A 144,179-nucleotide genomic window follows, 5' to 3' on the forward strand; every position below is an offset into this window, starting at 1 on the left:
CGATTATTTTTCATATGGTTAAAAAATTTATTAGGAGTTTATAACAAAAACTTGGAAACCACAAAATTTCAGTATAAAATGTTAAGCACTTTCTATTTCAACCATACTTTTCCTGAATTGGCAGCACCAAATTGGTCTCTACGTCCTTTTTTTTTCTCCCATTAGAAATGCAGCCCTCCAAGAATGGAACTATTTTTAGATATTATGCTTAATCCAGTTTGGAAGCTTGGTCCCTTTCCTGGTATAAATACGGCAGAGCTAAGGAGGAGTCCACATTGACTCTTGCTCTTTTCATATAAACAAAACACATCTTGCTGGAGATGTTTCAGACACAATCTGCAAGCTGTATTGTTAAGACAGGTGACATGCACCTGTAAAATTTAGTGGAGTTCAGAGGTTTCAGGCTGTTGTTTTACAACAGTTTTAATCTATCCAAACTGGTAGGGAATGAGTCTTGATCTCTCTGGCCTCTCTGACAGAGTGTGTGTGCAGTTCTTATATGAGCTGCTTTTTACATTAAACTGACAGAAAGTTATTCACTCTCTTGGATTTGGCTGGACTTCTGCTGTTTTAAGGAACTGAAGCAGCAACACTTGGGGTATCAAACACAGTCAAGGGAGAGGTGTGTGGGGAAAAATGATGTTATCATTCCAATGCCAGGTGCACGTGCACAGATTTAGGCTTAATCCATAATAGAACCATAGCCACAGTAAAGTTCAATCCAAGCTGCCTTCCCTATTTCATGTTTCAGTAGGTCACAGAAATTTGGCTCATTTATGTAGTTTTTTTCTGCTAATGATGAAAATGTGTGGTTTCTAACTCTATGGCTTCAATAGTCATCTTTTAAATAATGGGAGTTTTGTGAACCTGGAACATGCAGTGTGCACAGACCCTCATGAGATAAAAAGGAAACACTTGCACGAGTGCAGGTGAGGTGGGTGTACAACTGAATATTCTGTGTGGAAAAAATGATACTTTGCCCTCCTGTTTGGGCTCACAGCAATGGAGGTCTTCTGTACCTCAGGCAGTAGAAATTAAAAGGCTGTATAAAACAGCTGAAGGGACCAAGGTTTAGTCCCAGCTCCTTCTATATGTGCTGCTCATAACAGCTCTCCGTGTGTGCTGTATATCTGTTCATATTGACCCAGAAATGACATCTGGATCGTTCCCTGTGTATTAGAAAGAAACCGTCTAGTACTCGTCATCATCTTCCACGTCTTCTCCTGCTGTTGCAGCTTCCAGTGCAGCCAGAGCTGCTGCAACTTCTGCATCTTCCTCCTCGATTTCTCCATTGACATCTTTATGGTTGGTGTGTGTGGATGCCTGTGTGACAGCCACTGCAGTGATACCAGCAGTAAGGCTCTCACTCAAACTTGCAGAGCCAGTTTTAAAAGGTTCAATACTGCTCTCTTTCACAGGCCAAGGTGGGATTACACGAAGGTCCTGGTCCTGTATTGCTGAAGCACCAGTGTTTTTGTCTGAATGTGTGCAGTTGACTGAAAAGCTGTCCTTTTCAAGATAGTTCCCAGTTTGATTGCCATTTTGGGGGTAATCAATATCTGGCAGTCTTATGGTATTGTTTTCTCTTTCCAGTATTGAGTTTCCTTTGAGAAAGATGCTGTCTCCTGCAGACTGGGAGTCTGGAATACTGTGAGGCACATTGCTGGCTGCCTTACTCTGACTGCCTGTCTCTAGGTCAAGCTCTTGTCCAGACCTGTTTGATTTGGTGTAAAAGTCTCTGTTGCTGGCTGGAGAAGCCTTTGACTGGCTGGAGGTTCCCTTTTCACTGGTTCCTTTCACTGGGCTGGTGTTGGGGTTGGGTATGGAGTGCTGAGCACAGGAGTTGCCACCGTTGACTGCAACATCAAGCTTTGCAGCACACTTCACAAGGCCATCCTCTTGAGAATCATTGCCTCTGTGATTCCAAAGAGTTTCTGTTGTACTGTTGACTGGATTTTTATTTTCTGTTTTGTTTACCTCATCCTTCTGCAGTTCATTTTTGGGTTCTTCATTTTCACTGTTCTCTTTGAATTTGGATTTATTGCTGCCTTGTTCATTGTGTTTATAGCTGTTTACTTCATGAGTGCATCCAGATGATTGTACTTCTTCTGGATCAAAGATGTAGCTGGAGTAAGAAAAATTTGTAAAGGAAATGTTACTTTGATGTTCAATATAATTAGTAAAAAAAGATTAAGCTTCCTTTTTAAACTGAAGATCTTGAGAAAGGAGTTTACCTTGGGTCCTGAGAATGAGTTAAACCAAATGGAAATGCTGAATATGCTGTTGGCTGCTGTCTCCTGGGACTGATCATAACTGACCCCTGTACTGAGATTCACCAGGAGCATAAGGAGGATGTTGGAGAACTGTGTGCTAGTCATTGCTTGTTTCTAGCTTTATTTTTAAATTTTCTCTGGGGAGCTGATTAGCCAATGAGTAGTAATGAAATGGATTGTTAATTAATATGTCCTCATATAGATGCTAAAATAGGTTCCATTTTTTCCTGGTGTTCTTCTTTCAAGTCTTTTGTCCTCCCCCCGCCCTGCCCCCTCCCCCAAAGAACAATTTTCTTCCTCTTGCTCTATAATTTCCTTTACTTACCTCTCCCAGGGCCTCTCTCTTTTCTTTATCTTTCTTTTTTCACTCATAGTTGTATTTTCTCCCCAGTTCTTTGCCTGTTCTACAGAAGTGGCCAAGGGGAAGTAGTAACCCTCAAGTGGAGCTGAAATGTGGTCTTTATACAACTAGCTATTCCTCCTCTCTAGGGAGAGTTTTGATATGGGAATTCTTCCCCCAGCAAGCTACATTTAACAGCTATGATGGAAGCAAGGAACTGTTGTTCATTTTCATTGCTTGGGAGAGAGGAGGATCTGACATAATGTGTGCTCCTTGTTCCTCATGAATTAAGGAAAGCCCATGCTACCTAAATTAGAAAAAAACTTTACTGAAGAAGAGTTTTCAACGCAACACAATTCCTTTTGTGGGATAGGAATTATAGAAGCAGACCCTAATTACAGTAAATTAAAAGGACTTTCATAGGAAATCTCTATGCCTATACCTGAAGATGCTGTAAGCGTTGAGAAAACTCTAAACTTTTACAGTGGCTAATTAAAACAACAGGTGTGGGGGAGCAAAGACACATGGTTTAATGCTTTTATTCAGTCTAAGCAACTCTTGTTCTATTGTACCTTTGTATAATTTTGCAGCACCTGCACCCCATCTGGATTTTTCTTAATCTGAAAAGAGAGAAAGGGAGGGCAAGGGAGAGACAGAGTGAGTGAAGCATTATGAAATTAAAATATAAGCAATTGCATTGAAAATGATGCACGTGTTTAGAAGGGTTTGTTAGCTAAAAACAAAGATGTCTGCACAGGAATGGATGGAGTACTGTTCAAGGTCTTTGTAGGTTGTTGTTGTGCATTGGCAATGGTCTTTAATTGGGGAAAAATCTGGGGAAGAATTTAACAATTCTTAGTGATGTTCTCTCAGAATAGTTTCCTAAGCAATTTTATGACTGGGAGAATTGTAAGTCAGTGTATTGGGTGTGGGTTGTTGCTTTGTTGTTTGGTTGGGCTTTTTTTTTGCATTTTTTTTCCACTTGACACCTGTTGGTAAAGTTCTCTACCATGAATTTGCCCAGCTGTTTTTTGAAACAGTAAACTGCTAGCATCTACCACATCTTTTACTTAGAACTTTCACAGACCAGCTTTCCCATTGTGAGGAATCACCTGCTTTTGTTTGACTTGGACCTGTTTTTTACTAGTAGTAGTTGGTGCCTCGTAGTTCTTGTATTAGAAGTAGTGACTATCATGTCCAATTGTCACCATAGGAGAGGTCCTGTACTGTCCCCTCAGTGCTCATGTATTTAAATATTACTCATACTGACATTGTTTTGAGCATATGAACTGTCCTTGTGCTGTCCTCTGAGTCTTTTTGCATTTTAGCATCCTATTAAAATTAAGTGTGGGAACTACAAATGCAGAGTTCTCAAGGTGTTTGAAACCTGAAAGAAGCAGATTTATTTTTTCCTAATATCTTCTTGTTTCCATTCACTTGACCTTGTGACATCCACTGAGCACTGAGGTGACATTTTAGTGAGGCATAGATGAATTCCTGGAATGGGCATTTTGTTATAAGCAGTATGTTGCACCTCCATTTTACTACAGTAAAATTCCAGAGTTTTCCTAGAATTGGAGTCTCTCTGTGTTTTGCTACACCACTGCATGACCCAGTGAGATGCTAAGAACTATCTATTATATGGTTCTTATGCCAGAGCCTTCTATTATGAGAAGAAATGGTTTGTTAATTTGGACCCTTGAGAACATTCCTGTTCTGAACCTAAACTGAAGTCCCAGATCTGAAGATCCAAAACCCCTAAAATGCCCAATATTCTTTATGGGTGGTGGCTATCTTGTTTCAAGTTAATAAGTCAGGGCAGATTGTTTAACATGTTTTGTCCGTTGTTATTCAGGCTCTTCTTTTTCTCTTGAGATACTCTACAAACTCACATAGTTTTGCCAATGCCTAAGGACAGTGGCTCACCTCCCATAAAACAGAAATTGATGAAGCAAGGTCAGGGTATTTTCTGGAGTAATTTATTTACAAAACATCCAAGGAAAGTAGTATTGATTTATTCTTCTCAGGCATGGTTTGAACTGCACACCAGCAATTATGCTAGTAGAAATGTAAATCAAAACAGTTCCCCTCTAAAATCTGAGTACTTCTGGTGTTAGCGCTGAACTAAATACCTGATGTCAGAGTCTCATTCTTGGAGCCTCTAGCAGCCTACAAGTCATTCAGCAGCTGGTTTTATCCCAGGGTATAGCTGCTCATACCTATGCTTTTTGTCTTTGTGTACATGAACTGTTCTGAAGCAGAAATTTCTATCAGGAGTAACCACCTTGATGTAGCTGAGTGCTTGTTGGAATGGCTTTTAAGCCAGCTGCTTCTCTCCCTGGATTACAGACTCCCTACCACACCTCTGCAGACCGTGTACTGTGTATTCTCACCCCACATACCTCAGCAACATCACAGCAGGAATTCTGATTCAGGGTTTTTCATCTGAAGAGGATTGCCCTCTGAAATGCCCACACAGCCCTTGGCTTGGCTTTAAAGTTTATAGGTTTGGTGAACCCAGTTCTGAATTGTATGTAGACCGGCTCCAACAACAGATGTTGCTTCTAGCCCAGAGTGGGCACTTCAAGTCAGGGTGCTTCTGCTTAGAGTTTTATCTGACAGATTTCCTAGTCAGGGATTTTATTTACAAATTTTGTGATTTTTTTTTTTTTTAAAGCAAAAATTATTGCTTATAGGTTTTAAGCATTGGGAAGTTGTAAATGCTGGCCTTTATTCTGTTGTAAAGACATTTGTGCCTGTCATGGAAGGCAATTATAAATTGAAATTGCTCTTGTAGTTTTCACAGAAAGCAGTTTCCTGGTTTTTGGTGTGTGTTTGTTTTGTTTTGTTTTTTAAATTACAGCTGCTGTTGGAATTATCTCTGCAGCTACTGCATTATGCTTTTCCACTGATTAGTTACAACTGGATCTGTCCTGTGGCATGAATAAACTATTACATATGGAAAACAGTGTACATTGTATTATCTTATGAATTATTTCACATCCCTGAAATAGGAATATAGTTTTACAATGTCACTGTCTGAACGCTGGCTTTTTTTTCCCCCTTGCCCTTTCCTTCCATTAATCTTTCAAGTCAAGCATCATTCTGGGAACAAATTGCTTTTATAGCATGAAAAATCATGCTTTAATCCTACTTATCTTGTTTTAGATACCGAGCTCTAAAGGCTTGTGTACTGTGTGATGTTCATAGTTCTGTTAATGGATAAATAATATCAATAAGCTGCTGTCTGGAGCAGTTTGAGTCAGGCAAGTTCTGCAGGCTTGTAACAAAAGAGGGTTAGAAACTTCAACAATGGATGATGTTAACTGATGGACGTTAACCGATACTGAATTTAGAAACATGGCATCCTTATTAAATGTTTGTCCTGTCAGATATGCCTTGCTGCTAAATTGATGAGATAATTTCAGAAAAACATGACATGATGTGGAATGCTGTCTTGTAGAACACTTTAGGGGCTATTTTTCCCCTGGAAAAATGCTGCCTGTCTAAAGTGGCAGTAAAATCCTTGGCTTTAACATTCAGATTCTCAGAATTGAGATCAAACTGGCATTAATCCTAGATATTATTATTCTTTCTTGACCATGAAATTTCTGAAGGCCTGTAAATGTCTGTCACTAGTAATTATGCAGTTACTTAATCCTGAACACTAATAGATCACCTGGCATTAAAGCTCTGCAAAAATGTTCAGTAGAGATTTTTTAGAAGTTTTTTAGATGTGGACTGGACCACTTGGAGCTTTTGCAGGCATAAGACGGAGCTGTTGAGGTAAAATGAATGAAGGAGGCCTAGAATTAATTTTTTTTACTGTCCCAAATTTTGAACTTGAATTTTTCAGCTTTTAGTAGCTGCTGAATCTCCTGAAGTATGTCTCTGTGGATGAGCTTGTACCAGGTTCTACGAAATAATCAGATTCTTGCAGTGTGACAGTGTAGAATAGCCTTGTGGTTTGCATATTAAGTATCAGTGCTTGTTTCATTTAAAGTGATGTTTCTTTTCTTCAGTGAAAGAGATGGAAGAGGCCCAGCTTTGGATGTTTACCCCAGCTGACCTTTAGCTGACCGTGTCAGAAGATAGTCTAGATATAATGTGCTTGCAATGTATTAAAGAAGTGTTCACGGGAGACAAGGACGACCTATTATGAAAGACTGACTTTCTTCCTTTAAAGAAATATGATACAGAAGAGCAACTTCTTAAAAAAAAGTTGGAAAAAATTAGAACAATGGAAGGAGGTAGTAATTAGTCTTAGTTTGAAGAGAGCAGGACACAATTCCCATCAGTAAAACAAATGCTGAAAAGGGGAAGGTCGTTGAAAACATTTATGGTGGTGCCGGCTAAGAGAATGAGGTGGGACTTCTTTTTCTTTCAAGTGTGAGATCTTGGTGAAGATAACAAGAATAATGTCTGACTCCAAACCCACAGCCTTGTGTTTCAAGTCACAGTGTGCTTTAAGAGAAGTCTGCTTTTCTTTATCAGATTTGAGAAACACAAGGTATCTGACTCTAAATTAGGTAATAACATATTGTTATGAGTAAATAAAAGGAAAACAAGAGATAATGTCATGAAAAAGAAAGAAGAAATATTTTTGAGTCATAAAAATGGCTTGGCACCTTTTTCAATATTTTTTTGAAGTTTACATAGAAACAGAAAAAGGTCAGTCTTACTTTTGCTCATGGTGTATCTTTTATTCTGTCTTGATTTTTATTTTTAAATTCCTTTTAGACACCTCCAGGAGCAGAGGCAGAAAGATGAGGGAGACAATATTAAAATAGCTTCTCTAGTAGATCTCAACAGATAAACTCTGATTTTGGATCATTATTTTTAATCCAGTCTCCTTTTTTGTTTGTTTGCTTTAGCTTGTTTGGAGTTTTCATCCCACAGACCCTGATGCTTCTGTTGTTTGGCTTTTTACTCTCCTCCATCCTTTCCCACATTAGATTACCTTAGCAAGTAAGGAGATTTTTCCTGCATGGGTATTATCTGGGCTGAGCCTGAATGATGTATCTCCCAGGGGCCTGAGGCACCTCCTTCTGATGACTTTTTCTAGTAGAGGCATCTTTCAGACTTGATCCTGCCAGTGTCTTCCCCATCAGTTTGCTGTGTTTTCTCTCCTCAGTAAAACCTGAGGATACTGCCCTGAGGTACCAGTCTCTGTCATGGTGAACTTGATCCTTGTTCATCAAAATCAAGTCTGTCTGCCTCACTAGTAATGCAAACACAATTGACTTGGTTAGTATTTCTTTGCTAACATAGATGCTAAATTCTAACCAGCTAGGAGACATATGCACAGAAGCAAGTATGGGAAGAGAAAGTGTTTGCATGGAAATGTGTGCAGAGGAAATATAGAGAATGTGGGGTGGGAATAACCTTAGAGAGCTCTAGGAGTTGACAAGCTTCTCCTAACAGGAGGTGCAGTTGCCTTTTGTGCTAAGTAGGCATTCACACCTCTCAGAAGATTTCAGAGGCTGTTCTCAGCATGTGCTAGGTCTGACAAAGGCTCAGAGGTGCCTAGGCTGGAGGAAGGAAGCGCAATGTCCATGCTCATTGCAGGGCAGGTGGATGAGATGACCTTTAAACTCCCTTTGAACACAATCCATTCTGTGTGTCTCTGTGTTACTGAGGCGTGGAGGCAGAGGAATAATTGATCTGGATGACAGATAGTACAAAAGAGGCCCAGAAAAACTGTAGGAGGAGTGGTAGAGTTGAGAGGAACTATATTTAGAAATTTAGTAAACATACAGTAGAAAAAAATACCAGCTCATGCTAGAGGGGGGGAGAGAATAACAGGAAAAAACATGTAAAGGAAAAAAAGATGAGGAACATAACTTAGCCACACACTAATCACTACTATTAGTTGAATATAATCTGTAAGAACTGTCTTACTTAAAATACAGAGAACCCTCCAAAGCCTGTGGGCTTTTTCCTGACGTGTTTTGAGACCAGAGGGCCTCGGAACAGGTGCAGGCTTGGGGAGTAGGAGAACCCAAACCATCCTGGGCCCAGAATTATCAGAACAACCTGATCTACTTGAAGATGTCCCTGCTCATCGCAGAGGGAATGGGCTAGGTGACCTCTTCCAGCCCAAACTGTTCTATTATTATACCATGGTCTGTGGAGAGCACAGTCTGTGCTCAAATCTTCACTGAGACCAATACTTAGAGCTGGATCAAAATCTAATTTCATTTTTCTGGACTGAATCTTAATCTGGAAATTTATTTTAGATGTACTTCAGGGAATAACTCAATTGACATATATAATTTAAAATAAATGAACTAAACTGAGAACTGTAATATGGTCCCTTATAGGAAGCAGATCCCACCTCATGGGCTATTTTAGTCTGTCTGTTTTTTGCTAGCTGAACTGACTTCGGTGTTTTTGTTCATGCTTTCTTAAAATGCAGCACTGAGGTGTTGTTCCTGTGCTTCAGCCATCTTGCAGTCCAGCCCTAGTGAGACACCTGGCTGTGCCATCCTGCTGACAGAGTATGACCTGTGGATTGACTTTGAGTCCCCCTGCAGTCCTTCCTATCTGTGCTGCTCTGCAAGAAAAGAAAAATGTGCAGGTGCTTTTTCTGCTGCAGCTTGCTCTCCTCTTTTGAAAGAGGCAGGCTCTATATTTGGGAATAAGGAGTGTCAGTGTCTGAGAGAAAGAGCCTTATGCTATCCAGCCAGTACAAGGTGATTGCCAAGGTTATTGCTGATTGTCCTATTTTTCTTTATTTTACAGAGCTGAGGAGCTGCACAGGTCTGTCAGCCACTTTTATCCTCCACTGAGAATATTATTTGCCTACTGGACAGCTTGCATGTATTTCTAGTGCAGCTAACAGTGAGGGAAGGAGAACCTGACACATCAAGACTCCTCAAAAACTTGTATGAAACTTCTTGAGCCACAGCCTAACTTCAGTGGTGACTTATGGCTGTCAGTTTTGGATGTTTGGCTCCCACTGCCACCCTCTGCTTGTTCCTTTTCAAACTGAACCCCCTGTTTATTACAGATAAATATGATTATTGCTTGAATACAAATAATCCATACACTGTCATCAGTTGTTAAGACTGATAATGTATTTTCAAAGGTGATTTTTTCTCTTTCTCCCTGGCCAGGCTGAATTAAGCCCATGGATTGTACATTGTACAAGGTGGCCTGATATTTTGCATTTTCATGAATAAAGTGTCAAACTTCTGGGTGATATTACACACAGATGCTGTGTACAGACAATGGCTTTTTATTTCAGTGAGGGAAGAATTTGATTTGTTCTGTGTGCTATTCAAGACACGAAAGCTGGTGTTGCTTTTGTGTGTGGGATTTAGTGATATAAGTTAGGCTTCATAGTAAAGCCATGAAACTGATTTAGACTTGTAGTTTTCAAGGAAGAAAAGTGGCTTTAATCAGTCCGGTTATCAAAATCTAGAGGGTCTCATTGATCAGAAGCATGTGTTTCTTGTTATCTGGAAAATTAAAGAAGTCTCACAGTTACAGCCTCATAAATTTGGATGCTTTGTATTTTGACGTAGTTTTTTCATTACTGAGGAAGTAGGTCTGATATCACAAAAGGGTTTTGCTTCATCAAGGTGATGCACAGCAGAATAACTGAATCCTTAAATGATAAAGGTATGTGAGCAGTCGTAGCAAGGGGCAAAGCAAACTAAGTGACACTTCAGCAGAATTGTTTCTAATTAGCAGAATCCCACACTTTTCAGGAGATTAAAAAGAAAGTGATTTAAAGGTTCAGAGGGTTGGAGAACCTCTCCTCTGAAGACACGCTACAAAAGCTGGAGTTGTTCAGCCTGGAAAAGAAAGGGCTCTGTGGAGACCTTGTTGTGGCCTTCCAGTACTTAAAGGGGGCTTATAAAAATGAAGGAGAGCAACTTTTTATACAGGTAGATAGTGATGGGACAGGACAGAATGGTTTTACACTGAAAAAGGAGAAATGAGATGTTGGGAAGAAGTTCTTTACCCAGAGAGTAGTGAGGCACTGGAAAGGTTGCCTAGAGAAGCTGTGGATGCCCCATTTCCCCAAGTGTTCAGGCTGGATGGAGTCCTGAGCAACCTGGTCTAGTGGGTGGTATCCCTGCCCATGGCAGGGGGATTGGAACTACGTCGTCCTTAAAGTCCCTTCCAAACCAAGCCTGTTATGATTCTATCAATATCAAATACTCAAATAACAAACACTGTACTTGCCAGATGAACCATCCATATGGCATAGCTAATCACCTAAGTATGGCCTACTCACCAAATAACCAGTATTCTGTCATGATTTTAACCTTTATTTGTGTTATCTGAAAAGGTATACATATATTAAGTGTTTATCCAGGAAATTTGCAATAGTAACAGTTAAAAAAATGCAATTCCAAAAATATGCAGTTCCAGGATCACAACAGTAGCAGTCAACTCTAACTGCCATGTACATGAAATAGTACTATAATAGAATAAATTGTGTATTATATCTTTGGATTGTTCATAATGCCATCCAAGCTAGAGTACAGTCTCCTAGCTGAGAGGTGTGTCTACTGTGCAGGGGTCAGTCATGCCCCCAAATTGTGGGTGCATGCTGTGACATTTCTCAGCACATCCTGCCAGCGTGATGTCTGGCTGCAATCTGATGGGAAGCTACTTTGGCAGTCAGGATGGACAGAGTAGTGGAAATATCTGGCTACATTTGTTTTCTCAAAATGCAGAGAAAGGTCAGATTTAGTCTGCTCTGCTTATAATAGAAAAATACATGCTAATTATCTTACATATGTGTAGCTGTACTGCCACGAAGCTATACCAGCATAGTTGGCAATGGCAGTACCTGCTAATTGTTATGTGCCTGTGTGAATACTTCAGCCGGAATGGGGAGTACCTGGATTGAGGCAAATGCAGCATTAGAAACTGCTCCACTTCTTTACAGCTGCTCTCTTCCCATACCTCCAGGCATCTAGCTGACAGGTTTTCTGCTCCCACATTGCCCCTTCACGTTCTTGCTTTTCCATGCAGCTGTTTTGCATCAAACTAAGAGGCAGCAGTGGGCAGGTCTCAAGGCAGGGAAGTTTGGGTGTTACCAGTACTGCTTGAGCACACCTGCACTTGTTTGCATGTGTGTTTGCTGAAGGGGAACGCAAGGAAAGGCAGATGCTATCAGTTTTACAAAAGGTGTTCTATGTCGATTTGTAACTGTTGGTCATTGTGTAAGCTGATAATAATATGCATAGCTATGTTAAATCCTGCTCGGCTCCTCCTCAAAATGTCCTTCTTTTCAAACCAGTAAGGTCAGCCAGATCTTCCACTTCCTCCTGGTGGCTTCCTGACTGTATTAGTCAGCATGAAGTGCCATGTTTTATTCTCATAGTAGATTCTTATTTCTACCTTGACAGTTTTGGGGTTTGTGTTGTTGTTGTTGGTTTTGTTCTGTTTTTAGTTAGTTAGTTTTTCCTTTGTTTTGTTTTGTTTTTAAGCAGACATTCTTGTACTATTTAATTCACTGGCTACTATCTTTGGTAGCTGTCAACTATTTTATAAACACTTGAGGGAGTAAGGCCAGCTCACATGGAAGATGGACCTTTTTGTGAGGTGTTATTGCTGTAGCAGAGTGTCCTAGAGGATACAAGGGCTACAATTTGGAGATGATCTGAACATATATTTTTTTTCCTGTTATGCTCTTTGCAATTGATTTAAAATATTTATAAGATGCTTAAGAGGAAATACATTCTCTCTGACTAGTTCGTCATCATTCACCGCACTAGGTCACGGAACATTTCCCTACCCCCAGTATTTACCATACAAAATGATTGTTTTATTTTTAAGGAGTAAAAGGAAGAGTGGGGAAAAGGGTACAACTCTCACAATCATTAGCCAGTTTGCATAAAGGAAAACCAAATATAGCTGGTTGCATAAACCCATTCATTTCCTCTTCAGCTAAGCTTGTTTTCTACATTTGGTTTTTCCAAACTTACGCAGTCTAGTGTTTAAATTACTGAAGTTTATGTTTCCTGTATTTTAAAATTATCAGTCCCATAAAGTATAATAGCTTGTTTAATAGTGGGGCCTAAAACCCTGAGTCCTGTTTAGTCCCATATTGTATAGAGGCAAACATAGAAATGTGCTCCTTCCCAAGGGATTCATGGTCTAAATGTGTGACAAGGCAAAAATGGGAAGCAGATGGTCATGTAAATGTGAGAAAAGCAATCAGCAGAGGAGCTATATTTGAGTCAGTAATTGTGTTAGGCTAGGCCTGAGTGGGGATCTGTGTTTGGCAACACAAGTAGAGCCTCAAATTAGTTATAGCCAATTTTTATGTAACAGAAGGACTGTGTCTGAAATGTCATTTTTCTTGAGAGGCTAAAGTCTCTCTATGTGATTCTGTAAAACTGTGCACTTCCAAGGATGGGTTCTGGGCTCCAGCCCTTCACCTGAAAATCCTTGGTTGTATCCAATGTCTTTTTAAAACATTTAACATAAAAACAACTCTAGAATTGGATCTTGAGATGGTGCTGCCGTGGGTCTACAATTCACAAAGTTCCCTTGCTTATACTTTCCTTTTCTCCCAATGGCAGGCTTGAGCAGCCTGCTTGAGAGCATGCCATCAAGGACATGATTTTGATAGCGTGAATGTGTCTTAGACACTGAGGGTCAAACTGAGCTGGGGATCTTAATTCGAAAAACTGAAAATGTCAGACAGTGAGCATGAAAGCTACAGCATTACTGCTGTAGGATTTAGTCTGTGAGAAAAAATTGACAAGTCAGAATGCTTCCTAAGTATATTCTGAGGCCATTTGTTCTGTTCAGCCTGGAGGAGGCTGAGGGGAGACTTAACTGCAGTCTACAACTTCCTTGTGAGGGAAAGAAGAGGAGCAGACACTGATCTTTCCTCTGTGGTGACCAGTGACAGGACCCAAGGGAATGGTCTGGAGTTGTTTCAGGGGAGGTTTAGGTTGGATATTAGGGCAAGGTTCTTTACCCAGAGAGTGTTTGGGCCCTGGAACGGGCGCCCTGGGGAAGAGGTCACAACACCGAGTGTTCAAGAAGCATTTGGACAATGCTCTTGGGCACACGGTGTGACTCCTGGGGATGGTGCAGGGCCAGGAGTTGGCCTCGATGATCCTTGTGGAGCCCTTCCTACTCAGCTTATTCCATGATTCTGTGGTTGTGCCATGTACATTGCCAGACAGTGCCACTCACTAGCAGCATGCTGTACACTCTGAAATCAAGCTCTTTTTTGGCCCATCTGCTGGAAGCTGTTGCCTGTGAGTTCTGTGCAAAAATAATTTATTGGCCTTCTGCAGAAATTTGGGGCCAAAGATAACAGAACCTTTAAATTACGCTGTTGAAAGACTTTGAATCTTTAGGTGACGTTGGTGAACAGAGTAAGATGGAAAAGGAGAGAGAGGTGGAGATCTCATATGTTTTAGATACTGTGAAATTCTTGTAAGTTAAAATATGAAAATAAAACTTAGGAAATCAGCAATGAAGTCTAAGCAATAATCCTGTCATTCTATTTTATCGAAAACTCTTGGTTGCACATCAGTTCTATGGAAAGGCTCAGTGCTTCTTTGATTGTTTGTTTTTTCCCTGTTGAGTCTCAGGAAGAAGGTATGAAGAGATACTTCTGGAGTTTAGCAGGCCTTTATCCTTTAAGTATGCCATACATTTTTACTTCAGGGAGCAATATTCTGAAAATAGACTTGGATGTCCATGGAGATTGCTTCAAATACAGGATTGGAGTGTTGTGTGTATATGTGTTTGGGCAGGATTTAGGCCAGGCAGGATATGTGATCTCAGCTCTGGTATTCAGCTGTAGCTTAGTGTGCCCATCTTGTCCTGAATACTTCAGATGCTTCTGATTTGCTTATATCATATGAAATATTGCTAGGGGCAGGTATTGTGGTGGTATTGTTTTTGTGCTCAGAACATCAGCCTCTCTTAAAACCAAGAAAATTGGATAAAGCCATAAGCAGTTAGAATGAGTCAATGATTCTCTTTTGTAAAAACAAAAGTAAAAAAACCCTAACCCAGCAAAAACTACACCCTTGCTCCCATAAAAAAGAAACCAGCACCAAAAAACCACCAAGCAAAACAGAATCCCTCCCAAAATTCAACACATTGACCAAGTAGATTTCTTAACATAATCAGGAAGTTGTGCTTTTGTGTTTGACCATTTAATAGCACAACCTGCAGCTTTTTATAGGGAAAGTGTTAGATGTCAGTGTGCTCTCCCTCTCAATCCAAGTGAATAATCCTTATGTTTTCCAAGTAGTTCTCTTTTCCCAAATCCCCCTCTTTCCTCTGCTTGCCTTCCATTCTTCTTGTTCTTTCCATACCATTTGCCTGCATTTTCACATTTTCTCTTGCTATTTTTCACCTGTGTTAACTGTCTTAGATTGATTCAATATTTTATTCCTGTATTTCTTCTGTACAGTGTCTTTTTCTAAACTTCAGAGAGGAAATTGGCAAGCATTTATTTCCCACATCAGGAAACTTACAGGTTGGAAAGAAATATAGTTCTGTTCTGTCACTAATGCTTGTAGTAGTGTAGTGTTGTCATTAGAAAGTACGTGGAGTATCGTAGGGAGAGATGGTTTATGTTGTGGAATGCTGAAGTTACAATAGTGAATGGCCAGTAATTTTTAAACCTACACAAGGAGAAAAAAAAAATAATCCTACCTTTCCAATTGTACTCCATCGACTGCTTGAAAGATTTGTTTTAAATGTCTTGGTCCTGCAAGAGTAAAACACTTTGCAAGTGGTTTCTTCACGTGCACACATAAGTAAGAAGGTACCTCTGAGGCATTAACTGTCTACTGCAAACAATGTGGAAATAGAACAACCTCCTCTTGGTACCATTGTGAATTTTAAATTTAGACAGTGATCAAATAAATCACTTGGGTAGTATGCTCATCCCCTTGAGCTGAACTGGAATGCTAACCTGCTTAAAGTGAGCATAAGCTTTGCTACAGTGGATTAGGACTCATGTGAAGTGTTTAAACAACAACAGTAAAATTAGAAAACTTTCAAATATGCAGTATTATGGGACATTCTTTCCTGTGTGTTTTATGTTTTCTTTTTCTTTCTGGGAGCCAGGATATTTACAGTATCCATTAAAATATGTGTGCTTGTCAGAATTTCACCCAAACTTTGAAACTTAAGAAATGCCTCTGGCATTGCAATAATATTCTAGATATTGGTAAAACTGTTGTTCTTTCAGACGTGCTCCAGCTAAATAGAAAGCTCAACAATGTGTTTTGTATTAAGAATTTCTAAAGAGATAAATAAATTAATGGGATAATTGTAGAATTAGAGTATAACAATACTGCAATGCAGATGCTTTTCCTCCTTTAAAAATACAAATATTTTCAGTATTTCTTGGAGTGAGAGAAATGTGAGCTCATGAGGATTTGTGCCTGCATGCAAGCCTATAATTACCATGAATCACCAAGTTGAGTTCATTTCTGTGAAATGGGCAATGTATTTTGCTGTGGGTTTTAGAAATAGGGCCATGTGCTTTCTTTGATTCTCACCATCTCTCTGTGTGAGTGATAACTTGAAAAATCTCAGTGTAGCTTATATTACAAACAACAAATCCACACAGAGTTATGCTTGCACCATTCTTGAAACCTGCAAGGTTTTTCTTGTAAGAGAGTGAAGTTTTTGTTGTCCTTGAGATCCCTTTCAGCAGAACACTCCTAGGATCTAAGCCAGGGCAGTTCATTCCTGAATTCAGCACCCATAGGCAATGGGGCTGGGGAGGGAAAGTACAAGGCAACAAGGACAGTACAAGGAACATACTCATTGCTGCTGCTGCTGCTCTTTTTGCTATACTGTCCTTGTATACATATTCTTTGCAGTTATAGTTTTCATAATTTATGGGTAAGCTCTGACAAGTTTTTATAAAATGTCACTATCTAGCTTCAGGTTTGGAAGTACCCCTGGCTGTATATGTAGTTTCATGGTTGCTGTTTGCCTACAAATTCAAGAGGACAACATTGCATAGTGTCTGACCCATGGGTGACATTTAGAAGACTTTCTATTAAAAGCCTGAAATATGATTGAAACCTAAATGCAAATTTGAGTGGCCTGGGTATCTGATGTGACTCGTTGCTAAGGAGAACCTGGGATTCATTCCGCCTCGGTTCACGCGTTGCTCTGTGCCCTTAGAGCAAGTCACTTAAGCTGTCCTGTATGTCACCATTTCATATCCTTCTCAGAGCTTATGTTTGTGCTGCACTCTGAAGATTTATAGCCCTATTCAATCTTACTATACTGTTGCAAAGGGTTGAATCTTTCTGTGCATCTGTTAAAGGTGTGATCAGTACTTTATGTGAAGTGAATAATAAAGCTTATGAAGAATGAGTCATGGTGTGTTCCTGTTTTTACGCAACCTTTTACTGCGGTCATTTTATGTTCTTTTTGCATTCTATTTTTAAATATAGGTATCATTATTAGTTAATTAGTTACAAGAGTCCTCCTTTTAATTTTTGTTCAGATCTCTAACAATCTTACTTGCAGCATAATTCTGTCTTGATGTCCTTATTTGTTTTGTGTAAGCCATGGCCTAAACATTTATGCATACAGTGAAAATAAATGAAAAATAAAATCCATGGTCCAGTTATGAAAGGATGGAGGTAGCTTGTTCAACTAAACTTTCAAGTGCATTCTTAACTGCTGTAAATTCCTTTTGTCTGTTTAACAAATTCTGAAGTAGTAGGTTAGCCATAGGGGTTTCCTTTAATTTATTATTGGGTTTTGTTTGTTTATTTTGAATCCTCTAGGAAATTCCTATAATTCTGTAGAAATGTGAAATGAAAATGCCAAAAAAGGAGAACTGCTGGGAGTCACAGCTGCTGGTAAGTTGTCAGCACACGCCTTATATCATGTCCAATGATAACTGGTTTGATTGTCAGCTTCTTTCTGATGTGTGTACAACTGGCTTTTTACCCAAAAGTAGACAAAACGTTCTATATTTGTCCTTAAACTTGAGTTTGAAGTATCTTTTTTTTCATTGCATTTGGACATTTTTCCTTTTCTGCTTGCTGGTGATAGTTTGGAGCATTGCTGTTAGCCCTATAAATTGCATTCAGACATCTTAATTAAGTATTCTTTTTACCATCATCTTTGCTTAGCAACATCCTTTCTGAGATATTCTGGGAAACTTAATACTTGTCTGGTGTGTAAAACAGTGTTCTTAAATCAAGGTATGTTGCCATATCCTGCTTGCTTCTTGCTTATGTTGTTTAATAGTTTTTATATTACTCTCTTTGAGCCAGAAGCACGAAACCTTACACACCTAGTCACTCCAGCTTATTGCACAACACAATCACCCCGAGACTCAGCCTTTGGAATATGGCTTACCATGCTGGTGTAGATTGTTAAAGTGAAGAGTGTCTACATGGTTGTCATGGATCCAAGCAGCAAGTAGCTTTCACATTCCAAAATAACCTGGAATTTAAACAAAATCTTTAGGTTCTCAGAAGCTCATATTAGCATTTTCCACTTCATTCAGTTGCTGAAAACATGCTATCTCAAAGTCATAAGACCAAAATGAAAATGAAATTATCTAAACCTGCTTTGACATAGACCATAGGTATGCTTCAGATCCTGGGTGTGTTTCGTGCTGAACAAAATGAACCTTTTTGACACAGTTATTTGAGCACCTTCTTTTGCTGCTCTTGAATCTCTTTCTAGGCTTTTGGTTTTAAAAGTTGTGTTTGTCCTCCACTGGAAAGGTGCATGGGATGCTGCATTCTCTGAGCAGGCTGGACAGTTGTCACTGTGATCCACCTGTGGTTGTGCTCCATTAGGAGCTCCCCCCGTGAAGCTTTCAAGCACCACACACAGCCTCTCTTTACACAGTGAGTGAAGTCAATGAGCAATTTTCTTAAGAAAAGTTTCCCTCACCCTAAGGATCAAAGAGAACTAATGTAGTTTATCAAACAACACAGGGCTTAACTCTTTCTTTCTGGAAATCATAACTTGGCCTTCCAAGCTGAGCTGAAGATCACCTGGTTGTAGACACTAGGCGTTTTCCTTTGTTAATAAAAAGTGTTAGAATTCCATGCTATCCCCTAGAGTTTCACCAAATGCTTAGCTATCAATAGTGATTTTAATTGCCCATTTAATTCTAATGTCCTGAGGTTTGCATTTCCTTCATAGTTTCCTCCCCTTCTCTAACAACCTTGTGCTTTTTGTACCATTCAAATATTTTCTCTGCTGCAAAGTCTGTTGTTCAATAACTTTTTTGGGAGTTCTTTTTGATAAGTTCAATTCTTCATTGCAATTTAATTTTCAGTGGAACAAACTGCTGATTTCCATGCATTCTTTGTGATTGTGCCCATGTGTTTACACATGGATTGTTTACATATGGTTGTATTAAGGTTCTCTCACTGCATTTTGATGGTAAAACTCTAATTAACCTTGCTAGGAGTGGATTCAAAGCCTTTAAGATTCTGTTCTAAGTTTAGGAAAAGGAGCAGTTTTGTGAAATCCAAGCCGAATTTGAAAATCCTGAATTGTTTCTATGAATGCTTGGAGTGAAGAAATAATCTTCTGACTGTCAAACTGCACACTTCTCTCTTAGACTCTGTAGGGATGAGAAGAAGGAAATACAGGTAACTGTAGTTGTCTTGGGTCTTGGTTCACTGAAGGAATTGAGGAAGAGAAGGGAATAGACAGTTTTCTTTACAAAAAGTACATATGAATTATAAACATGTTGAGATTATTTATTCTGTTAAACTTTCTTGAATTTAATTTTTTAAATATATCAGTATGTCAGCTCTTGAATTCTGTCATCACATTGCTCCTTGTAAATATCAAACTTGTCACCAACAACATGAAGAATGTGAGCAGGTAAGATGCTATGCACCAGTTAGCATTTAATGAACACTGTTTAACAATCTGAAATCTGACAGATCTCCTTGCGTCGTGAAGCACCTCATCAGTAACTCAAAAGGCACAGGTTGTTTCCTGATTGGCAAAAAGAGCTGACAAAAGGAAAGATCTTGATTCACAACTGAAAATAGGCTATTTGAAAGAGCTCTGTGGTCTTGCCAGTTGTACAAGAGTTTTCTGGAGAATTACTCTCTCTCTATTAGCTAAGGCACCGTGGGATGGTGCTGTCTGCTGATTCTGTAACCCAGTATCATGTGCCCATTCATGCCTAGGTAGAGGTTCTTAGTCACAGTCAGCTGTTAGTGAGGCCCCTTGGGTCACTGGCAGAAAGAGTTTTACGTTCTGTTTGCTCCACCACTTTTATAGACCATGCTGGATACTTTTTATTTCTTCCTGGTAACTAGTGATCGTGAGCTGCTTTAGATGGCAGTATCCTTGTTCCTGGCAGGCTTTCTGCTGTCTGGCCATGAATCACAACAAAATAAATTTGCCTTATGTTTTACAAAGTGTTGTACAGAATCATAAAATAATTGATTGAAAGACAGATCCAGAGTTCTGGCCCAGCCCTTCACTCTGTCAATATAGGTCAATATACGTCTACAGCATGATATGAAACATACAACACCCAAGTTTAGCTCATTAATGCACAGGAAGCTTTGATCTTTTTGGCCATGTCTGCAGAAGCAGCATATGGCTCTGCTGGGCAGGTAATGCAATATAATCTGTCTATGTTTATATAGTTCTTTATTAGCAAAAATCTCGCAGGAGCTGAGGGTGAAAGTTCAATACCCAAAATTTTCCACTTCTGTAACAATTTCCTGTTCCTATCTTGCATGTTAAATGTCTTCTGATTGCTTACCTCCAGCTTTCAGCCCCAAATGCTAGCAATCTGCCTCCTGTTTAAGGAACCTAGAAGAAGAAATAAACACACTGGTGTATTGCTGTATATATTTATATTTGCATATATCATTATGTGCAATATAGAGACATTGATATTCCCTCTAGAAGGGAGAGTTTGTGGCAATTTCCCTGGGTCTGTTATTAGAGAAAATTTTTTGTTTTGTTTTGTAGATTACACTGTTCTACAAGTGCCACTTTCTCATTTTAGAGATTTTGTTGATAGGACAAATTAATTACTGGATAAGAAATGTTTTTTGTGATTGGCATCTCTTACAGCTTTGTTGCCTGGGCAGGCACAGGGCTGTTGAGGTACACAATTTCAGTAGACACTATTCAGCCAGCACTGAGAAACCATGACAGACAGTTCTTTGCGTGAAACTGGCATTTTTCTTTCTTTGCAGAAACTGAGGATGTGCAGCCTTTTGAATGCTTAGAATCTGAGAAATCAACCTTTCCAGATGCTTCAAAATTAATTAATGAGAGGGAGTGAGCAAAACCAGTTCCTGCAGCTGTCAGTGCCCATAAATCATCTCTGTTTTTACTTTTGAAGCAGGACAAGAGCATGAATTTAATTAATGGGTTTCACTTGCTCTGGAAACACACAGTAGAGAAATCACCCTACCCACACCTTTCACAGATGCTGTAAACATACAAATGTTATTGTGTATTTACTCCTGAATGATTTCCAGCGTCATTGTGCTAGATACAGTTGAATGCCTCAGGCAGGTGGCAAAGCAATGACTGCAACAAATCCTTGTTCTTTGGACACCCGGATGAGAGCAGCAGCAGGTTAGCTCCTGTTTTCTTGGTTCCAGCCGACTTCTGCTCAACAAAGGTACTGACTGCTGCAGAAAACTCCAGGAGAAAACAGAAAGAGGGAATTTGTCTGTTTTCCATGATTGGGAATTCAATTATAATGTGAAAAAAGTACCAAGTAGATTTATTCTGCCACCCTGGTTAAAAAAAAAAAAAAAAAAAAAAAAGGAAAAATCTCGAAAATCTCTTTCTTTAAAAAACTGTCTTTGCAATGGATCACCAGGAATGTCTCTGCATTGTTTGCTTTTTATTGTATTTTTAGTTCTACCTTATTCTGTGTCAAAGAGACTCAGAAACTCTGAGGCTGGATCAGACTCTAGTTCAGTGCTGTAGTCAGCACCAGGTACCTCACCAGGTACCTCAGAAGGAATTGTGCAAACACCCCTGGTATTATGGGGAGCTGGAATTACATAACATTTACATCACATCAATCTTGGTTTTAAGTCTCATGTGTCTGAAGACTTACATTGTCCTAGAACATTTAACTTGTTAAAAGTTAAACTTGATTTTGTCATGTTCACTGTTGTGGTGCTGGACAGTGTTTAGGTTTTTTCTATGGAAACTCATTATGTACTCTTTCCTTTCCTATTTATAGATATATTTATAGATGGCAATTGCCCAGACTTGTTATGCTGGAGGAGGAATTTTCTTTGCTCCTGGGCTAGTGCCCTTTTTGACCTGGATGGATGTTCCCCCTTATTTATGTTGTTATGTAACATAATGGTGACACTTCCCCTTTAGTCTGCAAAGTGCAGGATTTCATTGTTTACATATCTAGAGGACCTGAAAAATGTGTACTAAGAAATGTCTTTTTTTTTTTTAAATAACAGGGAGTTATTCAGAACATTATTTGAGCTCCTCTATATGGATGGGATTTTTGGTTATTGTGGATGTCTGAGATGTGTTGATAATCTCCAAGTAAGTTGGAAAATAATGGTTCTTTATTCAAACACTGAAAAATAAGATTGAAAATACTGAAAAAAAGGTTGCATGTTGCTTTATATGCCCTATGACCCATGTAGCCTACAAGTGAGAAAGCATTCTGAAAACTATAGGTGCAGAATGGCATTCACCCTCCTATGATTGCTGGAACCATGTGATGTTGTACTAAAAGTGTCAATTCTTGCTATTTTATTGTTTTTATTGTTGTTTAGAGAGTCTACTAGGAAAGGACATATCTGGGGCCTCCAAAATTCATAACAACATTGCCAGACCTGTGGTGAATGCATTTATGAATATTTACCTGGAAGTTAAGATTTGGAGTAAGTGTTAGGAGTGCAAGACACAAGATACTGAACATTTTAATCTGGCAAAATCCTCAAATCTCTCTTCCTTTCCCTATAATGCTCTTATCCTGACATGGTCCATGATCCTTGGTTTTTAAAAATTCATGCCAAAAATATCCAAGACAAATTTAAATTCAAAAATGCTTCTCCTTTTCTACATTCAAATATTGAAACACACCTATAGCTGCACTGGCTTGACACTGACACCAGTAATTCCAGGAAATATTCACAAAGAATGCCAGGCACTGAGCGACTAGTCTTTGTGTTTATTATAAAAGAACATTTTTTCATCTAACCATAGAATAAATATTTTACCTTTCTCTTCTATGTATAACATGGTCAGTTGAAGACTTTGATATTTTTTGAAGTTATTACTACAGCTATATCTTAACAGCATTTTATAGCATAAAAAGAATTCATCATTCTGATTTCATCAAACAGAACTTTGTGTAAAGGCCGTTTTGCATACCCTGAGGTCTTATGTAGGGGTGATTGGAAAAGTAAATCATCATCCCATCTGCATTACTGGATAAGGCTGTTTTCAGTATAGGGAATATCTATTATATGCATATATAGGGAATATGCATTTCTTCTACTCCTTTTTACCTAGGTTTGCCACATGTATTAATATGAACTGTAATTTACTGCTCTTTAGCCATCATTGCTGTGTGTTCTACTGTGTCTTCTCCATGGCAGTGGGCCTTCCTTCAAGGGGAAGAAACTTTTTTGGTCCTTAAACTTGGTGAAGTTGTACTGTGAATCACTTGTACTTGAGTGTTAACTTGGCTCTGTATTGTTTTATTACCTGATTGCTGAAGCTTCTGACAAATTAAAGGCAAGGCCATATCCACAATTATAACCTGAGTTTAGCTCTTCACAGAATCATGGAATATTCTGAGTTGAAAGGGATCACAAGGTTCATTGAGTCCAACTTGAAGTGAATGGCCCGTAGAGGGATTGCACCCAGAGCCCTGGCAGTATTAGCACCATGCTCCATCCAGCTGAGCCAATCTCACCTGTGTCTACATCTGCCAGGAGCTTTGTGGGGATGCCCTGGGGGAAAGGCTTCTTTTCAGCCTTTGTGCTGTAGGGGAAACCACTAAGGACCAGTGCCTGTAGTGCTGTGGTGTCACCAAGGTGTAAGAGATGACCTAGAGCTAGGCAGAGCCAAGGGTGTGTTGTAAGCCTGACCTCACGCTTCCCTGATGCTCTGCTCCCTGCAGGCCCTCTCTGTAGATCTGCTGTGAACCTTCTCTTTGCTTGCCCTTACTGAGGAGCTTCTGTTGTCTGTGTTCTTACAACAAATCATGTGTTTACTGGTGGATGGGAAGGGGAGATGTATGTGCTGTAGATGCCTCTTTCCTCTGCCTTTTTCATTAAAACTGTCTGATGTGGCACACACTACCTGATGCAAATATATCCCTATGACATATTAAAGCTAGTCTTGCCAGATTTTATCTGGGTTGCAGGTATCTTGCTTAGAGCCTGTTTATGTAAATAGGAACACCCAGGCATGTCCCCATCTCTGACTGTTTGCAGGCAGTAGTGACAAAGCAAAGTCTAATTTAGCTACAAAAATTAGTAAGGTTTCTGAAGAGTGTAATTCACTGTCATAAGCACTTTTGTTGGCAAAGAGCCATGGGGAGCCACCTGTGGAAATAGGGTCTCCCTCGTGGTTTTGAGGATGCGGAAAAGGATGACATTAAATCATGGGCTATAATTCAGAGAGTGAGAAATTTGCAGACTGATTCTCTAAGTAGGAAAATCCCCTGAGAAAACACATTATGCCTATAATTCTGTCAGTCAGAAGATTAGAGTCAGTCAAAAACTAACTTACACAAATGGTTTAATAGTAAAGATTGTGCTAATAGAGGTAAGAAATTTAGATGAAGTCTTTTGCTTAAGGGGATGAAAATTGGGTGACTTTGAAAAATGGCAGAATATGTAGTAGAAAAGTGTTCTGAGCTATAATTAGTTGAACATGATATTTCTGTTGCAACATTAGGAATAGTCATAATTACTTAAATTTGTGGTTGAAAGAATCCCAGTGTGCTTAGCATTTGGTTATATATTTGGATAACATATGTAGCCTTTAGGGCTCAGATTTCAGAGTGGGACTTGTTCATTATAATTTGTAATTGTGTGAGTGTTATACTGACACAATTAAAGAATGAGCCAATGTGAAACAGAGGTGCTTCAGATGACATTTTGAATCGTTAGTGCTAGGAAACACAGACTTGGGAAAAGGTTCTCCTCATCATTGCTGTTATATGCATATATATATATATATGTACACACATACATATATATATATATATATAATCCTACCCCCTGTAGTTAGAGTGTGGAAAGTCCTGCACTACCAAATTTAGTTTTTAATAATGGACATTCCTCTAGAAAGGTAAATGAACTGAAGTGGCTGTTGCTTCTTCCTCCTGCTTTTGGGAGAGTGCATCCTCCTTTTGTGTATGAGTTTTTCTTGAGAGGGTGGAACCACGTCTTGTCTTGCTTCAGAATTATGATACTGATACTGTTCCACTGATGAAGAGTGGAACAAATGGATGGGCCTTTATTCTATAGCTGACATACATTTAAGTAGCTCATCTTACATCAGTAATTTGTGTAATCACCCTTGCTAAAAATGACACATATATTTGGTTTACTATTTGTTACGAAATACTTGCACCCACAGTGTGAACACTCCTGTCACATCTGTGGGGTGGGGTTTGCAGTACAGGGGAGTTGGGCTGCCAGCTTTCTGGTGTCTGCCTCAGAGCAGCAGGAGCACCTGGTCCTGGAGAGCCGGGACTGGAGCAGGTGTCAGTGAGGTGAAGTGTTAACACGAGGCTACTCAGTGCTTACTGCCTTTCCTGCAGCTCCCCAGCTCGTGTGTGGGAGGTGTAAATCTGTTCCCAAACGCCAGAAAACCCCATTGCCAAAGCAGGCAATAGCTTTACCCTTTTCTCCTTCTGCTTTCTGTGTGTGCCGAGACCAGACTGTGGTGGGGCACCTCCTCTGGGTGAGAAACAGCAGTTTTTTGTTAAAATTGAATGTTCACATAAGGGCCTAAAAGGCACATAAAATCCTGCTGAAGCTAGATTCTCCTCATCCATTTGAAATTTCTAACTTTAATGTTGGCATTATTTTCAGCCTCCAGACAAATTAAAGCTCAGGAGGGGGCATCAGCCGTGAGTCCTCTAAGCAAAGCAGGAGTAGCAAAGATGAAGATTTTGAAAGTCGTTTCAGTGAAGCAGGCAGTAATGAAGAAGATTTTCAAAATGAAAACGGTTCCCTAATGTGGTTTCTAATGCCTTTTCAAACTAGGTAGCAAAGGTGTTTTTCAGATAAGCTACTGCAATTCAATTAGATTGACCTAATTTCTATTTCTTCTCTTTCTGCTACAGATTTCCACACTGATACAATTTAATTTTCTTAAAATCATGTTATGGCTTGGAAGGGATTTGGGTACAGCACTGTTAATTGACAGAGTTTAAATACAGGAAATGTTCCCTAAAGCTTGCCTACTCTGTATGCTCATTTAAGCTAAAAAAACTTAAAAAGGACTTTTTTGATTTGGGGAGATGAAAGTTTTTAGAAGGAAAGTAAGCATTATTGCAGTCCAGGGCAAATATAGTTTTTAAATTAGGAGTAGAGATTATAGGCCCACTCTTCTGTATTTATATCATTCTCTTTGTGCTGACTGCTCACAGTGATACATGAAGTGGCACAAACTCTTACTGAACACCTATAAACTCAGTCGTGTGCATCACATCCCACAGTTAGCAGAATTGGTTATGCATTTAAAGCAGCTTTATCTAGAAATAGAAATCCTTACTGGGCTTTCTTCAGCTACTGTCTTCTTTCTTTAACCTAATTAAATGCTGATTTAAAATGCATTGATGACATCAACATTTGAATAAGATTATGGTGTGATGGTTCTAGGTTCCAAGCCTTCGAAATAAATAAAAGTTGTTTTCAAAGCATGAAATTACTTTTTCTTGTAACCCATTCCTTAAATTAAAATCACTAATCCTGTGAGACTGACAATCCAAGCAACTGTTTAAGCCTGAAGCCTAATTTAGCCATAGAAATGGCGCTGCTGTGAAGCAAAAATAAACTAATAAGTAATCCAGATTTAAATCAGCACATCATTCATTTATACAGAATTGCTTCAGTTTAACTATGCCAGTGCAACCCCACCCTTTTTTTTAGAATTGTGAGCAGTACACATTGGTCTTTCCACACGGCGCTTTGGCAATGGTTTTGCAGCTGAAGCAGTGCTACTGTGGCATTTAATGCAGGCTGGGTTGTCACATTTCCAGTGGCAGGAGACCCCTGCCGTGTGCTGCTGTGAGTCTGCCTTGCTTGGCAGGGGTTGGTATGTACTTGCAATATGCATATGCAGGACTGAAACCAAAGGGATAGTCCTAAATGGTAAGAGACCTCCTCTCTGCTTGCAGTCTTTGTTCACTTCATATGTAAAGAAGATCTGAAATTCAGGTATTTATTTCTCTGTTGTAGTTTTAAGTACTAACTGGTGTGATTTGTATGCAGTCCAGGGATTTTAAGCAGACAACACAATGAAAAGTTGTTATTATTACTCAATATTTCTTTTGATTTTAAATTCAAAAATGTAAAATTTTGATTTTTTTCAAGATGTATCACATCTTGAATGAGCTTTACAGAAATTTTGAAGTTGCTGAGGATAGATAAGTCTAGCGAAGACTTCCTTTTCCTGCAATGCAGTCACAGGCGACTGATACCAGTCCTTCAGTCATGTGATTGCACTCTGTCAATGGATGTTTCCTCAGCTTTGACAAAACCTATTTTTTAATGTTAAAATCAGTTAAAATCCTGGAGCTCAATTATGCATTCCAAAGCAAATACTGATGCAGTGCATGTCTTTTACAAATCACATTTAACTGAGGGCCTAAGTGATTTATGGGAACTAAGAATAAAGAATACCTCCAGTAAGAACTTTTTTTCCTCTCAGCTGTTTAAACTTTTTCTCAGGTTCTACTGACAGGGATGCTTGTGTGGACCAGGGGCTGGAGATTGTAGGGGTCTGTGCTGTCCCTTGCAGCATTCTAAGTCTTTTCTTGTGGTGATTCACTGTATACACTTCCCAGATTTTGACATCTAGAGGCATTCCTATTTATTATACGTAGATTTTTTTCAAATGGCATGTGTTAATAGGGATGAGTAGGGAAAGGTAAGTCTGATTTACAGAAGCCACAAAGACATAGTTTTGTTCTGGTTGAGAAAATGTAATTTTCTTGTGGTTTGTTTTTAAAATTCCTTGTGAAAATACTATTTTCCCTTTATAGCATGATCCTTGTGATGGTCTTTACCTATTTGAGAGAGCCTTGAGGTTCTTGGGCCCCTGGAAAAAACATCAGAGCTTAGTTTTTTTGCTCCTTCCCAGTCTGATATCCAAAGAACTGGGCTGCTGTCCCAGTTTGGATCACAGTGTTGGGAAGATGAGATGGTGAAGAGACAGGAAAATGGTTGAGTTACTAATGGAGTCCCAGGGAGCTGCTAGATTCTATCAAATCCTGCCTTGTTCATGTCAAAAAGACATCAGAATTCATTTCAGCTAGGATGGATAGACAAATCTGCATAAAAATATAGTTCAGTGCTCTCCTAACCCTTCTGCTATCCGATCAAGTTTCGGTCTACACATCTCATTGTCATGAGGTGAGGAAGGGGTCTGAAGGAGTAAGATATTTTTGTCCTTTACAGGAAAGAAGGCCTTTTCACACAGTGCTATCTGGCATATTACCTCCTGAAATCCTTTCATTGTATCCAGCTGTATGTTTTTATTTTCTCTGTAGCAAAATGTTCTTGCAAAAGTGACTTATGAGTGACTTGCTGTGAATTTTCCTGTCACAATTAAATTTCTGTGATGCTGAACTGCTGCTAAGAGTTGGCCGTCTTCTCACCTATTCCTTGTGCTGTATGTATTCAACAGGAAAAAGTGAATTTGAAGCTTCACAATTAACAAAAGTGCTGAAATCAACAGCAGTCTGCTGTGGCTAGAGTTTAAACCGAGTTCATAAGGTGAGAGCCTGTGGTCAGAGGCCTTGGCACCTGCAGAAGCCACTGCATTGCCCCGAGACAGCTGGAGCTGAGGGTGTCCCTAAGGTGACCCCTGGCCCTGGGTGCAGCACAGCAGTGGCAACAGGGAGGAGTGGTTTTCCCCAGAGGTGAGGCAGAGAGACAGCTCTCTGCTGATTTCCTCCTTTCTTCCTGTAACAAGGGTTGTGTTTGGTAGTCAGTTCCTTATTCAGGTGGTGTTTAACAGCCAAGAACCAACATGGGAATTTGCAAAACAAGCCTGTGGCTTTATCTGCAATACCTCTACTTGTGACATAGTGTTAAAACACTAGCACTGCTAAAGTCTGAATTGGGACAAGAAAGAGAAACCCCTTCAATATTGTTACCTTTAGAAAGGAACACTCTGCATGTGATGCTGTGCAAAAGGAACACAGCTTGACTAGTTCAAGCTATATTGAAAGATCTGTTGTTTGTTTTTTTGTTCTTTTTTTTTCATTTATTACCTTTTCAGATAGTAGAAAGTTTTTCAAATGTGAAAGAAGTGTGGAAGCTTGAGAAATGATGATTCCATAGACAAAGCCTAAGAAGAAGGAAAACAGGTGGCAAACATTAATATGAGGGCAATTAACAGTGTTTTTCGGTGGAGCAATGACTGGGGAGGACAGCTTTGTGATTAACAGGCCTGACTAACTCCCAGCAGTCTGGTAGTGCTTCCTGCTGGCACTGCCTGCCTGTGCTCTCTGTTGTTCCAGATGTGGATGCACTGCAGGAGGGGTCCATGGGACACAGCTCTGGTCCAGCTCCAGCTGCAGTCAAGTGCCATTCCCTGGCAGAACAATTCACAATTCCCTGCCTGGCTCTATGGGATATTAGGTTTTTAATGCATGAGACAATGCCTAGCAAAATCTGTTTAGTTGTGTTAAGTCCTGTTACTGGGCTTGACAGCAGCATGCTACTGGTAGATCCCTCCTGTCTGAGCAAGGCAACTTGACAGCTGCATTATTCAAAGCAACCTAAAGCTCACAAACCTGGTGTTTCCTTGACTTTGGAGAGTCCCTGCTGCTCTGGGTGAACTCTGAGCCATCTCATGCCCAGTGCAGACACTGGAACCCACTGATGCCAAAGCCACATGAGGCAGTGGTCACCACAGGTTGTGCAATACTCTCCTGATGACACCCGTCATATGGGATTTCAGGTATCTGCAATTATGTGCCTTCCAAACCCAAAGGGATTAAAACCCAGAGCATTTCTTTCTCAGGGATAATGTATTCTTTAACAATAAGAAAGATGTGATTGGGTTGTGCCTCCTTATTCTCCCTAAAGTAAGGAAAGTTGGATCCAGTCTGGAACAGTCTGGTAATCTATAAATTAAATATGGTTTAAATATGGTGTGTGTTATTAGATGTGTCTGGGACAGCCAAAGCAGTGGGGTCTTTATCCCTTGTGGTGCTTGTAGATGCTGCTGTAACACAAACAAGGAAATGCTGCAAACCCCTGATGGCAGCTCAGAGACAAGACACCTGGAGCCTCCTTGCTTGGGGAAACTCTGCAGGAAGGGAGGGGACAAAACCCCGAAATATAGTGGGAGCTGGGTAATTGTACAATTTGTAATTGTGAGTAACAAACACCTCGGAGTCTTGCACCTCGGATGCTTCAACAGGCCATTCATGGAAAGCTCTGTGGTAATCCATTGCTGTCTTGCTTCCTTAAGGAAACCTTCAGGCCTCCTGGAAAGCAAAGGAAGGGCCTGGAAAAAGCAAGGTAGAGCTCAGGCTCTGTTTCAGGCAAGCCTTTCTTACGAGGTCTTTCAAAAAGATTTATTGGCATGAAGGCTAAATCATATTTGTGTTGTGTTTTGCTGGACTAAAAATACATTGTTTCTCAGTGGGAGAAAAGTGAATTGGCTCAGTGAGGAGAAGATTTTCTCAAATCAGGCATTTCTAGCCTTTGTTTTCCACATAGGTGTGTTATTTTTCCCTTGGGAAGAAAGTATCAAAAGATCTCTCTGTGTGGGAAGGTGGCATAGGAGGAGAGTGAAGCTAGTTCTGCAAACATGCATATTTCAAATACCACCCTAGAGAGAGGCTGCAGATTTTTGGAGACTGGGCTCCATGTGGTAGGTGGGAGGGGGTTTCTGTGCTATTGATTAATTTCAAATTGTGTGGGATTTTCCTGGCATAAATGCATAGGGTCTTTGCCAATTTAAACTTAATTTTCCTTCTGTCAAAGGAGCCTCAAAAGCTGTGTGAAGAGGATGTTTTGGGGATGAAGGACTCCACTATCTGCAGGCCTTGATGGAATTAACCTTTCCATTTTTTTCTGGGAGAAGGAGCATGACTTTTCCTGGGCAGTAGTGTATTTACTCATGTAGTTTCTTTTGCAAGAAACTTTCTTTTCCAGAGCCTTACTCAGGGAACTCTGTATGAAGCACAGAAGGGTTTTTATTTAATGTATCTTTGAATATTATGCTCCTTACTGGGAATGCCATGGAGATGAGGAAAACCAAAACAACCTGAATAAAGAATACATCCTGCAGGGTAGCAGTAGACCCGTACAGGTTGGGAAACAGAAGGTCAAATCTAGAAAACAGGAGGCTCCTAAGTGACTGAGTCCTTAGGTTAGAGAGTTTGCAGTGCCAGTCTCTAGGTAAGCTGTTCAACCAAGTTAGCACTGCACTCCACAGTGAGGTCTGTGGACAGAGCAATATTGCAGGCTGCAGGAATGTGAGATAAACTAGAACTGTACAGGCCAGAAAAAAGTCTGTTGTACTGAACAAAGAAATCTCAGTCTGTGATTAACTTCATTTCATGTCAAGAGCAGAACGTACAAATCCAGGCTCTTTCATGGCATGCTACTGAATGATACAAGCCCTGCAGCACAGAGCATACCACTGCTGGATCATTTGTCCTAAATGCACTTTAGAGAAATTCAGTCAGGTTAAGTTTATGCTAACAAATACTCATTTAATGCAGCTGTTACAGCAGTGCAAAGCACAGGCTGGCAATAAGCCATGCTCCTGGGGCTCATCTCAAGTACTGGCCTTGTAAAACATTTCTTTTTGCACATTTCTCTTTTTTACATCAAGCTAGAATGATATAGAGAATGGAAAAGAATTTCAGAAAATAAGAAGAATCAGTGGTTTAAAGACATCATAATTGTTCGACAGAGGCAATTTTAACATATGTGGCAGCTTAACAGGCTAAAGAATCAACAGATTTGGGGGGAAATATGAACATTTAACCTCTTGGAGTGCAAACAGAACCCACAGGGAAATGAGACAATGTTGGTTTCTCTATTTTAAAGAAAATTTATAGTGGAACAGAGGAAAAAAATTGCATTTTCTGTGGCTGTAAGAGTTCAAGTTATAACAGTATTTTTCAACTGGAATGGAAACAGAAGGAAAAGGTACTGAAACTTGTTTATAAATAGCTTGAGTTTGCAGAGTTACACCCTTGGTTTGTCACTGCTAGCCCAAAGTGAGTCCTACACAAAGGAATAGGTATGACCCAGAAAGCACATGTTATAAATTCATTGTTCAAACCTGTATTTTCCTGGCAAGACTGAAACAGAAGATGATGAATTAACAGCTTGGCCACCTGCCCAAATTTATAGCTCCTAGCAGGTCTGAGAATCAGACAGCTATGCACAGGGCACGATGTGTGGGCTAAGGCATATACAGGATAATGGATTTTGAGAAGTGAAAGTAAAACCTGGAGAACAATGTACTTGGTACAGAAGAGTCAGGTTTGAAAGAAAAAATTGATTTTGCTCATTTTAAAAAACAAACCTCACTGAGTTGTCCTGTTTGGAAAGAGTGATAAAAATAATTTGATCACTTTCTTCATTATTCCTTATTCTTGTTGCTTTTTAATTGCATCACAACATGAGATCTAGATAAGTAATATGGCTTGCATTATGACACCTGGAGAAGATGCTTTCCTCATCAGAAGAATTTTACATGTTGTGGGAGCAAATTTAGTTTATTCTGTGAGCAAAATAATATTGTTAATTATGATAGGTATTGGTGATCCAGAGTTCACATAAATGCCTGGCATGTTAGGGGCAGCAATTGTTTGTGATCAGGTGTTTCAGTGAATGGTGAGGCTGGGGTGTGCCTGGCTTGGGCAGTTATTTCTGAGACAATCTTGCAGCCTGTAATCTAGAACTGCTTAGACCTAGACACCTGTGGGGATTTCTGTGAAGAATCAAGTATGTGCACTAAAATTAGGAATCCTTCTAAAACAGTATAAGCTATGTAATTCAGCTTCCTTATCAGATTTTATCTGTGTCTTCTTTCAGATCAGACAGCCTGAAAGCTGTCTTCTGCATTTATTTTTCTTTCCCCTTTTCTTTTGGGGGGGTAGGGGTGGGTGATGGTGGTGGAGTAGGGTGTGTCTTTTCCCCCAGATTCACTGCTCAAGATGCTTCTCCTACACAAAGCTGCTTTTACATAACAGGTGTGGTGAAAATACCAGGATGCTTTTTTTTAACCTCGTTGTTCCTGAAGATTTGACATCAAGATTGGTCAGCAGAGAGTAGAAAAGCATAGTTAAAGAAGGCTGTGAAAATGGATAACAAACCTTTAAAACAGAAAAATACTCAAAACAATTATAAGTCACACTCAAGATTTTTCAAGCAATGACTCTGATACAATACTTTTAAAAAGGCCCTTTTATGACTTTCTTACATGAATTCTTTTTGATTCAATGGGCTTTTCTTTGCTTTTAAATACATCACTTAGATTAAAGTGTAAAGCATAGACTTAATTTAATCTAGAGCTCTTTAGAGTGCAGGTGAACTTTTCCATTTCGTTATTTTAAACCAATTTCCTTCACAGACATTGAGTGATTATGGGTGGCTAAGGGAATGATTGCACACAACAATTTCTTGAACAAGAGCAAAGAGCTCTTACGTTATAATTACAGTAACTATTTCTCAGAACAAGGCAGATCCAAAGTATTGACCACTGCATCAAAAAGGTCCAAATGTTGCTCAAATGTGATAATAGTGAGATAGCAGGGAAATACAGCTGCATTTCTGTAGTATTATTGAATTGCTGATCTTGATTGCATTTGCAATCTTTTTTAGTCTCTCAGGAAAACAATACTTGAGAACTATAGGAAAGGATTCATTGTCTTAAAAGGCTTAGTTTGTCTGGTATCAAGATAGCTTAGTAATTTTTTTTTCCCTTTAATCCTGTGCAAAAGAATGGACTATATTCACCAAAATTATCAATGAAGATTGCACCATCAGGTGTGATATGCTGGAGTATGTTTTGCCTGTGGTGTTGTTCATGATGCTGTATGGTAACACCAGGCTGACATTTCCAGTAGAACTCCTTTCTCCAGGGACTATAAATGAAATGTCTCAGGTCACACTGTCATAAAGCAAATATCTGCTGCTTGTGTTGAAACTTTATTTATTGGTCAGTCTGACATATTGCCCTGTGACAAGAAAGTCACTGGGTTTGATTTCTAAAGAGTGTTAGTCTCTAGAGGCAGATTTGGCTCTCAGGACATTTGGGAGACTTGGGTTCAAGTTCTGCCTCCTACCCAGAGATGGGGGCTGATTTACCTCCTTGCTTCTCAAACCTGGCTTTCCCCCATATGGAAAATCTGGGACAAATAGTTTCACTCTCCAGGAGGAAAGTCCAGCCACACTGATTTCTGTGGTGCCACTGTAAAGCTTTATTGTGGAAGGATGGCAGGGAAATGAAAGAAAGCTGAGGCTGTAGTTTGATGGATACCGGGTGCTGGTAATTGGCTGTGAAAACAGCAAGCTGACTTTTCCCTGCTTCCTCTAGCTTTTTGCCCTTGGCTTTCCACTGTTTTCTTAAACTGTCTTTGAGGTTTTTTATGATCTGAACCCTAGCAAATCCCTATGTTTTTACTCTATATAAACAAAAAGTGAATGGACATGTTGTATAGAAGGTAATTAATGGGATAATTACACTGAGCATTAGTTTTTAAAGTATATTGGTAAATACAAACTAGCCTTTTAGTAATCTGTGTTCATTCATCCAAAGCAATGGAAAACACTCCTAAGTGATTTTAATTTAAAAAGAGATGTTAAAAGACAAAAATTGGACCTGGTATATGGTGGTAGCTTCTCGGGCCCCTGGCAGTCTTCCATTCAGGGCTGATGGCTGTAGTTTTTCTTTCATTTACATTGAAAATGAAATCTTAGGGTATTTTTGGTGTTTATATCTTTATCTACATTTGCCACTGAAATGGTGCCTGGCAGCTGAATCTGTATTATCTTTTCTGTGCAGACATTGCTTATTCACTACTAATGTTCAGTGGAGACATGCACGTACTCTGACAACAAAATTCAGAGCTGATACCAAGCCATGCAACATCTGCTAAATTCACATGGGGAAAGGGAATACAAAAACAAATACACAAAGGGCACAGCTACTGAGATGGTAAATATTGTTTTTTCCATGCCACACCCAAACCAGAAATAGAGACAGAGGAGGCCTTAACAAAGCTTGATTCAGGTTCCTGACAGCTGACACCAACTGCTTGTTTTCCACTGAGCTATAGGTGAACGAGACTGCCAACTTCAAAAGCATGAATTAGCCTGAGACTTAGGCCTCTTTTACTATGAGTCGATCAGAAGTAGCTGAGAAGAATAGCTCCATGGAAATGTGTAGTGTTAAAGTCATGTTAGTGCAATTGCTATCAAGCTTGCTTGCCATAAGAGAGGAAGAGCGGATAACATTTTTTTGGAGGTAATAAACTGTCTGTACTGTAATGGGAAAGTGTGGATTCATTAGCTGGGCAAGTGGAGCCTGGATTGGCTGCCGGCTGCAGTGCCAGGACTGGGAGCTGCCCCTGCACAGTGGGCCTGGGTCCTGGTGGGGGGATTTCTGCACCAACTCGGCTGTGGGAAGGAGCACAGAGCCCAGAATGGAGAGGAGGAGATTGCTGGGTGGCTGTGCCAGGGAATAAGTGGTGCTTCTGCATCCCAAGCTGTTGCACAAAGCTCAGGTGCTTAATAAGGTAGATAAAACTGGGCACTCCCAAATCTACTGCTGATAAAACAGGGTTGCAAAGTAGCTGTGGGTTGAAGGGGGATGTGAGTGTAAGACATAGAGTCCAGTCTACACATACAGCCATTGCAAAAAATCCCGTGGGGAGGGTAGGTAGTCAGGGGAGGAGCAGATCTGCAGGCTGGTGGGCTCTCAGGGCTGTGGACATGTTGGCTCCACATGGCTCATGTTGGTCACTCCCTGCCTCTCCTGCCTGAAGGCTGCTGTCAGATGCTCTGCATCAGAGTGTATCATAAGAGCACAGCAATGCTAACCTGCCTGGAAAAGGGCCTTAACATCCAGCACCTGCTCTGAGCACAGCAGATTGGGCAGATGTGAAATAATATGTTTTGTTATGGTCTGGAGAGCTTCTGTCCAGCACAGGCAAACCTGTGCTGATGCCAGGCTGTTTCTGCTGGCAGCACTGTGCTGGGTAGCACTGGCCCCATTTGCATTGGGTTATTTCTTTTCTCCTGTCCTCTGTTGGCAGCGTGAGGATTTGATACTGTTCCTACTGGAACCAGTGAGAAGAGTTGCCAGGGTGGACTTCATACTGAAAGGGTTTTTAGTCACTGGGTGTGTGTTATTCTTGATATGGAGTACTCTTTTGCTTGTTATTCAGCTCCTTCAAAAGCAGATTGCCTGCAACAGCAAGGCATTGGACCTTGTTTACACAAATTCATACAAATAACTGCTCTTTAATGAAAAAACATAACTATATTAAAAAGCTAGAAGGGATGCAAAGTTGAGGCACATCAAGCTGGTAAGAGTAAGCCCCAAGGAGAAGGCTTACTCTTCCTTGCTATCCTAAATGGAAAAGTCACTTGTGTGAATTAATAATAGAATGTTCAACCAGAAATGTTTTTCTAACAAGAAAGCATCTGTGCCTTTGCAGCAAACATCTGTGATAAAAGTAAAAAAAAAAAAAAGGGAGTTAAATAAACTTGTATAAAAATGGCAGACAGGAAAAAAAAGTCACACAGAAAAAAACCAAAAAACAACTTGGGCCTTTTTCCCCCCTGCCTCCTGCTGTAAGTGATTAAATGTTTGGTCTCCACACAATGTATTCAGTTCTTAATAAAATTTTAAAGTTCCTCCATATGTCTAAGTGAAAGTGACCCAGAAGAGAACTTACAGAAAAATTGCTGCCTTCTTTTTTTCCCCTTTCCAGCAATCCCTTTTGACCTTTCTACGGTAACTCAATTATTTTGTCCATTTTGATATCAAACTTTCATTAAGTAAAATTACAATGCCTGTTGTACCTGTTCTCCTTAGCAATACATCCTGCTTGCCAGCCCTGTTCTGTAGGTCAGCAAAAATCAACAATTTTCATGCATCATTGCTTGGACATGAAGTTTTGACATCATGCTGGATTTGGACTCCAGCACGATCAGGTGCTAAATGAGGTGCTCCTGGTTAAGGAGCAGTGGGGTTGGCCACCTGCTCTGGTTAGCTATGCCCTCCCCACCATCACTGTTGTGTGGAAGGCACGGGCATACTCTGCTGACAGGTGATCATGTATAATCCTCAGAAAGGCAGGGTCTGAAGAAAAAATTTTAAGTTCCAAACAAATATTTATTGCCTGAATACATTTCATCACATTTCAGTGGGTTGAGTGTTTCCCCTCCCCTGTCCTTTGTGAAGCACTATCAGTGAAAGATGTAGACAATGTTGAGACCGTGTTTAACTGGATACAGTGCAAACACAGCAAAAGACCATCCCTTCCTGAAAGATGTGAAGAAAGGCTTTCCTAAGCTTTCATTCAGTAAAGTCTGAGAGCAAATACTTCCAGCAAGTTTGTTTCCTTGAGGTCAGGTACAAACAACAGTGTGGTTAGAGAAGGGCCTCAGCACTCACAAGTGTTTGCCTTGCACAGTCAACCACTTTTAAGCAGGCTTTCCAAGGAAGGAAGTCACGATTCCCTTCCCTTGAAGATTTGCCCTATCTTGCCACCTACCTAGAGCTGTGCAAAAAATCATCGGGTTGATTTTCAGAACTAGCCTTAAATGTGGTACAAGTTCCCTGAGATCTGCAAACTGGAAGATCTGGATTGCTTTTTGATCAATGCTTGTCTCAGCTTTGGCGTAGAGAGAAAACTATTCTAAACTTCTGTCAGTGTTTGGATTTTTGTATTTGCTTGGCTTTCTCCAAAATTCTGGGGGAAAATTCTCCCTTAGGTTTCTAATTGTCTCATTTTCAGAGAGAAGAACCTCTCTCTTCTTTTGTTTATGAGCAGGAAGTATTTGATTTGTGTGTCTTCCTTGTGAAACAACACTACATTTGGATCTATATTGATGTGCCAAAGCAAGAAAATAGGTTAGTTTGTTTCATCATTAAAGAATAAAGGGTAATAATTAGAGCAGTACAAATTTCCGCACTAAGAGTAAAATTGTGAAAAAGTATCCGAACTACTGGAGTGATTGTATTCTTTTCTTTAGGAAAGGAGTTAAGGAAGGCTCTCTCTCATTCAATTGCCACTATGTCTTTTCAGTCACAGAGTAACTTCAGTGTGTATTTTACCTTCAACCCTACAAAGACACTTTGTGTAATTAGTGTTCAACAAATGTAACTACTGAGCTACTAAGCTGGTTTACCATGACACATGCAACTTGCACAAACATTACTTGGAAGAGACTGGCCATGGCAGGCTGCTTTTCATGTTTTGGGTGCAATGCCTTCTCAGTGAAAGCCTGTGGTTGCCTGTTTATTTGGGGGTTGTGGTGTTCCTCTCCTGAGATATAGTAGCTCAGCAAATAAGCCCCTTATCTACAACAGTTTCTAAATAATATAGGCTTGTAAATAATAATAGTTTGTAAAAATAGTTTTGTAAATAATATAGGCTCAGAAGCCAGTTACAGTAAGCTCAGAGCAGTACTTTTAAAGTGTAGTGGTTTATTGCTGCACTCCCATCGGCACAGTTGGGAGCTACTCTGTCAGGACTTGGTACAAAGAGTTTGATAAAGAGACACTCACGGCTCAGGCTGATCTAGACTGTGCTTACATCTTAGCCCTCCTCAAAACGAGACCTACTATTTTTCAAGATGGGCACCCTGAAAGTGAATGACAGTGTTTTGAAGTGCCACTGGTAAACTTGTTTGGACTCAAATTTATTTTAAATACTGGTAAAGACAACTCCCTTTCTTTTCCCAAAGAAAGTTGAGAGCTTATCTGAAGAAAGTTGCTTCAGGTATTATTGTTCTCTACTTCTTTTAATATCTTCTAGGATTATGTAGAAACAAGAAAAAGAGATGTGTTTTATAGAAATTATAGAATGTGGAAAAATTACATTACTGGCAATCGACACCCAACCTCTGTAGGAGGAAAACAATAAACAACACTTGCTGCTTTTAAGCAGTGGGAATCCTCAGGATGTGGCAATCCTATGATGCACTAGAGATCTTTAGTAAGTTTGGATTGTGTAACCATCTAGAATGCAGTCTTTAAATTCCTATAGAGGTATTAAAAACTGAGTAATTAGAACACTGTCTGAAAACAATTACAGTTTACCAAAAATTGTCATAAGAAAAAGATCTTTGTGATAAAAATGTTAATGCTGTAGCCTGGAAAACTCCTTCACTGCAAGTAAACAAATTAACTCATGCAATATTGCCAGTAATTGTCAGTGAAACTTTATCGTGCCATGTGAAAACTGATTTGATTTAATACAATTTAACTTCTTAATTTAAAATAAACTGGTTTTAACTGACTTTCCTCTTACTCTGTATTTTGCTGTTTTATTCTCCTTTTATGGAACACTGTAGTACTCCCCATCTTTCATTTGCTTTTGTAAGCTTTTATTTTTAAATGTACCAAATTCTAGGAGAGGAATTTAGAAATAATGTAAGTTCATTGAGGAAGTCAAATCCATTAAAATATAGTAGGATTGGTGTGAGTGAAACAATGTGCAATTCATTATATAAGGAAGTTAGAAGAGTTCTAAATAATTTCATTTCAGACATCAAAGACATATTAACTCCTCCTTTACCCCACATACTCCAACTCCACCATTTCAATAACTAAGAGATCTCTAAAAACATTGCTTTTTAAATAGGTTTGGCTTAAAAATTGTTTTCTTTGGATTTTCACTGAGCCAACTCTATTTCTGAGTGTAAAAACAATCCTGACTCTACAACAGGTGGAACAAGTGAGATCAGATATTTTCAGTATAATGTTCTTAGTCTGTTTAGAAAGGCAGAAAACAGAATACAAAATATGCCCTGTAAACTGTTTCTCTAGAAAGCACAATATTAAAAGTTTAAAAGAACTTTTCCTACCTGTAGCTTTTGTGTGGATCAGGAAGTGTAGCTTTTCCTGATTACAATCTTCCATGGCTTAGCTTGGCTTCTGCATTTGAATGTTAAATATGTAAGAATGCCTTGTTTAGCTTGGGAGTTTGCATGACCTCTTAATGAGACTCTGTAGTTAGTGTCATTGGGTATTAAGGCATCATGTGACTGTAGATGAAAATAAAATCCTTTAAAGTTTGCATTTAATACTTCCTAGAATCTGTAACCCTTTACCTGCAAGCTGGATAAAAACCTGATAGAACTCACCGTTTTCTGGCCAGGGTTAAAAGAAGGAGAAGCGGAAGAACACGTGCCACGTAATTCCTTTCCTCCGGGACAGTCACAACGACCACAACAAAGCCAGAGCCTGTCAGTGTATTCACGCTGCCATTTGCGTATTCTTTAAATTAAATCTCCCTGTATCACAAACAGTGCTGGAGGGATTTGGCAGAAAGTTCCTCTGTTGCATGTTGCCTGGCAATGACATTTATTCCCCACTGTTTCGCGTGATTCTCTAAAGAGAAAATCAGCTCTGAGGTGTATTTGCAGGCATCGTGTCACATTTACCTTTGAAAGGTGCCGAATTTCCTGGAGTCATTTGGATTTGAGTGTGGTGTTTCCAGAACTGATAAGAAAGATGTTCCGTTGCCACAACCAGCTGAGAGAGTTTTCCCTGTACAAGGCAAGCACCTGGGTCATGCGTGATCTTTACCATATGTCGATGTACCTGGAAACTGTAAAACAACCTCCTGGAAAGAACTGGCACTAAGACTGGCTGTGTCCGCAGCAGGGGGGGGGGGGGGGGGGGGGAATGTTTGCACTGGGGTGATTTGGAGTATGCAAAGGCAAAGCAGGGCTAACAAAGCCTTCTCGATAAGGCTAAATCCCTTAGGGTGTGGTTGGTGGTTTTATTTTATTTATTTCTTTATTTTTATTTTTTGTGGTGTTAAGCCTCATGGAAGCACTTAAATGAAGTTAGGCTGCTGTATCAAGTAGGCGTGCTGTTCTCACTGAATAACGCCGCATTTACAGTTGCCTCCCTGCCTTGCAGGGATTGCATCTTCGCTTTCCCTGTGGAAGGAGGGTGCTGGATTAAGATCACCAAGGGCTTGGTTTGCCCTGGTATCCTCTGCAGTGAGCTGAAGCCGAGGCTGTCAAACCCCTGTCAGCAGCGGGCTGGGGCAGGCCGGGCCCGGCCCGGAGCAGGGACTCGCATGCACCACCCGGCCCCAGCCTGGCGCTGCGGGAGCCTGCGGGAGCCTGCAGGAGCCAGCACACATAGGGGCCGAAACGGCATGTGCCAGCAAAGAAATCAATAAAAGCTGCTTTGGATATTCTTATTTTAAGCAGACAAGTAAGTCATAAAGTCATAAAGAATTGCCAGGCTAACATATCCACAGGTTGTGAGGGCAGGTGATGGAGGCGGGAGGTGCAGGGTGCAGGGCTTCCCCTTCAGCGCGGATCCGCAGCTGCGAGCAGCCCTGTGCTCGGACAGGCCTTATGGTCCTGCCCAGCCGGGGGTCACCCCATGGCTGGGCAAAATACCCAGCTCTGTGGTATTTTTCCTGTGGTATTTTACCATTGTTCTTGTGGCTGCTGGGCTAATGAGGTGGGCTAACAGGCCGAGAAACGTCCAGTAGAAAAGCTGTGTTTTAAGCCAGGAGGCCACTCAAAGCAAACACTGCGAGGCTGCGTTCCCCCTTCTCCTGATGCTTGGCATCCTTTTCAGACCCCTTCCATGGCTACTGTATTTTTTGTTCCACAGACTGTTCATTCTTGAGATTTCTCGAACCAGCACGCGGTATTCCTGTCGTACTAGAGCAGTTCTGGCCCAGCCCCTGCAAAACCAACCGTGCTGTACTTCTGAAACTATCGTTTTCTGTGAGTATGTGCGAACTGCTGGCGTCTTTTTGGGTCGATTGCCTGACAGGTTTTCACAGACGTGTCCTGCAGGAAATGATCACTTGTCTCACCAATCCATAGTGCTTGTTCAATAAGACGGGTGTAACACTTTTTCAAAGGAAAAGTAGTTGAGACATTCAGCCTTCAGAAATCCTCTTTTCCCTCTAATCTCATTCTTGTACCTTAGTTCACTGTTTTGGCTGTGGTTTTGTGGAGAAAGAATGCTCCTGCTGAGATAGAAGGCTGCCTCGAAAAATTGCAGCCTAAAAGGCTAACTTTATGACTTTATACGCTATTGTCAGTGTGATATTACAGTGGGGAGTGCTGGGCAATTGACTAGCAAGCAATGGGATAATGTAGACAAATGGCAGCAAACTATCCAGCTGCTTTGGGGATGTTCTGTTTTCATCTGTGCTACAGCATGTCTGGATTTTCGCTTCAAGTCCCACCTTGCAATTCTGTGTATTTCACTTTAAATTTGCTAACTAGATCTATTTTAGTCTGGAAGCTTTCTCACATGCACTGAAATGCATGTGTAATCAGGGATGTAGTAGGAGAGCAGGCAGATGATTTTATTTATACAGTACTATGTGGTGAAAGCTCTGACAGTGGGAACATGTGAACATGCCTTAAATCCATTTTTGTATATTCCCTGCTGAGGCTGGAGAGGAGCCCAGTGAGCTATCACCAAAAGAGCAGGTGCTGCACATGGAGAGTGTACCATGGCTGGGAACACGTCGGGGCTTTGCTGAGTCGGGGTGGGAGCTTCACCCACCCCGGCAAGCAGGGGCAGCATAGGTCTGGGATGACAGGACAGCAGAGGCAGGGAGAGGAGCTCGGTAGGGACAGGTGTTAACTTTCCCCAGTCACTTGGGGAAATGTGTGATTTTAAGAGCATGTTATACTGGACTGGAAACATTCCCTCAGCTCTTCTGCTTATTGGCCTCTGTTTTCAAGTGAATTGAGCACTGTATAACTTGTCCTTGATAGTGAAAGACCCTTTTTCACAGAAGGGTGATGGTTCAAACTGCTCCTGCTGGAGAAACACATGATGAAAGGCCTCATCCTGCCTTGGGAAGGATTGTGATGACTATTCTTGCAGCCTTTGACCTTCCTGTTGAAACTGAGAATTGAGATTTTGAATTGGACCCACACTGAGAGCAGCAGTTAATGCCATAAAAGTCAGGAGACTACCTCAAAAATGCAAGGAATGGTGTTCTGTAACCAGACTGGAAAGGTAAACCACAGGCAAAAATGTAGCTCACTGGTCTCCCTGCAGCCATATGGTGATCTAGGAAGAGTAATGTCCATAACAGGTTACAAGAACCTGAATTAGGTTATATCTGTAGCATAAATACTTTATAATGATTATTAGTAACAAACCCTTGTTAATGAAACCTATCCAGAGGCCCTAATCCACACTTAGATGACTACATGATCAATTTTATGATAATATTAAAAAAATGCAGTGATTATATTAAAAATATGATTATATTAAAAAAATAGAATAAAAATAGATTTCAGAAGCCTGTCCTTTTGCAGTCTTAATATTTATACTAAATGAGGTATTTTTAAATCTTTAATCAACAAAATGAAACAATGCAGATTGTTGTTAACAGCTTTATGGAAGTGCCCCAGAGGACCCATTTTATAACATATTATACAGACACATTAATAATTTTTGACAAAGAGCAAACTCTCAGGGTTTTAAACTGAAACAGTCCCCTCAGCATACAAACACCATTTCAGCAATCAGTATTTGCTTTAAATTCTCATTACAAAATGGCCAATACTTTTGTTTCTGCAGGTAAAGGGCTTGAGTGTGCATCATGGAAAAATCAGGGCTGGGGAGCCACTGAAACCTGAATGCCTTCTGAATGCAACCTTTTCCAGGCTACATGTTAAACCACATTTTGATGTTATCTGATAATAATGTGAAACAAAGTCGAATGGCCACCGGCTGTTTGAAATGAAGTCACGGGCCATGCATTCCCCAGCTGTGGTGCAAAGGAAATGACTGATAAAAATATTTTTTCTAGCTGACCTCTGGCTTACCTTTGTCTGCCTAAGAATTTCCGGCTAATTCCCTGTTAAAACTTTCTTGCAGCTACAGCCTATTCCTAGAATCTTCTGTGTCAGAAAATACAGACTCCACCTGAGCTTGTTTATAGATGCACTTTATCTAAAAGATAAATGAAAGCTTTGTTCTAGAGATGCAAACAGTGCTTCTTAACAAAAAGTAAATTATACTATTCACTGTTCTGTGATTACATTATATTCCATTACTACCCCAAATCAGCCACTCTCCTGGCAGACAGAGGATTTTACCCTTCCAAGATAATGAAAGAACTAACTTTCCAGTCTTACACAGGTTATGGACAGGGAGTTCAGGGTCAAAATGCACAAGTCTTGCACCATGTTTGAAAGAAGGTGGAAGTTGCCTACCTTTGGGACAGGATCCTGGGAACTGTGGTGCCTCTTCCCATTGCTTCACAGGTCTGAATTGGAGTGGGGTTTCAGGTCCCTTTTCTTGTGCTTTATACTGGGTTGGTCACAAAAGCCTTCATGTCTGTTGATTTGCATACTGTCAGTATGCAATCTAGTCATAAACATCATCTAAGAAGGGTGGGTTTTTTTTGGCAAATCTTATTGTATTTTGAATGCTTGATTTAGTTAGCTGCAATGGGAGAAATTGGAATACTGGAATTTTTCCTTATCAGTAGTGTCCTTAAAAATTATTTATGTACAGACCAAAGAAAGCTGCAAAGGCCACATGTCCCTCTGCCAGAGTGGAATTTCCATGAAATTAAGGGGCACACACAAGTTTGCTTCCACAGTTTATTAGTACAAACAATGCATACACAAGACTGTATATTTGTTTGAAGACTGCAATAGATTTCTAATTTAACAACTCTGTAACAAAATTTAACTAAATTTGACATTTATGAAAATATAAATCTCTGATTGGGTAGGTTCTCCCAACAATACAAAGTTTACATAAAAACATTCAATATGATCTATTAGTTGCAAACCAGTTAGGAAAAATCATTCAAGTCACTTAATATACTATATTGGCTTGTACATTGAACATTCACACACTACATTAAGTTCTAACTTAGCATTCATTTCTTGGAAATTTGTGATATGGAATTCTGATTTAAAAAATAAGATTATTCTGTTTAAATAATTTGAAAATATTTCCATGGTGTGTCATCTTTAAGATATGTAAGTAGGGGAAATTTTTCTTATACTTTCAGATGTTGTCCAGTATATTTTTTTTACTTAGGAAAATGTAGGGTTTTTTTTTTTTTTACAGCATTTGTCATTATTTCACAATTTCTGCCTTGAAACTGGTAAAACTGTACAAAAGGCTCAGAACAGTTTCTGAAGCAGAAAGTGAAGGCTGTATGCATGTGAAAGTAAGAAAAACCCATTACAAACTGGACTAAGAAGGAACCTGTTGACAGCCTTTACATTTAGTGGAATATTTCAGCAGGTACACAAACAGTCTCAGTGTTTGGTCATTTGATCTGTATTTATCATGGGAAAGAAGAGAAACAATACTAAGGCAAATGTTATAAGAACTAATACATGGCATGTCTGAAAACTACCAGGATTACTTTGGAGACATAGGAGATACTTCAGACTTTCTTACAACAAAATGGACAGCAACCTTTTAACATAAAGAAATTAATGTCTTTAAGTGTTCAGCAGTAACACCCTTCTCTTTGAAAAATTTTCATTACGACCTGTACTAATACACACTATGAAGACGAAACATTTCCCTAAACCAAAAATTAAAACCCCAATCCATATACTTCCTTTAGAACTTAGGACTCTTATAATTTTTATCACAATACAGAAACCTGAAATCCCTGCATGCAATTTAAACAAAAAAGCTTTCATTCTGTTCATTGAGGTGAACAAATACTTGTTGCCTCACATGCTGACATGTTAGCAACTGACTGGCACCTACTCCTTTCAGCCCAAAGATTAAACCCAATTAAAAAGAAAAATAAAAGTAGGTATTTTTAAAATGATGATGGAATGTATCAAGTGTTCCAGGTTGGCAGGTGACATCTTGTCATTGCACCATCAAGCAGAAAAGCACATTTTTGCAAGTGGGTATAAAGTTGACTGTTAGCTATAGAGCCATCTAGGTGACTTGGAATATAAAATAGTGGTCTGACTTCTCACCAGTCACTTAGAGCTTTAGCTCTATTTAAAACAGTCTGTCAACCACAGATATTATCACCTAACTTCTAACTTATGTAATAGCATAACAATTTTGACAGTATTGCTAGAAATTTTTAATCAAGGCCCTGGTGAAATTGTGGACTAAACCTTGTATTCCGAAATTAAAAAAAAAAAAACAACCCTGCAGCCCATTTGCTTTATGTTTGCTTTTATGTTTACAGAAATGTAAGACAGGAAAAAACAGCTGGTCTGCCCTCTGCTGTTTCTATCTGTCTTCCAAGAAACGCACTGATTTTTACATGAATTCAGAAGACATACCTAAGCAAGTGTACTACTCAGACAGGCTCACCCAGATGGTTACTCAGTTGTCAGATGCAAAACTGTGTCTGCAATCTATGGCTGAGCACACTTTCTCATAGCAGTAGCTGTGTCTTTTGGTTGGTGTTGCTTCACTCACCTCAGCTTCTGTAACTGTAATGGGGCTATCCCTTGCAAATACTTCTGTTGATTCCCTCCAAATGCAGTCTGCAGTCACTTTGAAACTATAATTGTGACACTTTGGCCTAATCACTTGTGTTGCGTTGTTGAAAATCTGACGGCTGTTTGAAGTAGCAATTTTGATTTTCAGTGCAGCATCAACTCGATCCACTACAGTGTAAGTACCTATACTTCCATCATCAAATCCAATAATAATGTTTAAATGTCTCTGTGAGAGTGCAAGAAAAGTGGGAGTTTTATAAAGAGAACAGGCACCGATGTTTTTGCCATCTGCTAGCCTCATTACAATTAAACTAGAGACTGCACCATTGTCATCATCTTCTTCCCCACGACAACAAATGTACACCAGGTAGCGGCCATCGCGAGACAGCCTCTGCCGCCAGATGACACCTGGAGCGTGAACCACGCGAAGTTTTCCGCTGTGTAGATCAAGCACATTGATGTTCTCATCACCACGGGTTATAATTCCTAGCTTCCCATTTGGAGATATTTCAAAGTCTTCCAATTTTTTTAAGAAATTGGTAGGCAATTGTACACGTCTGCAGATGACTTCCTCTGTTAGGCTCCAGATGTTCACACTTTCAGTAGACGTTATAAATACTATAATATCTGGGCAGTCTGGTATCAACTTAATGTCCACAATGCTTGCACCATCATCACAGCAAAACTTCTTTGTTATACTGCCTGTCCAGAGACTCACTGCCAAAACTTTGTTCTTTGCCATTCCAACTACAAATGTATTTGCAGTTGTTATAAACGCATTCTGTAAGGCAACTAAAATATTGCAAACCCTATGTCCTGTAGCCAGTCGCCAAACTCTGGATGCATTTTGCTCACAGAGAGAGACTACAAACTGGTCATTATGAGTAATCATTAGCTCTGAGATTTTTTGTCCATTAATGCGAAAGATATTTTCACCGCTAACCGTGTGCCATACATACTGGCTGCATTTATCATCTGATGTAACCATTATCTCTCCAGAAGAGGTCAGCACACAGTTTTCAACAATACCTTCATGCTTGAACACAGCTTCAATAAATCCAGTGCTGAAGTTCCACTTGTGGACAGAATCTGATCCATCCAATGTGTATATTAATTCACCTCTGGCTGGCAACACCAGTCTTTGGATGGGTTTGCCAGATTTGTCAATATTGGACATAGCAGTTATGATGTCTATATCCCAGATAGAAAGGACACCACTGGTGGATAAGGATAGCAGCATGTTATGATGATTTGATTTAATTAGCTTGACTATAGTTCCTGAGATTTCCTGTAAGCTTGCCATACACTGTCCAGTATCTCTTCTCCAAACAAAAATGGCTGAGGTATTTTCCATTGAAGCAATTATACAGTTGCCATTTTTGGACAACACGGCAGATATAAAGCGCTCATTGTGTTTAGCTCTAAACTTTTCAGCCACCTTCCACACACGAGTGTCAAGAAGTTCAATGCTGAGAGCCTTACAAATTAAAATTGCACTTTGGTCTTCAGAAAGCTCTATGCTGACAACTTCGCTGTCTTCTCTTCTGCAGTCAAAGTCATCTGTAAGCTGGGGTTTTGCGATTTCCTCTGTATTCCAAACAGAGAGGCTACCCTCACTGTCCACCATCACCATTTCTTGGGCTGTGTCTAAAATGAGAAGGAATTTCACAAATCCACTTGAAAATTCAGAGGTCACAGTGGTCAGCTTCTCTCCACTGCCCAAGTGGAAAATGGTTGCGGTGTTCAAATACTGCCCGCAGAATGCATAAATTCCATCTGGAGAACACTGCACACAGGTCACTTCGTACCAGCAGTGGAAGTGATAGAGAGGCCAACCGTAAAGCAGATCTATTACAGTAACATCTTTACTGGCCTCCAGCCAAGCAAGCGCATGGTTGACCGATAATGTAAATCCATTTATAAAACTGGAGTCCCCTGCAATTCCACAGTGTTTTGACCCCTTAATTTCCACCTCAGAAAGAAGACAGGAATTTATGTTATCATACACCAAAAGAGTGTTGTTTGTTGTAGCTACTACAAGATACTTTTCATCTCTACTAAGCTTCATCCCTAAGATAACAGATGGAGCAGTTGTAATTTGCCTTAGTAACTGGCGGGTTTCTACATCCCAAGTGCTAATGGAGCCATTTTCTAAAGCAGCAATAATTGTGCTGGGATTAAATGTAGGCAAAATCTCAGTGACATGCATGCAGCTGGATGACAGTGGCAGGCGCTCGGGGCTGTAAGTCACATCCATGGAGGAATGCAAAGGGACGATAGAGCAGTACTTGGGTCCATCCTTGTCACATTCTAGGAGGAGATGTCTGAGTTTGGGCAATGAACTTACTACTGGGAGAAGTCTCTGCTGCAATTCAGCAGAGAGTGAACCTGGGTATTTTACTACTTTGAACTTTATACTGCGGAGGGTACTGGCCAGAAATTTCAGCTCCTTTTCTTGAGAGTAAGTGTAAGCTAGTTCTATGTCAGAAAGTGCTTTATCAAATTGCCCTATTCTAATCATGGTGTACAGCCAGCTGAAGTTCATGATGACTCCGTACAGAAGATCATCAGTTCTTCCACATCTCGTTAAGTGATGAATGAGCTCTGTCATTTTTCTGTGATTAATAAAAAAGATATCAGGTTCCAATGGGTTACACTGAAAGACCCAAGGCTGATCTGGAGCCTGCCTGTCAAAAGCCACCTGATCCATGCAGTGCTTTTCATCCTCATTCATGGCTCTACTGGCACGGTCAGGACAACCACTCAGATATTGGTCATTGCTGTTAAAAGGTTTTCTTCGTCCACCTGACCAAACACCAAGGAAATACTCTGCCATGACTGTGTGCATTTCACGCAAGTCTTCTTCATTGTGCAGGTACAATTTCTGGGCAATTAGTTGTAAGTGCCTATTTGCCCAAAGAAGCAGTGTTACATTTTTCACCTGCCGCTCTATTAAGTACCCCTGTAAGCCCTCCTTAAGTCTTGCAATGTATATATATGGAATTCTCAATGGGTTACTCTCTCTGACTCTCTCATTCAGTTCATACATAACACTGTTGTCAAGGGCTAAAATATCCTCCAGTTCCATTTCACTCAGGCCAGATTTGGACATAGTGATGTAGCCAAGTGCTCTTGACAACAGTCTTGACCCACACTTGTTTTCCAGTGACCAAAACAACTGCTCTATGCTTTCGTGGACAGTAACACAGAGGGAGGACTCATCCACATCCTTGTGAGATCTCCAGTGCCTGACCTCCCTGAAGGTTAAGTTTACAAACATAGGCAGTGTGCACTTGGAGAATGCCTCGTTGACATAGATTTGTTGCCCTGATGTTACTTTCCTTTTAACTCGCAGCAGCTGGTGTTTTAGTACTTGACTACACATCTTTCTGTCCCTTGCAGTTAACTCAATATAGTTGCTTTCTTCATGAATAAGGCACCTCAGTTTTTGCAGGATCCCATGCTTGTTTGGCAGTGTTGACAAAATTATCCGTACTGAACGTGGAAGGTGAATGGGAAGCCACCAGAGCTTTCTACCATCATCACTATCTGTTAGCTGTTCTAAAGCATCAAATATAATCACCAGTGGCCTGTGAAATGAAGACTCATTCAAGAGATTTATGAACAAGTCCCGAAGGTCATGAATCTTCTTTGGGTAACTTTGTACGAGGCAGCGATAGTTGACTGCTAGTTGTTCACAAATGCTTTGAAGTATATTCTTCAGATCTGTACTTGTTTCAGTGGATCCCAAAAATCTTATAACTACCACAGGGTCAGAATCTGGTCCCATCTCTTCTTGCAACCAGGAATAGGCCTAGAATATAGAGCATAATTTAGTTTATATCTCAATGAAGCATAGTAATAGAGTTTGTTAACAGTGGTAGTCTATACATGAATAAACATTTGAAAATATTACTGGTTGAATAGAAATCCTTTCACTGGCAGAATTCAAGGCAGGTGCACTGAATGAAATTCAGTATCATCTTTGTTTAGCACAAAAAGGCTCACATCAGCGGGGGCATGACTAGAATGTACTCCACAAATCCCAGGGTACTCCACAAAATCTCAGTCTCACCTCTGTAAGTAAGTAGATAGAGTCTCTTATAAAGACTTAGACTCTACACAATGTCACCTTTGGTCAGCCACACCAGCCTACCACCTAAACCTGTTTAGCATTGATTCTGACTGAGTATAAAAACATGTCTCTAGAGGACATGGATCAGAGTACAGATCCCTGGCCCATAGAACTACACTTTGCCCTGGCGTACCTGTGACTTTTACTCTAAAACACTGCCACAACAAAGAAAAAGTGTCTTAAGTCTTGAAGTTTTCCTGGTTAGAGCACTCCAAGCCAGTGAGGAATGTAACCTCTTTAAATCTTCCCAGCCTGTGCAGGCTAACACACACGGTTCTACATCTCTTCACCTCACTTTATGTTATTTTAAAAGAAAAGTATTTAAAAAGTGTTATTTTAAAAGTATTTTAAAAGAAAAGCAGAATCAGAGTCTCTAGGTTGACTTACATACTCATATACGAAATGAGATCTTGAGTTGCAACTCCCAATTTCATATACACAGCTAATGTGACTCCACAGGAAGTAGAGACAGCAATTTTAAAAAGTATTCTTCCCTTCTTCATTTCCTTCTGGCTGATATGGCTGTTTCCCAGCTCACTCTGCTAAATTCTCTGACCATCCTGCTGGGATCTCAAAGTTGTGACTGTCATCTGCAGAATTAGGTCTGGTGATACTAGCTTTGTCTTTTTCTGCATCTTGTCCTGCCTTGCACAAAGTGTTTAATTCATTTCCCTGCAGTACTCAGCTCAATGACTTAAACAGCATATGCCAGATAAGTAAGTACGGGTATTTTTGCTGCTTATTACATATAGATTTGTAGCCAGTGTATTAGAATAATTCTGGAATAGTTTCTTAGGAGAAAATGAGATGGCATGACATGGAAAGACATACTGCATTTGTGTTTAAGACTAAAACCAGAATAAGATGTTTAGATGGTTTTGGATTCATAGGGCCTCAGAGGAACAAGAAGGAAAGAGATCATTCTAATATACGTTAATTTAGAATATGTTGATTCCTATTAGACTTCTAAGAGCTTTGATAAACTACATTTGTTTTGGCTAAGCACATGATACAGATACGTTGTTATTATTGAAAGGTAATATTTTTCTGCATGTGTACAATAATATGCCGAATATACATGTTATTTTTATTTTATGTATCGAGGGCTGATAGATCTGTTGATAAAAGAAAGAATTAAACCAAGTTGGCCTTTACACAAAGTAGTGCTCTCAACATGACCTTAGTATGTAAGATACTTATTTACCTTCTTTGCAGCTTCAGCTAACAGGAGAGTCTTCCCTGTGCATGGTCCTCCATATATGATAAGAGGGTTAATGTGTCCTATTTTTCTAGGTAAAACATATTTGTGAACGATGTTTAATGCCTCACATCTATATTCATAAAAAGTGGAGTATGTTTTACATAGCGATGAGTGTTGAAGAACTTCATCATACAGCATATCTGTCTCCGTGTCAAAATTCTGCTGCACTGTAGCTTGGATTATGTCAATCATGTCTTCATAGAACTGTTTACCAAGTCCTTCAATGTAATGGCTCTCCACTTCTTGGGAGTAACCCAGTTTCATGTCACAGTGGGTGACGGATGTGTATACTCTCAGATTGGATGATGCGACAATGGTAGGAATGAATTCATCCCTGAGCTTGATCAGTTTCTCATGGGCTTCAGGATCTCGTAGAAACTTCCCAGCTTTATGTACCACGTCCATGTATTTTCCCATCTCTGGAATTTTAACAAAACGCTCAATGTTGGCAATTTTCCGGATGTAGCAAACACACTTCTTTAGGAAAGCTGGTGTTTGTTTACCCAAGGCAAAATCAAGTTCATCTTCAATAGCTGGGGATGAAAAGAGAACACAGAGTCTCTGTCAACTTTTCTATATAAACAGTTCAAGAACATGCCCTACCCCCAACAGGCAGACTCGGCTGCATTTGTTCTCTGTAAAAACAGAAAAAACAAACACAGAGAATTTGCTTACTGCTTTTGTATGGGTTTTAGTCTTAAGCAAGCACAACAAACCTTTTTTTCCCCCTTTAATTATATGAGAAATGCCAACAGAAATATATTTTCACGTTTGTGGAAAGGTTGACAGAACAGACAATAAATGAATACATAGAAATTGTTAGTGTGAACCTTACCAGAGGAAAGATATCTCTTTGCTTGGCTGTGTTTCATTTTTCCTTTCTCATACAGCAATTTCACAGCAGTCTTAAAAATCTTCTTAATCTCTTCTGATATATCTTGCCATTTGCTCTCATTCATGGAATTTGAAGAAGATTCCATCTTTTAAAAATATCCATAATTAAAAAGTAGGTGTAATACATACATATACAACTTCAGAAAGTAGAAGTCTAATATTCAAGGCCAAAAATAACATGGTAACAGAGACACACATACACTACCAAAAATCAATAAAAGATAAACATTTTATACTGCAGATGATCATACTGTATTCCATTTTAGAATTTTAAGAGTTAGCTCCTTGGAGCATTTTCTAAATCCCTAGTGTAGGCAGCTAATGCAATATTTTTCAAGAATAAGGCAAATAACACCTTTATAGAAAGAGGGTTTTGAAAACCAAGCCTGAAATAATAATAAAGCAGCAGCAATACTGCTAAAATTATTGCTCCTTTAATGAGACTTAACAATGGTAATAATTTAAACTTGCATCTCAAAACTGAAAATGGGGTTCCTGGTACCTGTAATTAAGTGCCTTCTATTAGCGACCATATTTTAAAAATGCAGGATTACATGTGACATTACGATCATTCATTCATTGCTATAGTAACACTAATCTTAACTGTCATCAGAGAGGAACTCTAATATAAATTCACTAATCCTTTCAGATGGTATCTTGCAAATGCCATGCTGGTGCTTTCTGTAAAGCAGCTAGGTTTCATATACTGCTGGTGAAATATTTCAGGGGTCTCCACTTTCTTTGGAGTGTGGAATCTCCAGGATGAATTCCCTAGCAACTCTTTCTTGACAGAGCTGACTATATTTTATTACTTTCTGTAAGTTTATGAGATGTAACTCTGCGTTACACCTTTAAGTTGCAACATCTATGTTACAGCTTTAAGTTATGAATATCACTTTTAAGTTATGAATATTAAGTCATTTAAGTAATGAACATATTTTTATTTAGTAACATGTTAGTCAGTAGCTTCAGGAAAAGTACAAAGATTTAAGAACAAAAACCCCCAATAATATAATATGCACTCAAAGTGAAAACTCTTTTAAGAACTTCATTTTTTGTACACTAAAATATGTCCTTAGGTATATATTGAATGTGTAGGAGGGTAGAACTGAGCCCTGAGAAACAGTTTTTATCATCATCAATTAAAGACAAATGCCTGTTTTAAAAATTATAACTAACAGTGTTGAAAATTCCTATGTTATAATATAGTTAATAAGTTAAAAGTATGATATCTGACTCAGGACAGTGCTAAGCACTTGTTTGACAGGTTTTCTTCTATGGGGATAGAAGGGAAAATGTGTATTTCCTCCACAAGTCCTGTTCACTGAAATCTAGCAAATGCACAGTAAAAAGCAGAAGAGCCTGAGTTCTCCATATTACAACATCAGGAAAGGGAAATCTGTACAATTGTCCCACTAGCCCTAACAGGGCACAGATAACCCAAGTTCACTTGCTCTAGCTATCAGAGAGCACATCAGTGCAGGAGTCGTGCTCCTTGGTGTTTTGTGGCTGCTCCTTCACCGTGTGCAGGAAAGGAGCACCACAGCAGCAGCTCTCAGCTGTGGACAGGGCTGTAGAACCTAAGTCAAAGACAACAGCAAGTGCCTGGCCTTGGGGACTGCCTGCCGCTGTAATGGCTGGAGAACATTTTGTGAGCAGGAGACTGTGACTTACCGTATTCTGGTAGTTCTTCAGCATTTCTGACTTTGGTCTGAGGTAATATGCTGGCGGCACTGCGTTCTCATCCCTGCAGTACCACTCTTCTAAAATCCTTGTCTCTAGCTTGGCCTCTATAGCAGCATCCAGGATCATTTCAAATTCTGCTGAGTCAACTTCCCCTGGTATTCGGATGTTCCCATACTTCTCTCCCAGTAGGCCCTATGTAGTTACAGAAAAGTAGGGATTAAATTTTTCTTTTTTATTATGCAAAAAGCATCCTCGGGATCTGAATTTCCTAAAAGTAAGTCTGGTAGTAGTGTAATGACTTTGAAATTACTAGGAAGGGAAACAGATACTGTGTGACAGGAATTGCTTTTAAGGGTACTGTACTGAGCTATATTTTACTATGACGACTTAGAAAATTTCAAGTAGATGCATTGTCTCTCATAGTACTAACTAGCAGTTAAAAAAAGGCATTCAAAAGAATGTAAAAAATAGCCAATATACTTAGCATGGTATTGACTCATGTATTACTGAGTTCCATTAGTCACAGGTTGAGATTATCCTCACATGCAAAAGCAAATTGACATAGTGGCTTATACCAGCAAGGATCAGTGTTGCAGAACCACAAGCTGCTTTACTGTCTTCTATTCTTGTTCTCTTTGCCCCAGTAGCATGCCACTGAATGAACAGTGGGGCAAGGGAGAAGCAAATACTGAGTAGTATTTGCTCAAAGTATTGATCAAACCTAATTTTCGTACTGCTGCATAAAGGTAAAGGTTTGTGGAAGTCAGTTCTTAAACTGGGGCACAGGAGACATTTCCCTTAAAAAATGAGGATTAAAATACTGGCTGTGGTGGTCTAAATGTAGTCTTTTAAAAGAAATTTATTTCTGTAGTTTACTGTCTGTAAACATTTTGTAAAAATATGATTGTAATGTCCTACAACTTCATAGACAATAGTGTTATAGGAAATTACTGCAAACTTTTGACATTTTTTTCAAATTTGTGACCATCAGATCAATTCTGATTAAATACTTGGTCCACAGAAGTCAGTGATAATTCTTACTTAATTTAAAATGTAATTTTTAAAATTTTTTTCCTCATTTAAAATGTATTCAGCAAAGATCTTGTGTTAATGAGAAGGAGTACTTAATGTGGAGAGGAACCAACAGTATCAGAATGCTGATTTGAATCAGAAAGATCTCTTGGTAAAGTAATGCTAATGCAAATAAAGCAGTGCCCTAAAAGTGTAAATGAGCATGTTTGTAAATAATATCTAAATATGCATTATTTTTAAACCACGTGTCATAATGAGAAGCTGTTTTAAACTCTTCCAGCAGAACACCCTGAAAATAAATAACTGATGATGATGATGATGATGATGAAGCCTGCTTCACTGATTGTAAAAGCAGGAAGCAGCAGGACACTGCTGAACCCAGCTATGCTGGCACACAGCACTCCAGTGGCCCACCATGCCAGGTGCTGCAGTCCCAGAGCAGACATCAGAGCAGTGCACCAACACTTCCTAATCCTTCCAGGGAAAAGCAGTTAGCTCAGACCACACCTGACATTGTGTCAACTTACCTGGCTGATTTTTGCCTGGAGCACACTAGGGAGAACTCATGAACTACCATGCTGATGGCAAGCAGTTGCCACCCTCCACAGAGCAGCACTGACGAAGAGCTGCTGGACAGGAACAAGTCAGTGTCTGCCTCCTGCTCAGGAGAAGCGAAGGAACGTAGGAATTGTGATAGTTCATACAGCCCAAGATCCAGTTTCTGACAAGTCACAGCATCCAAGTGCTTCAAGAAGCTTCTCCAGAAGGGAGGCTTTAGGGAAAGTTGAGTTTTCCTGTCTGCCCAATCAGATCCCACCATAGCTCTATTCAGGGCACACATCAAAGAGTCATGAGAATGGAATGAACGTGTTCAGCTAGCAGAATCATATAATAATAATTTAATGAAATGAAATGAAATAAAATGATACAGTATTTCTATAATCTAAATTTATTTTTGATTTGTGATCATTCCTGCTGCTAGTAGCTCCCCTCAGAGAGGGCTATGTTGCTTCACATAATGAGATAGCTGGGGAAAATTTTGAAGCTTTTACTGTTCTGATCTATTCATACAGCCCTGTAATTTTGGGATTCTGAAGTTGCAGAGGTTAAACAAAATGTAGTATTATTTTCCTTCTTCATTCAAATGCGGTTAATAACTTATATCATGCTGAATTGGAAAGCTTCGTCACATTCAGGTTGACGTAGAAATCTCATAAATTTCTCTCAGAGGAGCTTTTACCTTGTATAGAAATTATTACTTAGAATTTATTAGGCTCCACTTTTTCTAAATATAAGTCCAGTGGATTCAATAGACAGTTCCCTCAGCAAAGATCAATACTGGGCCCTTCATTAACAATACTAAAATGTCAACATTATTATGTCTGATTTTAATGTACTGCATTTAATCAACTAAATTTGTTTTAGAATTATTCTGTGTACTTTTCTGCTTCTCTGGTACAGGTTATGCTGTTCTCTCTTCACTGTACTATAGCTGAATAATGACTGGTTTTACTTCAAAATGAAATGACAAGACTTTTTTTATACCTCTCATCTGTCATTGCAAAAGACATTATGTAAATAATCTTGTATTAGGGATTATCCTCCTGACTACTTGAGCAAAACACAATAAAAAAGAACTTTGACATGATCCAGCAAACCCTAAAAAACAGTGCTGAGCAGGTGTATCATTTAGAGCAGGGTCATCCCAGGCACTGCACCGCAGCTGTGTTCCACAGAAGCTACCTGAGGTTCTGGTATTAATACCTGACTCAATGTAATCATTTGAAGAATATTCTAGTAGAAAATTTTATGAACTAGAAAACTCTTAATGGACTCACTCCTGTTCTTTCTGGTAACTTCAGACCAGCGTCAACCTACAGCCGAGTTTTACTGGCCCTTTAATGGAGGCATTGAAACAAAACTCTCCATTTTACTGGAGAGTACTCTTCATTTACTGGAGTTGTTTTCTGAAAGGCCTGTGGTATCACAGCCCAGGCTTGGAACAGGAGGCATGCTGAGTAAGTGCAGCTGTTTTCTACTGAGAAATTAATGCTCAAATGCTGGGTTACGCCACATAAACACACCAGGCTCCTGGGGAACAGCTCTTCACCCAAATGCACCTTCTCTAGATGCACTGCATGTTTTCCATTAGCAGTGGCACTAGTAAATTTAAAAAAAAGACTGAGGGATATAAACAGACTATATGTATTTGCGGGAATTTTAATCCACTGTTTGTTTCTAAGGCTGCATGACAGCCTTAGGATGGGTGCATTTGCAGGCACAGGCTGTGAAAACTGCATCTTCCCATGTTAGAGGTGAGGATTGGAAGTACCTCCTTCCCTTCACTCTTTTGGTGTCATTCTGGTTAAATTCCTATCTATCTGTATAAATGTAATCTATCAGGGTACCACAAAACCACTCAAACCTTAGAGGCCTCAATAAGAATCTCTGAACTTCACTTTTCCTTCAGGAGCTTAAGTGTCTGAACTGCATCTGTGTCAGAGGCTTGCAGCAGCCTCTGGAAATATTTGCCCCATCTCCATTTCTCTATACATTCTAGTAAATGCAGATTTCTTCTTAGAAAAATAAAGAAAAATGAAGCAACAGGATTGAAAGTAAACAGAATTTCTCACAATCTGCATGTTGTTTCATACTTAGTCTGTAAACAAGAATTACAATTTTCAGATCCTTTTGACATATATTATAGTACTCAACAGTAAGAACCCAAAACTTCAATTTGTGATAACAACATTGCAGCATTTTGATGATTATTATAGGGAATTATTTTTAAAAGGAACAGTAATGTTTACACTGTGTTCACTATCAATAGACAGTTTTATATGCAGGCTCGTGAACCAAACCTCCCACCTGATGAGTCATTTTCCTCTAATAGTAAAACAACAAATTAAAAACTCATTAGATTGAAGGTGATTGAACTGTATTAAGACGACCAGGCTGACAAATGTATAGAACCCTCCGCAATCATTTGTGTCTAACTAAACTTCACAGAACTAACACAGAGCAGCCTCAGCAGTAGCCTTGTTAGCTTTCACAGAATCACAGAATGGGTTAGGTTGGGAGGGACCTCAAAGATGATCTACTTCCAAGTCCTCAGCCTTGGGCAGGGACACCTTCCAACAGACAAGGCTGCTAAGAGCTGCATCCACTGTCATTCCCATCAGGAGTGCTTTGTTGAGGCTGAAATCACTATTAAATGAGGGTTAAAAAACTACTGTCTGTATGATGGGAAGTGTTTTTCATTCTAATATTCTTGGTGTCGAAAGACAGTAAAATTATAGGTGCAGTCACAATCATGATCAAAACGAGGACACAAAGAAGATTTAGATTTGATCTTGAGATATGAGGGATTCACACGGCATGTTGTATGATTAGTTCAGACATTATCACTAAAATATTCATGAATTCTGATGCCATACATTATCTTAAAGCAGAACAAGCTGATATTTTAGATATATTTAATTCCAGCTGAGATATATGGTGGTAATTTTAATAAAAAACAGCTGTCAAATAACAGCAAATTATATTAATTACTGATTGCTTTAATTAATCTTTTTTTACAAAATTATATATTGACATCTGCAAATGAAGACATTTGACAAGTCAGATTTGTAATGATTTATGGAGTGGTCTCAGGTACTTGACAACTTAAGAGCAACAATTTTTTTGCCATTTTGCCAACAGAGATCTGATCCAACAATCTTTTGCTGAGTTACTTGAAATCAGTCCTATGTCTTGGTCTTTGTGAAGACATGTGACACTGAAGTGCATACATATGGCCTCTCTGTCTCTTCTCAGACCAGTCCTGGATTGCCAGCTTTTTGAAGAATAAGCATTCAGCAAATCATTTTTGAAGGAATGAAATCTAACCACAGCTAATTTTTTAACAATATACTTCCTTGTGTACAGGACTAAGCACTCCTTATACAATTTGGTTTTGCAAGATCCATGAGAAATTAGAAGTATTTTTGTCCCCATGCGACACAGGAATTAAGTGCAGGGAATTAAGCCTGGCCTAGGACAGGTATGCAATGGTTAGTCATAACCACATAGTAGAAGCTGTTTTTTCCTAATTCTCAGCTCTGTCATTCTTACAGAAACCGCTCACTACTGAAGGAGGAAAGCCTTGACCCCTTGTGATGATATCCTGAGTGACTCACATTTCAGCCTGCTAAATTAACATAATCTTAGTCTAAGATCACTTATTGAAAGTAGAACAGCTCCATTAGGAGAATGAATTTCTCACATTATTGAAGAGGTGCTCAATGCTTCACACTGTGGGCTGAAAACTGGAGGGATTTAAGTGTTTTTAAAACACTGTGGGGTATTAAGTTCACTTGCTGTCAGTGGTTAGGAAAGGCTGGTCTTACTGATGTCCCAGAGGTGTCCTTCTTACCATTCCTAGGAGAGCTGTGGAGTGCAGTCCAGATCATGCCATGCCTCAGCAGGAGGCCTCGCACAGAAATCTGGTGTAGCTTGTGGGCAACCACCTGGAGCAAAGCATGGAATAACAAAGCACACCCATGGTGCAAAAGCCCAGTTTCAAAACCTCCCCTGAACTGGAAGAAGGACAAGTCTGTGGTGACCAGGCATAAACCCCACTCATCAGGCCTCAGAGCATGAATGATGGGGTCACAGTCACACATCAAAGGCCCTGCTACTGCAGCTCCTTTCTCTGCAAGCAATCTCATAGCACTGAATATTAGCAACTGAATATTAACTGCAACAGAACACGAATGTTATCTTTCCATGGTTTGCATGACTAACAAGGGCTACAAAGTCCTCTGGATCCTTCTCTCCCCTATGGTCACTTACTATTCATTGCCTTCTGTTTATCCTGGGGTTAGAGACCTAACTCCTGGCACCCTCAGTCTTTGCTTCTAGGCTTCCTCCCTTTTGTAGTAAAATCTTTCTCATGAAATAAAACCTTTTTTTCCTCTTTAAAGCCACACCTTTCTGTCAAATCGCCATTTTTTCTCAGACAAATACATTTTTTTTCTCTACTGAACTGGTATGTTCACACATGCATTAACTGATAAAATGTATGTTACTATGAATTGGATCAGACTTCTTTAGACAAAAGAGACACATAAAGAACAGAAGTAAGTGAAATGTTGACATTTATATTTAGGACCAGGCTTAAAAGACCTCAGATTTAATCCAATTTTTTTTTTCTAAAAAGCTTACTTACTGTAACCAGATTCCAATACCCTTAAATTTCTTTTAGTTACTATATTTGTATGTATGGAGACAGAATCACTTCAGCGTCACTACAAGAAATGCTCCATTGTTTTCAAGTCTTACTTTTTACATGCATGACTACTACATTCTATGTCTTGTCTTTCATATTGCATTTGGAGGTGGTGAGACAGCACATTTGCACATGCAAACCTGCCTAGGAAGCCATTCAAGTTGAGGAAGGCACACAGAATTGTAACATGTTGGCATCCTTGTCTGCAGAAATGTGGGCTTAGCTGATATAACCAAATATACAATAAACCACATCTTGAAAATCTGAAACAAATAGTCTGGATATCAGCTTTTAAGGGCCTTTTATTTAACATCCCATCCTAAGAAATTGAGTGCAACTATAGCTCTTTCTGGTTTCTTGCAGGTATATGATAACTGTTCTAACAGTATGCTGTAGAAATCACTTATGTGATACAAAATGTGCAGGTCCAGCCAGACATATTTTTTGGAATAGCTGGGTCCCTGCCTGCCAGGCCTTGAAACCAAGAATTTACTACCAAAAAACAAACAAAAAAGAATGTCCTATTTTATTATTTTTTATAACTTAAGGGAACAATAGCCAACATTTCAAATTCAAAGCAGAAATGCTAATGGCTAAACAACAGTGAATCATCAGATGATCAGCCAGAAAAGTACGTTACTTCAATTTATCTCAGTGGAATATACATGTTAATTGGTTGTTAGGGCAAACTCCAAGGTGCTGTACCAGAAACTGAAATCAAGGTGAAGAAAGATGTAATACTATTCTTAAACTAAGCCAAGTTTTAGTAAGCTGGAGTTCTAGAGTAGCTAGTGCCCAGAAGATGTCCTGAAAATAACTGCCTCTACTCCTTTTTATTGTACTTCTAGCTGCAATGAGGTACAGTGTAAGGACCTCATGACAGAAACACAGGGAGAATGTCCTCCACATAAATAAATAAATACATTTGATGGCTTTTCTTGCCTATCAAAGGAGAGAAGTTATGTTGCACTGGTATTAAGTCTTCCAAAAATACTACCACTAGAAATTAAAAATATGAAAAAAACACAAAAATGTCATAATCTGTGATTTCTGAGACGTACAGGTCAACGTGTCTTTTAAAGCAGTATTCTTCTTATCTGCCAAGAGCTGTAAGGCAGTGCAGCTTATCAGACAGAACATTAGAGCTGCTGCAGATCTCCTAAATCCTCTTTCCTACTTTTACTACATCTCAGTATGGAAACTTGTAAGTTCCTCATACTTTTGCCACTGATTCAGACTGCCTGTCCATAAAACGAGGCTAATGATAGCTTGCAAAATAAGCCTTTTATTTTGAGTAACTCTATTTTGATATGCAAAGGATGGGTATTTATGTACCAGCGGCGATGGAACTGTTATTTTATACTGTTTGTCAATGATACCATAGGCAGTATCAAACATTTTCATTTGCTTTTTCATTTCATTTGCTTCAACCTATGGAGATGTGTTGAAGCTGTGGATAAACAGAATTAAATTTAGAACTTCAGCGGACTGTAGAAAACACAAGAAATACAATTTTTAATTGAAGTTGCTGAAGCAAATAGGAAACTGAAGGCATAATAAAGACATTTCTGTACTGAGAATTGTTTTCCCACCTGCCCGGATACATATTTATGTTCCCTGGCTTGAGAAATATTGCAGTGTGTTGTTTCACAGAACCATGCCCTAATTTCTGTTTTCCCTTTTTCCCTGGAGGCACTGCAGCAGCACCCTGTGGGGACTATGTGAGTTTCAGAAACTTGAGGCAGGTCTTGGTTTCAGTTTCATGAGAAATAAAAAGGACTGTTCAACTACCTTATAAGAAAACTGACTGCATTTGGGACTGGAAGGATGAGGTGCAAGTGCTGAAGTGTTTTGCTTGTGAGTACAGTTCCTGACATAAAGGGTGTAGAAAAAAAAGATGGTGAAGTTTCTTGATGCTTGACCTGTCTTTCAGAAAATTAAGGACAGCAGCCAAACCTGGCTGTAAATGAGCCAATTCCCTCAACTCTGAACTAACTTCACCCACAGTGCAGTATTTTAAATCTCAAAGCTTTTCCCTAGTGGTAGGGAGATATGAAAAAAGGATGAGTAATTTCTCAGGACATAGTGTGTAGGAGCTACCAGTCTATCATACAGAGTGAACGTGCTTCCTCAGAAGAAATTCATGACCTACTTCCTTGATACAGTTTGCTTCTTCAGAACTCTCTCCTGGCTGAGAAAAGTATCAATGGTCTTCCTCAAAAATCTCCCTGTCTTCTACAGGATCATGCAGCACCAAATTAATTTTGTTGCCTTTTCCTTCACTGCTTATTATTGCTGGGTCTTTGATCAGCCTGAGCATAGATGCAGGTGAGAAAATCAGTCAAAAAGATTATATTTAGGGAAGAGGTCAGCAAATAAAGATAGCATAGAGGAAGAACTGGAGATTTTTGCCTACCTCTGCCTAAAGATCTGAGGTGCTCACTCACTCTGATTCTCCTCCAAACAAATGTGTTATTCTCACTTTGCTCTATTTTTGAAATTGCATGGGAGATTTCTTGACAGGCATGTATATTTTTCCTTTCACATAAAGCTCAGGACCTTGCAGGTAATTCCAACTGCAGTCCAGATTTCTGTCAACTCTTTGACAGGTCCTGTAACACTTGACAAGAGAGGAACTGGGTAGAAAAACAAATCAAAAGGGTTAGGTTTACTAAAAGACTGTTGCAAATAGCCCCGACTGAAGTCAATAACTTTGTCTGTGGAAATCACTGCCCTTCTTACAGAGAATGGGGCATGCACCTTTGTTGGAAACAGCAAGGAGATCAATATTGTCTTTTAGAGGAAGGCATGGTGGTGTAACCTTCCCTGCTTTGTAAAATAATCACAACACTCATCCAAGCCAGAAAGAATTGTGATTTGAAGCCCTGTCTTGCATCTCACAGGCGAAGAGTAGCTAATGGGAAAAAGCTTCCCCTCCTCCTGCTGTTTAATGTGCCTTCCTGAGTACCCAGGGACACAGGTATCATGCAGTCAGAAAAGAGGAAGATACTCTGAGCCTATCAGTAGTCCCTGGGAGGACAGGGCACTGGCTTCTGGACCCCAAACCCTGGAGTCAAAAGCTGGCAGTCCTCTGCATTTTTACTGACCTCTTTGGTATACTTCGTATCCACGAAAGGACCATATCTTTATTTTCTATGAAATATGCTCTTGTATTTATCAGAAAGGCAGCTTATTTTCTGCATTCTCATTTTGGGATGGTATTTATGTGTTAAATGGTGAGGCAAAGAGGTAAAAATGAAACAGTGCCTTTCTATTGGGATATCTTCATGACTTTTCTAACACTAATTTTTACATAATAGGTTATTTGACTTACAATTAATGGCAAGCATACAAACAGTGACTGTTAAGTACTGCCTGCAGGTAATGGGTCAGATCATTAGCCAGAAGTTCAAAAATTCTGCAGCAGATGTCCATGGAAATGAAAGAAACATAGCAAATATATATATATATATATATGCCACTCACCTGAATGAAAACACTGTCTTGTCTGTGCCATGCACTTGTATAACTGAGAGGCAGAGGATACAGTCTGCCAAAGCATGTGGCCAGCTGGTGATCTGTGTTTCTAGCCATGAGCAGCATTGGTATACTAAAGCATTTTAAACCAGTTTCAAAGTAAAAAGTAATTTCTGTACTATGCAGAAGAGCTAACAAGAAAAGAACATGTAATTTACTCACAATAATTGCAGTCTCCCTAGTTTTCTAAGCAAATATTCTATCCTTCATTTTTTCAAGGTGGAATGAAATAAAAAGTTACTCTGTGAAGTTCTCCAGTTATGAAAGAAAGAAACTTATTACATTGCATATTAACAGGATACAAACTTCAAGAAAGCACATTGCACTGAATGCAAATATTTTAAGAGAAAAGAGGCAACAACTTAAGGATGCATAACAGCATCATGATGTATCACACTGATACTTTTTCCTATTTTACTTCGTAAATTAGCATCTTTCATTGAAGAAAGAGGGATCCTGTAAAATTATACATGCTGATTATTCCAAAAAAAAAAAAAAAAAAAAAAAAAAGACCCAGCTACTGCTAGCTGGATGTAACAAAAATCAGACTGAAAAGTGAACTAGTTATTTTTGGGGTAGGTGTTTCTTTCTGGGTTTGTTATTGGAGAACCAAGGAATCTCTGAACTGGATGTCCATATTTGAGAAAAGGGAAAGTATATATGCTAGCTGCAAGTAGCACTGTTAATTTCTCTCTTTGAACTTACCAGCTGCCTGCTAAATATTGTAAAGTATGCTGTTTCTTTAGACAGAAATAGCATTGCGAGGTTTAGAATCCCCTCCATGTCTCTCATTTCTGCAGAAGAGCTGATGCTGGATTTTTGACCTACAGATTCATTTGTAGGGCAGATCATTACATTTAACTGATTATAGTACTACCTCAGAAGATGGTTTGGTAAAGTTCTTGAGGGTCATGAGAAAATAAATTGCATAAATCTCATGCAGCCTATTTCTTCCTCTACACATTACATAGAATGATGGAAATATGACTTCAAGTTAATCGTATTCTCGCTAATATGGTCATTCATATTAAATACAATACTTAACCTTTCTGGAACGCAGCACCAGAAATTGTATTTATGTCAAGAAAAAGAAGTACAGTGGCTTATACAGAAAATATGTGCAGTCTTCTGACTGAAAATGCAAGTTATTTTTAGACTACATAAAAAAACCCATGCAGTTTCTGTGTTACATGGAAAAGCTGTCTGATCAATCTTGTGCCTGTTTCCAATAGGCTAAGTACATTTAAGATTTAGAGAATCAGAGATGATTCACAGGAAAATACATTCCCATCCCTAAAGCAGATGAAGGAATTAACTTACAATAGCTTAATCATGTCATATCACCTCATGCTTGATTTCACTTTCTGTGTATATGTGTTGTTCGGAGCCAAACTATGAGGAAAGGGATAGACATCCTTTACCGCCTTTTAGTCCTGAGGTGAAAGAAGAGGCAAGTTTGCAGGGGGGAAAAATGCGTATTTTGCCTTTAAAATTGATCACTTTGTCTGTTTTGAAGGGTTTCAAAGCTCTACTTTGATTATTTACAGAAGAATCTTTCCTGTCCATCTAAAATAGGATTAATATCTGCAGACATGTACTTTACTCCAGATTCAATGCCAAGAAGTCCTATGGAGCCATTCCTGATACCAAAACCACTTGTATTAGAGGGAGTTCTTGTTTGGATGGTTTTTAGATCAGATGCAGAGTGAGAAGAAAAGTAATAATTTGGTATTTCTTTCTTGGAATTTACTTTACTGGAAGAGGTGGACTGTTCTGCCATGTCTGGCTCCACATATTTTATCTTCATTCACTTAAAAACAAATATATAAAAATAAATAGAGCTGTGTCCTTGGCAAAAATTAAATACTGAAATGCCCGAGCACAGTTAACTCCTGCTGAATTCCCCAAAAGCACTGGGTCCTTATCATTCCCCCTGAACTGGATGTTTTAGCATAGATACATTTGACTGACTTTTGCCTCCCTAACTTAAAGTGTTTGTAGAATTTCCCAGGAAAGCAAAAGCAAAATATAACTTAGGCATTCCAGACCTTGTGTTTATTTCATTTTTACATTAGGAATAAACCTTAAAGTAACACCAGAACTGAAACTGGAGTTGAGGAGATCCAGCAGAGCAGTAATAATATAATTTAGAATTTTCTCTGAGCTGGAATGCACTCAAAATTAATTATCAACCATTTGTACTAAGAAGAGAGACTGCAGCAATATATTTCATGGAACAATTAAAGCATGCATTATACTGAAGAACACAAAGACACAAACAGTAGAAACATTCCACTCCATAATTTACCATACTTCCTCTTCAATTTCAGTGTGATTTAAGGACACGCCAAATATTGTAAATTGCGAATATTCTTTTAAAATCCTACTTTGGATTTTGGAACTCCAAATTTATAATGCTAGGTTCTTTAGGTCTATGGAACTTGGAAGAGTGTTATGCTTCCCTAGGAACTGTTCAGGAAGGGATTCATGTGTGCTCCTGAATTCAGGCCTGTCAGTCACTTCCTCCTGCTCTTGCCCTGGACTGAAGTGAAGGAAAGAATTTTTTTACACCCCCAGGAGGTCTGTGGAAAGAGGAGCTTCAGAAATACTCTGTGGGTACCTCAGCAGACCAGTGAAAACACAAAGTCTGATGCAGGAGCTCAGAATACATTTGTTTAGATGTGGCAGCTCTCGAGGACGTGGTGAGACCCAATTCAAAATGTTTGGTGAATCTCGTATCTCTGAGTGGTCACCTGTTCCCCATCAGCAAACAAGGAAGAGAACTGGTTATGGATGCTGTTAACAGGTTCAGATTAAGAACAAGCTGCTGGTAAATTGAGAAGGCTAATCTAAATTCCAGTTGTTCAGAGTATGTTGAGAATGTTTTTAATATTCTTTGACCCAGATGTTTTAAATTATAGGTGGAGATAACCTTTAAGGTTTGTACAGTCCCAAGCATTAATTGAGCAAACCTTTACAGGTAACAGACTGACATTTAATTTCCATTTCTCTTTTTCATTTTACAATCTTTCAGGGCATGGTCATGCAAGGACAGCAGTTCAGGCAGAGACTGTGTGGTGCTATGCAGATGGAAAAGCACCTATGTGTTATAATTTGCAGGATGTATGTAAATGTCAAGGTGCCAGTGATGCACCAAATCAATTTTTTTCTTTGGTATTGTTGTGCAACATAGAGTTTAAGCAGTTCACAATATACTGCATTTCAATCTTCCCCTGTAGATTCCAAAGACAAGATATCAGCATAAAATTTGTATGAAAAGTATTTTCCCCTCATAAATGAGTCTTCATAAATTATTCTGTACATCAAAAATAGCATGGTATGTATTTACTTACAGTAAAAGCTATGAGTATTTAAATTATTTAAATGATGATATAATAGGCACTGATTTTATACAGCAGAAAAACCCCCAAACAAAAACCACAACCTAACAAACAACACCAGCCTAACCAAAATCCAAACAACTTCCCTCTCCCTTAACTGAATCAAGTATTAGTAGAGGTCAGGCAGCAGTTAAGAGAAGAACTGTACATTCCCAAAGTCAGTGTTCACAGGAAATGAGTTTTGCATTTTTTTCAGAACTGTGTTCCTCCTTGTGCTTATGAGTATGTGTTAATTTTGATTATATTGTTTCCTATCTGGAGAAAAGCTTGGGACTTCCAACTTATTCACTGCAATAATTTAAGGACTGAATTTCATTTCCTCTCCATCCAATATTACAATGCAGGCAAAAATTGCCATTAAAAACACTTTCTAAAATCAGTATATATCAAGTAGATAATTCTGAATAGTTCCATTTAATCCCAGATCTGTGTCTCAATTCAAAAAGTGGTAATTGATAACTACAAAAAAAAAACCCCAAAACCAAACCAACAAAAAAAAAATCCCCAAAAAAACACCACCAGCTGAAAAGAAGTGGCACATTTTATAGAACTTTCTCAAGAAATGGCAAGCTGCCCAAAGCCTGCAGTGCCAAAGTCAATTTTTCATAATGTTACTATAAATTAAAAATAATTATGCTTGTTGGAGTAGAATCATCTTCAATTTTTGTTGTAAATGAAACAAACTTCATCTCACTATGGTACAACAGAGAGAAAAACAAACGTGCATAAACAGGTTTCTGTGGTTTTGCCAGTCTAGTCACTGGGAGAACAACTACTTTGGCCCATACTTGGAAAACCTGAAATAAACATTGAAGTCACTGCAACCTCTTTGCTAACAGTTTCATTCTGTTTAAAAATTCTCATTCAGCTTGATTTCTTTAGTAACAATATCAGGCAGGCAGTTTTTAAAAGCTTCAAGACTGTGAGCTGCTAAAATATGCAGCAAGAGTATGTGACAAGGTTTCCTTCACTATCAGAGATTTTACAAATCATGTCTAAGGACACTGGGTGTTGCTACATGAAAACCTCCATGCCTTTCTGTTCCAAATCTGGTTTTTTCATCAAAGGGAAGACAGAAAGTAGAAAAATAAACCCTGAAAATTAAATATAGTCACACAAGATGAAAGCTACCCAAACTCTCTAGAGATCTGGGCCAGTGTGTGCTTGTGAAAAACAGTGTCATGACAGCATCAAACCCAGCCCAGACTCTGTACTCCAGATGCTGGGTTCTTATGGTAAAGTCTTTGTTCTCCAGGGCTCTAAAGCTAAATAAGGAAGTCAGGCAAACAGGTGAATGAATAAGAGCCAGAGAGATGGTTGTAAGGGTGTGATAGAAATACAGAATGACACATGCTACAGGTTGTTCCTTGTATGATGTTTGGCATGGAGAGACGTGATCTCCAGCCTTCACAGCAGGCAGTGTTTTGTATCCTTTCACTCCCACTGGATTCAGTTCACAAAATCTTTAACATTCTTCACTTAAAAAAATAATCAAGGACTTGCAGTTTTTTCTTTGCCTTATTATGACAAGACTAAGATTTAGAGTTGACTTAGCTACGTTTAGACACAAATGAGAAAAATTTTGTACCTTTTGTAAAGTATTTTTTTGGCAAATACAGTATAGAAAAGAAAATTTGGGATAGTGAAAGCATGGTTTTAAGACTGTTTTGCATTGAAGTCTAGCAAGTGACCATGGAGAGAACAATCAATTGCTTATCAGTATATCAGAGCTGACCTTATCACTCTCTACAACTTCCTGAAAGGTGGTTGTAGTCAGGTGGGGGTTGGTCTCTTTCTCCAGGCAACAACTGAGAGAACCAGAGGACACAGCCATATTCTGCTGTGTCCTAAGCTTCACCAAGAGAAATACAGGAAAATTAGGAAAAATGTTTTTACGGAAAGAGTGATAGCGTTCTGGAATGGTCTGTCTGGGGAGGGGGAGGAGTCACCATCCATGGATGTGTTTAAACAGAATGGATGTAGCACTCGGTGCCATGGTTTAGATGAGCTGTTAGGGCATGGGTTGGACTCAAAGACCTTGAATGTCTCTTCCAACTTAGTGATTCTGTGATATCACAGACTCAGAGCCTCCTCAGGCTGTCACTGACCTCCAGTCTTTTCAGTCTCTAATACCTGCCATACTAAATTGTCCTGGGTTTGTGAAACAGCAAATGCTGATCAGACCAGGTAGTTCTTTGCTGCTGCTTTTTTATAAGTTTTTCCAGGCCAGCTGACAATGCATGTGTGAGAAGTACCAAGAATTAATTAACTGTGGCCTCCTTAAACAAGTTCTCAATAATTCTGTTGTGATAGTAGTACAGTCATACCCATCTTGCTATGAGGACTGATCATTAAAGATCCTTCTTTCCTCTCCACTAATACTGAGTAATCACTGTTAATCTGCAGAGCTGCATAGGGAAATATTTGCATAGCAAATGCACAGCAATGAGCATAGAGTATTTCAGAAAAAAGAAAATCACATATTTGTTACTGAATCATGCACGCTAGGATAGATAACATTACATTTTTCTTGTAAAGTAAAACATTATTTTTATACCCACAACAAAACATGGACCTGCAGAACTTTTCAAGCAATCTTCAAGCAGCTTCATGCGAGTCTTCTGCAGCTCAGGACTGTCCCATTCATCTGCTTCAACTCCCCAGTATAAGTCTATGACCTGGAAAACAGTATGCAACAGTTACTTATCATATGCCCTTTCTACCAATCAAACTGAAAATTAGCTTTGCCAACATCCTCTGCACTAAACTTTGCTCTTCAGCGTGGTAAAATGCAATGGGTTCTCCATCTGGTCCTTGCACAGACTGTCAGGGTTTCCTAATACAAATAAGAATTCCAGCCTCTTACCTTCCCTCCCAGATAGTCCCTCCTGGGACAGTCTCTCATTTCATAGTCATATGGAGATTAGCATGACAAGATCTTGATTTGATGCAGTCCTTTATTTGCTACTAGATTGCATATAATGGGTAGGTAAGAATAATGACAAAAGAATCGAAAAAAAATCCTGTCTCCATAAAAATTAATGGGAATCCCACTGTGGATCACAGTCAAGACCATGACTTAACATCCAGTGTCACTTGTATCCACAGGACACAAACTCATTCTGTGCACATGGCTCAAAAGAAAGAATAGCAATGGTTTTACATTATCATAATTTCTTTGTTAGCTGATCCTTGTACTTTGGAAGCAGAGATTGTAGAGATGTGCAGTGGAAGAGAGCTTGCTGTCCAGACTTTCATATTTAGCTACAGACTCAGTTTCATGACCCTAATTAGCTGCAAACAAATCATGATCTTTCTCCTGGAAGAAACTATTCATGTTATACTTATTTGAACAAATTCAGTGATGACTTGTGATTTCACTATACATTTTAACTAAAAGACTGAATTCTTACAGTGGGAAATCAAATTTAAAAGGATAGTGATCATCTGTGTGAATTACTTTTGGAACAAAACTCATGGTACAGGCTACTACTCTCTCATTTACTACTGATTACTACTGATTAACATATATGTGACTTTAACAAAAAAAAAAGTCTAAATGGATAGTTTAAAAAACCAATCAAAATTATGCTAATACATAAATATATTACAAAATTACAGTTTATTTTAATATTGGTTTTTTCAATAGGAAGGACTCTGCAAGAAACAGAATCATAAAATTAGCTGTTGTCCAAACAGATTATAAAAAATAGCCTGAAGATTTAATATAAGAACTAAAAATCAGTTGATTTAAAACTAAATTTCAGCAGATTACAGCTGGTTACTCTTGGGAAATTTCTCTTACCAATACCAAAGTTTAAGACCAAATCCTAGAGCTATTTATGCCCATGTGTAATTGCACTACCAATAGTCTCATTGATTATTTCTGCCTTAAAAGTTTGTGACTCATATCAGTGTCTGCTGCAGCAGGCACATTGTTACTAAACATGGCAGGTAGTGTCCTGTGTGACTCATGATGAGTGAAAAAACCCAGGTATGGAATGCATTGAGTGTAAAAAAAGATATTGAGAGTGTTTTCTTGGCAGTCTAAGTGTAGCTTAGACTGCCAAGAAAATACACTCAATATCTTTACTTTTCACAGAAACTCTGTTGCAAAATTTTGCAGGAGCATGCATTTTCTGCTCTACAAAACTGCATTTCAAATAACCTTCCTATTTCTCTCACTTGCACAGATTTCTTTTCTGTCCTTTCTTTTTAGTCTCATTAAGAAAAAAAGTGTTCCACTCTTCCTCTCTACTTTCTGTTATTTATTAATACAACTTTATTATCGAACTTCACATTGTATTAATCTGTGATTACTTGCATGATGTATGATAAGACTTAAATATTCTCATTATAAAATCCTTCAGATACCAATCTTAGCATACAGTAAAAAAATGTTTTAATTACTTGTTGAATGAATTTATTGTGCTGCTGAGGTTCCTCTGAAATGTGAAAGCAATTTCTATTTTAATTAACTGTTCAGAAATCACATTAATTCTGAAAATGTGAAGAAGAAACTCCCTGGAGTACCAGATAATTGCAGGGGCTCAGTGGCTGTTTGTTATTTATGGGGTAACAATTTTGGTGCATAGTATCTTAACATGATACAATTTGGTCCTGCAAGAGTAAATATTTTACCGAACAAAGCCCCGAAGACACCAAAAATTTCAAAGAAAAGGTCTCATCAGTTGATCATTATGCCAACTAAAATAAATAGGATTTACAAAATTAAAGAAATAGAACAAAGAGACAATTATATCTGATTTTGAAGCATGTGTTCACTTATACTTGGAAAACTGTGTGACAAACACTCAAACTTTTAGCAGGGCTGCCAAGGTCATATGACAAGTAGTGCCCTCTGCAAGAGTTCCTTACCCACAGTGGATTGACACTGCTGTAGTTCAATTCCACACTAGTCACCTAACAAGAGATTTTCCATTCATTATTCAGTGTTTCCTTTTGCTTACTTTAGCTTTTGTCCTACCAATCTTACAGTTTCACAGATTTTGCTTTGGAGACAATTTTTTTTAAAAAAAATCACTTTCATGAGCTTAAAAAGGAACTAAAAATTCCATTAATGTAAAATTCTACTTTCCTTCTAGCACATATATCCTGTTGAAAATTATTTGAAATGGTTCATTGTTTTGAAGAAGTGTATGTTGCTAATTAAGTATGTTTGGTGAGCCTCCCAAAATTTTCAGTTACAACTACTTTCTTTAACCTCTCCATCCTCTCTTGTAAAAGTACTGTATTTCAGGTCAAAACCACCATGAATTCTGGAAGTTTTTTCTCAGCTTATCTGCCTTCTTAGCCAATAAGTGTGTCTTTTTCTGAAATATTTTCTGTTACAATGAAAAAAAAGAGCATCAAACCAACAAATTCATAGTATGATTGAAGATAATCAGTTCTGCTTCCACTCATATGGTGATTATGTTCAGTAAGAGCTCCCACCAGATCAATGACACCTCACAGATCTCATGCTTTGCAACAACTGAAATAGAGTGCAGCCAGGTTACTCAGTGAAACTTGGAGTAATGCATGTTCTCAGATGCTTTTCATTTGGGTCATGATTTATTAGGTAGAGGGTGTCCTGAGTAGTGCATTTGTGGTAGTCACATGAGAGGTAGCTCTTGTTTGGTCAGTAGAAGATTACATACCAGGATGAAAAGTTATGTGCTGTGCTCGGTACAGAGAAACATAAATTTACCCCTGTATCTGAAAATTACATAATATTTTAACACTGCACAAAAAAATGTAGTCTTGATTTTTCATGCTAACCCAAGAAATGTAGTGTATCAGGACTGGAATAAGGAAAAAAAAAAAAAGGTCTTACTAAAGTCTACCTCAGAGTCTCTTTCAAAAGGCTTTGCTACTTTTCCTTGGTTATTTTTGTACATCTTCCTACTTTGCTTCCCCAGAAATGTGGTAGCTTTCTAGCAGTTTTCTGAATTGTGTCAATAGAGCTGTCTTTCACACCTCATATAACATAAACATGCTGGTGTTGAAACTACATGATAAAATAATTTGCTACCATAAATATCAACTAGAGTAAAGTTAATTGTTCCTCCCCTAAAGACTACATTACAATCTGTTTGAAGAAAGATGTGTCCTCTCACAAAGAATTCAGTGGATTATGATCTACTTGGAAGAGACATTTCCTTCACCAAGAAGTCTCCACAAAGATAACAGAAATAAGGGGTTGATATTTTCGATTAATATCACATGGTAGTAATACAACAAAAACATTATTTAAATATCTTTTGCTATTCTTTTCATGTACCACTGCAGCTGGGACTTCCCAATCAGCTGATGAGCTAGGACCTTCAGCTGAAATTCTTTTATAGCCATAATCAAAAATCACTGGAATTTACCATCATGCAGATTCAGCAACTCTACTGTGACTCAGGGAATTAAAACCAAATATCCTAATTTAAGAACTTGTTATTTTGATTAAAAACCAGCTGCATGCGCATCGAGAATAATACAGTGGGAGGAACAGGATGTTGCATAAAAGGCATTAGCTGTTTCCAAACTACACTCTGGAGAGATGAATTTTCGGGGTCACTCAGTATGCAAGGAAAACTTGTGGATGCAGAGCCAGAATTTTTGGAAGACTGAACAACATTTTTGCAACATCACAAGCTGTATTTGTTTCTCTTAGCAGAGAAATGGTTCTAGAAAGAGAAGAATACATAAACTGACTGAGCAATGGGAATGCTACAGTTGACATTAAAGAAAGCAAGTTCCATAGTATATAATCACAATAAAAATGCACCAAATTCAATTCATTTTGGTAATCAGTTTTGGCATTCACCTGGTTAAATTATTTCCCACATTACTGTGGAACTTAAATATGGTTTCTAGAAACACAACACAGTAATTCAGATGTAACATTATTTCTTCTTATATACTCTGAATACCTAAAAGAGAGGTGGTGCTTTTTCATCTATTCAGAATTTACCTCAAATCTGCTTGTAAAATAATTTAAGTACATCAAGGGCTGAGAGAGCTAGGCCTGTTTAGCCTGGAGAAGATACAAATGAGAGGGGATTTTACCCAAGCACACCTTGGGTAAAATAAAATAACCTAAAGGTGGGTGTCAAGAGGAAGTAGCCAGCTCTTCTTGGTAGCACCAAGCGATAGGGTAAGAGGCAATGGGCAGAAACTGGCACACAGCAAGCTCAACCTAAATATGAGGAAGAACTTCTTTACTGTGAGGAGCAACTCTAACTGCTTTACAGTGCACTGGAAGAGACTGGCCAGAGAGGGTGTGGAGTCCTCTTCTCTGGAGGTACTCAAAACCTATTTGGATGCAATCCTATGCAACTTGCTCCAGGTGAACCTGTTTAGGCAGGGGGAATGCACTACACTACCTCCAGTGATCCCTTCCAACCCCAACAATTTTGAGTGTGATAATGTGAAACAAAGTTTTTGTAATTTTCTATTTCACCAATGATATTTAAAATGTTATCTGTTCTAAATAGAGTTAATTTCAACACAAATTAATACAAGATTCAACACAATGAAACCTACCTGAAATTCCAGGCCATAGTTTTCTCTGCAGAATTCTCTCAGCTTAGGATACACATGTTCTCTTAAGGCTCTCCTTTCTGCTATTGTATCTGTGTTGTTGAAAAAGATGCTATTAACAATATTTATATAAACTCTTCTTTTAGTCAGGGATACAGATTTTTCACTTAAAAATGAACCCTTAACACACACAGAGAGCTAATGAAAATCAAGTGCGGGGATCTAAACCCCAAATTGTATATTGTACAAACACAGGGAAGTGCTAGCATGTGTAAATATACGTAAAATCACATAAATGTGTTTGTATGTGTCAAAATTATGCTTCATACACATCTTACTGTTGCAGCATATTACAATTCGGTAGAGCTGAATTCATTTTGCAGTTTAGAATTTCTTTATTGTTTTGACTTCTATTTCGTTTCCAGAAAGCTGAATTTTACAAATAAGAAACACCATGGAAAAAAGAGATACACCAAAGATGAAAGAGATCTCAATACTTAGACACAAATCAATGACATGAACTAACAAGATTGTCCCAAATGTATAACTTTCTTCATCATCTTTAATCTAATAGTATCTTAAAACCATTATTCATCATTATTAGCATTATTTATCTTTTGCCCTGGTGATTCCTCCTATAATACCAAATACCCAGTTCTGATATCATGTAATTCTTACCATGCAAAATGACACATTTTGATTATGACACCAAAATATGGCAATGACACCAAAATTATTATTAAGTTCAGTATATCCAAGTAAATCTCAACACATTTTTATAAAACATACCACTTGCACATCTGGTCAAATATGAAATAAACTCGGTTAGTAGTGAAATTTTGTATAGGCAATAAATTTTATTCTCTTTCACAAGACTATGATATGTGATGGATTTTGCTACATTGCAACTGAGCTGAGACCACACAGAGCAGCACTGTTGCTAAATTATTTTCAAAAATAGAAAAAAAGCTGTTGTAAACCACTAGGTGTGAGTGCCATGTGATGAAAAATGAAGTGTTAACTTATAAATGATAGGGAACATATACTTCAGGTATCGCATTATTTGTGTAACTGCCCTGAAACAAAACAATAGATTACAACTGATTTGATGCTTCCCATATTGTTGCAAAGAAGAGATATCTGCAAATCTAACAATGCTTTAGAGCCACAGTCAGAGCCAGAGCTGACATCCCTGAGTCAGATGTCTGTTCGTAAAATCATGGTCACAGATGTATAAAGTTTTCATCTAAAAAATCTAGGAAAGTGTGAAATCTGTAATTTAATTTATTACACCAAATGAATAACATCCTTCTCACCGTTTAAGTGTATCTTTGAAATATTACACAAATGTGTGGTGTAATTACCACTTATTTTCACGAACAGAAAGCAATCCAGAAACATCCAGATAATTATTTCTCCTGAAATCTTCATCAAGGTAAAAAAGTCTATAACAAAAGGTTCAAAAGTACAGTCAGGTTTAATTCAATTTATTGGAATTACCACAGTTCTTCCTTCACAAACTTTTGATGTGGAAAGAAGTCAGAGATGCTTTCAGAAAACATCCCCTCTAAGTGGAATAATGTAATGCAATGCATTTATGCTTTAATGTTTTAAAATATACAATCTTATGTGTTCTAAAACTGGTCCAGGAAGCATTAAAGTCCTTGCTACATCACAGGCTTTCCATTTGACTGTCCACACGCCATGCACAATGAAATTCTAAATCTCACTTTCAATGAAGTGCAGATCTCTTATATATCCAATCTGAACACCGTTAATAAGAGACCCTGCTCTGGGCTACATTTGGGTGAGTGTAGTCTCAGTTTCTCTGGGGCAGTCACTACGCTCCTCTCCCTGACACTCCCTGGCTGCACCAGGAGTGCTGTGCCCAGCTCTGGGCACGCCAAATCAGGAGGATGGGCAGGAAACTGGAGAGGCTTCTCAGACAGAGGCCAAAAGCACATGGCCTACACAGAGAGATGGAGGGATCTGGACATGTTTAGTTAGTCCAGTGAAGAGTGTAAGAGGGAGCCAATGCAGCCTACAATTACTTCCAAGGCATTTACAAAGATGACAGAGCCAAGCTCTTCATGCCAGAGAATACAACAAAGACAATGATAACATACTACAGCTTGGAAGTTCAGGTTGGGCACCAGGAGAAGCTCCTCCGTCCTTGGAGCTCTTTAAGACTCAACTAGGCAAGTTCATGGCTGACCAAGTTTCTGCTGACAGCACCTCAGGAGGGAGGTTAGCCCTAGTGACCTGACCTGAGCACCCCTTGCAGAAACCTGCGGCGATCCTCAGGAGAACTTGCAGGTTTGGCTTAGTTATCCAGGCTGCTTGGACACTGCCTGGGAAGACTTCGGCTCCTGTCTGGGCTAGTGGGAGCAAAGCTGTAAAGTAGCTGGTCCCAAGGACTCAGTGTCAATGCCACATATTTTTCAGGGCATTTTACTTTACATTGAGCTCAGCCCTCACAAACATTTGGAATGCATTTGGTGAGAACCCGGAGTTATCTTCCTGTCTTTTATCAAAAAGGAATCCATGCACACCAAGACCCCCCTATGATGTGAATCAAAGTGTATTAGATAGTGATGATCAAGAGATTCCCTTCACTTGCAGATCTGGCTGAATACAGACACGTCCTACAAATATTTAGGAATGGAGTGAAAAAAACAGCACTCTCAGCTTAGAGCTGCCTGTGTCAGTACATAAAAGGGATGGATGAGTTGCTCCCTCCTTAGGATCCACAGTCATTACTTTTGTCTCATACTTCAGTGTCTAAGTCATCCTTTCCTTGCAGAATGTAGTACACAGCTAACAAGGCTAATTAGTCAGAGGGTTGCACGATGCCAACACAGCAATATTATTTTGGCTCCCAAGCAATGGTGTTGCTGTACCTTTGATAAAAGCTAAATGTGTAGTTTGCTTTATTTTAAATACTTCATTTTTTAACCTTCACAGTAACTGAGATGCTTAGATCAGTCAGTGATAGAAGAATTTGTATTCTATTTTTTTTTTGCCTTAACACAGGTTAATTTTGGCATGCAAGTTTATGAAAACACAGAGCATCATATCTTCATGATCAAGTAGAATAAACTCTGTTGAAAACCGGGTTATTACTCAGTTACTGAGATAAACCAAAATGATTCTTGCATTTTTGAATGAAAATTAATCATGACTAGAGCTTGGTTATTAAGGAAGCAACAATCCACAGTTATTGTTTGCCGTTACTTAAATGTGACAGCAGACAGAATGGTCTTACTAGGGATATAAAATAGGTGAAATTGCAGGAAAAACAACAACAAAAAGGAAGTACTGGAAAAAAGCAGAATTTTAAATGATAAATAGGAAATATTTTGCCTGAGGTTTACAGCAGATAAAACCATGTTCTCCTACTTTTTGTTTCTGCCCACAGGATTTATACTGCAGAACCCCACTGGCTCTGGTTTTAGAACATGGGGCTGTTCCCTGCAGCTTAACATGCAGAGTCTCGTTCAGATAATGAAGCAACACACTGCAGGAGTAGTGCTACTTTGTAATATCTTAGAAAAGAAATATATAAAACATTCTTTCAACTAGAACTGTGCTCTGGGTAAGACACTTGGCACACCCATTTTTATTCCTACTTTCATATCTAGTGGAGTGTGCTTATCTAATTCAAATTTGAGTCTGGTGCTTATATTAATTAATTTTAAGAATTCCTGTATTTGAAATCAGCTTTGAAACTTTAAGGAAACAGAAGTGTATATAGTTAAGATGAACTCTGGTAATTAGTATGGATGGCAGATAAACTGGTTTAATTAAATATAATCTAAACTTGATTTAAAGTGATGGCAAATCTGTGAAGCTGGCAGCTCCTAACAACGTCACACAGGCAAATTCCACCTTCCAGGCTGCTGCTGCAGATGAACAGATTAACTAAATTACATTCTTCTAGCAGTGAAAATGAGACAGTAGTTGTGAGATGAGCTTGCTACACCTTTTAATGCTATTCTGGTACTCAGAAATACAAATAATAGTTCACAATAAACTGTGGGAATGAACCTACATGTGAAAAAACATAAGAGAAAATTTAAAAACCCTCCAACCCTGAACTTGTCTCCAGTATTTAAACAAACCCAAACCCGTGAGACAGTGACTTTCTGAGCACACATCATCTATACAAGAGCCATCTCTTGCAGATGGCTGCCTCCTCAGCCATTCCATACCCACACTGTCCTGCACACCCCTGCACCTAAAACTGACAGAGAATGTCAGCCCACCCTCCTCCTCATGTTCCCTGGGGTAATCCTGAAGACTGTACTGAATGAGTCACATATCCATTTACACCCTTTCTCCTGTCCAATAAACACAATTGTTTGTGTGCAGTGTGATTTCTGAAGGCTTGTAGCTCAGTCAAATCACTGCCAGTTTTCATTAGAGTATGCCAAGGTGCTGCTTCTCAGCGTGAACTATTCCCATGCCAAAGTCTGACCTTCAAACACAAGCTGTTCTGCTATTAAAGTCACTTATTTTAATAGAGCAAGTACATTTTTTTTCACTCTTGTTGTAGTAAACAGATGATGTGTATTTACAAACAGTTGCCAAACATTCATCTCTGGGACAAAATAAGTCATGGAACACAGCCCTGTTGAAGAAAATTTCAAAATGTATGTGCAAGTGAAGAGTTAACATGGGCCTGATGGAAATTGCCTATTTTCAAGCACCAGCTATTCTGTCCTAAGACCAAATAGTTTATCTTCTTGCTGGTGCTGTACTGGTCTGAGTTCAGCCACAGTGATGTGAATGGCTGTTTTGATGTATGTGGGTTGCAGTCACAGATGAACTCTACTCAGCCAAGGCTTGATGCAGCAGAACAAGGAGATTGCTCAGCCCCATTCTCCTATCACGTGTTGCAAAGGAGGTGCCAATGTGGGGACAGTGAGCCCCACTCACCATGGTCGAAGGAGCAGCACATTCCAGTGGACAATCTGTTCATGGCAAAGTAACCTGTGAGTACCCATGCATGGTGCAAGCTAAGGTCCTCAAACAGAGGAAAATCCTAAGCAGGGAGGGTGTTTGCCTTGTCACTGACTGACAGAGGAACATTGCAATACCCAGCTTGAGAGAGCCAGCAGGAAAACTGCTGACTGACATAACAAGTTGAGGCAGGCAGCTGAACCTGGAAGAACCCAGGCAGAAAAAAAAGAAAAAAAGAAAAAAAGAAAAAAGCTGCTCTTGCAGCTGTTCAAGGCACCACAGAAAGGAATGTCATATGGGGTCACAGAGCTGTCTACAGGTGTCATCTCCAGGCAGTCATCCAAGAAAGAGCAGCTCCTCCCAGTACAAGCAGAAGAAACAATTTCTCTATCACCTCATCCATTCTTGGTGATCTCGTGCTTTGCCGTAAGTCAGGACAGACACTTGATGGAGGTTTTCACCTCATGTATTTCAGCCCACTGCTCTGCTGCCATAATTCACACTGTTACATTTATTACCACATAGTGCTGGAGTCTCTTGTGCAACTATGGAAGCCCTGGATGAGCAGTGAACTGCTGATCTAGTCCTGAATGCATGTCCACTAACATACCCAGCTATTTGCTTTCTCTAAGTTTTCTAAATGCTTAGATTAAATAGAAGGGTAGAACAGATTCCTACCGTCGGATTTTTTTTAATGCATTGCAATATTAAAAAAATGTGGGTCCTTTATAACCGTTGTCTGTTAACTGCAGTGAGAATTTCTGCAATTTAATTATCTAAGGTTAAAAATTACTTAGCAGCAGTGCCAAGCAAGAATTGGCTGCCAAACCTCTTAATGCTAGTACATTCTTGACTCATATGAGTGTTCAACTGAATTATTCCTTTCATACTGCCCTTTTCACTGATAATGCACAACAGCACTGGGTATTACCCGTGCTACTACAAACTTTGAATACTAGGAGGTAACGTGTCCCTAAATATTATGGAAAACTTGTCTCTGAAAATAATACCATAATAAGAAGTAATTTTCATTTATATAGTGCCTTTCATCTCAGAGCATTTTGCAGTGAGTTTGAATCACGTAGCAGGTAAGAGAGAGGAAAAAAGACTTGAGCTCCCTACTACCCTTGCCTTCCTAGAAAATGAACTCCATAGACACTGATGTCATTTTTTCCCTTGGAGTTTCTGTGAGGAGAGAGCATTAGAATAGGCATTCAAAGCTTCCCAAGATTAGGTAGACCAGGAATGGAAACAGGTTGATCTGAGTCAATTCTCCCAGTGTCCCTTCCCTACACAACAATGCCAACCTTGAGGACTCTACTGGCTCTCTGGAAGGCAAATAAGAAACTGGACAGACTGAAGACCATTCATTAAGTCAACTAAACCCCAAAAATAACTAACCATCCAAATAAATCCTGATTAGCAAAACACTGCAACTTTACTGTGATGTAACACAGCTGCATGTCCTCACTCCACCTGATGGTCAGAGCTCTCTCAGGAGATGCACACAAAATCTGCGTGACTCAACCTTCTCAGTTCTTAAAAAACATAAACACAAGACTGGACTAAGCATTTCAGCCCAAAGGAATGTCTGCTTGTCATGAAAGTCAGAAGAAATAATGAAAAATAACATTAAGATGGTAAGTAATTCTGAAATGTGTCTCTCAAGTGGGAAGAAATGACAGGATGTGATTACAAATTTGTGATCTACACCAGAACACTCAAACAAACACACTTTCAAAACAAAAGACCTAACTAGGCAGGATTCAAAAATGTAGGGTGTAATTATAAGCCTAAAACTTCTAGTTGTAGCAATAGCCTCTTCTTTTTTAGCCCCAAATCAAACAATTTGAAATGAGACATGGTTTTCTCTGAAATGTTCGAGGTTGTCAGTTCAGTAAGACGACAAATATAAGAACCACATGCACATTAATTCAACCTATGAAACGTATTTTTTTAAATTACATTTTTAAAATTATAATGGCCAGATTTCACAGTGTCATTTTATAAAATACCCTGCATCTTGACTGGTAGTATGCTTAACCAGTGCCACCTATTGGTTTAACACTAACACCCAAACAAGTTAAAAAAAAAAAACGCTGGATAATAAAATCAGAGGGGTCCAGACCCATATTAAAATACAGAATTTAGGGGAAACATCAGTATTAAACTGATATAACAGAAGGGAAAAAGTGGTTCCTATATCCAAATATCAAGACTCAAATTTTCATTATTCACATGATTGTCTTCCCAATTTGAAACAAATGTTGGTTTCTGACAGTTCTATTTTGTGTGCAGCATGCTTACACGAAACAAATTTGGAATTGGATGCAGAAGTTGGTGAAGTTAGTGGAAAGATCTGCCAATCCCAGCAGATTTTAAATGAAGTTCTACATTTGGCATGTATTGAAAGCCTGTATCTTTTGATACCTTACTGACTTCCAGAGTCTGAATGAAATCTCTCAATCCATAAATAAATCAATCAACCAGCAAATAAACAGTACATACTCTTGTGTCACTCTAGTGGTGATGACATGGATGAAAACTCTGAAGCAGACTTTTATCTCACAACATGTCCTACTTAACTAACCTCACATTACCCCTTGGGAACAGAGCACCCTTATAGATAGATGTTCTTAAATAAAACAAGAAGAGTTAGGTTGACCTGGAATTGTTCCCCAAGCCTGCATGTTCTCTCTAGACCGCTGCTCGGGTGCACAGGTGTCCTGGTGTCCCCTGACCGTGATTCGTGGCACACATGGGGACGCAAATGCGTCTGCACACAAATGCCACAAACAGCAGGAGTTTCAGCGACACCGCAGGCTGCAGGCAGAACCTCTGCAGGGGGACAGCTTTTTGCACTCTGCAAACTGCACACGTGGAAGAATTCAAAAAAGTCTACTTCCTTCATTTAATAAAGCAAGTCGGGAAAAGCTCCTGAAAACATGACAATTTGCAAACCATTATTGTGGTACAATTAAATGATGTGACAGGAGAAACTGAAGACAGAGCACAATTAGAAACACCAAAATTAAGTCTGAAAATTATCTCTGCAGAACACCAAAGGTTATGAAAAATAAACACTGGAAAACAACAAGGCCTGTTAGGACAAGAATTTGCTACTATGATCAAAATTAATGTGAAAGAAAAAAGTGTTGTGAAATCTAAAGGAGGAGTTCTGAATGAGTTGTGGAAAAATGAATAACAGATGACAGAAATAAGGACCAGTGCACTACAAAATTTATGGGCAAAAATCCCATTGATTCATTGAGAGGTGTCAACTCACACTTAAAAAAATTATGGAATTTCCCAGAAAGCAGAAAAAAGGCTTACAACACTGGAAAAATGTTTTTAACAATTAAGTTATGTGCACTGCAATAGCTTTGCTACTTTTTTTCTTTCCTCACTAAACCAAAGAGAAAACCATCATGGTGTGTTACTATGGCACTTAAGGTAATGAAGCTGTGGCAGTCAATAAAGCAAAAGGATGTCACAGACATTCTTCATCCTCACTGCAGATTAAGTGGTGGAAAAGAATGAAGTAGTATATTGTAGGTTTTCAGAAAGAATAAAGCACAGCAGAGCCCTAAAAAAACCACAAGAAAGCCAGTCTCATAAAAGCACAGACTTATTTCACAGTACAGCCTGGTACAGGACCATTACACACACCTCATTCTGAAGAAATGCCAATAAACACTCCTATGTGACTTTGCATCTGGCAGCACTTCAAAACAATGGAAGAGCTCTGCAAGCACTGTTGGCTCCTCAGTAAAGCTGCTCTTCCTTTATCTAAATGTTCTGCTTTAAGTGCACAAGTCATGGAGTTCCAATCCAACTTGCATTCTTCGTTAAATTTGGTACAATACAGCCACAATTTGGGTGACTACAAAACTGGTGAGGTCTGTTGGGCCAACTGGAAAAGCACGACTGAGAAATGTGTGGGCTTCAAGTGAAAGATGTGAAGGCTTTTATGCCAGCAGATGGAAAAGTCTCGAACCTGACACTTTTGGGTGTGCAGAAGCACCCACATAAGAATAAGAGTTGCTGCTGCTATCAGTGCAGTAAGTTTGCATCAATACAGTAGGAGTTTCCTTTGCAATGGATTTTTTTCCTTGATGCTAAATGAAGAGGATTAAATAACATCACTGAACAGTCAGAACAGCTCGTGGCTGTTGTGGAAACTGTTATCAAAGATGAATAAATGAAATGAAAACCCCAGCAAAGGAGAGCAGCTGCAAGAGGGCATTAAGCCCAGGACAATGGGACTGCATGAGGGAGGGATGCCAGACACTCAACTACGGCTTGCCTGAAGAAGAGGATCTCAACTGATTTTAAAGGACTACTTCACTTAGTGGCAGACAATTTCAACCTAGCTATTAACACCCACTTACAGGCCCTGCAGTACAACCGTTTTTAAACTGAGAATTCCAAGTAGGGCCTGCACTGAAACTCATTGAGCATGGCCAAATAATTTACTAAGCTGGCTCGTTTTGATGGATTATGTAATGTCTGAGAGGCAAACAGTGACTGACATGTAAAGGAAGAGTGATTTATCAGACCTTGTTCTCCTTACCCTTCCAATTCTAATGATTCATCTAAGCATTATTTTTAGTGAAGATTATATAATCCAGTCAAAAAGGCCATTTTTAATAAATTCTAAAATGTAACTGTTTTTATCAGTCAATCATTCTTCTGATGCCTTGATTTTCCTAGCTATTGCTTTCTTGCTCTAGGTTTTATTAATTTCTTCTTCGTGCTAAGCACATTTTGATAATTATAGTAAAGATAATAGTAAATTTGCAGTTTAACAATCTTGAGGAGTTAGCAATTGAAAAAGGACAACATATGTTTTAGTCACTTCGAGAAACAGATGTAGCTGAAACAGTAAGTTTAATTTCTCACAAATACTTTATACAAGTATGATACAGAAAATAATATTTAAGAAAAATTCCAAATGGCATACCAATTTACTTAATCAATGACTGAACTACAGAATATTTCCCAGATTAGCACTTTAGAATTACTTTAACCATCCTCCCCAACTCTTTACTCTTGTTTTCCTGATTATAATACCCAATGAGTTATAATTACCTTTAAAGGAGGATAAAGACCTTCTGTGCTGCTGTGGTCTCAGTGGCAGTGTAGAAACTGGCTGAAAGGGTGGACTTGACTTTATTTCTATTTCTTCCACTGCCAGACAGTATCAGTCTTTCTCAGTGCTTGCAAAGGTATTGTCCCTTGGCCACAGAATAGAGAAAAATTCATCTTTTATCTGCCACGCCTACACACATTTAAAGGCAACTGAATCTATAACTGGAGACTTTGTTTGAAACTATTTTGAATTTACATAATGACTGTGAGGAGCTGACTGTGGCATTAACATTGGAACAATAAACCAGCAGTGGAATTGCTTAATAGAATTATATAATATTATACATGGCTGATTATAGAAAGTGTAAAATAGAACGTTTTTAATTAAAACAGGTAGAGTGTAAAGAGATTATTTGCATTTTAATATCCGTTTTCTAAAAAAATGGAGGAATAAGTGATGAACTTATTTCTAGGTATTTTCTACATCTCTGTTCTCTTTTGAAAAGTATTCTTAACACATTAACTGACATTAAACAAATCAGACCAACAAATCACCATGTAAATAAGAGAAATCCTGTAAATGAGTCTCCCATTCATATATAAACCACCAAAGCAAAAGCTGTAACATGAGCCATAACATTATAGACACTTCATAAATGCCTCATTTTCAAAAAAGCTTTACCTGAAACAAGCAGACCACTGCAGGAGTTTATTAATTTGTATTATCTATCTTTTGTACAGATGCTCAGACATGGTAAAAGGATGAGGAGGGAGAATCTGGATTTGAGAAATTTTGTGAATAATTACTTACACCAGTTACTGAAAGTTATTGAAACTCATTCTAAACAAGGAAGTTATCAGTAATTTTTTTACTTTTGGTAATTTTAGTGACTAATGAGCTTATTGTGTGCCCATATGTTGCTTGTAAGCACAACCATAGTGTTATTGAAGACACACCACTGCAGCATGCTCTAAAGTCTGCCTTCCTCTGTGTTTTCTTAACTGGTTTGGAGGGAGCTCATGAAGAGTGAGGTAATCTGCCAGGAATGACACAGGTACGTTTGCTCCTGCTTCAGGCAGGAGGACAGATCTGAAAGCCTCAAGAGGTCCCTTGCAGCCCCTGTAGTCTGTGATTTGCACAACAAGAAATGCCTGATGAAATACCTGTGTAAGGTCCCTGGGACGTCTGTTACAGCCACACACACCTGCTTTAGGTGCCATGTCACGGAACTCAATGGCACTAACTTTGCTCACCACAGATGGCTCAGTTCTTTATAATTTCATGTCAGAAATGACTTGCATTTCAAAGCAAATCATGATCCAAATGTTGCTAGTGTTGTGATGTACCAAATTAGGGATCACACAAACAGAAATGCTTCAATAACTTGTTTCAAGAGCACTGTATAATTCTTCATCACTTTTAAATGTAATACAATACATATATAGATAAAACAAGACCATTATCAGATAATAATATGATTCTATAATTTTCCTAGTATTTTCTAGCAACCACTCCTAAAAAGATCAACATGTACTGCTCACTGATATCTGAGCTATCAGAAATATTATAGAGTGAAAAATACAAATTTTCTTCAGAACTTACTACTTTGTCTTGCCAGAACAGTACAGGCTGTGAATCTAGCCACCAGGACTATTATTAAGAATGAAAACATTTTTCTTTTGATCTCCTTTTCCAGAACTTGTGGGGCCTTTATTACACAGCAGTAGGTATGGAAAAATAAAAATATCAACTCCTGAATTTCAAAAAATCACTTATAAGGTGGTCCTACAAGGTTTATGTTTAATTATGATAGTAAAGCAAGATCCTCTAGATGTGTCATGCTGGCATAATTAGGTGTGGAAAATTCTTGATAATAAGGTAACCCTTAGATTAGAGACCTTCATAACACTCCTTTGGATCAGACTTCATACTTTATGCTCCTTAGATTGCTGAATGCTGTCATTTCCTTATTTATTTCTTATTATGGTTCCATTTAAACAACTCTGTAGGAATAAGGACATTTGGATACCTAGGCCTTCACAGCTAACCTCTCTTTCTATATACAGATAGACAAAAAAGGATCACTACAATGATGGTTTTGGATAAAGTTACTCTTTTAGGGAGACCTGCTTCTAGATACCCTTTCTCCATAGAAACTCTCATGTTTGTTGTTTGAGATCTCTTCTTTGGGTGAATGCACACAGTCTTGTTCATAAAAAAATTCACAATAAAGTTAGCAGGACTAGGCATTTTACTGGGCAATAATCCATCTCAAGATTTGGAAAGGTTATTGCAAGTGCCAAGACTATTGACTAATTAGTAAAGCAACTAGACAAATTCATGGAAGCAAAGGGTCTCACAGGCTATTAAGCACAAAGACATCACCTTCATCATTTTGTCCTTATCATGATTTATTATTCTTTCATCATACATCTGAAATTGCCAGGGTCAGAGAAGAGTATTGGGTTCCCCTGGTCTAAATCACTAAGCCTGCTCTTACTGCATTTGCTTCTCATTTATCTTGTGTGTAACAGCTGATTTGCATAACTCTTTAAGTATGGATAACTCCTCTCATCTAAAAATATTTAACCCACATGGTTACTCATTGGTTCTCAATCATTTAGAAGTAATCTTAATCTAATATTTTAACTTAAACTCTCAATCTAAAGTTGTCCAGATAGGTCTCTTGGTCATTAATTCTCCTTTCATCTTAATGTATTATAAAACATTATTAGTTAGAGACCAAATAAGGATTTCACAAATAACATTACTATGTATCATACTTACATATCTATAACTATAATTTATCATAACAATAACTATCTCAACATCTGTTTCAGTTTGGAGATTCGTAAAGCCTAGATGAGACTGTGAAGGTACTCAATTGCTAGGAGGGTGAAATGGGCTCTATGAATAAATATTTTCAAGGGTTTAATCATACCACAGAGGAGTGTTACTATACTGAAGAATGCAGCTCTGCCACCCCAATAAATGCTAGGAGCAGGCTGAACAAGAGTATTTGACAGGATCTGACAGTTAGCTACTTGATCAGTCCCAATGATTGATACATACAACAGCATGACTGGATTAAATTCAGTGTGGAAGTCCTGCCATTTTCTAGTCTTTCCAGTTTCTGACAGGAAGTGTATTTTGAACACTCTGATAAATCTAGTCTCTAAAGGTGACTTTCTTCTCTAGATGCATATTCTGCACAGAATGACTGTAGCTGCTCAGGCCTAAGGTCTGTCCAGCCCAGTGTCCCATCTCCAAGAGGATGCTTACAGGTGGTGACAGAGGGAGCTAAAGACCAGGTCAAAGACAGATGGAGCCATTTAATTATGGTGGCGAGGTGGCTTACAAAAGTTCCATTTGGCACATGTCCTCCTTACCCAGCACAGCACAATGCACATGGCATGCTGCATTGATTTGGGCCTTCTTACTATTAACTCTGCTACACTGCTTGTTTTCAGCTACCTGTGATTTAGCCCTACTCCCCTTCTGACTACAGATTTTGGAAGTAAAAACTTCTCTCTAATATAAACCCTATATTAATAAGACTAGTGTCAGGCCTTATTTTAGAGGAGCACTGACACAACCATTATTAAATTGTGTTCTCTAATTCTATCTATTATTATCCTTCTTTAATTAAAATTCCACTAAGGGGCTAAAGCAGTTTTCTTGAACAGTGCTGCCTATATTAAAATCTGCCAGATTTCTTTGTAATCCATGCACATGACTATTTATGATATTCTATTTATATCTACCACCTTCAATATATTAAAACCTGAAATTACTGTAGGTATTACTACTAATGTATTATTACTGCAGCCTGAAATGATACCGCATCACAAAACACTCCTTCAGCTGCTAACTTCAAAGAAATTTCATTTGTTTTAGATTAAAAAATTACCACTTGGGCACTGCCCTCATGTCTTGAGTTAGAAGTTTAGTAATTCCTTTAAGTTTTCTTTTTGTGACATATATTTTAAAATTGCCCAAACAAAAACTTAAAGTCTAACGTAGGATTTTCTCTTGCGTGTTCACAAATCTGTGGACACATGCCCACACAGTCATTGTATGCAAGTTTCCTAAGAGGAATTATTTTGCTGCATAAGCTCAGATAGGATGCCGAGTTACGCAGTTATGTACGTTTTGTACTACACTGCTCTTATGTGATTACACAAATCCCACCACAGAATACACGTGGGCTCCTTGAAACACAGCCCTGGAAATCCTCTTCAGCTTGCTGCCCAGCAGACTGTTGCCAGCAGAGAGGTCATCCCACTGCCCTTGAGCAGGCAGAAAAGAAGCTCCCCTTTCTTGACTGGGGAAAGCTCTGGGATGCTGCCTGCTTGGTGCTGCCTCTCATTTAAAGGTCTCATACCTTGCTGAGGGAGCAATTCCCAATAAGGACCTGATTCAACACCACTGCTACTCATCATCTAATACACTGTTTGAGAAATTAGTGTCACATGAAATTTGCACACTTGTTTCGTTGTCCCTCACTGTACTTAGAAACTGTGTCAAGGGTCCAGAAGCTCCCCTTCATCACTGAAAGAAAGCCACTGCCCCTAAAAATGAGGCACAGTCTAACATGCAAATACATCTGAAGAAATAAAGCAACATTTGCCAAGTTAGAAAGAAAAGAAATTGTAGGTAGATTCTGCTTTGTTTTAATATTATTTCTTCAATGCTATGAAAAGCAGTGATACTCCTCTGTAAAGCCTTCACTTTTACAACAGCATTCCACAGAATCTAGGCAGCTCTTCAGTATTGCTAGAAATACAACCATGAGTGATACCCTTTGAACATACTCAGTTCTCACAAGAGAACTGAGCACTACCAGCAAGTCTGAATATAGTCTATGACAGTGTGATTTGAGTGTCACACATCCATTATACCATCCTAAGCAGTGTAGAGTATTTTACATAATTTATGTATATGTGTGCATATGTGTGTACAGACAACTATAGATACATAAAATTACTATTTTAATATTAAAAATAATGGACATGTGGTCAAAAAAATTTAAGTAGATAGGGTAAATATCTAATCCATTTGAAGCTGATAACTCCAGGTGTTGCTACTAGGAAAATGATTGATGACCAGGAGTTTCAGACAACTGCTTATTTCTAAATAGCAAGAAGAAGCCACAAACCCAACAAATTACATAGCTTGCTCTTTTACTAAAATACCCCCACCCAACACCTCTTGGTTATAGTACTGTTGCCAAATGCACATCCTACCTTTTGAGTCATGAATGAAAATATTGTGGAAAATTAAACAAAAGTTTTCAGTGTTTCCATTTGCATATTTAGTACATTTAGAGGAAATCCTTAGCCCAGTCCACAGGCTACACAAGCAGAAAACCCACACGAAGAACAGGAGGACATGAAGAGCAGTTCTTTTCATATAGATTATCAGATTATTACAGTTTTATCTGTGTGACAGAATAACAGCAACAAAGGCTTGAGGATCTACTTAGCAAAAAGCCATCTTATACTGGCTGGTTCTGCCTTGCAAAAATTTAAGTCTACATAAAACTTGGTCATACAGTCTCAAGGAAAGTCAGATCTTGCTTTTTGCTCAATCACTGCAACAATGGAGTTGTTTCATAGCACAAGAGAAAAGAGAAAATTATACATAGGAGCAGAAGTACTGGAAATGGAAGGTTGCTTTCCTACTTAATAAACTCTTGGTATCTCTGACCTCTGGACCTCCTGAAATAAGACGTATTTCAAGTCAAGGTTTACACCAAACCTAGGTACTTTAATGATTTTTCTCCCCCAGACTCCGAGATACTTTAAAACTACTGAACTCCTTCCCCCCCACCCCCGAAGAGGTAGCTTGGTTTTTGACTCTTAAACACTACAGTGATGTGCGTCACACAAAACCATAAATAGGTACAAAATTAGGTAACCAGAACTAACACTTAGCACAAAAAAAAGTCCTGAGTTATTTGTCTCCACATCTCCGCAACACCTCCTTTGCAATTTCATACACTTGAACATCTGTGGTTTTCTTTAGCTAAGGAATAAATTCCACTCAGATTATATAAAATTGTCTTCATAAAAAGATCTTCATGTAACGTATCCAAGTAGGGACACCATATGGTATTTTGGGACCGGTCACAACGGACCATCATTAACCAAGCATTATTCTGGCTTTTGAATATCTTTCCACTTTAACATTTCCTCAACTATATTTTCCTTAAGGAAAACAATATTTCAGGTAAAAATAATATAACAGACCTTGAGCATGATAAGAATGTCAGATTATGCCTTTCTCTTATCATATGGCAATAACTTTGTAAATAAAGCAATCATTATTCTTCATCTGCTTTATCTGCCATCATGTTCTAAACTACAAATTCACATGACTTTTTTTTCTTTCCCATGTACATAAACAGATAAAAACACATGTAATTCCTACAAAGCAGCCTATAACAGCAGGTCCAAATGAAAACAGTAGTAAGACCTGTTTCTCCAGTCATTATTTATTTCTTCTCTAGTTAACAAAACTAACGGCTGGTGGCAATTTTGCTTTACGTACCACAAGAATATAAGTAAATATGGCATTGAACACTTCACTAAAACTGAGTGTTTTTCAAATTGATACAATGTTCTGGATGATGCATGTCAATGGAAATGAACTAAGGTGAAAAACTGAATAGTAAATCAAGAAAACTCAAAGTCATTCAATAGCATAAGACAAGGAAACCTCACTCTGGCAAATCATGGGGAAGCTGGTGAAGTTCCAGTTGTACAGGTTGGTTTTATACTGTGCTTGTACAATGGAATCATTACCGTGGTGGTAATATCAGTAGTGTCTTTTAATAGAATAAGATCTTAATTTTATATTTCTGCATGTATACATAGGATTTCATACTTAAGATTGTTAATCATGTCAAAACTAGTAGTTGGTTTAATGGTTTTAAAAAATGGCTACTGGAGACACAGAAACCATGAGGATTAAAAAGGGCTGTCAAAACAAAGCTTGTTCATGATCTCATCAAAGTTATTTGTTTGTACAACAGAGGGCATTGATAGGCTAAAAATGGCTAAAAACTATTAACCGTCCAGCAATGCAGAGCTGGAACTCAGGAAGTATGCAAGGGTGCTGCTCAAAGGAGAGTGAAGTATAGAGCTGAAAGAGTGGCTGGGAAAGGATCATCCTTGCCGTGTGAAGTGCTAGATGCAACCCTGTTTACATTTTGAGATCCGGCTGGCTAACACCACCTGTGTCAGGACACACTCAGGTTCTATATAAAGGTATTATCATCCTGTCTGCAGTGGAACCACCTGTGTGTAGGATTTGGCTTTATACACATCCCTTGTCAGAGCATTCATTTGTTTCTACTGGTTACTGAGGCATCTTCACCACATGAACTCCAAGAGCTCAGAGTAAAAAAATTATCCATGTCTTAACTAATTGAAACAATAACATGACTTTAAGTCAAACTAGCAAAGGACTGATTTCCTCACTTTCAGAAGAGCCAATAGCATTTAAAATGTTCAGAGTTTTGACTGCTTGTTTCAATTCACTGGATTTTATTCTCAAGACAAATTCCTAACTCCATTTTAGGAACCAGTTTCAATGAGAGCTCATAGTATTTCCTTACACCACCACGCAGCTTGTCGAAACAGCCAACTGTGCAACACAAATGATTTTCTGTTTGGAGTAGTGACAAGAATCATTGGACTGCTCTGAACCCATATAGGGCTGATACCACAGTTCCATGTAATGGAACCATATGGGAGTTTATGCCTGTTGTTTTTCACATGAACTGTATGTTCATGGCAGGCGTCTACACAGGCACTACTGAGTAGCAGAGAAACTGTCATTAACTGACTTGCTCTTAACAGTGCACAGATTGCTACATGGAACAGTAAGCACTCATTACAATCAGGCAAAAATTACTTACTTATCACTTTGAAATAATGAAAATATCTTGAGAAAACCAAAACCAATAAAAATCTTCAACCTCTCTTAGCCAAAATGCCTATTTAAATGCATATTCAAATATTGCTGATTGCTTATATCTACTGAAATGTGAAAACAGATTTATCTGTATTCAAATAGAACAACTAATAGAACAACTTCCATGTTTCTAAAGATCCAGTCATTTGCAGTGATGTGAAGATGGATTAATTGATATCAACAACTTGAGCAAGACAATGCTGCTAACTACTAGGGGCAAATACAGTTTCATTTATCTACAAAATTTCCTCTAGAAAACAAAATTGCAAAATGAAGCAATCTCGCTCCTACTACCCATGCTCACTGTCTCCAGTTGTTCTTTTTAGGGACTTCTAGTTAAGAAATTTTTCAAATAATCACTTTCCTAGTTGCATAATAAAAACATAATGTATTTCAGTCATACTAAAGTATGTTTATAAAGAACAGACCAAACACTGATTACCAGAGTTCTCCCCTACACACTTCCTAAATATAATTCAAGAAAACTTCTTTTAGGTTTGTACACTTTCAGTGGTAGATAAATTTTTCTTGTAACTGCTAGCAGGATTAATCCATATGCTTCTCTGACACCACAGTTCAAGTCTACCTCTGTGAGTCTGGGGGCTCACTGCCCTTTTCAGGAATGCTCTGAATCAAGAAGAATGGGTAAAAACTGTATAAACTGTAGTGATAGGCTGAAAATTAACAAGAGAGGCCCTAGTCATGCAAATATCAATTGTAGTTGAATGTGTTAAAAGGTTTACTGAGTGGGAATACTTTAACCTTTTCATCCAGAATTTCTGCACGGTGAACTTTTTCAAGAGTTTTACCAACAACAGTTCTATCTCAAAGTACTTTACTAGAAAATGTCTAAACCCCATTACAGGATAATTTCTTGTTTATCCATGTTTCCTTTTTTAAAAGTCACATTTAGTCAGTAATATTTCAACAACAGTTATCACCAATAACTACTAATGGTTGTTTCTTGTCACCAAGAGTCCTTAAATGTTCATAAACAAAACCTGTAGCCACCCTGAAATTTTTAAATTTTAAAATAATTTTTAAAAGCAGGAGCAATGTCACAGGTAAAATATTTGACATGAGGAGTGTTAATCATTGTGACCACGTGAGACTACAAGAAAGATAACATAAACAATGCTAAAATGTTTGAATTGTTTTCTTTCAGTGTTGGGATTTTTTTAAAGCTGATATTTTCAAATTACAATTCCAGGATAAAATCCTGGAAATGGATATATATGGCTTTATATCTCAACTTTCAGAATGAGTTAAGTGCATTTTCTATTTTAGCAAATAACTAGCTAACATACCAAGCTACCCTAAATGCCATTCACATCAAATGCAGAGGCATCAGCAGCTTCCCAGTTAAGGCAATGCTGGCAGAAATCCATTTTTAATGATCCACAGTAATTTTCTTTCAGAGTTTCAGTTTTTCTAAAAATCCACAGTAATTTTCTTTCAGAGCCAAATAGATTTTTTTGCAATTATCACTATTTTTATATCTCTTTGCTTGGATTCCAGCAATAAACTGCAAACATTTTCATGCCCTCCTTAAAGAAGGTCATCTTTTTAAACAAACAGGGATGTTGAATATGAGACCAGAGAGTTTCCTTGCGTTGAAAGCAAGTAAGAAGTGCTGGAAGTGTGGGAGTTCTTCAAAGCAGCACTATGCCCAGTTTTTTTTGGTTGTGAGCACTATTTCTCATACTCCTGTAAGTACTTGTGCCAAGACAATTTTCACTTCAAAGTTCAAACTATTTTGTCGTTTCAGGCATGATTTTCAAATCTCTGATGTTTGCATAAAAGGTGACAGTATTGTTGAATTAGAAGTGTTGGGGGGAAGGTGGTGGGTGGTGGTGTGAAAGATAATTGTGAATACAGTGGGCTCATTTTTTTACAGACAAGTAACGTCACAAGTGTGAATGCTTAATTTATTATTTCCGTGCTTCAAGTGGGAATATGCTTCAGCAACTCCTATCTCACATGTGGGAATGACTCCTCCTGAATGTATGCAAATTCCTCGAATCAAAGGGTAATTTTAAAAATAGGCTTTAAACAGCAGGATGCCTAATTAATTCAGGTACTGGGTATACGACCCCGACTTTATTAAGCTAAAACTGCAGGTTTCAAGGCGTGCTTCCTTGGAAGCAGAGTACAGCCGGGATCAAAGGATCACCTTAGCGGTAGCCTCAGCAGGTCCCGGATCACCTTAGCTGTAGCCTCAGCCGGCTAAGACCTGGGTTCATTGTACTAAGAAATCTACCGGAAACTCTTATTAACCAGACCCCCCAGGAGAGCTCTTCAAAACATCCCCCCTGAAAAGCCTCCCTCCCCTTCGCTAGAAAGCAGCCCGTTTCCGTGACTCCAGATCCGCGTGTGCCCTGCAGCTCCGACAGCGCAAAAATAAGAGGATGCCCCGCGCCCCGGTGCCTTTCAGGCGCGTCATTTACAGACATAAAACTTAGGAAGAGACGTACACCGGCGCCTCCGAACCCCGCTCCGAACCCGGCAAAGCCCGCCCCACAACCCCGCTGCCGCCTCGCACCGCTCCCCACACCGCCCGGGCCCGGCCTGGCGCCCCCGCCGCGCCCGGCCGGAGGGGTCCCGGCCATCCGCTGCGGGGAGGGCCAGGAGCCGGTCCCGGCCCTTGAGCGGGGGTGCCCGGGAGCAGCGACGGCGGAGCGGGCCCGGGCAGCGGCGCGGGCGCTGCGGGCGGCAGGGGGAGCTGCGGGGCGGGCGCGGCAGCCGCGGTTACCTTCGGGGTTGGCGCTGATGAAGACGCGGACGCTCCTGCCGCTCGGCACCAGGTGGGACGGCAGCGCAGAGAGGTTGCCGGAGAACGCCGCCCGCCGCAGCGCCGCGTCCCGCGGGCAGGGCAGCCTGCCGCCCGCCCCGGCCGGCCACATCCCGCAGGGCGAGCCGCCGGCTCAGAGCAGCCCCTGGAGCGCCGCGGCGGCGCCAGCAGCTCTCGCCACCGGCTGAAGGGCAGCGGCCATACGGACCCTCGGGCTGCCCGGGGCTGCCGCCTGCCTCCGCGGAGGCGGTGCGGCTGGGGCTGTGGCCGCCGCCCGGCGCCGGAGCGCGGGGGGAGCGAGGAGACGATGCGCCGACCGCCCCCGCGCCGCTCCCTTGCGGCGGCCGGCGGCGAGGAGGGCGCGGGCAGAAAAGTTTGCGGCGGAGCGGAGCCGGGCGCGGCGGCGGCCCCGCGGCGCCAGCGCCGCCCGGCCGGCCACGGCCGCCACGGAGAGCGGCGGGAGGCTGCGCGCCGGGAGCGCGGTCTGGCCGGCGAGTCGCTCTGGTTCCCCCTCCGCCAGCGAGGGCTTGCGGTGTCCAAAGCGGGGACGCCTCCGGTGAGGTGACGGCGCCTTCGCTCCTTCGAGTGTGTCACAGCCCCGGGATCGGATTTTTATAGGAAAACTGCTGCCGGCTCATCCTTTAGACTCGGAAGAGTTCAGAGTCCTTCTTGTGTTCCGTAATCTCCTGCACAGGAGTCCCACCTGCTCAGATACAAAGGAGAGATGCTCTTGCTGCTTTTTTCTTTCCTTTGTTTTTAATCAGTTATTTATTTATCGGAATAAATGAAAAGCTGCGGTTTGAAGAATGAAAGAGACAGGAAGCAGCGAGACGCGCCGCTGGCGGGATGCGGTCCCTTTGCAGCAGTCAGTGGCGGGGCATCCCGTTGGGCAGCGCCGATGAAATATTCAGGAGGGCGGCGGGGTCGGGCCGCGGCTCCGCCGAGCGCGGGGGCGGGCGGGGGCGGCGGGCCGGTCCCTGCCGGAGGGCGGCGGCGCGGGGCTGTGCGGAACGGAGCGGAGCGGCGGCCCCAGCCCCAGCGGGCCTTGGGCGAGCCGCGGAGTTTAGAAACCTCCCCGGGAGGGGCGGGCAGGCAGGGACAAGGCAGCAGGGCGGAGAGGAGGGGCTGGGGAGGGGTGGGCACGGGGCTGCAGACAGCCTGGTGAGTCTGTTGGCCGTGGGAATCCTTTCTAGGGGGGAGGATGGAGGGATTTGTCAAACACTCTGCAGGTGTTTGTCCGTGTTTCAAAGGCTGGTGACAAAAGTCTTTAACGCGGGTGGTATTTATACATTTCATGTGCTGTAACTGATACAAAGCTGATTTGTCTGTTTCCAGATATATAACACAGTATGTACAATGTACACGAAACAGTCTTAGTGTGTTTTTAAACGTAGTATTTCAGACCTGCACTCGGTTGCGTTACCCCTGCGCTGCCGTGGTCCCAGCCGGACGAGTTGCCCGCTGTGGCAGCAGTAGGGGAGCCCGAGCTGGCTTTCGCAGGGGCAATGCTACTAAAGTAGGCGAAAGCAAACTGCTCAGCTCTGCTTCAGAAACGAAGGTGACAGCCAGATGGGTTCCTTAAGTACTGATGAGCAGATTTGTTTTAAAAAAATCCTGATTTCTTAAAGAAATATGGCTTATGTAGAATTGCATCCCGTATGCATTTGCATGTGAGTAAAGGAGTTAATTTGGTGCCGTTTGCTTGCTGTTGCTTTGTTCCATAAATTTTGGGCTGATTGCAAACAAATGAAACAGAGAGGTATATTTTGAGATATTAGTTCTCAAAGAAAAAACATTCCTCTAAATTTTGTGAACATAGCTGGGCAGGGGAGAATGTACTTATGTGAAAAAAAAAAAAAAAAAGCAAGATATATTTCAACCATTAATATTGAAATGTCAGCATTGGGCAGAAGGGTTGTGGGACTGTTGGGAACTGAATGTCCAGGAACTGGAAAAATCCCACTTCTAATCCAAATGTATTCCTGTAGGATTCAGCAGTGTCCAATAAGAAGCTAATCTCACTTGAAGCCTGTCATGGTAGACATGCATATTTATCTTCTCTCTGTGTTCTCTGATGCTCTGTTTAAGACAAGCCTGAAGCTTTGCTATAATTCGGTTTAAAAATCTGACAGTCATGAGATGCAATTCCCTAGGAAGAGGCTTCATATATGTCACTGCCTACAAGACTGTTGGTCTTATCTGCATTTCCCTTAGCCTTTGTGTAGCCAATACGCTTAGGCGTACCTTTTGCTGGTGTCATGAACAGGTAATTTCTCTAATACAGAGATGAAAAGCAGCTCCTTGAGGCTGCTGACAGTTAATGAGTGCACAAAGGAAATGATTTATAGTGTGAGCTGAGTTACGTCTTACGTACTTTGCTGAGACTAACTCTCAGCTGGGCCATCTCCATTGCTTCTCCTACATAAACTACTAGGCAGTTCTTAGGTAGGAATTTGCTTGTGGAAACAGCTCCTGGTAAGGATACAGAGACTATCACTTCATATTGCTGCTGCCTTAGTGTTATCATCATTTTCTCAGACAGCTTCTTTGGAAGATGAGGCTCATTGATCATTTACCATGCCAGCCATAATGCAGTGGTTTTTTAAGACTTTTTTTGGCAGTTATCTTTACTAAGTTGAAAACTTGAATTTGCATAATTTGAATTCTTTTGAAATTTCGTCTTTGACAGCATTGACAACAACATCAGCCTTTAACTGAACATGTTGTTTCATGAACCCAGGCTGAATGAAATGGGAGCAGGCGTATCCCTTCCAGCTGTTCACCCTGTTGCGTGGCTGATGCTGTGCTGGTGGCAGGCATAGCTGTGTTGCATACGAAGCAGGTAGTCCGTGCAGCTTGCAGGCTGCCTCTGTGCAGCTCAGAACCTGTGCTGATCCATATTACTATTTTGATCTGTACACTGGATTGCCTTTATGCATGACTCAGCTTCCTGTCACGGTAGCTGCCACCTCTGTGAAAGCTGAAATGGACAGATGCCTCAGAGTGGTAATCTCTTCTGCTGCCCAGCTTCAATCTGTTTGTGTTTGGGGCTCAATGTCCTAAGCTTTAGCACCTGTGAATATAAAATGCTGCGAATTAAGTACAGTGAGGCTGAAATGGAGAGGATAAAGAGATGACTACAGAGAAACTAATTTATTGCTGTACCTGTGACTTTATCAGCATTGAAAGCATTCCGGGTGAACTCAGCTGGGAGATTAGTTAGCAGCTTTTCTCAAATTAAAAATAATTATTTTGTTAATTCAAAAAAAATAAAGCAATATCAAAAAACATTATGTAAACTGAAATAAAAATCATGTCTAGGGTTCTTCTGTGTTTGTTATAAACATACATCAAAATGACCCTGTTTCATATTGAATAACGTGTTTTTAAATTGTTAAAATCAGTGTCTGTATTTGAGTCCCCACACTAGTTATGTGGAACCCACCTGGGCAGAAGTTCTTGTCCTGTGGAAGATGGTAGAGCATTGCCTGAAGTCATGATCCCCAAACTTTCACCCTGACTTTGTTGTACTTGCAGCAGATCTACAGTGTCTGTCATTAAAGTTAGTGCAGGAAGTCTCCTTGTGTCAAACAGGAGTAAAAGCAGATCTATAATTCTACAATCACTTCATATAAACATGGCTTGATCGTGAAGAACAATAAATCTGCATAGTAGCAGGGAATCTTTGTACATATGCACTTGGTGTATGTTTTTTCCCTTTCAACATAACATTCTTCTGGTTCTCCTTCTGTGCTTATTTGCTCCAAGTTGAGTTACATTTAAATGGAGCTACAGAATTAATTCCTTGGTAAAACACATGAAGTCTAGTTATTCCTGGTGGTTTGATCCTGCTGTAATTCAAACAGAGTGGTGCTTTATTTCTTGAGTAGTCCCACAGGAAATGGTAAGATACTGAAGGTAGGAAGAACAGTTCAGTACTCCTGATTCACATCCATCATGGTCAGCAAGAAATGTACCAAGTTGTTTGGCTTAAAGCCAGCATGATATGGATTTGCAAGTTAAAGCCAACTTTCTGAGTCAAGCTGTCTGAAAATGATCATTACAGATCAGTTCTACTATGTTGAAGAGCTTGGGAAGTAACCTGAATGATATGCTACAGGTAGTGTTGTGATGCAAACTTAGCTATGAGAAACACTTATTCTATTTGCAAGCTAAATTTACGTTCTTGTTCATACGTGTTCTAATATTTCAATATATATTGTAGGGTGTGCAAAAGCACTTGGTAGTAGTTCAATTTCAGTCTCACTGCTGTCAGTGGAGACAGGCTCAGTACTTCTGTTTGAAGGCATACCTGTAGCTGGCACTTTTGGAAAACCTGTACCAAGTACGTGACAGGGTCACAATAGTTGAGGGGTTTTATTTATATCTTTCAAGTAAAATGTTTTGCTGTGCACTAAAATACAGGCACTGTGGTATATACCTAAAATACCCATCAGTTCTCCTCAGATATTTAGAGCCTGGTTCTGCTAGGGGCTGCATGTGCAACCTTGCTATTGTCTTCATTCCAAACCAGTAACTATTTGCGGGAGTTGGGAAGGCAAAGTTTTAAAATCAGGTCAAAAATCAAGGTTTAAGCATCTGCAAATTGACCAGCATCTCATCTTTTGTGTGGAAATGGAAAGATTCCTGTGTAGAGTTACATCATCTGGTGAAGTAGTAACTCAAAGCTGAGTGTTACTTTGCTGCTCCCTAGCAAGCTGGCCCAGTTTTACGAGCCGGCAACGAAGGCAGTTGCCTAGAGCGACAGACAGAAGGAGGCAATAAAATCACATTCTAAGCAAGAACGAGACCCTGTGACTCTGTGCCTGTTTTTGGCGGCTTAATGAGGACTCAAGTGCATTCCCCAGGCACCATTCCCCTCAAGGTGCTGATGTGCTGAGACTGAGCAAGCTCCTTACTACAGGAGCCATGGCCATGGCTGCCTGAACATCCCATCTATTTGTGCTTGTCTCTGCTTCAACTTGCTGCTGCTGAAACTAAATGGAGAAACTTTATATGCTCCTCCTCTGTTCTTTTTTTCTTGACAGTGCTGTATTACTTTTGCCAAAATGGTTAGACTGGCAGGAGAGCAGGGACAGATGTGCTGAGACTAGAGAGTTCACAAAATTCATGCTTCACTAAAAATCCCCTTGTTATTATTAGCCTTGCAAATTAGGAATGACAAGCTGCTGATACTTACTGAGTTTATATTTATGTCAAGAAACTGATTGCAAGAAATAAGACATGTACATTTACAATAGTAAATCTTACATGGGTACTGGATTGCTGTATGGACATTTTACTGCCATCTCAGGGTTCGGTTAACACTACTTGATGTAGGCTTCAATTTTCCACCTAGTTTTGGGTGCTAAAAATGTTTCCATCCTTTGCTCCACTGATTGTGCTCTGACACCTCTAGACTTTTGGGATGGGTCTCTTCCATGCTGTGAATAGGTTGCTATATCAGGCTTTGCTAATAGACTCGCTGGAGACCAGTATCTCTGACCACATGGTTAACAAGCTGTAACAGAGAACCTGTCAGGAATGACAGTCATTTTGCCCTACTGCTTTTTAGAGGAGCTGCTTGGAGCAGCAGAGATTTGTGAGCTGACTGCAGGGACTGAGGTGACACTGTATTAGACTGCTTTAGGTTCTCAGTTGGTTTGTCATGCCATCCGAAGGCATGCCCTGAAAGCATTGCTAGGTCAGCCTTCACCACACATCAAGGTCTGTAATAGAAAGAAAGGAAATGTGTATTGATTACAAAAAACCAGACAATCTAGTTCATCAGAAGTAATAAGAATTTGGAAAACATACTACATTTCATTATACTTTTCAAATTTAGTCAATCACTGTGTCATCAAAAGGAGATTTAGGGGAGCCAGATTATCCCACGTCGGCCCACTGGAACGTTCTTACGCTTTGTAACACCTACGTTACTTCATCCACAAGAGGATGCTAAACTTGGGTTTCATAAAACAAGGACAAGTTTGAGTTTCCATATTTTTAATCCAGGAATACATTTTTCTTGTGGTTGAGCCTGTAATAAAATTCTGCTAACTTCTCAGTGTTCTTTGCACAATTTCCTAATTTTTTTTTTTAAATTTTCCCTTTTGTTATTTTGCTTTTGAATATGTAGTAATGGGATATGTGTTAGGTTGTCAAATCACTTCACTTTCACAAATGCTAAGGAGAGGACTCCAGCCTAGAATATGATTTACAATATGCGGAGGAATAAGAGCAATCCTGGCTTTCAGGAGCAGTCAAGCAATGTGATTATGCATCTGTACAATACACAGATTATTTTGTATTTCAAGGAAAAGAGAGAGGTTAATACCTGATTGGGTTTGTACCTTTGTAAGCACAGCTGTACTTCATTTCCACCTCCAAGTTTTAGTTATTTTATTCTAAATCCTGCCACCTGGGAATCTGCCTTGACCCCTGGCTTGACAACTGTTTGGAAATTGAAGAGATCTGCACCCTGGGGTTTTTTTGTTTGTTTGTTTATGGGGTTTTTTTTGGTGTGGATTTTTTTTTTTTTTTAAATCTCCTTTAGGGATTTGCTGTTTTCTTTGGTACTGAGCAAGGCAAACATTGCCTTTTCTCTAATGTTCTAAGTGGTTACAGCACATATATGGTTTTGTCTAGTCTCACACTTAATTAAAAAGGTTCTTCAGACCTAAAATAACATGATTAATTTTTTTTTTGGTGTGTGTTTATTTCTACTGGAAGATTAAAAGAATCCTTTTAATTCATGCAGAGTTAGAGTTCTCTTGCACACATTTGTAGATGTACACTCTCCAAGCATAGGTGCATACACACACGTACACACAAAAGACACACAAGAATGTATGGATAACTAAATTCACATGGAGTATGCAGTAATAAATTCAAATTTGCCTATATGCCTTTAAATTTTACCTTGTTGCACATAAGTGTTTTAGCAACCTATAATTAACTGACCCATCACTCTCTTTTACAATCCCTTTTCATAACTCAGTGCAGAAAAGAGGGGTGTTCATTTAATGAACAGTTTTGAGCTCTTTGTCAGGGTGTGTTTAGAGGTACCCTTGTAGGTCACTGTGAAGACCCTGTTAGAAGCAGATTTTTAACTTGTGAAGGGTCCCATATAATTTCCTAAGTTAGTAAGTATATAAACATTTCCAAAAGCTGAGTAACACCCAAGCCAGAGGAAGTTTCATGTTTCTTTATTGAAGCAAACTTGTTCCACTGAAGCACAGGAAAACTAACACCTAAAGTATCAATTAATTTTGGATGCCCTCTCCGAGACAGCAAGGGCTGCATTTTTTCAGAGTAACTGGTATCAGATACTCAGTAAAAGGCATGATTTTTTGTCAGCTTTGGTTATAGCTGAGAGTGTTCAGTGTTTTTTTTTGTATCAGCCTTAGGACTTCCAAGTCAGGTTCCCAGAAAATGAAGAACCTAGAGTTAATGACCACCCCTGACAATTTAAATTACTTAATTAGCATCATAAGAAATCTGGGGTAGGAGCCAGGACAAAATGTCATTCCCTCCCCCTCTGCAATGTTCACTTTCTTAGCTGTGAAAAAAAAAAAAAAAGTGGTTCTTTCCTTTAATTCCTTGTCCCATTCTTAACCTCAGCTAAAAATAAATTTGCAATCTGCTTTATTTTATGGTCCCGCATCATCCTTAAAGGTAGTTACAATAAAATAGGCAAAATATGCTCCCAAGTGCTTTTAACTTACTCATTAAGCCACACTTTCCCTCCTTAGCCCACCCTCCGAGTCTTCTCACATACTTGGTCTGCTTCCCTAGGGACTTTATCCTACTCTACTCCCCATTTCTTCATCCCATTCTGCTTGTCTTAACCAGCTCTTTCATACATCTTCCAGATTCCTGTCCAATATATTTGTCTCTTTCCATTGCCCAACACCTGTTTTTCCCTTCTTCTAGCTACAGGTCCGCTTTTTGTGCAATATGAGTGTCCCTTTGTTGTTCCTCCCCCTCCTTTCCCCGCCTTGTCCTAATTTTTTTGGCCAACCACTCACTTTTAGTTCATCTCTGCCTGTGCTTTCTGGGACTTGTGACTTCCCTTAGCTGTTTTGAGCTTCTCTTCTCCCCAGTTCCTTATTTTACTTAATTCTTCCCTTTCAGCAAGGGCAGTGGGGTGGCTCCCCCCTGCCAAACACTTCTCCTAGGACAGTGAAAAGGAGCTTTAGTCTTCTGGAATATATACTGGTAGTGGTGGCAAGCATGGTAAAATCCCATATGATTACGATATTTGAGATGGACCTAAAGGCTTCTGGGTCTAGAAGTTACTTATGGCAACAAAGAAGATACACATTGCACTGTCTCTGGGGAAATGCAATCCAAATACAAACCAGAAAGTAAAGGAAGAGGAGGGACAGAAGGCTGAGATGTTTCTCTGAGAACCTGTCCAAGTTTCTGTGTCACTGCTTTTGCATAGATTGTTGTGGCAAGGAATCTTGGAATCCTATCCAAAACAGAAATTAGGAGAGGCTGAGCCTAGGGAGAATGTGCCTCTCTGCAGCTGAGTTAAGAGAGGCCCATCTGCTGTGCAGGTTTCATGAGTGCTTTCCTCTTCTAAGTGAAATTAAAATTTACCTACTGCACAAGTGGCACGTCAACTTTAGATGCATAAGTCAAAATATTCATGTTGCAAGGTTGCTGGTGAATAAAATGCAACAATCTGATTTTGATTTTGCATTTGTGTCTCTGTGTATGTATTTATTTATTTGTGCACATTACATGCAGAATAAAGTCACTGCTCTCTGATGTGTTTGCGCTAATAGAAAATGATGCCATTTACACTCCATTGTTAATGTGATTTTATGGGATTTATTGACATTGCAAGTTTATTTTAGACATATGAAGACCTGAGGGAGTAGGATTATAACAACAACATTAATTTGTCTTCTTTGTGCTAAGAACAAAATAAAGAAAAAAAAGAAAAAAAACTTGCTAAGCTTTGTTTAACCTGCAGGGGTTCTGGAAAAGCATCTGTCACTTTTTAAAGTCTTATTTAGTATATGCCATCATTTTTCATCTGGATCCTGAATTGATACTACAGCTGTGCTGGAGGAAAAGGAAACTTCCACCTTCCAAGTCAAGAACAATATACCTGATCTTGGAGGCAAGCAGTGAGAACAAAAGGGAGTGTCTTTGCATGAATCTGATTAATCTGGCACAGAAGTGGTGGCACTGGATTTCTGTGTCTAGTCTACTGTTGCTAATAGTGATTTCTGTAAGTTGATGGAGCACAGAGTACCTTATTACCAAATGTCTTCACAGACATGTTTTGCAATCATTGCCATGTCACAGTTGTACAGTGCTGTGCTCTGAAGTGTTGTGGAGGCCCTTAGCCTTTTTTTTTTTTTTGCTGAAGAATCATGAAGACAGCTATCATCATCCAAGGATGAACTTTAATTCAAAATAATCTTTAGCCACAAAAATAATTGGTCATTTGATTCATTGCTTCAGTAAAATGATTTTTTTTTTTTTTTTTTTTTTTTACAGAAGCAAGAATAGTTTAGTCTGTTCTTGGCAGTTAATCATATTTGCTGAGCTATTTAAATAATTCAGTAACTCTCTTCCATGAGCTATGCATTGCTTATTGTAGGGAATTACATCAGTCTGTTCTTTCATCAATGTAGGTGTGTATAAACCAGCAGATGCAAAAATAGAATTATAGAATCGTCAGGGTTGGAAGAGACCTTTAAGGTCATCAAGTCCAACCATCCACCCAACACTGCCCACATCATCCAGTGCCAGATCCAGATGTGTCTTCAACACCTCAGGGATGTGACTCCACCACATCCATGGGCAACCTATTCCAATGCCTGAATACCTTTAGCAGCGAAACCTTTGTTTTAATATCTAATCTGAATCTCCCCTGTCTCACCTTAAGGTCATTTCTTCTAGTCCTCTCACTGTAGGCGTGTTGGAAGAGACCAGCCCCCACCTCCCTACGACCTCCTCTCAGGTGCTTGTGGAGAGCAGAGGTCCACCCTGAGCCTCCTCCAGGCTGAACAAACCCAGCTCCCTCAGCTGTTCCTCACAGAACATGTTTTGTCCTATGAGGAACAACAAAAATGTTTCAGGGCTCCCAGCTCTGCAATCACTGATGTTGCTGTTAGGGTGAGATGATGTACCAGCCCCTTTTCTGCATTCCTTTTTTTGGAAGATCTGCCTGTTAGCCTTGGGCTGGATGGGAGCAGCAGCAGGTACCAGGCACAGACAAGTGTCTGGGCACTCAGTGGCTGCTTAACTCCAGGCACCCACCTCTGACTCAATCTTTGCCAAGTTCTCTGTGAGCAGGTAAGTGTGCTTTACATGCCATTTGATATTTCCTATCAGTTGAGCTGCCTGAAGGGTGCAATCACTCCTTTTTTAGTTTTCCTGTGTAAGAGAGTTGGCAGATGCTCTTCCAAGAGACACAGTTTTCTCTTGTTTGTCTGGATGCCAACTGAAACCAGTTGGATGGCTTTAAATCTTTTATAAAAACAAGTATGTAAAAGCTTTGCTTTAAGGTGTCCAACTACCCACAAAAAAAATCTAAAAATAATAAATTCCCTCTTCTTCAGAATAAGAGCTTGTTCTCCCAGTAGGAGTGTGTGAAATTGCTTTATTGGCTTTTTTGTAGCTGCCTTCGATTGACAAAAGTGAGGCCTGGAGATGCAAAGGGACAGTTCAAGCATGTTTGGGGAACCCAACCCCAAATTCTCCTCGAGTCTCAGTTGATGTGGCTGTTTTTACTCTTTTTCTGTTTAAAAAAAAAAAAAAATCAAAGCAATTGATAGCATTTTATCATGCGCCCCCCCCCCACCCCCCCCCCCAATTCATTTGTTCATGAAAGCACATAAAAATATGAAAGATGCGAAGTGTCTTCCTTTGAGGATGTGAGTACTCACACCTGGTGATTTCAGTAGGAGACAGAGCAGAACTGGGATGAAGCACATACAGTTAAACAAATTATTAAATCTGAGTCAGGAAGATGATTCCCTCCAGGCCAGGCAGGGCATTGAATGTATTTACCCCACTAATTCTCATGCCAACAGTAATTTTATGTCTTTGTAGTGCTGTATGCATGACAAAGTATGCGGGCTTCAGTTTGTTACTGGGTGTTGAAAAATATGTTATGGTGTGTTATAATATGCTGCTAAGTAAAATGGTTTTCCTTTAGGTTTTTTTTTGTCCTCAAATATGTGTTATGTATTCTCTTCCACTTGCTGATGGAATTTTCTACTGAATGAGGTATGGTCAAGGTGTCAGGATTTAACTCCAAGACCTGTCAACATTTGCAATGACTAAACAAGTTAATTAGGACTAGCTCATCTGAGAAATTTAAGGATATAATTCCAGGTGATCATGATGCATCTTTGGCTGCTGCTGAATCCCTAGTTCCATAATTGCTAATTTAGGTCATTCAGCCTTATGGTTTCTGAGAGCCTCCTTCCTTAGAAAATAATTATTTCCAGGCATATGCAGAAACTAGGGAGTCAAAGCTGCAGCTGATGACTGAATAGGTTTAGCAGTAAGTTTATATGCATCATTTCCTCATTAGTAAGCTGTGAGGGAGCTGAGATACAGGCTGTAGTATCTCCTTGCCTCACAGGAATGATGGAAGCATTAGAAATCATGAGAAAAACATAAGCATAAGACCCTCCAGATTACACTGGATGCCCATTACAAATTTCAGTAGTTGTGATACTTAAAATGAAGGAATTTAATTAAAAAAAATGAAATAATCTAATTAACCAAATCAGAATTTGGCCAGAACAATGGACTTGAGTCTACTAGTCTTGAGAGAACTACTTTTGGTGCTGTCATAACACAACTGCATAAGATGTCATTTAACTCTTCACCTGGAAAATAGCATTTTGATCCACATTCTCTGCTAAATTCAGCTTATGGCATTGAATCACTGAGAGCAGATAGGTGTTACAAGTTACCATGGCACCTCCTTGGTGATTTCCACTTCATGGTTCCCTTGAGCAGCAGTATCTGTTGAATTTTTCACAAACACTGCATGCTGGAATGGTGTGTTTGTATTGTCCCTTTTTCAATTTTTGTTTTAAGGTATAACACCACAACCGAGTTTTTAAGACTGAATGTTTCTTTTTGAAGACACAAACTTGAGGTGTGAAACATGAGCAGCTCAGAGCAGGTGCTGGTGCTATTTGCATTGCTGTTTCTGTCCAGCTCTGCAGCACTGCTGGGCAAGTAATGTGGCTACAGTTTGGCAGTATTTTGGGACATCAGCACCACAGAGGTTTCTTGACATAGGTGTGACTTGTATTTAGCAATGAATTAAAGTTTCATTCTTCACAGAGAAGGTGTCATAGAGGTTGCTTGCTTCTCTCCAAAGGAGATGGGCAGCTGAGCTGTTCAGAAGATAAAAGCACAGTTCTGAATGATTTGTTGAGCAAATAATTCTTTTCAGTTCAGAGTGCAGCATTATCATGATTGTTCAGAGAAAACAGCACTGAAAATGTCTGACAATAGTAAAGTCTCACAAAATTTAATAAACTTATTACTCACAAACTTAATTATGTATCAGTGAAATGTATAAAGCTGTTTACTTTTGTACTCTTAAGGGCTTTGGGGACATTTTGAAACAGTATAGAAACAGATGGCACCTTATAGCTGCTAAATTTCAGAGTCTTGCTGTGTTTTCAGGACACACCAAGATGATCAATGATAAGATTTTTTTTGCCATATAGATTCAGCTCTCTTCAGTCCTCACTTCTGCCTCTCCACCTGGGGCTGACTTCTATCTGTCAGGATGTGCTACAATTCAAGGGGGATTTTCATTATGTACACTCAAATGGCCATTTCTTCAATGGACATGTTATTTTCTCTGAAATCCTGTTTTCTTGGACCCTGTAGGAAAGCACTGGAGTGAGAGATACCATGAATTATTTATTGGAGTGACTGTGTCAGGTATGTGGCAGTAGTGTATTTCAAAACAGTGAAAAACAGTGTGCAGTGGATAGCAGCAGTTTGATGTGATTTTCTGCTTATAGTGGCTTTTCAGTGTCTAAGAGCCAAAATTGAGAGTATGTATTGAAGTGGATGTTGGATTGTTTTCCTGTTTGCAGACATGGCATGACCTTTATGTGTTCTTAAAGCTCAAGGCTTGGGGAATGCTCTTGTTCTGTCTGGCCTGGTACAGGCCAGCATTCAGCTCTGCCTGCAACTTCCAGAGTAGCACACAACTGAGGAAGAACTTCTAGGAGAACAAGCTGTGGGGAATCCAAGCTCAGGGAAAGATCATCTGGACCTGGAATGTTCTTGTGGACTCCTCAGTGAGAGGGCCACTTGGGAGGACATGAAGGGGAGGATCCTGTCTATGGTCTACCAGGGAAGGATAGCACAGGGAAGGATAGCACAGGAGCTATTCTGACCCAATATTAGAGATGCCTTTGCCAGAATTAAGGTGCAAACAAGACCATATGCCAAAGCCAATAGTAAGGATTTTATTTAACAGTAAATATGAGGTAGAGAGAGATAGAAAGAAATAGGGAACAGAGAGAGAAAGAGAGTGACAGAAAGACAAATTAAGTAGAAAGATAGTCACCACTTCTGTAGATACAGTAGTGTCCCATTGGTCCTCTTCTTCCGGTCCTCTCAGTGGTGGGTGTCCCACAAACCTCAGAGCTCAATGAGTTAGGATATGTTCAGGTACAGGTGGGAATGCCCAAGCACATTCCCTGGGGGTAGATTTACATTGTCTTTTACAACACTGGAACTGTTGTAACATTTGTGGATTGTGTGCAGTCCTCTGGTGGAAGGCCTCATAAAAGTGTCTGAGGGGCACTTCAGGGGTCTTTGATGGTTTGTGCACCCTTCTGAGACACGGCACATGCCTCTCATGTGAATGCCCCATGTGAATGTCATTTTCCCTTGGGGTGATGGGGAGTTTTGTAACCAAGCTAGTTTATATAAGAGAAGACAATTGGCACAATAAAAAGCACCATCTGCAGGGTCTGCTTCCTATCTGGCCCAAAACTCAGCTTGTAATCTCTGGTGGTGGATGTTCACTTCCTCTGTTTTATGCAGACTAGAGGTTTTGCCATCACCCCAAAAAGTCTCCTGCTCCCTCTCAGTTCTTGGGGAAGAGTGTGGAAACCCACACTCAGCAAATGAGTCTGTGGGCTATAGCATCCCCCAGCCTTGTTTATGTCTTTTTAGACCTGAGATAATTGGACTACAGAACCACCTTTGTTTTATCTCAAGTTCCCGTCAGGTGGCTTAACTCACTGTCCAATTTCCCAAAATCCAGGAGGCATCCTGCCCAGGGAGGGTGGGCTTTGGTGATGGAGATGAGCAGTTCCTTCTTTGAACACTTTGCTACAGAGGACAAAGTCCTCGAGTGATCTTAACAGTGTTTAAGAATTATGATTTTTAGGTCTGTTCCAGGAGCCAAAGAGCACATGCTGTTGGGAGGGTTCCTGGAAAACAGTGAAGGGTGTCCTTGGGAAGAGACAGCTTCCCACTGATTTAATGTTCTAAGCCTTCAGTGCTACATAGAGAAAGTAGTCCTGTTCTCCTAATATTTGCCTGGAGCTGGTGGCAGAGGATGACTTTTAAGCTTTATCAGAGGCTACCAACCTTGATATGACAGAAAAAAGGAAGCCCTGGAATATGTATTTACTTGGATCAGCCAATTTTCTCATTTGTCCAGGGTGTTAATTATTCCTTAAGGAAAAAAAAAAAAAAAAGAAAATATATTTGAAGACACTGTAAATCCAGGTAGCATACAGCTGTCATTTATTTTTCACGAGAAAAAAAGAAAGGTCTATTTTTGTTCTTAAAAAAATCTTTTCACTTTCCTTCTTTTAAAGCACAATGACAGTTAATGATTAATAGACACAGTCCACACTGCTGCCAGCAGGAAACCAGCATAAGTGTGGAGGAAGTCTAAATAATTGAAGGGAAAAGGTGACAGAGGCAGCCATTAGTTCTTCTGGATAAGAAATTCTTCATTGCCTGGCTATTTGCCCAAATGAAAGGAAAAACCTACTGTTTGAGCAGCACAATCTGTAAGCTTCATGGTGCACTTTTCTTGGGGACAGAGGAAGCAACTGGGATCAGTCTTTTTAAATTAATAGGAATTAGTGCAAAATCCCCTCCCTTTTAATTGTGTCACAACACATTATTGGGATTGCAACATAACCAGCTTATCAGAAGTAACTGGGCAGCATTCCAGAAACAAACACCCTACAGCAGAATGAATGATATTGCACTGGACACTTGCCTTCACAGAGTGACTGCCCTCCTGGATGTCCTGGTGGTCACAAAGGACCCTGTGTACTTGCAAAGAAGGCTGGTAATTTTTAGAAGCAAAACAAAGTGGCAAATGTTGAGCAGAAAACTAACTTCAGTAGTTCCACCAAACTGGGTGGCAAAACCCAAAATTATCCAAAATAAACAAGAAAGAAAATAAAAAATAATAATTAAAGAAAATAAAAAGAGCAAGCTTTTGTTTTCTGAATCGTGCATTCTGGAACTCTGTGTCATGGGCTTAAGTAGATAATATTATTTCATATTCTTACTGGGAGAATGAGGATCCTTTCCAACATTTTTTCAAAAAACTGTGGATTACTGTCTCATATGACACTTTGCTTAATTTAGTTTCCTTTAATTTCTAGTCATAATTTAACAAGTGTCATATCACAGGCTGTCCTATCTTCTATAGATAAAGTTTTCTACAGTTAAATGTGCTCATTTGAGAGGGTAGAAGCAGCAGTTCCATCCAGCTCTAGATAGCATCATGTCTTGGACAAAGCTCTCCAGGCCTGTGAGGTGATTGCAGCAGTAGCAAGGGTGCCCTGTGCTGTGAAAGCCTGTGTTGCTGCCTTTCCCTTTGTGACAGCTGTGCTTTCTGTCAGCTGTAGAGCTCTGGGATAGAGCTGTGGTAGCAGGTATAAAGAGAACCATTCAGGAAAGCAAATTTGATGTCCTTGACTGTGGCAGGTTTTCTTAAAAGTGTTTGTGTCTGCTACTATCATCCCTCTTGATGAGGTCTTGATGCCTCTGCTTAGCCCCGGTGAGTCCTCATGTGGTGTGCTGTATCCAGCTCTGGTCCCAGTACAAGAGGGACATGGATCTCCTGGAGTGAGTCTAAGAGGCAGTGGAGGGCTATGAAGATGATAAAGGAACAGGAGCATCTCTCCTGTGAGGAAAGGCTGAGGCAGCCGGCTGTGTTGCATTGAGAAGAGACGACTGAGAGGGGATTTCATCACTGTGTATAAATATCTGAAGATATTTGGCTCAAAGGTGCCAAACAAAAGGACAAGAGACAGTGGGCACAAATTGATGCACAGGAAGTTCCACCTGAATATAAGGAAGAGCTTCTTTAAAGTCACCTTTAAAGGTGACTGAGCACTGGCACAGGTTGCCCAGATAGGTTTTGCTCACAATCCTGACTAATGTAATTTAGAATGACCCTGGTTGTGCAGGGAGGTTGCACTGGATGACTTCCAGTGGCCCCTTCCAACCTTATCTGTTTTTTAATTCTGTGATTCTGCAATTCCATGAACTGGAGTTAATTTTTAATGCTTTTTCATCCAGGATCTCCTGAAAGTTCTTTTAAAATATCTATAAAAATATAAGGAGGTCTGCTAAGCATAAGCTTGCACTTAATATTCTGGTGAAGAGGATATTTTCATTGCACAACTTTTTTCTGTACAGGCATCTAGGTATTTTCACATGTTCACTAAGTGCTCATCAAATGGAAAGTCTGTGATTTTGTATAGACAGTAATGGCTCTTCACAACCAAACTCTGCTTGATGTATTCCAGAAAAGTTCCAAAACAACTAAAAAGAGAGTAGTAGAGGTTTACTTCCCTTTTAAAGGAGTTTTAAATGAAGGGGAATCACAAATGTGTGTTTGATTCTTTTTGCAGAGGGGTCACACTCATTGATAATCGTAGGAACAAAGGCTGAAGAGAGAAACCGGAGTTAAAAGGATTTTATTTGAGAGGATAAGATGGTACCAATTCCTTGGATGTCAATGAGAAGGCAAGACACAAAAAGAGAGAAAAAGAAGTAAAGTAGCAAGCAAAGTCAAGCTAGAGAAGGTTATGGAAGAGGAAAGAGGCTCCTCCAGGAGGAGCAGGAGAAGGATGGTTGAATGCACAGGAGTAGGAAGAGCTCCTCAGTCCAGGCTCAGAAACATTTAACTTATTTACAGACAGCCCTTATGTTGTGAATGAAAGTCAATGATATATTCTGTTGCTTATTTAAATCTGACATATCTATAATAGTATTTCCTGGAGGTATTTTGCCTTCAGAAACTCAGGATGTAGCAGCCACCTTCCCACAGTGACAGTCAGTGTAGGAAACTGCAGAGAGGCCGTGTCCTGATCCCATCACTATCTCCCATCTGGTAAGGTTGAGATAATTTTCCTTTCTCTGCTTAAAAATGTCTCAGCAAAAGGCAGTTGCAGGAAGATACCAGAGCAGTTCCCAAGGAAAGGGTCTCAGAGAGGAGTTATGGAAGGATGTGAGGCAAAAAAAGCACTTTGAAGGATGAAAGATGGAGGGGAGCCTGAGGACCTAACCTGGGAACATCCAGGTGTTAAAGAGGGGGCACATCTAGTCCTGATGGAGAGTGAATTGAAGACTTTTGTTGGATTGAGTTTGCTGAAGCAAAACTCACGTGATTACTGTGATCTTCTAGAGGAGATGGACTATAACTATTTCTTTTCAGAAGTATTTGCTATGCACACAGTTTGTGTATTTAAACTATTACAGCAGTTCTAATGCTATTCCCAACAGAAATAAATTACAGAAGAGAGGCTTCCTTTTTATTCCTCAAATAAGACATAATAATTCTTCAGATTCTCAGTGAGACTGGGGAAAACGTAAAAATCATAAGTGATCTGTTTTGATTGCTACTTCCATTATGTTTCTTTTCTAACCCTGAGTTTTTTTCCTACCATTTTAGTACCTTTGAATGTGATACATTATTTCTAAGTACAGAAAACATGAAAACTGCAAGAACGATCAGTACGACTGCTTACATATTATACTTTGTGAGGACAGTTTTCATTAAAACCCCACCATATTTACAAAAAAACCTCAGAAGCTCATTTATTAAGTTTCCTGGGCACTCCGCAGTTCTCAATGGATATTTTCCTGAGCTCCTGTGACTTTTGTAAGTCTCTCCTCATTTTGCACAGGACATATGGATGTGTCAACTAGTTTGCTTAAGGTGATGAGAAAGTCTTTGTTAGAGGCAGATACTACCAGATTTCAAATCCAAAACTCATATTTTAAATGCACATTTTAAACAGGTCACTGCTCAGATGGATCACCATAGTAATTGCAATTTGACTTCCTCACATGAATCAGATTAAGTAATATTTTCAGTGCATCAATATACTTTATTCTATTATCTTGTGCTTATTTGAGGTAGAAAAGCAGCTGCAAGTGCCTTCTGCTCTCATTTTTTCAAGTTGGCTTGAAAAGAGTTTAATCAGGTTTTATTCACTAAAGAGTATCTCCACCTTAAGAGTTCTCTTACTGACAGAAAGGTCAATGAAATCATAAGGGAACCATCAATGTTTCCATTCCACATCCATGCTGTAAAGTCTAAAGAATCTTCTATCTACTAGCAAGAACTACCTTAGCATTTCTCAGAAGCAAGGGAGAGTCTTTTTCTCTGTTTAGTGGGAAACATCTGTCTTTAAAGCTCTCAGCTCTAGAATCAGACAAGTAGGCATAAATGTATGCTTTTTCAAGATGTGCTGCTCATGTACAGAGGTGCAGGCATTAATATGTTGTTAGTAAGCAAAATCACTGATCAAGGCTGGGTCCTTACCCACTGTAAGTATATGATGGGTTTTTTTCAGATAAGAACTGGACTGGAACCACCTTGTTTTCAAAAGTTACCAAGTAAATGGTTTTAAAATATTTGTGTTTTTTTCAATATTAAAAATGTTTGCTACACTTTGGAGATAGTCTGTGAACCTCTTACCCTTGTCCAATTCATATTGGCCAGGTGCTGAATTCACTGAGAAGTTGTCTAAAATGGTAGGGTTTGTGTTGGATAAAGGGAAGGGTTTTGATTCCCAGCTCCACTGCAGAGCCAGAGTCTTGGGTTATTTATCAAAATATAACCCTGAAAATGTGGACCTTGAAAGAGCTGTGCTCCTGTCTTTGGGAAGGTCCTGGGGAGAGGCACACCATGGAGGGATTTTGATTCTGCTATAGGCTCTAAGACCTAAAACACTCAGGCCTAGAACACTCAAGCATTTGGCAAAAGGTTGTCAAGTCCAAGACATTTTAAATAAAATTTTGTGTTCCACACATTGACATTTTCTGACAAATATTCATCAGAACATTTCCACTGAATTTAATTCCTAAGTAACAGAAGCCATAAAATTGCACCAAGCAGTCCTCAACAATAGGATGTATTTGGGTCAAACTACAGCATGCCTCTCCAGTGCTAAATTAATATCCTCTCTACTATTGTTAGTCCAGGCAGCTCACAGCTAGTCAAAGTACAAGATAAGCTGATATTAAAAATTACTGAGCAGTGGCTAAGACGACCAGAGAAGTGTTGGTATATCATGTAATTATCTTGATACATGAGGAGGCTCTGTTATTACTTAATCAACTTACATATTTTATATAGGGAAAGCCACTGTACTATGACTTTGGGGTTATTTACATGCCTTTGTCTAGTCAGACTGAATGTAAATTTTATGAGAAAAGTAACCTTGAAATGTCCAACAAAAAGTATTCAGATTATTCAGGTATTCAGTATATCTGAACATTATGAGCAAGGATGATTCACTATTGATTTAATTATAAATGGTGTGGGCCATAATTTAAACATGTTTCCTTGAAGACCCTATAATCAGATTTTAAAAATATTCTTATAGTAGATAACTGTAGGTTTTGTTAGGATTTAAGCTTAAGTTCCATATTGTATTATCACCACCATATGGATTATCTTTGACTCACCCACCTAGACACCACAAACTGTTGGTGACAGCGTCTGGAGCTCCTGCTCTGATTCTATGCTAGATTATTTTAAAATAGAGATAGCAACGTTTCAGACATACTGTCCATAGATGTGACTCTGCTGTGGGAGCACAGTGACATAACAGTACAACTACTTTACTGCATTGCTGGAGGGATAAGATTTTTAACACCTGTTCAGATATGAATGATACATTTACTCCTCATATCTCTACTCTGAAAACTCATTTTGCTCTGAAGATAAAAGTAGTTCCTTCTATCAAGTCACCAAATGCCCCCATTTCCACCCAGGAACCTGCTGACCCCTCAGAAGCAACCCATTCCTCCCAAACTCAAATCATCTGTTTCCAGATGGAACAGGTCCATGCACTGGAGCAAAATTTTGAAGAAAGTGGTTAGACTAAAACTACATGCATACCCTGGTTGCCACATTTTCAAGTTGCCCCTAATATGTCAGTCTGTTTAGAACAGATACTTACAGGGTAATTGTAGCTCTCCTGTGGGAGGAAAGTGTGTTTGAGCTTTTTAAGAGAAGAATGTCAGCCTTATTAAGAGGTAGCAGAACAGGATGGAAAAGGTTTATTAAGTATCCAGGGAGCAAGTGACAAATATGAAGGAGGTCAAAAACCAGGTGAAAACCTGGCTTGATCCCAACTTGGTTTTTATACTGTGTCATATTTTTCATTATGTGCTGGGATGACTCCAAATTTTTTACGTGGTAACACTGCGTGCTCTGGTAGGTACATATGAACATGGGGTTGGGGTATAGGCAATGCTCAGAGACCAGCCGTAGGGAAAGACATATAATCCCTGTGCCAAGTGAACATATTCTGGAGTATGTTCTGTGTGTAGCAGGACAGACCAAGCCATCCATTTATAATATGAAAATGCCTGCTAGGGAGATATTCAGTCTTTAGAAGTAATTCATACTTCGAAGTCCAGAAAGCAGAGTTTAAGTGGCTACAAGAATGTTTCATTCTCCTAGGAATGTATTTACTATTATAAAATCAAGTTCTTCATGTGGACACTCAATTCTCTTTCATGACTTTTGTACTCTAAACAAAATTTTGGCTGAGGATTTTGTTTAGAAGTCGGAATGCTCTGCAGAAGATAGGGAAAAAAAAAAAAAGCACTGGCAAATTAGACACTGTTAAGCTAAATCATACTGTGCAGATCTTCTGTAAAAAATTGGCTCCAGAACTTACTGTGCTCCTTAAATTAGGTCTGTAGTAGAAAGCAAAATTATTTGCACTGTGAGCAAATTAATTAATTTCCTGTTCTCTGAGATATGCTTATTGTGGGAGTAATTCTTCAGTGTCAGGTTAGCCACAATATTTATATGTGTCTATACACCTCTTTGGAGACAGAGCTGGTAATCCATCCTGCTAAAGGCTTAAATACTTCTTTGATACTAAAATATTTTTCTTTATTCCATAAATATCTGGTACCACTGAAGTGGATATATTTCCTAATGTGACAGTGAGCTGCAAACTTGGAGCCAATGGGGAACGTCAAAGTGAGCCTTTTGCAAAGCAATTAATGTGATAAAACTTTTAGAAACACATTCTCTAGGTTATAAAGAGATCTGTCAGCATTGCAGATACCTGGCAAAAGTTTTCAATTCCTTTTCAAAGTAGTTGGCTTTAACAGCTATAATGGGGTATTTTAAAAATGTTTCAGGAACTTTTCGCAGTGCTGATCCCAGCAGAACAACAAATATGTTGTACTGTGTACAACAAGTACTTTTTTGAGCATTCATCCACTCACCATTTGTGTCTTGGCCCCAGACCCCAGCTGTACTGGCCTCTGCAGGGAGTGTGCCCTTTAGATTTACCTGAAACAGAGTTATAGACTAACTAGGTACCTACTGTCCACTTAACCATGGCTCCTCTGTAGAGGAAGAAGGGGACCTGCCTTTGGGAGGCTCTCATTAAGTGCAGTGGGTGTTGGTTCAAAGTCTGAAAGTGCCTCATCTCTTCCCTTCATGCCCCCATCCTAACACCTGAAATCCAGGCTAAATACTGCACATGGAAAAAATGGTCTCTCTTGATTTTTCTTGCAATGGGTATACAAATGTGTTACTTTGTATAGTCAGGAGAAGGTACTTAAGTCTGACTTTTAAAAATAAAATACAGAGTGTCAGGAAAAGATGATGTCAAAAGTAGCATCAAAAGTAGCATAATTGTATTCATATGCTAATAAGCACACCGTGAGCTTGCTTCATACTATAGCAGAAGTATCATTTTAAATCGGTCTTCTCATTTAATTTTTCTGCTTGTAGTATTGGCCAGAGGAGTCAATGTTCATTCTTCATCAAACAAAAATTCAACAGAGGTAAACAAATGGCGTTTGAAAATGCTGTATTTACCTTGTAGGATTTTACATGAAGAAAAATATGTGGATTATGTCACTGTCAGATTGTTGTCCCATGTAAGACATGAGGACAAGTTGGACAAGATAATATTTGTAAAATACAAGACAAATGTTATTTCAAATGGATGCTGATATTTATTGAGGTCTTGCAGAGTCATCATTGGATTTAATTCAATATAAAGGTCTGTGATAAAAACAACAGTAACAGCAGCAACTCTTGCACTGCTGCTCTTGCTGCTTTGGGGATTTTAGCAATATTACAGAACAATTGCCAAGGAAGAGAAAAAGCCTGGAGTGCTCAAATTGTGACATTGCACCAGAAGAAAAAAAAAGAAATTGGCAACTAATTACAAATCAATCTTACATTTCAGTTGGAGGGGAAAAAGGATGTTAACATATCTCAGTATTTATTTGACATGCTATGTATTTAAGGGGACATTTTAATGCTATTCGTGATATATCATCTGTTTAGAATATAAGACACTACCCAAACTGGTGTTACTCTTTGACAGTCTAGGTGTATTTCTGAATTGAAACTCATGAAAGTCAATTTTTTTTTTTTTTTAATTTTGTGATCTTGGCCTCTGTAGAAGACTGCATAATTTAGCTTTTTCTTTTTTCTTTAGTGTCATACAAACATACATTAAAACCTACACTGGTACGACATAAAGGACCTATTACCGACTTTTGAATGAATGAATTTTAACTCAATACCTATGGTGTGTCATTTACCAGCAGATAAGCCAAAATTTGTGCTGTTTAGTTCACCAAGAGGTGGCAGCCTTCACTCAAGTCCCTCCAGACTTGTTCTCTGATACAGGTTGACCAGAGGTGTACCTGGTGTTGACAAGTGTGTACAATGGTTGGTGAATATCTGAGACGGATCCTCAGGCTCTCTGCTACTGGTATTCTGTATTATTGACTGATAATAACTGGGAAATGACATAATGTATGTCAGCTATTGTTTGTTATATTGCTTTCTGTGCAGCTTGTATGGGAAATCTAACTGTAAGCGTTTTAGGTAGGATTTTTGTGGGTTAGTTTTCTAAAAAGTCAGATATCCAGTTTAAACAATCATTTGGGCTGTCATAATTCTCAGTGAGAGAATATCTCCTCTACATTGCATCCTGAGAGTCTTTAGGATGTATGAAGTGAATAGCTGGTTAAACATGCCCATCTCTCCCTGCAGGCTGTGGAGGAAATGGAGGCAAGCAGTTAAGAGTAGGTTTGAAATTGAAGAATGAAAGTGAGATGTCCTGAATATTTGTGTCTTTAAATTCTATCTGAAGGCAAGCATTAATTTTCATTTTTCTTCTAAGGTCTTGTGGGCATGTGTATGAATGAAGGAAACCTAAACAAAATATTGCTGCTGATCTTCATTGCCTCCTATTTACATTAGGAAAAGATGGTGAGAAAAAGCACATCCCATTTTTTCTGGACATTTTGTACCTTTGAGAAGACAATTTTTTTTATTATTTTGTGAAGATTCCATAGAATTTATAACTAAATAAAATTTATAAAACGTTATTAAGGCCAAAGAGTATCTGAGATAGGACTACATATTGTGAGATTTTGATTTCTTATACTTTGCATTGTGAAATACGCAACAGCTTTGATTTTAGATTTTCTGACCTATGAGGACAAATACTGATAAAAACCAGATTGAGATATGATGCTCTGTTTGTGATTTAATCTCCCATATGCCTTTTGAAAGCAGATAAGTAATTTCCATCATCATTTGCATGAATAAAATTCTGGAAAAAACATGCTGGAGAATGATTTCTCTGTTGGTCATAACTGTTCTTGACATTTGCAGAATTCCTTTGGTAGCTGAAACAGAAGCATCACAGATGAAGCCTTGGAAGAGCAGAAGAGTTGGCACAGATAATCCAGATGCAGTGATTGTAAGAATAACACAGCCATGTGGGTATGCTGCCAGCATCTCATTAGATCAGAACACTCTTCCCCTGTTTCTGTGACCCCCACTGACACTGTGCTATCACACATTGCTGGCTTTCATGTCATTCTGTAGGTCCTTGAAAAGGTGATTCAAAACACAGGGAGCAGCTGCCAGTTTTTAAACTGCTCACCCATTCCCCAGTTCTAACACTAGCAGCTTTGAGGAAAGTAGAGGTATTTTATCTGTGATGGTGATGCTCTTTGTAGTTTTCTTATTTCTAGGAATAAGATCTGAACTGTGCATTTGTACTAAGAAAGATGTTTATAATGGTCTTATTATTATTTGTGCACTTCAGAGGCTTCTCATTCTGACTGGAGACAACATATGCATGTCTTAGGCTATTCAAATAAATGGATGTCTGGGCTGGAATACTCTGCATAGGGATGAAAAGGAGAGGAAGGTTAAAAGCTAAATGAGATCATTCAGAAGATTTACAATCAGCTGTGAAAGCTGTTTCCCTGCACTAAAGCTAATCAAGACAATGAATTTTCATGTTTGTCTTGTACTGCAGAGGAAATTGAATCAGATGTCTCCTGGGGATTCTGTTATTATTTGGTATTCACACACTGGCACCCACACTTCTTCAGCTGCTGGCAGTGAGAGAACTTTGATGCACGTACAGTAACCAGGCTTCTTACAAGAAAGCGAAGAAACAACATTTCCCAACATTCCCCAGTGTATGTTATCTAATGCAGAGAGATCCAGCACTTAGATAATGAATGTCCTCATTCCCACCTGTTGGGTGGTCCCATTTTGTCAGCTGTATGGGACAGATTTGGGTTTTCACATCCCTTGTGGGCTGTGTTTTGTTCTCACTGCTCAGAGTAGGGGAAATGGCTGTTGCCTGACCCAAGGAGCTGGTTTGTACTGCTTGGGACTGGTGGCAAGAGGTGAAGGATTTGTACCTGCAGCAGCAGCCAGAGTGGTCCCCTGTGACAAAGCACAACTGGGGCAGAGACAGGAGGACACACTGTTCAAGCATCATGCTTTTAATTTTTTTCCTTTTTTAACATAAGACTGATATTCTGTTGCTGTTTCAGCTTTTTTTTTTCCTTCTTTTTGAGAGGAGCACAAAATAAAAAGTGACCCTATTAGTGCCTTGGGTAAAGAGAGAAACTACAAAGTAATAATTCAGCTGGAACTATAATATACATGCCCAGCTAGAGTTAAAGCTGGCTCAGGTCATCTGTTTTAGAAGATTAGTCTTGGTTGGGATTAACTCTCCCTGGTGCTAGCACATCATGTTTTGGCAGTTAAGACTTATTCAGTCAATTCCTTTCTGGTATCTCAAGATTCATAAACTATAAGACAGTCTGGCTTTTCAGAATCTGCAAAAGGCTTAAGTCAGTAAAAGAAGAGTATTCAGCAATTTCTGGAATATAAAAATGTCACAGAATAACTGTCCTGTTTTTATTAGGTCCTGAAGATATAATGAAGACTTTTCTTTTCTTTACAAAATGAATGCGAGTTAGTATTTGATTTAAGAAAATATTTTCCAGATTGCACAAAACTGCAGTTTTCATACATCATTTGAGGAAAGCTAAAAAAACCCCTCTGAGCTGCTACTTCATGAAAGGTAGTTACTCAATACAAGGATTTTTTTTTTTTAAAGCAATGTTATTAATCTTCTTTATGTAAAAGTGGAAATAGGGCAGGGTTCCATTAGAAAGAATGAAGTCATTGACATTCCAGCTCTTCCTAAGCTGTGAAAGCCAGTCAAAGCTGTTGCACACTCATGGCATATGATGGCAAACAGAGCCAGCTCTGCTCACTGCCCCATGGAGCAGCTGTTCCCCATCCAGCTCTAATGGGAAAGGGGGCAGGCCGTGTGACACCTGCACCTAGACATAAGGAGAGGAAAGCTAGGCTGCTCCTCATATGCTTTTCTCTCTTTGCATCTCTTGCAGTAGGAAATGTAATGGGAGGATGGGTTTGCTGACAGTGGTGGTTTTTGTTTTTCTTTTTAATGAAAAATGCTCCAAGTGGGCTATAAGTTTCTGTCTAATTGTTCCCTGAATATTGGATGACAAAAGGGTAAGTAGAGATTTGCTTTTCCAGGAGCTAAGGGAGAAAGAGACAAACAAGAGTTCCTAGGGAAGGGCCCTGGATTTCTTTTTGAGAAAAGCTCTAGGAAGTAGGGTTAGGAAAAAAAAAAAGTAGAGGACTCTTGTAGGTGTGGTCATGTTTGTGGTGTTGTAGTATGCTTCAGCATATTTTGATTTTTAATTTTGAACATTGGAGAAATACTTTGTGAATGTTCGTGGCTGTTTATATAAATGGAGAGGGAATTCATGACTCCATGAGGAGACGTTGGAGAGAAATGTAATTAAGTGTACAGCTATGTGAGAAAAGATGCTGTATCTCATTGGTGATAAAGGAGGTGTGATCTACTTGCTTATGATGTGGAGTTTTCTATAGACATAAAAGAGGAAGGAGGAGAAAAGAAACTTGATAAAAAGTTTTATGGGTAAAATTTTTATGATTTTTCACTTGGGATGAGCTCACTCCATAATGCCCTGCTTCTTCAGGTGTGCACAGGCTGCCTTAAAAAGGGAATATGCAAAGGCTGAGGAAGTGCTTTCAAGTGTTGTAAGGTTTGTAAAGTGGCTATTGAGGAAGAGCCATTCAGCTGCATATCTGATACCTTTGTCAGGTGATTATGCTTAGAGGTTATTGCTTTACTTCAGAAAAAAGATCCTAAGCAAGTGTGTGCAACTCGGTCTGAGCAATATTTCTGTTTTGTGTGGGTAGTATATTTTTACTTACAGCAAGTAGAGCACTAATAGTGTAGTCAAGTTTGAACAGGCTTTCTTGTGGAGGTGTTTTTTTTGCTAATGTGCAAAATACTTTAATGATTTGAAATATCCTTAAATTGTGAGGTACTGAACCATCTCCTTCTCCTCTGTATGCACACCTCATGCATCCTGGTTTGCTGCTAGTATGGTGAGGTGAACTGGGACGTCTCTATCATTCTTACCAGAGGGGTTTGTATGTAAAGGAATTTGGCTCTCTAGGATGCTTGCACTAAATTTGCATGTGGCAGGAGAGAAAGCAGATCCTTTGTCAGGAGAAGGTGAGGGTAAAAGAGGGATTGCTTGGTTTTTATGTTAGTTAGTACCTACTGAGTTGTGATGATGGGCTAATTATCCCTACCTGATTGTAGAAATAAAAGTTCTATGTCCTTCTTCCTCACTGTTCTCTGAATTCAGCATGTTTTGCTTTGTGTTGAAGTCTAGCTTTCCCCCGAGACATCCAGGATATGCCCCTTTCCAGTCTGAGTGCTGGTCTTGTCCTGCTTGCTCAGCCATACAGGCGGGTAAAGCTTATGTCTGGGGTCTGGGTGAGTGAGCAGAGATAGTGGTTTAAGTTTTGTAGCAGCTTCTTGAAGAGTGGCCTCTGCCTTTGTGGAAGGTGCATCCCCATGAGGTAACCGTGTGCTTGGATGGAGGAGTAGTTCAAAATCTGTGCATGAAAACTCTAAACCATCCCTTGATGGAAGGAGAATTGGTGACTTAACGACATCTGAAAGTTGTCTGTGTGAGTATAATGGAAACATTAATGTGCATAGTATCACTTAGGAATTTTGGGAGTTGCAAGCAGAACTTCCAGCTCCAGTAAACTGACTCATAGTTGCTTATGTTGTCTGTGAATGCCCAGCCCTCTCCCACACCTCTTCTAGAGCTGCAGAATAGCTCTGTGTGACCTGCAGGTGTTGAAGCAGAGGAATACTGGGCTCCCTTTCAGGTGTCAGACACATGCTCTTCCCATAAAGGGGTGTTTAATGCTGTGATTTGCATTGAAATTAGCAAGGTGCTGATGCAAAGAAGTTCTCTCCCCAAACGTTCTGGATGTACTTGACTTGAAAAAATCCAGTTTCTCAATGAGAGGGAGAGAGATGCCATTGTTTAGATGTCACCCTGTCTATAAGCATTAGGTTATGCTAAAGCTGCCTCACATTAAATTGTATTTAGCTAAATTACCCATAAAACTAATATTTGTTTCACCCTTTGTGCCTCTCTCGCCCTGAAGTTGCAGAGCATTAAAGTACTTTGGTATAAGCAGTACTAACATTGTTTTTAAAGTTGGGGTGAACCACAGTCAGTACATCAGGAAATATGGTTATTATTACATTTATTTTCTTATATTAAGGTAGCTGATTGTGAGGTGTAATGATATTGATAATAAAAAACTTTGCTTTTTCCCTGAAAATCCACAGGTATGATTTTGGGAGGTAATTAAAGCAAAAAAGTAGGCCTTCCAATATGAAGATTTTTTTTTTTTTCATTAAACTCTTGCTTGTACAATTTTTAAAATTCAGAACAAAGTAAAAAATGTTTGTCTATCAGGAGATATGTGTCATAGAAGCGTGTGGTGGTTTTTTTTTTCTTTGAGTGGGGGAAGGGGGTGTAGGAAAATATATGTTGCTCTTTTATTAAGATTTATTTATTTTTGCAACAGGTGAAGTGAGAACCCTTTAACTTGTATCTTGCTTCTTGCTACAGCTATTCGTATGAGTTTGTGTGCTTCCAAGGTGTGAAATTAGTTAGAAACACTGCCTGGTCTAGATCTCTTCTCAAACAGGGTCCATGCAAGGGGAAAATGCTAGACTAAACTTTTGTTTGGAGAAGTTGGACATTTAATGCATGCTTACCTTTAAACCTTTTCTGGTCTTTAATGCAAAGTATTTAAAGGAAAGCAATGGCTCTAGCATACTTTTAATGCAGTTAGTAACTCCAATACGAAGAGTTAGAGGATTCATCTATGATGGGGCAGGACCCCAAGATCTACATTGAAAGCTGCAATAACCTGAAATATGAAATAGGAATGAGCTTAATATAGTCATCTTATGTAGGTCTTAAACGGACAGAATTTTGAGTAAAACAGTCTTTTGTACCTTCAGATCTCATTTAAAAGAATTGTCTTGTTTAGTACCATTAGATGGTTGTTATGAATCTTGTCTGCAATGCTGGTTGATGCAGCAGTCACATCAGACTTGAACAAACAGGATGTGTTATCTTTAGAGGATACTGGAGGAAGTCTCCTGGGAGAAAAAATCACGAGTAGGTATATTTTGATCACTCTCATGGGAGAGCTTTAATTACTATTGACTAGTATTCACCAGGAGTACAAAAATCACTGACTTTTCTGAAACAAGAGAAATCAAGTTACTTGAAGAAATGCTATGTGAAAAAGATGTATATTATATTTGAGGAAGTATTCATTAGACTGACTACTTTGATGGAGTGATTTTTGCAACATTCTAAAACTGAAAGTGCTTCTAAATTTTGATGCAAAAATGTATGATATAGAGAAGCCCCTTAAATCACAGAAACTGACATGCTGAGCAGGTATTGTGCTGGTCATGAAGTGATAAAAGTTGGTAAAGTTTTCTCCAAATGCCTAGAACAATTGTATTTCAAAGCATTCTTGAATCCTTCTAGTGAAGAAAACTGAAATAGGTCACAATGACATTGACCATTGCATAAAACTCAAACTTGATTTGAAGAGGAGCCTTAAGGCTCCTTTCCAGCTGTCAAATTTGACCTTTCATCATAGTCTGTTTTGTTTTGAACACAGATTTTCACATATCTACATATTCATATCAAACTGATGCTCCTGATGGCAGTTACTGTGTCAGGTATTCAAAGCAGAATAGCAAACAATTTTTGGTAGATAGCAAGCATTCTGCACAAGATGCAATCACCTAATACAGAGTAAAATCTCATTTCAGCATAAAACCTGTTGGGTATCATACAAATGATAAGTAATGCACATGTTGGGATAAGTAGTTTTAAAAATAGCTTCAGGAGTAGAATAAGCAGTTTTTACTTTTATTCTTGCTATGTGGATGAACTATGGAAGTTTGTGTTATTTCTGTCTATGTAAGGCTGCTTTAACAGGAGCAGATGGCAGCCCATGAATTGTGGTGTAGCTAGAGAGAAAATAGGCCCTCATCACAAGCAGCTAGTCATGAAAATTTAAGGGCTGTATTAGTCTTGATATAAATGTGCATATAAATCTTGAGTAAGTGTTGATGGGTATAATTGTGCTGGCTCCAATACACTACCTTGTTTGCTAAACAGTGAATTAGCTGAGGGTGAAGCTGCTCCTTCAAAAATAAATGATTTTGTGTGAGCTGGAATCAAGTAGGTGTGCTCACACTTCTAGCAATTAAAATTTTGACTCTGTACATTTCATGTTGTGCCAAGTTCACTGGTGGAAGTTTCCTGATTTTTCTAGTTTCACATTTATTAGAATTCTAGCTGATAAAACAGAGTTTCTGTTTGCCTAAGTGGATTTTTATTGCAAATGTGAGCACTGAGATTTAACTGAAGAGTGAAATGAATATGTTACATGCAGTGAACTCCAACAGCAATAATCTGTAGTTACTATTGAATTTTTACTTAAATATATTTATGGTAAACTATTGAAATTTGCAAGGGTGTAATGTGCTTTTCAGGTGGTCCTCAACCTTGTGTGTTCTTTTGTTCTTCTGTGTGAACTCTGTACTTTATTTATTCAGATTTCATTAATGCATCCTAATGTAGACAGTTTTGCCCTTGCTGTGGCTCAGTAGACCATGTCCTGTGCAGTAAATCCAGAGTTTTTCTGTCATTAGTAAGAGAAAATGGAGTTGTGAGTTCTTTATACAGATCTGTTGGTGCATGACCTTTCCTGATGGTTCTAACTGGTTTGGCTTCCTACTTAAGGTGTTTTTTTAATGTCCCAAAGGGGTAGTCCATGGAAATCCTCTGAGAATTGGAACTACCAAAGTCTAAGCCTCAAGTTGTCAGCCTAGTGTCTGAGGAAGGAGGGTGAGCAGAGAATTAGCTTTTAAACTTTCTGCTGACTTCCCTGAATCTGAAGACACCTGAATTTTCTGAGACAGGTGGTCTTTGCCAAATTGAAATTGACTTTGATTCTAAAGCTTAGCTTTTCTATCTTCTAAGGCCTTGTAATGCACATTGAGAGTAAAATGTTAGGCATATTGGCTTAGTTTTATTCCCTCTTGGGAGATGTGCTGATTTTAGTCAAGGATGCATTAAGAAGGAAATAACCAGCTTTGTGCTACACATGATAGTTCACTAACTCTCCCTATAGGGAGGGGGAAATCTGAGTGTTAAAGCCATATTAATTTCATATTCAGTAGGAAATTCTGCCTCAGTCACACTGCTACCTGAGAGATGTGCAGGTGGGTTATTTTCTTTAATGTTCTGAAGCCACCAGAAAATTAAAAAGGGTATTTCTGTCTGTAGGGAAACCTGTGAGATTAACTGAGACTGCTTTTGAGCTGAAGGGTTACTGTATTTGATTTGCTTTTAAGATTAAGTCCAAAGACAGATGAGTACCAAAGCATGTATGGTTTGTCAGCTGTGCACTGGCATCTCTGTGGAAATGAATTGGAAAGATCAACAGACTTGACAGAACAGCTCTCATGTGTGCAGTACTGCTTGGGCCTCCAGATAAATGTGAGATCTCTGCAGGAAGGATTTGAGAGGCTTTAGAGCCTCATAACTTTATTTTGTTTATCCAGACTGGAGCTGAAGCAGTAGTCCTCCCTGACCTTGCATGGCTTACATTGTAAGTACCTGAATTTATGGCGCTGGCTGGCACTGCAATGGGATTGCACTTTTCAGCTGCTCGGTGGTGGGAGGCCAGTAGCACCTCAGTTTGGTCACAAGACAAACTACCTGGGCTTGGGGGCCATGCTGAGCTCTGTTTCTGATAGCTAGTTCAAAGCTGCCTGCCATACTGACTGCAGATGCTTAATTTGGGGTATGCCTGTGTTGTTTTGTCTGCATCTGTCTGGAAAATGGTATGTGTCTTGCACATGGCTTGTGTGCAGATCAAATGTGAGGTTAATATAGTGACCTACTGAGCTGGGAGGAGGAAGGAAATAAAAAGAAATGAGAAACTAGTGCTCTACATACTTTGGAAAGTAGCACGTTTGGACAGAGACACTCTATATTTAACAGAATATCAATCAAGAGGTCACTTAGGTGGAATTGTTTGCAGATAAAACTGTCCATGAACAAGGAGGAGAGCTATAGTTGTATGAAAAATGTAATAGTTGTGGAAATAAATGCAGATTCTGTGAAAAAGAATATGCTTGAGATCAAAAGGGTCATGTACTTATTTAACTGATGATATGAAAATCAATCCAATTTACTGGACAAGAAGGAATATAAAATGGGAATTTTAACTCTGGAAATCAGGAATAAATGGTTTTAAGCTCTAGTGCATAATTCATGATTTCACAGACTTATTTTTGTTCAAGAGTTAGGAAACTGGAAGGATTATTGCATACACCACTACACTGGCTTTCCAAGAAGAAACAAGTTCTGCACAAAGACAATATAGTGGAAAATTTAAATGCAGCTGTAGAAAAGGAGAGTTATATTAATCCTTTTTTGTTGCAAGTAAACACTTGTATAAACTGAGACTCTTATTTAAAAAGTGCTAATTGGCATTTCAGTTCCTCTTCAGGAAAAGCAATCACTTATCACTTCTAGTACATTATAAATAAACTGGTGAGAAGTACTTATATTCTTATTTACAGTGAAATGCATATTTTTGACTTGTGTTTTTTCAGCTGGGAGCTGCTGCATCACTATAGTCCAGCGGAGTCAGAGTTTTATTTTTTAAAAATCAGAAAAACACAGTATCTGGGTGAAAATATATGGGTCTTAAGAGCAAACAATTATAAAAGAAATTAATCTGAGAACTCATTAATATTGTAACTAAATTTTTAGTATGCTTATAATGATAAGTATCAGTTGGCAGGCTAGTTCTTGTCCCTGTCAATGTACAAGTATAGTTAAACTTCCATATTAGTCTTTTGTCTTGCCATAAAACCCCCAATTTTTTAGACATTAAACAAGAGATGTGGGGGGAAAAGTGTCTCTTCTATTTTCACTTTTTTTTTGTTATAGTAGCATTTGAATATCATGCAAGTTTAATCTTTAGGTTGTATGAAGCAGTGCTTCAATTCTACATTTGAAATGGCTTCCAAGTGACTAAACCTCTTCCTGATATTTTCTGCTGTTTTTGAAAGGATAGATGAATTAACATTTTAAAATAGGGAATGAAGCCATTTCTGGACTAACTACTAAGTATGGAATCAAACACCAGGAAAGACATTTAAAGAGATTTTGGATTGCTGGATCTAATTTTTTTTTATTGGAGCATAAATTCTTCTCCTTATAGACCTGCGAAGAGCTAGATTTATGCTATACATATTCATGCTCATTTTCTCTTAAGCTATATCAAAGAATAAATTATTTTCTTACAGGACTTGTTGTCAACTTTAACCTAAAGCTATTCTTCACAGATGATATCTATGAATTTGAGCATTTTCAAAACTGAATTGAAAGGAGAGCTCACTGGAGGTCTAAGATGACAAAGGGAAAACTGTAGTATTGCTGAATAAGGAACATATTACTAGAGATCATGAGCCTGGTCCTTCATTTATTTGCACCTGGTAGTCTTTAAATCAGAAGTTGAAGTGGGTATTTGCCACAGTTGCCTTGATTTGGTAAGTTTGCAGCCTGTCTTCACAGGTAGTAGTTTTTACACGTGTTCCTGTAAAGTGATTTATGCAGCATGTAAGTAAATCTAAATGAAGTATTATGACAATTATGGAATTTTTCTAGTCAAAACTGAATGACATCTTCCCCAAAATTACTGTCTAGTCCCTCTTAGCAGCTAGCAACTCCCTTTGCTGTAGATGGCCTGCTCTGGTGAATTTATTTAGTTGTGTCTGCACGATTCTTAACATAGCTATATCCTGAATCATGTTGAAGACTAATAAAATTAAGTAGCAATGACTAGCTGCTTTTGAATGAGCAATTAGTTCTCTTTGCCTCCGCTGTACCAGTGACTATGTGCAATATTTTCCCAAGAACTTATTTATGACTTGGTAGTGATGAGCTCATGACCTAATTTTAGATATGATCAGTGCTTGTAACATTATATCCTTAGTATAACTGCAGCTTGCTATTATTTCTGTAAATGATAGTTTTTTGAAGAAGCTTCCTTCTTGCTGGATATCCTATACATACGCTATATTTTTGGGAGGTTGTGGTCTTCATGAGAGCTAGAAGACCATACCAAGTGTGTGTGTGTGTGTGTAACGAAAAGAAACAGAATTCTCAAAGGTTCCCCCAGATTGCCCAACAGCATTTGTGTCAAGTAAATGAAGTAGTAAAAAACCAGCCAGTTAATTCAGTAACAGCAGACATGGAGGCTTTTAAATGGATGGAATATTCAGCTGGTTAACAGAAGTGTGCTGTGACAGCCCTGGAGTAAATGACAGTGGAAGAAGGATCCAGTAAGAAAAGCATAATATGCTGGTTCTGACTGGGGTAGAGTTAATTTTCTTCTCAGTGACAAGTATGGCACTGTGTTTTGGATTTGTGCTGGAAACAGTGTTGATGACACAGGGATGAGGGGTGTTTTTGTCACAGCTGAGCAGTGCAAAGCCTTTTCTGCTTCCCACTGCACCCCACGGGGGTGTAGGAGATGCTGGTAGAGCACTGCTGAGCCCAGCTCACTGGAGGGATGTTCTGTGCCAGAAAGGGGGAGGAGGATGAGGAGGAGGAGGAAGGACCACAAGGGGATGTTTGGAGTGATGGATGTCTTTCCAAGCCACTGCTATGTGTGAGGGAGCCCTGCCTTTGTGGAGATGGCTAAACATCTGCCTGCCCTTGGGAAGGGGTGAATGAACTACTTGAGTTGATTTGCTTTTACATTACTTGTTAAATTGTCTTTATCTAAACCCAGGATTTTTTTTTTCTCCATTTTCTCCTCCATCCCACTGTGTAGGGCTTAGTTGTCAGCTGGGGTTAAGCCATGACACCTAGTCAGGGAAATGATCAAATATATTGGTCATTTTACATTCTATTTGGGGTTCCAAAATGGGTTTTTATTTTATTTAAGTGTAATGTGTGTCTGAAAGCAAACTGAGTTTGCAGAAAATGTAAACAGGAAAGTTCCCATTTGAATGCAGGTTTCATGCCTTCTTGTGATTAATTACAAGTTGTGATGTGATAGAAATTTCCCATTAGAATTGGGTAACAAGAACAGCACCCTGCTTTTCAGAAATGTGTGAGCAACTGTTAAGTGTTTATAGCCTAATGGTATTGTGGCTGGGATATCTTCAAAAATACTTGCAGGCACTACTAGACATGGAGGCAGAAGAAAGGAGAAACCTTAGTTTTGTGGAAGTCAAGTAAGGGTCAAATGGATGAAAGGATTTTTAGAAGAAATAAAAATAGAATTATCTAAAAGCAGCAGGCTTGCCGCTTTCCATTAGTTTTTTTTTTTTTTTTAATGTAGAAAATGCATCACTGCTCCGCTTGAGTCAGAGTGTGAAATGCTTTTAGATTCAACTTTTAGTACAGTGAAGGAGTGTTACTGTAAGACATAATTTAAAAGGAGGACACTTGCTTGGTGCAGTTGTCTTTCAGATGTGCTCGTTAAAATCTTTGTAAATGTATGAATAATGAGGGGTGGTGGGGATGTGACGTAGGCTGTCCTTTCTCCTGAATTGCTGTCTTGTATCTGTGCTTTCACTTTTCCAATTTTTGTGTAGAAAAAAACCAAAAAAAGACAAGAACAACAGAAAATAAAAATCCACAAAAGATTTTTTTTTACCCAAAGTGCTTTTATCATCTGTGAGTGGTTTTCTCCCTGGAATATCTGGAACTGGAGATGGAGGTGGAAAACATGTGCTATAGCAGAGAAGTCTTAGAGGGTGTCCTTAATATTTTTGATCTTGAGAGTTGCCCTTTTCTGATGGTGTAAGAATCCCTGGAGGTTATTTCACTGTGCATTGCAGCAAAAAAGTGAAATAAGTGAGAGGCCACCTGTGAAACAGCAGCTGCTGTCTCTCCTGCGTGGTGTGCAGGTGCTCAGGAAAGGTGTGCACAGCGAATGAGAACTGCAGTTCCTGCTGTCTTCCTTCTACCTGTCTCCCTTTCCTGTGGTGTCAGTAAAATTAGAGCTCCTCCAGAGGGGTTGGGATTATTGCTATAGAATGGAGAGCAAAGGCAGGAAATCCTTTTGACCATGCTGAGCTGGGTGAGGGCAGGCCCAAGGTTTATTCTTTGGATCTGTAGCTCTCCTGTGTTGCTCCTAAACTAATTTTTTTTGTTTTATATGTTCATAAGCTTTTTTGTCTGTACTGAATGACTTTTGAAGGGATCTTTATGCTTTGATAGTGTCATTTCTTGACTGGCTATGTTTAAATAGGATAATGTTGAAACTAAGTGGAAAAAAATCCAAGTACATAGGAATTCCAGAATAAAACCATACAAGTGATTTAAAGGCCTCACAACTGTCCTATCCTGAGGGTAAAAGCATTTTATGGAAATGCTAAAGGTGTACCATCAGTTTAATAGACTTGTGAATGAAGGCATCAGTGGAGTGTTGTAAAATATTTGTAACCTGTCATTGCAATAGACCTGCTGTCAGGTGACAGAGAGAGTTCTGTTGATGCTGATATCAGAAGACATATAGCAGACTTCTGAGACATATGTGAAGGACCAGTTTTCACTAATCAGTGGCGTGTTTATCTGAAAATCTAGTTGGTATCTCAGCTTTGAAAGTGTGACAAGATTAAAAACTAGACTGGATGTTGAATCTCAAATAAAACCCTGCCAGAAACATCTTGTTGCACTTTCAGTTGGTTTTGTCTGGGTATGTATCACATGGGATCACACTGTAACACAATTTCATTGTGTATTGTAACCATAATATACTATTTATTGAGGTCTGGCATTTTTATATCACAGACTTTCTAGCTGTCTAATATATATGTGGCATACTGATGTAAAAAAAAATGTGTTTAGTGTATATGTGTGTATTAGCATTTTCACAATCTAAAAATCTCTATTTTGTGCTTATTTCTGATCTTTCCTTGGGCCTTTTTCTAGTAGTGTAATTATTGCTTTTAAAGATTAGTATTCCTTCTAATACTGTTTTTCAAGGAAGTCAGAGTCAGGTTTTGGCAACTACATTTTTCTGCACAGGTAAGTATTTCAAAGGGGTTAATGCAAATATACAAACTTAATAAAATCTGTTAATTTAGAAACTTCACTGATAATTTATTACTGTCTCGATAATGAGAAAGTGAAGTGCGTGTCCTTTCACAAGTCCTTTCCTAGCCAGGGAAGGAACTAGGTCACAAAGTTTTATCAGAGAAGATGCTTTGTTTATGGCTCTGGGATGAAGTTTCATGTTTTCCCTTTGTGAGATACCATGTAGTTCTGAAACACCTGCTATGGATGCTCTAGTTCCTATTAATTTTGAATTAGAAAGTTGCCTTGGGAGAAATATGGAGCAGTTTATATTAAAAAAACCTGAGATTTAACTGAGAAATAACTTAATCCACAATTTCATGTTCAGTTAAGCCAGAAGCCTGTTTGATTTGTAGAGAGAGCATATCTCTTTTTTGAAGAGAGCGTATTCCTTGCTCTCTTGAGTTTTAATGTCCACTGGGAAAAAAAACCCTAACAAATATAGGTTGGATGAGTGACCCTTTTAATTTTTAAAATTCTTTTCTTAATTTGTGACTTTGTGAGCCATCAAAGAGCAGGCTTAGTGAAAACAATTTTTTGAAAGCAAATACAGATTGAGGTGCTCGCAGTGATGGTATTGCAAAGCAAGGAGACATTTCTGAAAAGTAGATTGTCTAATGAGGGAGAGAGTGTGAACTGCATGGGAAGAGGTGACATTTGGTTACATGAAAGCACTCTAGGGTTCCTGATGACATTTTTTATTCCCTCAATAATTTAAAAACAGGTGGTGAGTAATGGTGCTGTATTTATCTACCCTACTTAAATTGCTAAACAACATGTTGCTGAAGTTGAGGGAAATCCTTCGTGTTCACCAAAAGCCATGCAAGGCCAGTTCAAATGTAAGCATAAATAGAACTTCTGTGTATCTGGACTGCTAGGCTAAGCTTCAAAATCCTTTCAAAGTGCAGTGATGAAAAGAGCTTGTATATACCTACTAAGCAGATATTTCCTTATGTCCTAGTCTGTAGCCATTGGCTTTCACAATGTTAGTGGATTTTTATTTGGAGACAGGGTTGTTTGTATTGAATCAATCTAATGCTAATGCTAATGTTCTAAATGCTCCAGGGCTGGTTTCTTTCCTAGTCTTGCAATTCTTAGCAAGAAAGAGACAAGAAAAAGAGTAACAGTTGAGGTGTAATTAATTTTAAATGCTGGAACTCATTCCAGCCTTGTGTAAATCTGCATTATTTGAATGCTGTCATACTAATTAATTTTTCTAGTATTGCAGGCTGCAACTGGAAGATAGCAGATTTATTTAGTTTTAAGACACTTATGTATCTCAAACTGGTGAAAAGTAGAAGGCCTCAAAGAAAAAGTTCAGCTGAGGGTGTCACTCTGGTCTCTGAGCTTGTTACAGACCTGTACAATTTTGGCTTCACATCAGCAGGCTCACTTGTAAGAGGAAGCAGGTACACAAATGATACTTATTCCCCAGGTCTTTTACATTCATGTCATGCTTCACACTATTAGCAAGGGATTCCTGAAAATTTTGCCACTGGCAGCAAGGGTAATACAGCCTTAAGAACACTTGTAGAACAACTGTATGTTTGTTTTCCTGAGCACTGACATTGGAGCACTGACTTTCTCCATATTCCTCTTGGCAGGTAAGGTTTTTCTCTGTGTTGGAGAAACTCTGTAACAGTAAAATCTGACTTCTGAAAGAAAGGGATGAGTGGATTTTCTTTTATGTAATTAAAGCAGAATTGCTGACTTCTGCTTTATTTATGACTGCCTTTATGAATGATGGTAACAACAAAGATGGAATGAATCCTGTTTTTAGTAGAAGTAAGTCTTAAATGTAGGCCAAGTAAAGGTTAACTTAGAAATCAAAAAACATTACATTATTTGAGATGTGCTGGTGTTTTTTTGCAAATATAGGCATTCAGGATTTCTTCACATGGAGGAGCTGAGTACATGTACTTTTAGTTATCGGTTTCTGAGTTTAAAACGTTTGCTGTAGGATGTGCTGATTGTGGAGACAAGGGTGATCAAAGCTGAGGTTTGAAAGGGATTCATGACCTTTGTTTCAAAGTGAATAAAGAATTTTTGAAGATGGTATGTTGGAAAGCCTCTTTCAAGTATTTTGCCAGTCAAAGTGGAATTTGAAGGTTAGCTGCCCATACAAAAGTGCCAGGCAGCATGGCACACTTGCCTAATTTTCCCTTAAGAGATCTGTGCACTTTCCCTTCGGAGTCCCGTGCACTTGAGGTTACTGAGACTCAGACTATAAATAACATAATGAACAGTGTCTTGGAGCTTGATGGTTATTACTAGGGGAAAACAGTTGACTGGAATAGTAAGAGATAATGGCTTGTGTGCTCTTGAGAGGCTTGGACACTAATGTGGGGGAGCGGAATCTTGTACTGAAAATGTGTATCTCATCAGAAATTAAAGACAAGTGTGGATCTTAACATGGATAATGTCCATCATGAAGTTTCTGCAACAAATTGTTTTTTGTAGGGTTGTGGAAGACTTAAAAGGACATGGGTAGGTCATCTGGTCTGAGCCCACGCTCAGGGTAGGATTGTGGTCAATGTTAGGTCAACTCAGTTATTGTGTTGTTCAGCCAAATCTAGAGAGGATTCAGGACAATCGTGAAGACTGGAAATTCCATGACAATCTTAATGAATCTGTTCCAGTGCTACATTAATGTCCAGAGACTGTCTAATGTTCAGACTGAACCTTCAGAAGCTGATGACTGATCCAAGTGGTTTATGGGAGTGGCATCAGTGAACTGTTGGCTCACAAAGCATGTCAATAGCATCACAGAGTGATTTGGGTTGGAAGGGATGCAAGATTCCAATTCAAACACTCTGGCCATGGGCAAGGACACCTTCCACTAGTCAGGGTTGCCCAGGGCCTCATCCAACTTGGCCTTGAACACCACTAAGGATGAGAAATCCTCAACTTCTCTGTGCAATAAAAAAGTTTTATTTTTCTTAGCAACACTTGTAAAGATGTATACTACAATTGAAAGAGTATTCCAAATACCTGTTTCAGAAGCTAACACCAAGAGGAAATATAGAGTTACAAAAGAGCTTCTTGCCCCAGATAGAAAATATTTTCTATTTAGCAAATATTATGATTTTTAGAAAGTATGCATTAAATTTGTTATTCTTGGAAGGTAGAGTAGGAAGAAGGTGAGCTTTTCCTCTCACATGAAGCTAATATCATGCAAACACTGCTAAATGGCTTAATTTTTGAGTCTTGTATTACTGATCTCAATTTAATGGTTTTGAGTCAATTTGCAGAAGGTTGTTAGGGAAGATGTCACAGAAAGAAGCTTGATCAAAGGAGCTTCTAAAGAAGTGTAATACAGTATGACTTTCAGTCATGATGATAAATGTGCTGTTTGTGGACAGTATCATAATTGCTGTAGATTTGATTATACTTTTAGAATACCAAATGTGTTTTAATGTGTTACTTGCTCTCTTACCACAAATGGAACACTATATATCTGGTATCTTAAAGCTCCTGGAGTATGGCCACTGTTCTGCTTTTGAATGGTTCATCTCCAAAGGCCTTACAGTGTTTCTACTCCTTTATGACTAGGAAAAATTATTAGTTGTTAACCTACAACTTTGTTTGCTACATCATACATAACTAAAAAAAAACCAAAAAACAAACAAACCCTATGATAAATACTGTGAATTTTGGTGAGAACAGAAACTATAGCCATACTTAGTCCTTGCAGCTTTCTTAAAAAGAAGAATTTTCCAGTCTAAACTTCTGTTAGTTTATCAGAAGAAACACAGTGGATGAAGCTGCAGTTCTTTCTACAAATACCTGTAATGTGTTACCTCTTTTCCAGATGCTGACACTGAGGATACATCTACATAACATGAGGCACTGTTCCTGCAGAGCTTTGAATGAGAGTGCTTAGATGATCAAACTGTCAGAGATGCATCACAGCACATAATCTTTGGAATAAATAGTCCTGTTGAGAAGCAGAAGGTATTATTCAGGGGAGTGCTGTGTTAATTTTGGTTTCTTGTTCCGCAGATATGCCCTAAACTTTTTCCTAAATAACATGTAAAATATTTTTTTCCTTATCCACCATGCAGCTACCTATTTTTCTAAAAATTTCCCTGGTTCTCTCAAAGAGAATCTGATCCAACAAAAGACTGTGTAAGTAGAAGTTCAGCTTAGCCCAGGAGATCACCAACTTTAAGAGCTGCTTTGCTGTCACTTTTAAATAAGGGAAAAGGTTGTATTTTTTTTCCGGCTGTGAATAAGGCCTTTTTTTGGGGGGGGGGGGGGGGGTGGGTGGGGGATGGCATGCAGTGTGGGAGCTGGTGTTTGAGCACAATTCTGTTCTTTCTGAGAAAGGCAGTGTGAGTGTACGGGCCAGGGATGTTCTTTTTATTGATAAGTAAATCTTTAAATTTTTATTTTACACATATGATAAATTATTTGATATTATGAGATGTAATAGTAAATGAGTAAATAATTACTTGTACTAGCTAGTAAATGGATCAGTTTTATGTGCAAATAAGGCTGCTGAAGGTCATTTCTGTCTATCATCCCCAGATATATCCATTTAAAGTACTTAAACTTATTTTTGATTAAAAAATAATAGTAAAATTATAAAAAGAATATTATTACTTTCAAGGTGATATGTTATTGTTAGCAGTGTTCTGGAAATGGTGTTGGTAGCAATATGAGAATTAAAATAAACCTTTCTGATGGGTACAAAGAAAATTTTCAGTAAGATTTAATTTTTAAAAGAAAATGCATTTCTATTACCAAAGCTCCACTGGCTTTACCTGAACTGGAGCATATTGACATAGGTGTCCTATATTTGTGTAAAACTCCTTATTGCAATTTAAGACTGAAAATGAACTTTGAATAATCTAGTGTTAGGATGACACTACTCAAGAGAGTAGAGCCATCTACTCAAATTGTGCTTCTTCATAACTTTATGAATTCACAAGCTATGTCATGCCCTTACAATTATAAACAATTCAATGCTATTTTCAAACTTAATTTGACTTTTATTTAATGGCAGTCACAAAATGAATATCAGGTTCAAGGAAAAGAGCTTTCAACTGGGGCGTTGTGTAGGAAAATGTGATCACTAAAACCGGTTTGTTATTAGTAAGGAAGTCGACTCCTCTGTCAAGTCTTTCATGCATTACGTGAGCATGTTTTTATTTATTTGATATTATCAGTTACTAAAAAGCAAAGTTAAGCTTTGTTTTGCTAGTAAAACCTTTTGGGTGTCGTTCAAGGCTTGTTGTTGCTCTGAAAGTCTTGGACTTTGACACTCCTGTCTGAAGCCTGGCAGCTGTGGTTGAGTCCACAGCAGCCTGTGGCTACTGCACAGGTTTTGTCCAGCAGGAAGCTGGAGGAATGCAGCATACTGTGGGTAGCTGGAAAGATTCCTCGTCTTGTTTTGGCAGCTTAATATTTGTTGGCCAGCAGATTACTGCTTCTCAAAATGCAAGCAAACACAAGGTACACAGTAACGTGTTTAGTGTAAGGCCACTGTACCCTGAGCACTTTACTGCAGAGTCCTGCATAGACAGCTGCATCCAAATAATTTTCATTTGGTTTTAAGTCAGAAGTTTACAGATCTCTTTAATTTGTTAGGTATGTATTGAAGCACAATCTTCAGCAATGGGGATAGAATTAATTCATTGCTTCACGTTCTTGCTTGATAGAAAATTGTGACCTAATGAAGCTGTTACATTGATTCAGAGTGCTTGATTCTTGCCACAGTCTTTCGTTTAAATATCTGTAAAAAAAGAGATCTGTGTGTTTGCAATATTCTCCTCAGTGAAGAGATGTGCTTTTTCTTCCCCTTAGGATATGTTGTAGGCTTGCTTGCATAGATGATAATTAAAAAAAAAAATTGTAACTAGACAAAGACTTATTAGATACAGGTTGGTTTAGAATTTTGTCTTGTGGAAGCAAGGAATTGAGGGAACAGTTACAAAACTTGAGCCTGAATGGAGACTTAAAGTAATATTTCCTTTTCACGGTCTAACAATTACTGTGTAATCAAATCTGGAGATGCTCAAAATAACCCCCATAGGATTAATTTCTGTATCATCAGGATTACACTTACATAATAATTATTTCATAGGAAAAACACATTCACCTCAAAATGAGAAATGAGTTAATGTATTACTGAAGCTTCCTGAAATGAATGCCTGACTCAGTAAATTCATTTTGTGTTTGAACATTTAATCCATCTAAAGATTTTCTGATAGTGTTCCAGAAGTTAGCAAGTAATAGAAAATGGATTCATTTATTTTTTCATTTTTTGGCTTTGAGCTGATTTGCAATAAGTGATTAAAAAAAAAAAAAAAGAAAAGAAATGGAAGTTTGTGTAACTTTGCTGATTACCACCATTACTGTGATAACTTTCACATTTGGCCAAAAGAATCCTCTTTTGTAAATGCAGAGTCACAAGACTTTAGCTGTGTGGAGTAAAACACGTCTCAAAGGGCATGTGGTTGCCAAACCTCCCAGAGTGAAAAGAAGTGGTCTGTTCATGGGGTGTGTCTGCTCATCCAGCTCTGCAGGAGAGCAGGAGCATCGTGCTCCGAAAAAGAATCTGAAAGCAGAGATGTGAGGTGAGCGGATTAAAATGTAAGCTTGCACTCTTAGCTTGAGGTCACTGTTGTTACCTTGCACTTACATTGGTATGGTCTGCGCACTGACCTTTAATCTGGTTTTATCTCGGAGCCAACTGGCTGCCTTAGCAATATTGCACAGCAAAAGAAAGTGGGGAGACTGGCTTCTCACACTCCATTCCTATGGCAATTTGAAAAACTGGCATTTGCAGTTCAGAGAAAAAGATTAGAAGTTACCTGGGAAGTAAAACTGTGGAGAAATTCAATAATAGCATTTGTTTTTCTTCTACTCTCTTAAGTTCACTCGGCTTCCAAAATATTCCTCACAGAATGTTGAGAAAATGTTTCTGTACCCTTTTGTAAATGTGTTAACTTTTAGGATTAATAATCTGACAGTGGAAAATACTGAAATATTTTGTTGAAAAAAAACCCACCCCACACAGTAACAAAACCTCTTAAGTAATCTTGAGTATTAGATTAGCTGGAAGAAATCCAGGTGACTTCTTTGAGTTACCTGTTGCTAACAGCAATCATAATTTTGTGTTTTGCTGTGCCAGTTGAACTTTGTCTCAGCATGGGCAGAGTTAATGATAAAATGTTCTCTTCTTTTTGTTTTCAGAGATTAGAAAATACCAATTAAAGCTTTATGCTGTGCGACCCCTGATGAACCCAAAATTGTGTCCCTGTTCTAGCAAAATATACAAACACAGTCTTGTGGAAAAAATAATACATTTTTTGCTGAGAAAGACATAGCAATACCCCAGGGGTGCCAAGTTTGAATGCTCCAGTGCTAATTGAGACAGTCATGCAGATCTGGAAAGAGTTAGAGATAAGATTGTGCCTTTCCATCACTGCCATTAAACAGAGGCTATTTTTGGGCTTTGTAATCAAGTCATCAAATCTGTGTATCTAGAAGAGGACTGAAATTCGTCCTCTGAAATTAGAAATTCTTAAGAATTATCGTTCTTTTGAACATGCAATTCTCTGCTTAATGTTAGGAGGATATTTCTAGTCTTTAGGGAACATTGTGATTCCAAATACTCACATAATTCTTCTAGTTTAAATTTTCTTATCCAAGAGGAGGTGACAAAGATGATTAAGGGACTGAGGCATCTCTCATATGAGGAAAGGCTGAGGGAGTCAGGCCTCTTCAGCCTCCAGAGGGAGTCAGGCCTCTTCAGCCTCCAGAAGAAACAACTGAGAAGGAACCCCATCAATGTCTGTCAGTACCTGAAGGGAGGGAGGCAGAAGGATGGAGCCAGAGTCTTGTGGTGCCAAGCGATAAGACAAGGGACAAAGGGCAGACAGTGATGCACAGGAGGATCCACCTGAAAATGAGGAGGAACTTCTTTACTGTGGGGGTGACCAAGCACTGGAACAGATTGGCCAAAGAGGCTGTGGAGTCTCCTTCACTGGAGATATTCAAGAACCATCTGGACACAATCCTGTGCCATGTGCTCCGGGATAACCCTGTTTGAGCAGGGGATTGGATCAGATGACCCACCGTGATCCCTTCCAATCTGGCTCATTCTGTGAACAGGAAAGGGAAAACAAGAATCAGAACTCCTATCTTAAACAAGTGTGGGGTTTTTTGGTGTTTTTTCCACTTTTGTCTCTCTGGAGAATGCCTTGGAGGTGTATCTTATAGAAGAATCTGCTCAGAGAACTAAACAGGGATGATTTTTAGTACCTTCTAAGTGGATAGAATAATGGTTAAGGACCACTATAGCACAGATGGCTTGATTCAATTGTATAAGGGAGCAAAGTGAGCATTCTTAAAATATTTACTTCTTTTAACATGACTTAGCAATGACATCTGTTCAAAGGCTCTTTTGAAAAAGGCAGGTCAATGAATCACTGTGAAATTCCAAATTTAACTTTGCTATTTTGGTTTGTTATGATTGGCTCGTGTTGCTTTTCTGGGCATACATGGGCTATTCTCTTCAGTGTGAGAAGTGATTAGTATTCTTAACTACAACAACAGCATCTCATTAAAATCATTAGATATCTTTGAATCTACTGGCAATGCCTTAACTTCTGACTTGCCAGTTGTGACTCAGTTTTTGCTATGGTGTAGAAAGTTTTATGCTGGGAAGTCTTTGTTCCTTGTTCAACTCCAGAGAATTGAAGTATTATATGACTGCAGGAAAAGTGCTGTGTGAAGACTGAGCCAATGACGCTTTCAGCATTTGTATTTCCCTCAGCTGTTATCTGATGTGTAGTGGCTGCTTGGGATGCATGGAGTGCCAGCTGTTGAATTGCTGGAGCACAGGCGCTTAGCCACTGCTCCCAGCTGTGTGCTTGAGGACCTGTTTCTAATACCACTTCTTCCAGGGATCACACTTACACAGCCTTGTCCAACTACTGAGAAAATTTTAATGTAACTTATTTTTTTGCAGGCAAAATTGTTTGTTGTATAAACCACCTCACCATTTGTATAACAGCTTCACCATTAGGTATCAGGAAATGACTGTGTAGGTGTTGTGTAGTTTGGATCTTATATTTTTAGAGGAAATCATTGCTGCAAAGTACTGAGGAATTGTCAGTATCTATCTTGTGGAAAGCAAGCATGAATAAAAATAATCACCACCTGCAAGGCCTTTTTAACTTGCTGTTTAAAAGCCGTAGGTTACTTATTTCAACATTAACAAGAATATAATGAAAGACTAAATGAAAGCTAACTCGTAAGGAAAGCAAGATCTATGGTCTGATTTCAGAGTGTGATTATGTCTCACATGTGCTGTTCTTTGAAGGATTATGGAAAAGGTGATGTGCATTCTCAGGAAAGTCTAACTTTGAGACCCTGTGACCTGTTCTTTACTTAGATTGCAGCTGTTTTATTTCTTTATGGACCAAAATGGTCTTTCAACTTACCTGTCAGTTGCAGAATTATAGAATAATTTAGTTTGAAAAGGAGCTGTGGAAGTTGCTTTGAACCCTGTCTAAACAACAGGATGTTGGAGATGCTCAAAATTTAGCTGGACAGTCTGGGGTTTGTCCGAATGAATTTTGATTGCTTCCAGGAACAGCTTTTCCACACTCTCTCTGGGCAACCTATCCCCAAGACTTGACCACTGCCATGGGGAAATTTCTGTACCTAAACAGAATGTCTGTTTTTGTAACCTTCTTGCTTCTGTGCGCTTTGCAGAGGAGTCTGGGTCCATCTTCTCTGTCTGCTACCATTAGGTGACTGCTGTCTAATCTCATTTCAAAAATGAGTAAATAAACCTACATAAGGCAGCTTACAAAAAAAAAAAAAAACCAACAAAAAAAACCCAAACCCTGAAAATCCACATAGCATGAGATGGACCTAAGATAGGCAGCATCTTAGCTTTTAGAATGGCCCTACTTGTGCATGGGCAAACTCTTTTGCATCTAAAGGCATGTGTTGGTTCTACTGCTATATTTACTAGTGGGTAGGACAAAAAAAAAACTTCTAAAATGTCTGGTAATCACTAACTTAACCTGGATACAAATTAATAAATAAATTATAATGCTTACAGAAGGCAGAATAATCTATAAGTCTTATTGTGTAGAAATATGCCCAAGTATTTTTTTCTTTTTGGTAAGCATACTTAATTTTAGAATGTACTTAAACCTCACTGCTGGTGAAAACTGTAGAACTGCGTTGTTATATTGGAAGTGGAGCTCAAAATAGTTTAGAGATGGTAAAATCCCTCTTTGGAAATTGTCTGTAATATTTGAAACAGTTATATCCTTTTAGTTTTCCTTGACAGCACAAGGTTCCGTTGCTTCTCAGACTCCGTAAGAGGTGTAAAGAAGGAAATCTAGGCTGTTTGAACTTCTATGAAGCCAAAGTGTAATGAACGTGTACTGTGTTTCACTCTTTCAGTTTGCACTTTGCATAATCTTATTTCACAGAACAGATACTCTATGTCAAGCCAAGTTTTATCATATCTTAGAGCCCTCAGGACTTCCATGACTTCAGCTGCTGTAATTTTCTTTCTGTTCCTTATTCTTTACTTGAGTTCTTGATTCATGTTATGAATCAATCATGTTGCTCCTATATTTATTATAGATGGAATAGTCTGGGAGAGTCATGCTCAGCAATGTAGCTATCCCTCCTAATTTTCTTAAATTTGCTTTGAGAATTATTTTGCTTACAAGTAAATGCTTTTTCTTTCCTATTTGTTTGATTTAGTCACT

At 39.1% G+C, this 144,179-nt stretch overlaps 2 protein-coding genes across 2 annotated transcripts; both read right to left on the minus strand.

Moving 5' to 3' along the window:
* Positions 1 to 1,026: 1,026 nt before the first annotated feature.
* CUNH4orf19 (chromosome unknown C4orf19 homolog) lies at positions 1,027 to 39,967 on the minus strand. Its single transcript, XM_041402914.1, has 6 exons — positions 39,858 to 39,967; positions 20,351 to 20,400; positions 17,956 to 18,042; positions 15,271 to 15,325; positions 3,186 to 3,233; positions 1,027 to 2,125 (listed from the first exon to the last, which is right to left on the minus strand). The coding sequence occupies exons 5-6, from the start codon at positions 3,215 to 3,217 to the stop codon at positions 1,192 to 1,194; spliced, it is 966 nt and encodes a 321-aa protein (XP_041258848.1). The 5' UTR covers positions 3,218 to 3,233; positions 15,271 to 15,325; positions 17,956 to 18,042; positions 20,351 to 20,400; positions 39,858 to 39,967; the 3' UTR covers positions 1,027 to 1,191.
* Positions 39,968 to 46,329: 6,362 nt separating this feature from the next.
* On the minus strand, positions 46,330 to 96,133 carry NWD2 (NACHT and WD repeat domain containing 2). Its single transcript, XM_041402957.1, has 7 exons — positions 95,983 to 96,133; positions 75,200 to 75,288; positions 70,225 to 70,341; positions 54,413 to 54,616; positions 52,680 to 52,824; positions 51,788 to 52,377; positions 46,330 to 50,262 (listed from the first exon to the last, which is right to left on the minus strand). The coding sequence occupies exons 1-7, from the start codon at positions 96,131 to 96,133 to the stop codon at positions 46,330 to 46,332; spliced, it is 5,229 nt and encodes a 1,742-aa protein (XP_041258891.1).
* Between the last annotated feature and the right edge of the window lie 48,046 nt (positions 96,134 to 144,179).

This window comes from Onychostruthus taczanowskii, unplaced genomic scaffold, assembly GCF_017590055.1.
Source record: "Onychostruthus taczanowskii isolate IOZ18803 unplaced genomic scaffold, ASM1759005v1 scaffold2, whole genome shotgun sequence".
NCBI lineage: Eukaryota > Metazoa > Chordata > Aves > Passeriformes > Passeridae > Onychostruthus > Onychostruthus taczanowskii.

Coding starts and splice junctions, on each gene's coding strand:
- CUNH4orf19 (XM_041402914.1), bottom strand. CDS start 3,217: ATGGGGTGCAGGTGCTGCAAAATTATACAAAG. Junction 2,126..3,185: donor TGCTGCAAAATTATACAAAG/GTACAATAGAAC, acceptor TTCTTACTCCAG/CTACATCTTTGATCCAGAAG.
- NWD2 (XM_041402957.1), bottom strand. CDS start 96,133: ATGTGGCCGGCCGGGGCGGGCGGCAGGCTGCCCTGCCCGCGGGACGCG. Junction 52,825..54,412: donor TGAAGAACTACCAGAATACG/GTAAGTCACAGT, acceptor TATTTTTAAAAG/ATGGAATCTTCTTCAAATTC. Junction 50,263..51,787: donor TAGCTGAAGCTGCAAAGAAG/GTAAATAAGTAT, acceptor TCTATATTCTAG/GCCTATTCCTGGTTGCAAGA.